Source organism: Ranitomeya imitator, chromosome 1 (assembly GCF_032444005.1).
Source record: "Ranitomeya imitator isolate aRanImi1 chromosome 1, aRanImi1.pri, whole genome shotgun sequence".
Lineage (NCBI taxonomy): Eukaryota > Metazoa > Chordata > Amphibia > Anura > Dendrobatidae > Ranitomeya > Ranitomeya imitator.
In genome coordinates, this window is record NC_091282.1 from 106,510 (window position 1) to 250,688 (window position 144,179).

The 144,179-nt window shown below is 50.9% G+C and overlaps 1 protein-coding gene across 3 annotated transcripts; it reads right to left on the reverse strand.

Moving 5' to 3' along the window:
• Positions 1-26,584: 26,584 nt before the first annotated feature.
• Positions 26,585-86,676, reverse strand: LOC138657619 (zinc finger protein 271-like). 3 transcript variants are annotated; one of them, XR_011317101.1, is made up of 12 exons: positions 86,580-86,676; positions 61,332-61,532; positions 60,863-61,036; positions 49,767-49,890; positions 49,218-49,315; positions 44,345-44,462; positions 32,413-32,510; positions 32,256-32,334; positions 32,052-32,149; positions 31,812-31,929; positions 26,987-28,985; positions 26,585-26,831 (listed from the first exon to the last, which is right to left on the reverse strand). XR_011317101.1 is itself a non-coding variant. In XM_069745360.1 (11 exons), exons 2-11 carry the CDS (start codon positions 61,413-61,415, stop codon positions 27,391-27,393), a joined length of 2,586 nt encoding a protein of 861 aa, XP_069601461.1. In that variant the 5' UTR covers positions 61,416-61,532; positions 86,580-86,676; the 3' UTR covers positions 26,585-27,390. The 3 variants fall into 3 exon arrangements, 2 of the variants coding, with proteins under 2 accessions (XP_069601461.1, XP_069601464.1); XM_069745360.1 differs by having other exon boundaries at positions 26,585-28,985; XM_069745363.1 differs by having other exon boundaries at positions 26,585-28,985; positions 61,332-61,472; positions 86,580-86,675.
• Between the last annotated feature and the right edge of the window lie 57,503 nt (positions 86,677-144,179).

Genomic DNA, 144,179 nt, shown 5'->3' on the forward strand with positions numbered 1-144,179 from the left:
AGACCCCCCAAGGAACTTATCTAGATGCATACTGAGCACTTTAAACCCCCAGGTGCTTCACAGAAGTTTATAATGCAGAGCCATGAAAATAAAAAATAATTTTTCTTTTCTCAAAAATGATTTTTTAGCCTGGAATTTCCAATTTTGCCAATGGTAATAGGAGAAATTGGACCACAAATGTTGTTGTCCAGTTTGTCCTGAGTACGCAGATACCCCATATGTGGGGGTAAACCACTGTTTGGGCGCACGGCAGGGCTCAGAAGGAAAGGCACGCCATTTGGCTTTTTAAATGGAAAATTAGCTCCAATCATTAGCGGACACCATGTCGCGTTTGGAGAGCCCCTATGTGCCTAAACATTGGAGATCCCCCACAAATGACCCCATTTTGGATACTAGACCCCCAAAGGAACTAATCTAGATGTGTGGTGAGCACTTTGAACCCTCAAGTGCTTCACAGAAGTTTATAACGCAGAGCCATGAAAATAAAAAATTTCTTTTCTCAAAAATGATATTTTAGCCCGCAATTTTTTATTTTCCCAAGGGTAACAGGAGAAATTTGACCCCAAAAGTTGTTGTCCAGTTTCTCCTGAGTACGCTGATACCCCATATGTGGGGGTAAACCACTGTTTAGGCACATGCTGGGGCTCGGAAGTGAAGTAGTGACGTTTTGAAATGCAGACTTTGATGGAATGCTCTGCGGGCGTCACGTTGCGTTTGCAGAGCCCCTGATGTGGCTAAGCAGTAGAAACCCCCCACAAGTCACCCCATTTCAGAAACTAGACCCCGAAATGAAATTATCTAGATGTGAGGTGAGCACTTTGAACCCCCAAGTGCTTCACAGAAGTTCATAACACAGAGCAGTGAAAATAATGAATACGTTTTCTTTCCTCAAAAATAATTTTTTAGCCCAGAATTTTTTAATTTTCCCAAGGGTAACAGGAGAAATTTGACCACAATATTTGTTGTCCAGTTTCTCCTGAGTACGCTGATACCCCATATGTGGGGGTAAACTACTATTTGGGCACTTGCCGGGGCTCGGAAGTGAAGTAGTGACGTTTTGAAATACAGGCTTTGATGGAATGCTCTACGGGCGTCACGTTGCGTTTGCAGAGCCCCTGATGTGACTAAACAGTAGAAACCCCCCACAAGTCACCCCATTTCGGAAACTAGACCCCGAAATGAAATTATCTAGATATGTGGTGAGCACTTTCAACCCCCAAGTGCTTCACAGAAGTTTATAACGCAGAGCCGTGAAAATAATAAATACGTTTTCTTTCCTCAAAAATAATTTTTTAGCCCAGAATTTTTTATTTTTCCAAGGGTTACAGGAGAAATTGGACTACAAAAGTTGTTGTCCAGTTTCTCCTGAGTACGCTGATACCCCATGTGTGGGGGTAAACCACTGTTTGGGCACACGTCGGGGCTCAGAAGGGAAGTAGTGACTTTTGAAATGCAGACTTTGATGGAATGGTCTGCGGGCGTCACGTTGCGTTTGCAGAGCCCCTGGTGTGCCTAAACAGTAGAAACCCCCCACAAGTGACCCCATTTTGGAAACTAGACCCCCAAAGGAACTTATCTAGATATGTGGTGAGCACTTTCAACCCCCAAGTGCTTTACAGAAGCTTATAACGCAGAGCCCTACACCTAACCCTAGTTCTTACCCCAACCTTAGTGGAAAAAAAAAATTATTTATTTTTTTTATTGTCCCTACCTATGGGGGTGACAAAGGGGGGGGTCATTTACTATTTTTTTATTTTGATCACTGAGATATAACCTATCTCAGTGATCAAAATTCACTCTGGAACGAATCTGCCGGCCGGCAGATTCGGCGGGCGCACTGCACATGCGCCCGCCATTTTGGAAGATGGCGGCGCCCAGGAAAGAAGACGGACACCGGCAGGCTCGGTAAGTATAAGGGGGGGAGATCAGGGCACGGGGGGGCGTCGGAGCACGGGAAGGCGTCGGAGCACGGGGGGGAGGCGTCGGAGCACGGGGTGGGGGCGTCGGAGCAGGGATGAGGATCGGTGTGCGTGCGGGTGGATTGGAGCACGGGGTGGGGGATCGCTGTGCAGGGGGGGTGATCGGAGCACGGGGGGGATCGCTGTGCGGGGGGTGTGATCGGAGTGCGGGGGGGTTTGATTGGAGCACGGGGGGTGTGATTGGAGCACGGGGGGAGCGGACAGGAGGACGGGGGAGCGGAGCACAGGACGGAGGGAAGCGCTGCACAGATCGGAGGGCTGGGGGGGCGATCGGTGGGGTGGGGTGGGGGCACATTAGTGTTTCCAGCCATGGCCGATGATATTGCAGCATCGGCCATGGCTGGATTGTAATATTTCACCAGTTTTTTAGGTGAAATATTACAAATCGCTCTGATTGGCAGTTTCACTTTCAACAGCCAATCAGAGCGATCGTAGCCACGGGGGGGTGAAGCCACCCCCCCCTGGGCTAAACTACCACTCCCCCTGTCCCTGCAGATCGGGTGAAATGGGAGTTAAGGCCCCTTCACATTTAGCGACGCTGCAGCGATACCGACAACGATCCGAATCGCTGCAGCGTCGCTGTTTGGTCGCTGGAGAGCTGTCACACAGACCGCTCTCCAGCGACCAACGATGCCGGTAACCAGGGTAAACATCGGGTAACTAAGCGCAGGGCCGCGCTTAGTAACCCGATGTTTACCCTGGTTACCATGCTAAAAGTAAAAAAAAACAAACAGTACATACTTACCTACAGCTGTCTGTCCTCCAGCGCTGCGCTCTGCTTCTCTGCTCTCCTCCTGTACTGTCTGGGAGCCGGAAAGTAGAGCGATGACGTCACCGCTCTGCTTTCCGGCTCACAGCCAGTACAGGAGGAGTGCAGAGCACAGCGCTGGAGGACAGACAGCTGTAGGTAAGTATGTACTGTTTGTTTTTTTTTACTTTTAGCATGGTAACCAGGGTAAACATCGGGTTACTAAGCGCGGCCCTGCGCTTAGTTACCCGATGTTTACCCTGGTTACCAGTGAAGACATCGCTGGATCAGTGTCACACACGCCGATCCAGCGATTTCTCCAGGGAGCCCAGCGACGAAATAAAGTTCTGGACTTTATTCAGCGACCAACGATCTCCCAGCAGGGGCCTGATCGTTGGTCGCTGTCACACATAACGATTTTATTAACGATATCGTTGCTATGTCACAAATAGCAACGATATCGTTAACAATATCGTTATGTATGAAGGTACCTTAAACCCTTTCACCCGATCTGCAGGGACGCGATCTTTCTGTGACACAGCATATGCGTCACAGGTCGGATTGGCACCGACTTTCATGACGCATACGCTGTGTCACAGGTCGGCAAGGGGTTAACCTAAATGAAAATCAATAATTAGTAAAACACACTAGTGTACACAGGGTAAAAATTGCTAAAATACATATACTACAATATTAATATATACAAAAATAATAATATACTAATAAGTTAGATACCCCTAGGACACCCAGTGTGTTAATATTGTAGTATGACACTACGCTTAGTTAAGAGGAAAAAGTCAAGCTTACCGCATAGAAAAAAATCCCATTAAACAATCAGAGCAAGGATATGATCATAAAAATATTTATTTATTTAGTATCAAAATAGACCATACAATACAAATATTAAAGAGTAAAAATTATATATATATATATGTATATATTAAAAAAATGTATGTTTATACAAGTGCCTGTAGTTAGCCGGTGTTCTATTTATATAAATCCTGTGTCCATCATGTCATACCAAATTGCCCATTAAACCAGAAAAAATAAAAAGAAACTAAGTGCCAGGTAAATGCAGGAAACGACTGAAGGGGAATAATATAGGTGTAAAAGGAGTACCCAATAAATATGTGCAATACAAAGTGTATGGGCGTGAAGCAAATGTGCACAAACCTAAGTGGCAAAATAACAAGGAGTGAATGAGCCAATGGGCAATATAGGGGGACACTTACTTTGTAATATGAGATTCCAGGGACTACCAGTAGCTATCCAGGGCACCCCGACGCGCGTTTCGGACGCACTGTTCCTTCGTCAGGGGGCATACACTTTGTATTGCACATATTTATTGGGTACTCCTTTTACACCTATATTATTCCCCTGCAGTTGTTTCCTGCATTTACCTGGCACTTAGTTTCTTTTTATTTTTTCTGGTTTAATGGGCCATTTGGTATGACATGATGGACACAGGATTTATATAAATAGGACACCGGCTGTTATAACCTGGTGGTTAGGAGCACCCGACCTGATAGTTAAACTCATACAGGACAAGCTCTGGGATGTGGGAGCTCTGCTGACCGCAAGCCCTAATCCTATCGCACACACTAGAAATAGCCGTGGAGCGCTCCTGACGCTCCCTATGCGCCTCGTCACAGCCTAAGGACTAGCTAGCCCTAGAGATAGAAAATAAAGCCTACCTTGCCTCAGAGAAATTCCCCAAAGGAATAGGCAGCCCCCCACATATAATGACTGTGAGATAAGATCAAAACACAAACACAGATGAAATAGATTTAGCAAAGAGGCCCGACTTACTGAACAGACAGAGGATAGGAAAGGTCACTTTGCGGTCAGCACAAAAACCTACAAAAAGCCACGCAGAGTGTGCAGGAAAAAAAAAACATCCGCACCGACTCACGGTGCGGAGGCGCCCCCTCTGCGTCCCAGAGCTTCCAGCAAGCAAGGCAATATTCACAATAGCAAGCTGGACAGAAAAAATAGCGAACAGGAAAATAGCAAAGAGGAACTTAGCTTCTGCTGGAGTAAACAGGTAACAGAACGATCCAGGAGCGAACAAGACCAATATTACAACATTGACAGCTGGCATGGGGCAAAGATCTAAGTGGAGTTAAATAGAGCAGCCCACTAACGACTTAGCCTCGTCACCTGTGGAAGGAAACTGAGAAACACCCACAGCCACCAGGGGAAGTCCATGGACAGAACCAGCCAAAGTACCATTCATGACCACAGGAGGGAGCCCGACAACAGAATTCACAACAATCGGCTAACTTTCATTTTTACTCTTTAATATTTGTATTGTATGGTCTATTTTGATAATAAATAAATATTTTTATGATCATATCCTTGCGCTGATTGTCTTATGGGATTTTTTCTATACGGTAAGCTTGACTTTTTCCTCTAAATGAAAATCAGCAGCATAAATATCAAATAAAAGTTTCTGATGTTTTAAAACACTCTGTACCAAAAAGTTTTCTCCACTCAGTGTCCTCAGCCTCCTTTCCTGATCTCAATTGCTATAATCAGGAGTCAGTATGATATTTGCTGGTTGAGGACAGTCACCTCGGGAACTATGCCAATATTGAAAAGACAGAACATTTTTCTTCCTGTGCTCTGCTGCTGTAGTATATAGGGCTCAGCTCCCTTTTTAAATGAATTATAGATCTTTAAAAAGACTTCTAAACTAGTGATGAGTGAACGTGCTCCGATAACGTGTTATCCGAGTTTCTAGAGTGTGCTCCAATAATATATTCGTGTCCCTGCGTCTACATGTTTTGCAGCGGTAGGCAGTCACAACACATGCAGGAATTGCCTAACAAACACACAATCCCTGCATGTGTTGCAGCTGCCTACCGCTGCAAAACATGCAAACGCAGGGACACGAATATATTATCCGAGCACTCTACAAACTCGGATAACACGTTATCAGAAAACGTTTGCTCATCACTAATCTACACATTAAACTAAACATGTTTTAACCCCAGTTAGTTTCCTTTTTTTGACTGTGGGCACCACTTAGCGTTGCATAGCCAGCTAATATCAGGTACAAGGCTATTCTCTATCATCGCTCTTCTAGTACCATATACCAACAATACGGTCGGGGTTTGTATAAGCACAGCTTCCACATTTCCTTTCTTCCAAACCTTGACCTCCACCATTTATTATCTCCAGACATGACCCCTTGCTGTTCCTCACACTCCATTTCAGACATATACATGTTATATATGGTATGCAGTAACTCCCTGCATTCTACAAACCATGGCGAATTACATTAAATAAGCAATTCACATAAGCTCAGTGTGTTTCTAGCAATTTTATGAAGTAATAAAAGCCAAGGCACAGGAATGAGCTAATGAAATGGTATCTTTAGGATTTGGGGTCCCTGCTATGTTACATAAATGGTCCGTCAAGGTACCAGACAAACGTTGACTCTGCGTGGGGGCAACGTCACATATTTGGGGGAATTTTCTGACTCCGTGTGCCTTTTGGGAGACAATGTTTCAGATAATTCTTGAGGAAATGGGGGTCTCAGTCCACAAGAATTCAGCTGCTGTCCTCTTTTTTATGTTCCCTATGACCTAAATCAGATACAAAACAATGTCTGCTGCGCCATCTTTTCCAGGCTGCAAATGCAATCATTCCTCAAATGGGAAGATCTCCGGAGCCCTCACACTGCGCGACGTCGTTCTACTGGGAGATTTTCATTCCCAAGCAATTGAGCACAACATGGTGTGACAATATCATTCTTCACAATACAACTTTGCAATTAGTTCCCTTCATATTTTACGCTTAACCAGCTGCGACTTTTTCTTTTAAAACACAAATGTTCCCCCACATGGTGTGCCACATCGACACACATCCTTTTCCATCGTCTCTGCTATGTTCAGTGCTTCACTTTCGGGATCTTCTATTGTGACCTCTCCCCATTAATGCTCTTGCCGTCATCGCTCACAAGTCTTTCCACTAACGACACTGAGCATTTTTTCATTATTTTAATATACTACTGAGTTGGACACAGAGGAGCCGCTGGGAGGGTAGTCAGGAGGAGAGAGTAGTCAGCCAAAAGATCGTTCTGCCGACAGCAATCTAATGGTGTTTTCTGAGGTTTCTTCAGGAGCACACAGCTCCTCTGCCTCCCCGCTTCCTGGTGACGGAGTGTAGATTGACAGTTCAGTCAGGCAAGATTGGCTGCACCGCGGGACTGAACTGAATACCCTCATAGTAACATAGTTAGTAAGGCCGAAAAAAGACATTTGTCCATCCAGTTCAGCCTATATTCCATCATAATAAATCCCCAGATCTACGTCCTTCTACAGAACCTAATAATTGTATGATACAATATTGTTCTGCTCCAGGAAGACATCCAGGCCTCTCTTGAACCCCTCGACTGAGTTCGCCATCACCACCTCCTCAGGCAAGCAATTCCAGATTCTCACTGCCCTAACAGTAAAGAATCCTCTACTATGTTGGTGGAAAAACCTTCTCTCCTCCAGACACAAAGAATGCCCCCTTGTGCCCGTCACCTTCCTTGGTATAAACAGATCCTCAGCGAGATATTTGTATTGTCCCCTTATATACTTATACATGGTTATTAGATCGCCCCTCAGTCGTCTTTTTTCTAGACTAAATAATCCTAATTTCGCTAATCTATCTGGGTATTGTAGTTCTCCCATCCCCTTTATTAATTTTGTTGCCCTCCTTTGTACTCTCTCTAGTTCCATTATATCCTTCCTGAGCACCGGTGCCCAAAACTGGACACAGTACTCCATGTGCGGTCTAACTAGGGATTTGTACAGAGGCAGTATAATGCTCTCATCATGTGTATCCAGACCTCTTTTAATGCACCCCACCTCAAAGCCTGATAAACAACTTTGCCTCCTCAGCATGGGAAAAGAGCAGGGGGACTAGACAAAAGCTGTCTGAATCCCCCCAGCTTCACAGCAGCAGGAGCAGACTCTAAGGCAGGGTGCATGAGTGTATTTGTCTATGTAGGGACCGCAAAGACCGGACTGACCGCAGTCTCCGGTTATGGACTTGCAGCCTCATAGACACATGCAAGTCTATAAGTTCACTCCGGCCATTACTCTCCGTATATGGACTGACAAGTACACTTGTGTGAACCCGGCCTGCAAACAGCTTTGGACCCCCAAGTGTTTCACTACAGTTTATAACGCAGAGCCGTGAAAATAAAAAATATTTTTTTCCACAAAAATTATTTTTTAGCCCTGTTTTGTATTTTTCTAAGGGTAACTGGAGAAATTGGACCCCAAAAGTTGTTTTCCAATTTGTCCTGAGTACGCTGATACCCCATATGTGGGGGGGAACCACCGTTTGAGCGCATGGCAGAGCTCGGAAGGGAAGGAGCGCCATTTGGAATGCAGACGTAGATGGATTGGTCTGCATGCGACACGTTGCATTTGCAGAGCCCCTGATGCACCTAAACAGTAGAAACCCCCAAGTGACCCCATATTGGAAACTAGACCCCCAAGGAACTTATCTAGATGTGTGGTGAGAACTTTGAACCCCCAAGTGTTTCACTACAGTTTATAACGCAGAGGCGTGAAAATAAAAAATAATTTTTTTCCCACAAAAATGTTTTTTTTTAGCCCCCCAAATTTTTATTTTCCCAAAGGTAACAGTAGAAATTGGACCCCAATAGTTGTTGTCCAATATGTCCTGAGTACGCCGATACCCCATATGTTGGGGTAAACCCCTGTTTGGGCACACGGGAGAGCTCAAAAGGGAAGGAGCACTGTTTTACTTTTTCAACGCAGAATTGGCTGGAATTGAGATTGGACGCCATGTCGCATTTGGAGAGCCCCTGATGTGCCTAAACAGTGGAAACCCCCCAATTATAACTGAAACCCTAATCCAAACACACCCCTAACCCTAATCCTAACAGTAACCCTAACCACACCTCTAACCCTGACACACCCCTAGCCCTAATCCCAACCGTAACACTAACCACACCTCTAACCCAGACACACCCCTAACCCCAATCCCAACCATAACCCTAACCACACCCCTAACCCTGACACACCCCTGACCCCAATCCCAACCATAACCCTAACCACACCTCTAACCCTGACACACCCCTAACCCTAATCCCAACCGTAAATGTAATCCAAACCCTAACTGTAGCCCTAACCCTATCCCCAACCCTAACTTTAGCCCCAGCCCTAATGGAAAAATGGAAATACATTTTTTTTTTAAAATGTTATGTATCCCTAACTAAGGGGGTGATGAAGGGGGGTTTGATTTACTTTTATAGCAGGTTTTTTAGTGGATTTTTATGATTGGCAGCAGTCACACACTGAAAGACGCTTTTTATTGCAAAAAATATTTTTTGCGTTACCACATTTTGAGACCTATAATTTTTCCATATTTTGGTCCACAAGTCATGTGAGGTCTTGTTTTTTGCGGGACGAGTTGACGTTTTTATTCGTAACATTTTTGGGCATTTTGACATTTTTTGATCGCTTTTTATTCTGATTTTTGTGAGGCAGAATGACCAAAAACCAGCTATTCATGAATTTCTTTTTTGGGGGAGGCGTTTATACCGTTCCACGTTTGGTAAAATGGATAAAGCAGTTTTATTCTTCGGGTCAGTACGATTACAGCGACACCTCATTTACATCATTTTTTTATGTTTTGGCGCTTTTATATGATAAAAACTATTTTATAGAAAAAAAAGCTTTATTCTGAGGACTATAACTTTTATTTTTTCGCTGATGATGCTGTGTGGCGGCTCGTTTTTGCGGGATAAGATGACATTTTCAGCGGTACCATAGTTATTTATATCCGTCTTTTTGATTGCGTTTTATTCCACTTTTTGTTCGGCGGTATGATAATAAAGAATTGTTTTTTGCCTTTTTATGGTATTCACTGAAGGGGTTAACTAGTGGGACAGTTTTATAGGTCGGGTCGTTACGGAGGAGGCGATACTAAATATGTGTACGTTTATTGTTTGTTTTTATTTAAATAAATGTATTTATGGGAACAATATATATATAATTTTTTTTCTTTATTTAGGAATTTATAAAAAAAATGTTAACACATTTTAAATTTTTTTTTTAAACTTTATTACTTTGTCCCAGGGGGTACATCACTGTATATTAACAGATCGCTGATCTGACACTTTGCAGAGCAGTGTGTCAGATCAGCGATCTGACGTGCCCTGCTCCTGGCTTGCCAGCGCTTGCTCTGAGCAGGCACTTGGTAAGCCACCTCCCTGCAGGACCCGGAAGTAGCACCGTGGCCATTTTGGATCCGGGGCCTGCAGGGAGGAGACGCTTGGTACATCGCGTTGTACCGATCGTCTCAGGGAAGCCTGCAGGGAGCCCCCTCCCTGCACGATGCTTCCCTGTACTGCCGGAACACTGCAATCATGTTTGATCGCAGTGTGCCGAGGGTTAATGTGCTGGGAGCCGTCCGTGACCACTCCTGGCACATAGTGCTAGATGTCAGCTGTGATAGTGAGCTGACACAAGGCCGCGATCAGCCGCGCTCCCTCCGTGAGCGGCCGATCGCATATAGCGTACTATCCCGTCACTGGGAATGAAGTCCCAGGTCACCTCGACGGGATAGTACGTCATATAGGTTTAAGGGGTTAAAAGTACTAAAAATATATAAAAGTTCAAATCACCCTCCTCACTCACCAATCAAAATAAAACAATAAAAAGAAATCAAACATACACATATTTGGTATCACTGAATTCAAAATCACCTAATCTATTAATATAAAAAAGAACTAACCCGATCACCAAATGGTGTAACGAGAAAAAAATAAAACAATTCAGAATTACGTTTTTTTCTCGCCGCTACACAGCAATAAAATGTAATAACGAGCGAACAAAAGATCATATGTACAACAAAGTGGTATCAATAAAAACATCAGCTCAGCATGCAAAAAATAAGCCCTCACCCGACCCCAGATCATGAAAAATGGAGACGTTACAGGTCTCGGGAAATGGCGTTTTTTTTTTTTCTTAGAAAAGTTTGGAATTTTTTTTCACCGCTTAAATATAAAAGAACCTAGACATGTTTGGTGTCTATGAACTCGTAATGACCTGGAGAATCACAATGACAGGGTCAGATTTAGCATCTAGTGAACATGGTAAAAAAATAAATGAAAAAAAACCTATGGAATTGCACTTTTTTTTGCAGTTTCACCGCACTTGGAATTTTTTCCCCTTTTCCAGTAAACGATATGTTAAAAACAATGGTGTCGTTCAAAAGCACAACTTGTACCGCAAAAAAGACCTCACATGGCCATAGTGACGGAAAAATAGAAAAGTTATTTCTCTGGGACGAAAGGGAGCGAAAAGCAAAAACTAAAATACCTCTGGTCATGAAGGGGTTAAAAATCATGGCGGCCATACAAAATACTAGCTGTAGCAGTGATTGATGTGGGGTGGACTCCTGTTTGCATCAACTTATTGGAGTAAAACTGAAGATTCTGTAATGAGAGTTATATGATTAAACTTTCATGTTATTGGTTAATAAAAATGTTCTACTCCGTATTGGCAGCATTGTAGAAAGTGTTCTCGTGTTATTATTATTATTTCTATATCACCATTGATTCCATGGTGCTGTACATGAGGAGGGGTTACATCAAAATACAGATATCACTTACAGTAAACTAACAATGACAGACTGGTACAGAGGGGCGAGGACCCTGCCCTTGGCGGCTCACATTCTACAGGATGGTGGGGTTGAAGACAGTAGGTTTAGGGTTGCAGTAGCTCCGATGGTGTTGATGTGGCCGTGTGGTCTTTACAGGCTGTAAGCTTCTTTGAAGAGGTGGGTTTTCAGGTTTCTTTTAAAGGGCCACTGTCACCCCCTCCAGCTGTTATAAACTAAAAGAGCCACCTTGTGCAGCAGCAATGCTGCATTCTAACCAGGTGGCTCTTTTAGTTTTTGGTTCAAGTATTCCCAAAATAAAGCATTTTGAAACTTCTCCAAAATACCTGTCTTTAGCCAGGGAGGCGGGTCCTCACTCCCCAGCTTGAACCGCTACTCTGCCGTCAATCAAATCTTCAGGGGCTTTCGGCGCCGCCCCCTAATCACTGTTTACCCATAAAATCCGGCGCCTGCGCACTACTGTGATGCGCAGGCGCAGTAAGCTCTGGCCGTCTGACATCCCAGCCAGGCTTGCAAACTGCGCCTGTGCGGGCAGTGCGGCCACCCACCTTGGGAATCCCAGCCCCGCAGTGTGTTATGCATTATGCACAGTGCGGGGCTGGGATTCATAGGCAGGGCTGTTAGCACACGCGCAGTCTGCAAGCCTGGCTGTGACGTCAGACGGCCATAGCTCACTGCACATCACATTAGTACACAGCGCAGGCGCCGGATTTCATGGGTAAACAGCGATTAGGGGGCGGCGCCGAAAGCCCCTGAAGATTGGAGTGAAGGCAGAGCAGCGGTTGAAGCTGGGGAGTGAGGACCCGCCTCCATGGCTAAAGACAGATATTTTGGAGAAGTTTCAAACAATTTAATTTGGGAATACTTGAACCAAAAACTAAAAGAGCCACCTGGTTAGAATGCAGCATTACTGCTGCACAAGGTGGCTCTTTTAGTTTATAACGGCTGGAGGGGGGTGACAGTGGCCCTTTAAAGGATCCAAAAGAAGTGGATAACCGGATGTGTTGGGGCACTGAATTCCAGAGGATGGGGGATATTCGGGAGAAGTCTTGGAGGCGATCGGGTGAGGAGCGGATAAGTGTGGAGGAGAGGAGGAGGTCTTGGGAGGACCGGAGATTACGTGAGGGAAGATATTGAGAGATTAGTGTTGAAATATACGGAGGAGAAAGGTTATGGATGGCTTTGTAGGTCAGTGTAAGGGTACCGTCACACAGTGAAATTTTGATCGCTACGACGGCACGATTCGTGACGTTCGAGCGATATATCCGTGACGTTCGAGCGATATCGCAATGTCTGACACGCTCCTGCGATCAGGAACCCCGCTGAGAATCGTACGTCGTAGCAGATCGTTTGAAACTTTCTTTCATCGTCTAGTGTCCCGCTGTGACGGCATGATCGCATGGTGTAACATATATCGTATACGATGTGCGCATAGTAACCAACGGCTTCTACATCGCACATATGTCATGAAATTATCGCTCCAGCGTCGTACATTGCAAAGTGTGACAGCAGTCTACGACGCTGGAGCGATATTGTTACGACGCTGGAGCGTCACGGATCGTACCGTTGTAGCGATCAAAATTTCACTGTGTGACGGTACCCTTAGTAATTTAAACTGGATACGCTGGGAAATTGGGAGCCAGTGAAGGGATTTGCAAAGAGGTGAAGCAGGAGTGTAGCGAGAGATTAATTAGTTGGGCAGCAGAGTTAAGGATAGACTGGGGAGGTGCAAGGGTGTTGGCAGGTAGGCCACAGAGAAGTATGTTGCAGTAGTCGAGGCGGGAGATCATTAGGGCATGCAAGAGCACCTTGGTAGAGTGTGGGTTGAGGAAAGGACGGATTCTGGAAATATTTTTGAGCTGGAGGTGACAGGAGGTGGCGAGAGCTTGGATGTGTGGTTTGAAGGACAGGGCAGAGTCCAGGGTTACTCCAAGGGAGCGGATTTTGGGGACAGGGGAAAGTGTGATTTCATTTATTTTAATAGATCAGGTAAGGAAGATATGCGTGATGGAGGAAAGATAATGAGTTCAGATTTGTCTACATTGAGCTTGAGGAAGCGAGAGGAGAAGGAGGATATGGCTGATAGACACTCTGGGATTCTGGACAGCAGAGCGGTGACATCTGGGCCAGAGAGGTAGATCTGAGTGTCATCGGCATATAGATGGTACTGGAAGCCATAGGACCTTAGGAGTTGTCCCAGGCCGAGTGTATAGATTGAGAAGAGTAAGGGTCCTAGGACAGAGCCTTGGGGGACACCAACAGAGAGGGGGCGAGATGAAGAGGTAGCATGGGAGTAGGAAACGCTAAATGTGCGGTTGGCAAGGTATGAGGAGATCCAGGATAGAGCAAGGTCTTTGACCCCAAAGGAAGAGAGGATCTGTAGTAGGAGGCAGTGGTCAACTGTGTCGAAGGCAGAGGACAGGTCTAGGAGGAGTATAGAGAATTGTCTGTTAGCTTTGGTTGTAAGTAAGTCGTTAGTAATTTTGGTCAGGGCAGTCTCAGTGGAATGGTGGGGACGGAAGCCAGATTGTAGGTTGTCGAAGAGAGAGTTAGATGCAAAGTGAGAGGAAAGTTCAGCGTGGACGTGCTGCTCAAGGAGTTTGGAGGCAAAAAGGAGCAAAGACATATCTTTGGACATAGCGCTCGGGTCAAGGGAAGGCTTTTTGAGGATAGGTGTGATTGTGGCATGTTTGAAGGCAGAGGGGAAGGTACCAGAAGTTAGTGAAAGGTTGAAGAGATGGGTTAGGGATGGGATTAGTGTGGTGGTGAGGTTGGGGAGGAGGCGGGTTGGGGTCAAGTGCACAAGTGGTGAGGTGTGATTTGGAGAGAAGATGAGCAAGCTCCCCTGCAGAGATTTTCAGTGTTCAGTAAGATATTAAAATCTTACTTATCACAGTGGGTGTACTCATTTATGCCTAACACGGTTTATTAAAGTTTATAAAGCACAGTGAACATAACTACAGTTTCTTTCCTGTGTGACTTCTCATGTCTAACAAGATTTGATTTATTTATTATGTTTTTCTTATATAGTGCGATCTTATTCCGCAGCTCTTGACACACATTATCATCGCAGTCCCCAATGGGGCTCACAATCTAAATTATATATAATTAATAATCAGAACTCTCTAAAGAAAACCAAAACCAATCGGAGGCTAACACTTCATCAAAAATTAATACATAATGACCAATGACCATAATGATGCCCCCGGAAAAAGCAGAGCGAAACGCTTGTCGGGGTGGAGGGATGCAAGACTTTCGTTACCTGTGGATGCCCTTCTAGGTAAAACTAATTCCTTTAAACTTTAATTTATATCTATTGACTTTATTGAGATCCACCCTAGGCACTAATAATTATAAACTGCACTTCGTTATCTTGATTCACATGCATACAGTACACTGGTACTATGGTATCAGGAATATGATGTATTGATTGTCTATTATCAAGCACACTGAGCTCTGCTACATCCAAGAGCTGAGTACAGACACATGCTGTGGGCTTTTCCGACCCCCTTCCTCCAATACAGCTGTAATGTGAAACCAGTGTGCTGGGAGCAGGCCTACTCCGCTTTGTGTAAGAGCACGGTGGGGGGAATTCCCTATGTTCTCTTAAACTGGTATATAATTGCGCAGCTTAGGTCTGGAAGCAGGACAAATACATTTTTGGCCTCTGCATTGGCCAGGCCATCACCCAGTGTGTTTTCTAAGAGCAGCGCCTAGCAGAACGGGGGAACGGATTACGACTTAACTCATTTCTGACCTCGGACGGGATACTACGTCCAAGGTCAGATCCCCTACTTTGATGCTAGCTCCAGCGATGAGCCCGCATCAAAGCCAGGACATTTCAGCTGTTTTGAAAAGCTGACATGTGCCCGCAATAGCGGTGGGTGGAATCGCGATTCACACGCTACTATTAACTAGTTAAATGCCGCTGTCAAACGCTGACAGCGGCATTTAACTAGCGCTTCCAGCCATCGGCCGGGCCTGAAATGCGCGCATCGCTGACCCCCATCACGTGATCGAGGGTCAGCGATACGTCGGCATGACAACCAGAGGTCTATTGAAGACCTCTATGGGTGTTGATGCCGGATTGCTGTGAGAGCCACCCTGTGGTCGGCGCTCATAGCAATGCAGCAATTCTACTACATAGGAGCGATCTGAGCTTCGCTCCTATGTAGCAGAGCCGATCAGGCTATGCCAGCTTCTAGCCTCCCATGGAGACTATTGAAACATGGCAAACATAAAATAAAAATGTTTTAAAAAATATGAAAAAAATAAAAATATAAAAGTTTAAATCACCCTCCTTTCGGCCCATTCAAAATAAAACAATAAAAAAATAAATAAAATATACACTGTCATGATTCCCCTGACCGCTGTCACCAATTGGTCAGGATTCACACTGTGACCGTCACCCCTACGTCACGGGTCGGGGTGACTTTAGGCCAACAGACGGCTATCACATGTGCAGGGGGCTTATCTTAGTGATCCCTCCACTGCTAACAATGTGATGAGAAAACACACACAAGGCTATTGACCTCTTAGTTTACAGCAGGGGCTTATTTTAGGTATCCCACTGCTTTTCTATCTACCACGAACTGCAGGGATTTATGTATATCCCGCTTACAGTTCCACTTAACACTTGCAGCTCTCTGGCGCCCCCTTACTCTCAGGTCAGATTAGGTACGGCACCCTGGGTAATTAGTCGCCAGAAAGGCTGCCTGCTATGTACTGGCTATTGGGCACGCTGCAGCGACGCGATAACTACTCCCACTCAGGCAGGAACAATAATTATCAACGCCGCAGTCGCTACAGCATCACTCAACAGTCAGCACACGGTATCGCCGCCACCAGCTTCGACTAAACGGGTCCGAAGCTAACCCAACACAACAGTAACAGTAGCGTAATTCTCTTCAAGAGACAGGGTACGGCTTTTAGAGCATGGAGAAATGAACTAACATATAATAGTATATCCCATTAAAAAATTAGGCAGTGCTTTATCAAAAATATTTTATAAAGATGTTACAAATGAGACAATTGCAAATATGTACAAGGGTAATTATAACATAAAGGGAATAAATGAGAAAAGATAACACTCACATGTTCAAAACATTGCAGGCAACCAGGCTAGTGGAGTTTTCCATATGTCCCAGCTCATTTGGATGTGTTGCTGGCTTCAGGAGAAGACAAGAAGTCCAGAAGAAGAAATCAAGCAGAAGGACTGAGCTGGGGATGTGTGCAGTTATAACTTCAAGGCTGTGACATCACAGAAAGGCTGGCTTATCCAGACCCTCCTCTCTCTACCTTCTGAGTAAACTTTAAACTATTTTCTCTGATTTCTATAACTTCACTACAAAACATGTCAGAGTCCTAACATACTCATAATTCATCTCGGATTAACGTGAGCATTCTAATGAGATCAAATATGTCCTATCTGGGATACATATTTACAGAGAAAACCCTACTTCTTTACCAGACGGAGTTAGAAGCCCGAGTTTCAAGGGATGGGTAGATATACCGAGTGAGAATAAGAATATATATTTTCGTATTTCTAGCTTAAATCGTTTGCCTAATATCTAACAAAAACTAAACAAAGAATCTTTCATGAATTTTTGGAGCCCTTTTCCATTGTCCAGCTAGTGGAAGATTCTAACCTGGTCGTAAATACCGTTCGGCCATAAAACTCCCCACACTCTCGGAGAAGGAAAGCCAGGAATTGGCAGCTACAAACTGTTACTCCAAGAAAAGGGGCTTAGCCCACGCAGGCTAGCAAGAGAACTACTTATGATATTTCATACCATATCGTGACATACACGTATTTGGTATCGCCGCGTTCAGAATTGCCCGATCTATCAATAAAAAAAAGCATTAACCTGATCACTAAACAACATAGCGAGAAAAAAATTCAAAAGCCAGAATTACGTTTTTTTGGTCTCCACGACATTGCATTAAAATGCAATAACGGGCGATCAAATGAACGTATCTGCACCAAAATGGCATCACTAAAAACGTCAGCTCAGCACGCAATAAATAAGCCCTCACCTGACTCCAGATCATGAAAAATTTTGTAATTTTTTTTCACCACTTAGATAAAATGTAACCTAGTCATGTTTGGGTCTATGAACTTGTAATGACCTGGAGAATCATAATGGCAGGTCAGTTTTAGCATTTAATGAACCTAGCAAAAAAGCCAAACAAAAAACCAGTGTGGGATTGCACTTTCTTTGCAATTTCACCGCACTTGGAATTTTTTTCCCGTTTTCTAGTACATGACATGCTAAAACCAATGATGTCGTTCAAAAGTACAACTTGTCCCTGCAAAAAAATAAGCCCTCACATGGCCATATTGACGGAAAAATAAAAAAAGTTATGGGTCTGGGAAGGAGGGGAGCGAAAAACGAAAATACCCAGGGTCATGAAGGGGTTATCCGGGTCACGCAACTACCCCAGGTGTAGACTTAAATTGAAGCTAACCTCATGAGAAGACATGCAATACGTTAGTGGTCACTCTACGAGGTTCCCAAAGCACGCTAGGACGAATATGAGTTTTAATAAAGTTCTGAGTCTCTCTGGAAGGAGGAGTGGAGTCCATAGCTCCGCCAACTCAGTGATGTCACGACCAGGGGCTATAAGTGAGGGGGAGCTCATTTTTCACTAGTCTTTGCCCAGGAAAAAAGAGCTAACAGCAGCTCTCCAAGCTGCTCTGATGCATTTTGATGTTGTTCCTCCCCCCAGCCGAATGGTCAGCCATGATCTGAAATGATATGAGAGAACTGTTTTTTTTCAACTTTAATCCCTTTTTGTAATCGTTCTGTACATCTGATACTTGTCTCCTTTTATATCTTTTTATACGTTCGTAAACACTGCCTACCTTTTGGAGTAAAATATATAAAACTACTAGCTTCGTTTCTCCTTTCTCTATAACGTACTGTCACATCCTCTGAAGTAAATTACGCTACTAATTTGGGTTGGCTCCGGACCCATTACCAATTCAGGAATAGGAGCTGGTGGCAGCAGAAAGTGTCCTGAGCCGATGGGAAAACTGGTAGCGACAGACAGCGTTGATAATTATTGTTCCCGCCTGAGTGGGAGCACTTATATCGCCCTCGCTGCAGTGTGCCCATTAGCCAGTGTAGTAAGGCAACCTTTCTGGAGACAAATTATCGTAGGTGCAGTACCCTGTCTGAGGGTAAGAGGGGCGCCAGAGAGCTGCAAGTTCCAAACTGGAACCGGGAAGTGGAATATAGATAAATCCCCTTGATAAAAGAACTGGGGCCAACCAAACTACCCCGGTTCATGATATATTGGTGTCAGCGGTGGGGATGATAAAAATATCCCCCTTGTGATTCGTGACAAATGGATATTAAAATTGTGTAGATTTTGTTATAATTGTTGCCTATGCAATGTGCTGTCCTGCATCTCTCTTTGGCATGAGGCACCTCATTTTATATATTTTTTGGTTTTAATATGAATAATATATATTTTTTCTCATCTACCTCGAATTGTACACTTCTTAACCCGAGATTTTCTTCCATGGTCATTATATATTAAGATTAGATTTATGTATAAACGTGTGACGCTGAGTCACTACTCACTGACAAGCCTAGAGAAAGGGTAGACAGGAGGTCTGAGGTCAGATACCAGGAGGGCACAAGATAAACAGCAGCAGGACAAAGTCGTGGTCAGGAAACAGTCCAGGGTCAAATACCAGGAGGGTACGTCAAGACTAGGAAAAAAAACAGACAGTCAGAGGCCAAGTACGGGGTCAGGTACCTGCAGTCAGAAAGCGGCAAGAGCAGAAGGGATAATCCACATGAATAGTCACGACAAAGCCTACGTCCGGCAACAAGATCAGAGAAAGACACAATCAGACAGAGCTAAGCACATACCAAACTAAGCTCAGCTACAGCTGACACCGATCTGCTCACAGCTAGCCAGCTAAATAGCTAGAAAATTACCAAAGATGAGAGGCACCTGGAGAAATGCCTGAAGCAAGCCCAGATTGAGCAGCAGGGCTGTTGATCAAAATGCTGTGAGCCCAGAATGCCCTAGGATCAGATTGGATGAATGGACTGTCACTCACAACACTGACCATTCAGCATGCATCAGATCCCATTGCGAGGTTCAGTCATCACTCACAGCCTCCCTAGTCCATAGTAAAGATGAGAAAATGACAAAGATTTCCCACATTCTGAATATGAATACAGTTTTTCTCTATGATTTCACTCATGTCTAACAAGATTTGAATTACTGAAGATTTCCCACACATTGAACATAAATATAGCTTATTGTCAGGGTCGTCACGACAATACCCTTCATCCACCAGTCATTCCAAATCAGATTAAAAGCAGTGGTACCGGAGTGAAGAATGAGTCAGACAAAAGCTGGTTCAAACTCAGTGCCTGCTCGTGTAACGTCACAGCAACTAACTTTATGTTCTAATACACAACATTATATGATCCATTGTAGGAAGGTGTGCAGAGGGCGGGGATAGGCAGGGTTTAAGCAATGTATCTAGTATTCAGTCTTTCTGGTTGGCTCTGACATCATCTGATAGATCCTCCTTCCTCCACGTCACTTTGAGTTTCCATTTCTCCAGGAACGATACTTTAGCTTCAGAAACGAAAGTAGCTTTTTGGCAAGAACAAAAAGTAGGGCAAAGGTGAATACTGGCAGCCATGTTAAATACAGTTAAATTTGCATTAGCAAGTACAAAGGGAAAAACTTATTGTTTCACAGCATAAGAATATATAAAAGTACAAAGAGTATAAAGATAATATATTTTCACCTTGACAATCCCCCCTAAACACTAAGTTTTTCACTAAAAAGAAAGATCCTTCGAGACTGTCCATGTGATGGGGAAAGGGGAGGTGGATCTCTTCATCCAGACACCTCAGAAGCTCTCCCCTTGCGAGAGGCCACCAGGCAGCTGAACCCTTCACTAGTCTCACATGGAGTTCTCCTACTGTCCCTAAACTAAATCTCTTAGCATCATCTGAGAGTTGGGGGTTTTGTCTAACTTCTTGAGGGGGATGTACTTAGGGATCTCCCCTGGATCAGTGCCATCGTACTCTGGTGAGTCTACTTCTTGGTTGAGGAAGGTGCCAGTCGGAGTTGCCTCCGCAATAACCTTTTTACACAGGGGAATAACACAACAGAGGATTATCAATCCAACTACAAGAAGGGCAATCAGTACTAGACAAGCTTGTTGAAGGAATCCTTTGAGCGCACCCAACCAACCGGAAAAGAATGATGTGTCTACTCCAGCATTAGTCTTTAATTCTGCTGCTAACCCATTTATCTTTTTAAGAGCTATCATGGTCTTTCCATTTATCTCAGAGTTCCGAGGGATATAGGTACAACATTCCTCTCCCACCATCCCACAGACTCCTCCTTTCTCAGCTAAGATCATATCAAGGGCTAATCGGTTTTGGAGGGTCATTCTAGTGTTAGGGCCCAACTCAACTATACCCTGGAAAGCATCACAGGTAAAATTGACAAACTTTTGTTCACTGTAATATATGTAATTGGTCACATCAACATTTTTATTAATCTGCACTTGTGGATTAAAGAAACAAAGCCAGCATAGATCTGGTTCTGGGCTTTAAATTGGTCAGGCACCCCCCTTGGCACTCCAATGCCATCTACATATACCAATGGATCTTCTTCATAACTCATATGGAGCTGATCGAGACCTCCTCTTTCTGGTATATTCATCAGGTATCTCTGGATCCCAAGGTAAAATCTTGAACTGCATAGCTAGTTTAACAAGGGTACATTGACCTGTCCAGGCATTCGGCAACCTAGGATGGAGCTTACCATCTCCACATAGCCAATAAATATCGTACATGTACTGTGTATGTTTAGCTAGCAAGTCAGTATCTAGGGAACTGTTCTCTTTGCAGAAACCTGTCTCGAAGACCCCTACTGGTGTACCTGTAGTGTCGTGGGAATTATAGCAGGTATAATTATCAGCTAATACGGTTATCCCTCCTGGGACCTTTAGTTTAGGTGCTTCATGAATTAGTGGGACATAATCTGAGCAATCAGTGGGCTTTAGACCCTTCAACAGATTCATAACACAGGCAGTATTATTATCAGGAAAAGACAATGCACGTGTGTATAGATGTGTATTTGCTGCAGCACAAGCAATACATCATTCTGGACTCTTACATTATATCTTACCCATTCTAACCATACATTTTTCCTTGGGGCTGTTTGTTTCTATGGAGAAGACTTCTTGCCAACTAAGACCTGGAATGGGGATTACTTCGTTAACTATATTTTGCAAACACTCACCTAGGCCTGTTTTAGGTGTACTGGTAACGGGGGCCTTGGTTGGTCTGAAGCTAATATCCTGGAGCTGTATATGGCCTAAATTCCCATAGTATCCACCATTAAACACATTATGAAAATATCTTCCCAGTACAATTGTTATCTCTGGTAACACATATATATACTGGATGATTCCCTCTACCACCCGCTGAGTCTCGAGGCACTTGACTACATCGCAGAAATCAAATCACCAGATATTTACCGGGGCCGTTAGGTTTACTCAGAGAATAGTGGCATCGGAATTCTTATTTACAATAGGGGCCAAAGAGATAGGGGCGAGGATGGCCCCCAGCCCCAGGACCAAAAACAACATTTTTCTTTAATCACTGCTGCGACTAAGCGCTGGTCCGGTCTCTTTTACAGTGTGAAGCGTGGATCCAGGTGTTCTTTCCTTCAAGTTTTACTGACATAGCTTTTCACGACCATAAGACCACCAGACTTGAAGTTGTGACAAATATCGGTTTCTGCTGAATCTGGAAGGGAAGAAAAAAACTAAAACATGGGTGTTAGCAACATTTTTACTAAGCTGAATAACATATTGAACAGCACGGTCAGTTTCTTCTGACAACTACTGAAACTGAAAATTTGCAACTGAGAACCTAGCACCAAACAATATCTCCTATGGGGACAGGCCATGTTTTGCAATAGGGGTAGTACGAATGTGTAAGAGCCCTGGCCATGGAGCCGTAGTCTCCTGCATCATTTTGGTCAATTGTCCCTTCAGTGTGTCGTTCAGCCTCTTAACTTTCCCACTGGATTGTGGATGGTACGGAGTATAGAGGGCTACAGTGGATCCAAGCATTGTCAGAACCTCCTGATACACATGAGAAGAAAAGGCCGGGTCTTGATCACTTTTAACAACTTCTGGAACACCATATCTGCATTTGACTTCCATCACCAGTTTCTTTGCTGTGATCTTTGCAGTCACGTTGGTAACAGGGAATGCTTCTGGCCAACTGGAGAACATGTCGACAACCACCAGACAATATTCATTCCAGACTTAGGCAACGTGATATGGTCCTGTCGTCCACCTGGAGCTTTTGGAAAGGATAGTCGGACTTAGCAAGATGCTTCGGGGGTACATGTTGAGGTTGACCGGGATTGCAGGTCTGACAGATATTGCATGCACGGTTGAGTGCTGTCAGCACTGTAGAAATACCTGGAGCCCAGTAGAATTTTTGTACCAGGTCAAGGGCCCGTTCTTTCCTCGGTGTGTGGGCCCATGCGCCCACGTGGCAATAGCAGGGTATATCCGCTTAGGGAGACACACAAGTTGGTCCTTTTTCCAGAGACCATTGTCCATACGTGCTCCATCAGCTTTCCAGTGCTTCACTTCTTCCTTTGGAGACATTCTCTGCATCGTCATTAAGCGGTCTCGCGGGGTCCGGCAGAAAACCTCAGTCTGGCATAGATCATCAGGTACCTGTAGAGTCAGTGTTTCTTGTAACTGTTTACGCTGAGAGCGTGTGGTCACCATAGCTGGTATGGTCTGTTCAACTGGTAGGAGAGCAGCAGCTTTTGCTTGCATATCTGCAGAGGCGTTACCACCAGTCTGTGGACTGTTCCCTAGGACCGTGCTCCTTAACTTTGATAATGGCCACCTGGGTAGGTAATTTGATTGAGTCCATGAGGGTTTTAACAGCTTCAACATTCTTCACTGAGTCCCGGCAGTAGTAACAAATCCTCGATTGGCTCATAGGGCTCCGAAATCATGAGCAATACCAAATGCATACTGTGAGTCCGTGTATATATTAGCCCGCCTGTCTTTGGCCAGAACACATGCAGTAGACAGATCCTGAAGTTCTGCTTCTTGTCCTGACAGGGAGGGAGGGAGTGAGTGCAGCTCCGTGCACTACAGTGTCTTCCATAGTAACAGCGTATCCTGTGTGGAGTCTGCCAAAATCATCAGCATATCTTGAACAGTCTTTCAGGGCCTTGTAGAGAAATTGCATTATGCGGGATGCGTCCGGTATCCACTGACAACAATAAGTACATAGTCCAAGAAAACGCTGGAGTTCAGTCTCATCTTTTGGGAATGGAAGGGAGCTGACGGCTATTTTTCTTTCTTCTGTGAGGTGTCTGGCACCCTGAAGGAGACAGTGACCCAAAAATATCACTTGACCAAGGCAGAACCGAAGTTTCGAGGCCGAAACCCGACAGTTCAGATCTGCCAGACACTTGTGAAGGCTAACAGTGGCAACAATGGCTTCCTGCTCTGTCTGTGCACACAACAAAAAATTACCCACATACTGAAGCAGCGTGACATAAGGATATTCTAACTGACAGGGTTAAAGACACTGACACTCGCCCATTTTTTTTTTTCTACAGGCATTATTGGGGGTGGATCTGGGCCTATCAGGGCCATCATAACCGTGGAAAGGGCATGTAAGATATACATCTCATTATATTCATCTGCATAGGGGTTATATAACGTAAGGACCATCTGACCATCATCTTAGCTCACCCAACTCTTTAGGTCTGCTCAGGTGCACTTATACGTCCATCATATTATCTTTGTCTGTAAAATGGGAAAGGTTTGTTCTCAGGGTCAGCCAATTATTTTAGCGTAGCTAGCTAGTCAGAGGGCTTCCAGGGATAATACTCCTGTATCTGTCTTACACTACCTGATGTGGTTGGTTCTCTGGTGGTGGGGGTGACTAGATGACCGGTTGGGGGTGACATGACATGCTGGTCTACAGCTCCTTCCCAAAAGGATTACTGTCAGCTTACTCCCAAAAGCTAATGTCCCCACTACCCACAATCCTGTGTCAGCTTCTTATGTCACTACATGTGATCTTGTCTGGACAGGATTCAGTGTAATTCACTTAGGTTGGGTTGCAGCACAGATTATACAAGTATTTCTCCAGTCTGGGTTTGTCTGACTGCAATATTTACAAGTCCATCTGTCTTGTCTTGGTCTGAGAATTTACATGGCAAGAGAGATTTCCAGACACAGGGTTAAAATGGATATTGGAATATGAGACTGGTTTTGTGTAGGGGAGGGGGGCTGGAGCTGGAGTCTAGTGGGCCACTGATAAGGAATGGAGCTGCGAGCTGTGTCCTTGAAGCTGCTGTTCCTGCTCCTTGAAGCTGCGCGGCAGGGGCTAGAGAGCGCAGCTGCTGATACAGAATGGGTTAAGTTCTTCTGGAAACTTTGTACTACTTTTAATGCATCGTCCGGACACCATATTTCACTTTAAACTTACAATAATTCTTTCTAATTCAATACAACATTGTACTATTGCACATACCACACAAGGATAGAAAATTCCGAGAGGACGCAGCGACTCGCCCCCTCCATACCAGAAACACAGAGATAAGAATTTACAGCATTCCTCAACACAAAAGAAAGCAAGGCACAGCGCAGCTGTTTGACCCCTCCCATTGGGTGTCTCGGAAAACCACACAGATCTACACAGAGTAACGGATTACAGCAGTTCTCAGACTCAATTTCTACAAAACCTTCACACAATTCATATACCAAAACACCTTAGAAAAACCAAAGATTGAGGTATTTTATAGCCAAACACGGGCTCTGCATCCTCTCATCCTCCCTCTCCATCAACCTCTTTCCATCCTTCGTTCTTTAAGCCTCGCGCAACTCGCAGATGAGCTTGCACTTGTTCTAACAATCCTTTCTCTTTTAACATGCCCTTTTTGTTCTCTATGAGATTGTGCCATGTAGACGGCTGCAATCTCCCTGTCGAGGGCAATCCTACATACTCGTACACCCTCTCAACATTCTTGACTGCCTTCTTGCCCTCCCGTGACTCTACTATTGTCTTGACTTCCACAGCATCCTCATCTAACTTGTGGGGCACGGACTTCTTCTGCTTCAAGAGACGCAATATGACTCACAGAATACTACGCCCTTCTGCAGCAGGCCGCTGACAGCGACAACAACACTTGTGTCCTTAACACGGAGCTTCTCATTCAACGTGCTATGAATAAAGAGCCTCGCGCTCGATATTTTTCCCTAACTTGAACACCAGTGATTAACAGTCTGCCTGTCACGATATTCTAAACATTGGGAGGCTGTCTCCTAGTGAGACCCCTCCACTGAGATTCTGGTGGTCCCCCCACTTGGGACGTCTTAATTACTAATGTGATTCTGGTGGTCCCCCCACTTGGGACGTCTTAATTACCAATGTGATTCTGGTGGTCCCCCCACTTGGGATGTCTTAATTACCAATGTGATTCTGGTGGTCCCCCCACTTGGGACGTCTTAATTACCAATGTGATTCTGGTGGTCCCCCCACTTGGGACGTCTTAATTACCAATGTGATTCTGGTGGTCCCCCCACTTGGGACGTCTTAATTACCAATATGTGCAATATCACAGAGGCTGCGTCTCCTGTCCCTTTCTCTAAGCCGCCCCCAATCCACAAACTTCCTCAATCTTTCACTCTATCATTACTAGACAATAGTCACAGGTAGGGTGGTTGAATGGAGTACAATGACCGGTGGAGGAGCTGTGGTGTACACGAGGACGCGCAGAGTGCGACGTCTCTCAGTTGCTGGTTCGAAGCGTGACACGGGATCGCGCTCGGTCTCACCACTCGACCGGTCACTCCTTGGACCCAAGGAGACCACAGACAAACCAATAATGGCTGAAACACTAGCAAGTGTGACACATACATAGTATGCGATCTCCACTTACCGTGTTTGGAGGGTGATCAGTCCTCGAGATCAACCACTACGGGTGTCGTCCACGGACATCCAGGCATGGGTCCAGGGGGTCTCGGATTGCGGGCCACGCCCCACGTTGGGCGCCAAATTGTCGGGGTCATCACGACAATACCCTTCATCCACCAGTCATTCCAAATCAGATTAAAAGCAGGGGTACCGGAGTGAAGAATGAGTCAGACAAAAGCTGGTTCAAACTCAGTGCCTGCTCGTGTGTAACGTCACAGCAACTAACTTTATTTTCTAATACACAACATTATATGATCCATTGGGGGAAGGTGTGCAGAGGGTGGGGATAGGCAGGGTTTAAGCAATGTATCTAGTATTCAGTCTTTCTGGTTGGCTCTGACATCATCTGATAGATCCTCCTTCCTCCACGTCACTTTGAGTTTCCATTTCTCCAGAAACGATACTTTAGCTTCAGAAACGAAGTAGCTTTTTGGCAAGAACAAAAAGTAGGGCAAAGGTGAATACTGGCAGCCATGTTAAATAGTTACATTTGCATTAGCAAGTATAAAGGGAAAAACTTATTGTTTCACAGCATAAGAATATATAAAAGTACAAAGAGTATAAAGATAATATATTTTCACCTTGACATTATCTCCTGTGTGACTTCTCTTCAGAGAAGAGGTGATTTATGTATAAATGATTTACCAAATTCTGGACATGAATACAGCTTCTCTCCTGTGTGAGTTCTATGTTTAACAAGTTGTGATTTCTCTGTAAAGCATTTTTCACATTGTAAACATGAAAACAGTTTCTTCCCTGTGTGAATTCTTAGATGTGTTACAAGATTTGCTTTTTGGATAAAACATTTCCCACATTATGAACATGAATGTGGCTTCTCTCCTGAATGAATTCTCTGATTTCTAATAAGATGCCCTTTAACCGCGAAGGACTTCCCACATTCCGAACATGAAAATGGGTTTTTTCCTGTGTGGATTATCTGATGTCTAATAAGACTCGCTTTATCTGTGAAGGATTTCTCACATTTTTAACATGAAAATGGCTTTTCTCCTGTGTGAATTCTCTGATGTTTACATGAAAATGGCTTTTCTCCTGTGTGAATTCTCTGATGTTTAATAAGACTCGCTTTATCTGTGAAGGATTTCTCACATTCTGAACATGAAAATGGCTTTTCTCCTGTGTGAATTATCTGATGTCTAATAAGACTCGCTTTATCTGTGAAGGAGTTCCCACATTCTGAACATGAAAATGGCTTTTCTCCTGTGTGAATTCTCTGATGTATAATAAGCCTCCCTTTATCTGTGAAGGAGTTCCCACATTCTGAACATGAAAATGGCTTTTCTCCTGTGTGAATTCTCTGATGTTTAATAAGACTCGCTTTATCTGTGAAGGATTTCTCACATTCTGAACATGAAAATGGCTTTTCTCCTGTGTGAATTCTCTGATGTATAGTAAGAGTCCCTTTTTGTGTGAAGGATTTCTCACATTTTGAACATGAAAAGGGCTTTTCTCCTCTGTGAATTCTCTGATGTTTAGTAAGAGTCCCTTTTTCTGTGAAGGATTTTTCACATTCTGAACATGAAAATGGCTTTTCTCCTGTGTGAATTATCTGATGTCTAATAAGACTCGTTTTATCTGTGAAGGAGTTCCCACATTCTGAACATGAAAATGGCTTTTCTCCTGTGTGAATTCTCTGATGTATAATAAGCTTCCCTTTATCTGTGAAGGAGTTCCCACATTCTGAACATGAAAATGGCTTTTCTCCTGTGTGAATTCTCTGATGTTTAATAAGAGTCGCTTTATCTGTGAAGGATTTCTCACATTCTGAACATGAAAATGGCTTTTCTCCTGTGTGAATTCTCTGATGTATAGTAAGAGTCCCTTTTTGTGTGAAGGATTTCTCACATTTTGAACATGAAAATGGCTTTTCTCCTGTGTGAATTCTCTGATGTCTAATAAGCTTCCCTTTATATGTGAAGGACTTCCCACATTCTGAACATGAAAATGGCTTTTCTCTTGTGTGATATCTCTGATGTCTAATAAGACTACTGTTATGTTTGAAGAACGTCCCACATTCTGAACATGAAAATGGCTTTTCTCCTGTGTGAATTCTCTGATGTTTAAGAAGAGTCCCTTTTTCTGTGAAGGATTTCTCACATTCTGAACATGAAAATGGCTTTTCTCCTGTGTGAATTCTCTGATGTTTCAGAAGAGTCCCTTTTTCTGTGAAGGATTTCTCACATTCTGAACATGAAAATGGCTTTTCTCCTGTATGAATTCTTTCATGTAGAACACATTTTGATTTATTTGGAAAGCATTTCCCACATTCTGAACAGGAGTATGGCTTCTCTCTTTTATGTTTGCTTTGAGTTAGATAATCAGAGCTTTTAGTAAATTCCTTGCGACACTGAAATCTTGTATCCACTTTGTCACTGGGAATTGTGGTAACAATACGAGATTGCTCAGGAAAGGGTTCCTCATGATTAGGAGGATTATAAGAAAGTGAAGTACTGTGAAGTCCAGGAGGTCCATGAAGGGTAATGAGGCTTTCTCCATAAGAGTGCTTCCGGATATCTTCTTTTTTACAATTTAGTGACAAACTGCTATTATCACAAGGATTTCCTATAAAGATGAAAGATAAAATTCACAAAAGGGATTTTGAAATTTGATGGAGCTCAAAATGAAGACCCTTGTCAGTGAAAGTACAGGTAATAAGGAAGACAACTACATGCCATAACATTATCACAATAGGTAAAGTGAATAACATTTATAAAATGGTGACATTGGCACAAATCGACCTCTAAAAATTAACCTTCATTAATGTATGTAAAAGGGTCAAAAATACTTGATTATCTTAAAAAGGTGAAAAAATGGAGGGTCAATAGGGGAAAAAAAGAAAAACCTAGGACTAATGTCTCCCTAGATGAGCCCTAAAGTTCACCCTACCTGCCAGCGGAGGATGGCACCCTAGTGGAAGACGTGATGGCACCCCCGCTGAATGCGTTACGGACCCTAAAGCACCCTGAACATCCTACACACTATAATATAGACAAAAAAAACACACACATACAAAAACAATTAAAGGGAGTACCTAAGATATAAATATCTCGTAGTTATTGCTGTATGTTCCAGGAGGGATGCAGACAAGATGTGTAGTCACATTAATACCCCAACAAAGATGATATGGCCAGAGCATGCAATCACATTAACAGTCATCTTTGGGGCTCCAATTTAGACAAAGAAAATCTGATCCGTATCGCTATTACACAGTGCCTGTAATATTTATATGGTGTGGAATACACTAATGGAACACCAATCAAATGGGTGCACAGTCAGATATCACATGACAAGGTACTATTAGATAATTAGCTCCTTTCTGTTTCCTTAATTCATAAGCCTAATGCCCAATGTGATACCTTCTGTTTCCCCCCCCCCCAAAAAAATGGGTGCATAACTGAACATAAATTCGCCATACAAAAATCCCACACAATATAGGTATTAATCCACTCTCCTGCTCCTCTAATTTCAGAAAGCATTGTTTTCCTGGGTCTCACAATTTTCCCGATGGATAACGACACACACTTGAGTGGACCTGCGAGAGAAGAATCACCTCTCCATCCCTTTAGCGGATTCCTCCGATGTCTTATCATGAAAAGGTCGAAGCTGCCGCCAACCTCTGAGGCCACTGTACCTCTATACCACCCGATGCCGTCTGGCTCTGGAGAGCGAGCTGGCAGTGGTGGGGGGCGAGGACCATTTTCTGGATCACATGAACACATCTCGTGTGTTAAAGGTTAGGGTCCTGCTGGATTGACAGTCCACGCCGTACACTTTGTCTCTACGTGGGATAACAGAGGGAATATTCACACCATTTCCCTACAAAAGGTTAAGAAAAAACCTTCAGAAAAATAAAAAAACTTAAAAAATTTGTGAAACATGCCAAAAACTGGGGTACATATGGGTCTACTGAAAAACCCGTGTCCGCGTCCTTCTGACACTAAGCTAAACTGGTCAGCTTGGCTCCGGTCAGTTGCTGTACACTACTGAGGAGGAGATAACTTTTTATTGCCTAGTGTCAGCAGCATACCCCCATGGCTTCCGGTGTCCTCCAATGAAGCGATAGAGAAACTAGCTCAGTCACTCAGGGGTTAAGTTTGTATTTTTTGCATGCTTTTCTTTATTTTTTTCTTTGGATTTATTCGCAGTTGTATTCGGCAGCGATTACCGTTCTGGAGCAGGAAATTGTAAATGGTCGTGTAAAGGGTTAATAGTTGCTGAGTAAAAAAACCCAAAAGGATTGTACACAGACGGCACACGGGACAATGTAACTCGCTTGGACTGATCAGATGAGTAGGTTTTTTTTCATAGACCCAATATACATTTAAAGGGATGTTTCCAAAATCACTATGTTTTATTTTTTTTTAATTTTGCCAGTATAAAGCATTTTTAAATCTGTCCTATTTTGCACATATCACCCCCTAATTACGCCCTTCCAGGCTCTGTTTACCCAACAGTTCCTGTGTGAACCCATATATGGGGAGGAACCGCATGTTATATACTGGGGTGGGGGCTACATGGCCGGTTATTATAAGCTGGTGGGCTATGGGGCCGGATATTATATGCTGGGGGGCTATGGGGCCGGATATTATACGCTGGGGGGGCTACGGGGCCGGATATTATACGCTGGGGGGCTACGGGGCCGGATATATCACATCTGCTTGTAGCTACAAGCTCATAATCCCATTTATGATGAAGCAATTCTCCACCCCGGCACAGAGGAGGGACTAAACATTTGTCATGTACTATCACCTACCTGGTGTCCTCCGACTGAGACCGGTGTTCTGGTTCTCCTACAGCCAAGATGGCCTCCATAGTGGCAGAGGGATGACATCCATATGTCTGACCCACACCTCCATAGCACGGCACTTCCTGACTTACCACAGGGCTCTTCATGTCACCAGGCGGCCGGCTTGGATGTAGAGGGACCAGAACGTCGGCCTCAGTGTAGGAGGCAGTGGGAGGCAAACAGAGGGGACAGGTAGGACGACTCTACATGTGACATGTCACTCGTCAGCACCAGGCAGAGGCTGCTACATCACCGACATCCATAGGACAGGGAGATTCACAACCTGTAACACAAGCTCAGTCATTTATATGGCAGCACGGGACTTGTGGAAGAAAAATACGGATGGAAGGGGTGGAAGAAATATTCTCAAAGGTAAAGGAAAACTAAATCTGTGCTTCCTAAATCATTAAGAAGAGGTGTGAAGGCGGCCCTGTTATTCACGGTGCACCGCCGGACTGTACAGGAGCAGCCGCGCCATCACCGGACGCTTCTGCTGTGATGAGGACAGCGGATAAAGCTCCACACAATATCACACACTGCGGTCATTATTACATAATGGTCATCGTCATCATCCTCATCATACGTCAGTTAATATCACACACCTGTGGAAACATCTCCAGGAATCTCCTCCTTCCCGTCACTCACACACGGCTGATCCCCCCTCGTCATCGCTTCTTCTTCTGTCTCTTCCTTCACTTTATTCTTAGTCGGATCTTTCTCCTGATAGATCAGATGTAACAATCAACACAATACAAGAAACCACCAAAATCTGTGACATCTTTGACCTCGATCAGAAATGTCCCCCCATATACAGATCCGGTACAGGGCTCAGCACCGTCTACCTGATGATCCTCCGGGATGTTGTGATTCTCCTCCGGACAGTCCGGGGGATACAGAGGACAGGGAGATCTCTCTGGTGGATTGATTTCCACAACTCCATCTGTAGGAAACACACAGTGATGGAATAGATTGTGTCATGTGATTATGAGATGATGGGAGTAGTAGTAGGTGACCACAGCACAGACATGACAGTCTCCCCTCCTCACCCTGATGATCGGCCCATATTGCCATCACCTCTTGTGCTCCATGTATAACCTCAACCTTAATGTCAATCAGATCTTCACCCTAAAAAGTAAAATGTAAGATGAGCTCAGGTCCCATCACTTCATGGTCAGATGTTGTGGAGGCTTCAGTGTCATCTACCTGATGATCCTCCGGGATGTTGGGATTCTCCTCCGGACAGTCCTGGGGATACAGAGGACGGGGACATCTCTCTGGTGGATTTCTCCTCCTGGGTCCATCTGTGGAGACACACAGACTGAACACATCACCTGCCGTGTATCTGTCTATATATGAGACACGTCTCTCAGAACTGGTAATTCTAGGTTTATGTATCAGGGACTAAATAACATTTTTGTGGTCCTCACCACCGGTACTGAGGTCCCAGCACATTGTGGCCTCAAGTATGAAGTGATGATCAGCGAGGCCAAAGCCTAATGCTCTCTGCTCTACACTCGGAGAATGAGGACCCTGAGGAGAGGGATAGAGATGACCCTCGTCAGTCAGATGGAGGAGACGTACTAAGAAACACAACTTCTCTAAGTCTCCTCTCCACCAGTGATGGAACCACAGAGGAGCTGGAGAAAGCTCCACATTTCTATCCAGCGGTTTCTTTTCTCCTAATTCACCGTTATGGACATTGGGGGAAGGATGGTTACCATTTACCAGTGATTGTTTTTTGGGAGCTCATGAGGTCACCATGAGGACACGGCCTCCCTCCTGGACAGGATCCTCTGGGATCACTAAGAAGAGAGAACCAGCCGTCCTCCTATTAATAGACGAGTTACTGTGTTTTAATTCTTCTTTAACCCCTTCACTACCTTTAACGTATAGGTACGTCTTGGCAATCATGCCAGCACAGGAGCTATACCCTCGCAATCGCCGCTGGGAGGTCGGCTTATGGGATAGCAGAGTCCCGGCTATCAATGCCAGGAGCGGTGCCACACTGCCCCTGGCTGTTCACCCTCCAAGATGCCTAGATTAATACTGATAGCAAAATTTAGGGGTTTGGGAGAGGGAGGGGGCTCCCCCTTTCTTCCCATCGGCACCACCGTGACGTCATTGCGAGTGCCCGATGGTGACATGACAACCTCATGGTCAGCCAGTGACTGTGCCAGGAGCATGGACTAAGAGGCTTCAGTCAGTGCAGTATACAAGCGATCAGCATAATAAAAGCGCCACAAGATAAATAAAAAATGAAAAAAACAAAATAGCTCTATTTATGTAAAAATAAGAATAAAGTACATATATGTGATAATTCTGCATCCAGAATGAAATGACCTATAAAACTGCCCCACTAGATAATCTCACAGAAAAACAAGCCGCCATACATCTCCATCAGCAGAAATAAAAAAAGTTACAGCTCTCAAAATAAAGCAATGCAAAAATAATTATTTTTTTCTATAAAAGTTTTTATTGTGTGAAAGCGCCAAAACATAAAAAAAATATAAATGAGGTATCGCTCTAATCGTACGGACCTAAAGAATAAAGATGCCTCATCAATTTTACCACACGGTGAATGGCATAAAAAAGATTCCTGAGTAGCTGGTGTTTATTCATTCTGCCTCTGAAAAACTGTAATAGAAAGTCAACGTCATGTGCCAACGTCAACTCGCCACGTAAAAAATAAGCCATCACATTACTTTGTGGGCCGATAAATGGAAAAATTATAGCTCTCAAAATATGGTGATGCAAAAACTTTATTTTGCAATAAAAAGCGTCTTTTAGTGTGTGACAGAAGCCAAACATAAAAACATCGCAGTAAGGCTCGGCGCACATTTATCCTGCGCTCTGCACTGAGCACTTACGCCGGGGCTTCTGTGTAAATCTCTGAAATTTGCGATTCAGACAGAACCTCCGGCAGAAGATTCCCTATAATGAGGCAGATAGAGGCAGAGTGGACATCATGTGGCTTATCCGGCGGTGTCTATCTTTTTCGAGTAAATCTGCTGCCTCATTATAGCGAATGGACCTGTCCATCGTGTCACCTGAATTACGTCTCTCGGAGATTTAGATGGAAACCCCAAAGTAAGTGCTCAGTGTCGAGTGCAGAATAAAGGAGATCCAAAATGGGCCCAACAAAAGCTTCTACTCAATCCACTCAGGTCCGTCATCTCTCAATGGAAATATAGGGGGCTTCCACGTACTGATAGTACAAAGGTTCTGAAAAAGCACTTTGGCTTCTCGTCCCCAAAAAGAAATTCAGCAAATTCTGCACTCCAAAACTCAAATGCCCCCCAGTGTGCATAAACCACATTTAGTGCCCACATGTTTGGCATTTCTGTTGCGATGAGACCCTGCCTAATTTACAGGTGTATGTCTCCAGAAGCACTGGCTGGGCACTACAACGTATTGGTCATTACTATGGCAGTTGACAATTTTCACTCAACAACATCCACTGCTGCCTGTTTCTGGAAAAGACCCATGGTGTCAAAATCATCACTACACCTGTAGATAAATTCTCAAAGGGGTATAATTTGCAAAATTTGGTCACTTGAGGGGAATTCTGCTGTTCTAACCCTTAGGAGCTCTGTATATGGAGTCCGCAAACTATTCTAGGGAAATCTGCGCTCCAGGAGGCAAATAGCGCTCCGGAACCTCACCATATGGCTAAAAAGTACTGTACAGCCATGTCACGATATGGTATGAAATATTGTATAAGTTTAGTTTCTCTTGCTAGCATGCTGTGGGCTAAGCCCCCCTTCTTGGAGTGATTATGCAACAGCTTTTATGGCTTGTACCTGCAAATTCCTGATTTTCATCTCCCAAGCCCCTCATCCCCCTCGCCAAGGTATTTACAACCAGCATCCCTGCAGTGGAAAGTGACCAGCTTAAACTGGTAGAGAAGCTTCCAGAATCCATGAAAGTCCTTTGTTCTGTTTTTGTAAGATATTAGGCAAACCATTTAAGTTAAGAACAGGAAAATATATATTCTTAATCTCCCTCGGTGGATCTATCCGCCACTCTAAACACGGGCTTCTAACTCCATCTGGTAAAGAAGTAGGGATTTCTCTGTAAATATGCATCACAGACAGGACATATTTGATCTCATTAGAATGCCAACGTTAATACGAGATGAATGCTGGGTTTGTTATGACTATGACATGTTCTGGAGCAGAGATACAAGCATTAGAAAACTTGTGGTAAAGCTAGTAAGACTGGAGAGGTAGGACAGACTGGCTAAACCAACCCCTTTCTGTGATGTTACAGGCAGCAGGTTTTAAGTTTCTGGCAGGCTTCCAGCAGGCAGTTCTTGTCTTTTTCCTGGAGAGCCCTGAGCAAGTCCAATGCACTGGGACGTATGGGAACTCCACTAGCCTGGTTGCCTGCAATACGCTGAGAACATGTGAGTGTTATCTTTTCTCCTTCAATCCCTTTATGTTATAATTACCTTGTACATATTTGCAATTGTCTCATTTGTAACATCTTTGTAAAATATTTTGATAAAGCACTGCCTAAATTTTATGGAGTATAATAATTAATACTAGATTCGTTCTCCTGCTCTAAAACGTACCCTAAGTCTCCTGAAGGGAATTATGATAGAATAAGAAATAAGGCGCACTGCTATATAGATATAATATTAACTAGGAGGGTGCAAATAGCAGTAATAAACAGAACCAGAAAAAATATATAGAGAGAAAAGCATCACTGCACCACATGCACACCATCCAAATAATAACAAATGTATAGAAAATAATATAGTTTATTAACACATCTAAAACACACCAACAATTAAAACATACTTAAAACACCAGAAACAATACATCACAGGTTGTATAGCCGTATATAATAAGGTCAACACAAATGCCTAACCTAACTGGCTCATATAGTAATATCCCATGCATCTATAACAGGACTAACCAACCACTTGTAAGGGCCAAAAAGGGGAAACAATAGAAAAATAAACACATCCCCACAAGTAAACAGCCATAGCCAAAGTGGTGACCAAAATCCTGATTATAGGCAGGACATGAGGTATAGGTGATCCGCCATAAAAACGGCACAGAATAGGCTCATAGCAAAATCTCAATGAGCATACAACCTGGTGCAAGCAAGTATCCCACGCGTATCGCCCGGCGAACCGGGCTTCGTCAGGGAATTCACATGTGGCGTTAATAATTATTGTTCCTGCCTGAGTGGGAGTAGTTTATCGCGTCGCTGCAGCGTGCCCAATAGCCAGTACATAGCAGGCAGCCTGTCTGGCGACTAATTACCCAGGGTGCAGTACCTAATCTGACCTGAGAGTAAGGGGGGCGCCAGAGAGCTGCGAGTTTCAAGTGGAACTGTAAGCGGGATATATATATAAATCCCTGCAGTTCGTGGTATATTGAAGAGCAGTGGGATACCTAAAATAAGCCCCTGCTGTAAACTAAGAGATCAATAGCCTTGTGTGTGTTGTTTCATCACATTGTGGAGTGGAGGGATAACTAAGATAAGCCCCCCTGCACATGTGATAGCCGTCTGTTGGCCTAAAGTCACCCCGATCCGTGACGTAGGGGTGACGGTCACGGTGTGGATCCCTAACATATTGGTGGAAGCGGGTGGGATTTCGTGACAAGCCACATATGGGGTATTTCTACATTCAGCAAAAATTGTGTGACACATTTTGGTGTCATTTTTATCCATTTTACCTTGTGAAAATGTAAAATCTGGGGCCAAAATAATTATATTTTCTTCACTGCCCAAAGGTATAAAATTCTGTGACATACTTGGGGTGTGCCCCCCTATATGAGGTCATTGAGAGCTGTAGTTTGTGAAATGAGGTCACTGATGGGGGGTTCTGCTGTTCTGGCACCTCAGGAGATCTTCCAGTGGGTCATGGCACACTCAAACCATAACAGTAAAATCTGAACTCCAATATAGCGCATCTTCCTTTCCGGGCTTTTGCGCTGTGCCTCAAAAGTAGTTATTGACCACATATGGGGTATTGGTGTTCTGAGAAGAAATTGCACTGTTCATTTTGTCCTATTCACCATTTTGAACATTGAAAACTTGGGGCCAAAGCAAAATTTAAGTGGAAAAAAATGGTAATTTTCCATTGACTCAGCTAATGTTCTACATTTCTGTGAATCGCCTGAGGGCTAAAAATGCTCACTACACCCCTAGATTAATTCCTCAGGAGGTGTAGTTTCCAGAACCAGGACACTTGAGGTGGTTTCTGCTGTCTTGGCATATCAGGGGCTCTACAACCGTGACATCGCATCATCAATCTCTCTCAAAATAGCAGTCCAGAATTCAGTTGGCGTTCCTTCCTTCCCGAGCCTTGCCATGCATGCAAACAGTAGTTTTCCACCACATAAAGGATATCGTTGAATACAGGAGAAATTGCACAACAAATTTTGGGGTCCACTTTCTCCTGTTTTAACTTATGAAAATTCAGAATTTGGATCTAACGCAACATGTTTGTGGGAATTTTTTTTTTATATTTTCACGGCTCAAAGTTATAAACTTCTGAACTATGAGTTCAAGGTGCATACCACACTTCTACATATATTCCTTGATGGATGTAGTTTCCAAAATGGGGTCATTTGTGGTTTGTTTCACTGTTTAGGTACATCAGGGGCCCTGCAAACACGACATGGGGTCCGCCATCTATTACACCCAATTTTACGTTCCAAAAGTCGAATGGTGCTCCTTCCTTTCTGAGCTCTGCCGTGCGCCCAAACAGTAGTTTTCTACTACATATGGGGTATCGACGTACTCAGGAAAATCTGCGCTACAAATTGTATTGTCAATTTGTGCAAAATTTGAGGCTAAAGAAATATTTTTGTGGGGAAAAGTAAAATCTTCATGTTTTCCCCCACATTTCTTTAATTCCTGTGAAGCTACTAAAGGGTTAATAAACTTCTTGTATGTGGTTTTGAGCACTTTGAGGAGTGAAGTTATTTAAATGGTGTAAATTTTGTGTATTTTCTGTCACACGGGCCCCTCAAAGTCACTTCAAATGGGATTTGGCCCCTAAAAAAATGGTTTTGTAAATTTTGTTGGAAAAAATGAGGAACTGCTGTTAACATTTTAAGCATTACAACTTCCTAACAAACAAAAAAAGTTTAAAAAAATAAAGTAAAGTAGACATATGGTAAGTGTAACTTATAGGCATAAAAATTCAAAGATGCAAAAAATAATGACCAAAATTACCCTCGAACATGAAGTACAATGTGTCACAAAAAACAGACTCTGAATCACTGGGATACGTTGAAGCGTTCCACAGTTATCTCATAAAGAGACACTGGTCAGAATTGTAAAATTTAACATGACCATGAAGGTGAAAATAGACTCGATGAGTGAAAGAGTTAAAGAGAAAAGTCTCAACATCCACCTTGATATAAACATTGGGATTTTTGCCCATTTCTCAAGGCAAAACTTCTCCAGTTCCTTCAAGTTAGATGGTTTCCTCTGGTGAACAGCGATCTTCCAAGTCTGAACACAGATTCTCCTTGGATTAAGGTCTGGACTGACTCCAGAAAATTTACATGTTTCCCCTTAAAACACCGGAGTGTTGCTTTAGCAGCACGCTTTGGGTCATTTCCTCGTTGGAAGGTGAACTTTCATCCCAGTATCAAATCACTGACAGACTGAAACAGGTTTTGCTCAAGAATATCCCTGTATTTCGCACCGTTCATCTTTCCCTCGACTCAGACCATTTTTCCTGTCCCTGCTGCCAAAAATCATCCCCACAGCATTATGCTGCCACCACCATATTTCACTGTGGGTATGGTGTTCTTGGGGTGATGAGCTGTGTTGGTTTGGCACCAGACATAGGGTTTACCTTGGTGTCCAAAAAGTTCAATTTTGGTCTCATCTGACCAAAGCACCTTCCTCCTTACAATTGGGGAGTCTCCCACATGTCTTTAGGCAAACTCAAAACGAGCCTTACAATTTTTGTGTGTAAAGGTACCGTCACACTCATCAACTTTGCAAAGAGAACGACAACGATCCGTGACGTTGCAGCGTCCTGGATAGCGATCTCGTTGTGTTTGACACGCAGCATCAATCTGATTCCCGCTGTCCCATCGCTGGTCGGAGCTAGAAGTCCAGAACTTTATTTCGTCGCCAGGTCGGCAAGTATCGTCATGTTTGACATCAAAAGCAACGACGCCAGCAACGAGCATAGGGGGCGACGCAGCATCTCCTTCTAGCCAGTCGGTACACTCCGGCTGTTTGACATGGAGCTAACAACCAGCGAGAACGAGAAGTGAGTCGCCGTTACATCACTGGATCGCTCCTGCATCGTTCTGGAGCTGCTGTGTTTGACGTCTCTACAGCGACGCTCCAGCGATCTAGTTTAGGTCGGCTCGTTGTCTATATCGCTGCAGCGTCGCTGAGTGTGACGGTACCTTTAGTAAAGGCTTTTTCCATAAAGGCCACCTCTATGGAGTGTGCGGCTTATTGTGGTCGTATGGACAGATACTTCTTCAGTCTCTGTTGGGAACTCTGCAGCTCCTTCAGGGTTACCTTTGGTCTCTGTGCTGCCTCTCTGATTAATGCCCTCTTTGCACAGGTTGAGAGTTTTGACGTGCGCCCAGGTTTGTTGTGGAACCATGTTCTTTCCATTTGATGATAATGAATTTGAAGGTGCTTTGGAGGATCATCAGAGATTGGGGGATTTTTTTTTCTTATAACTCAACCCTGACTTGCACTTTGTCCGTGACTTGTTTGGAAACTTTGTCTTCATGGTGTTCGGTTAGTGGTGACGCCTTCTCCCTCTGCTCACCCCACGGCCTCTTCCTGCCTGTTGTGGTCCTGTTGCTCCTGCCATTTCTGCATTGCTGTCCTCGCTCTGCATGGCACCTCGCCAGGTTGGATCAGTGACTTCACCGTGCACAGAATCGTCTTTCACTTCCGCAGTCTGGTACGCCTCCTGACATGTTTGGAGACTTTGTCTTCATGGTGTTGTTTGGTTAGTGGTGATGCCTTCTCCCTCTGCTCACCCCATGGCCTCTTCCTGCCTGTTGTGGTCCTGCTGCTCCTGCCACCTCTGCACTGCTGTCCTTGCTCTGCATGGCACCTCGCCAGGTTGGATCAGTGACTTCACCGTCATTCACTTCCGCAGTCTGGTACGCCTCCGGACTTGTTTGGAGATTTTGTCTTCATGGTGTTGTTTGGTTAGTGGTGACGCCTTCTCCCTCTGCTCACCCCACGGCCTCTTCCTGCCTGTTGTGGTCCTGCTGCTCCTGCCACCTCTGCACTGCTGTCCTCGCTCTGCATGGCACCTTGCCAGGTTGGATCAGTGACTTTACCGTCATTCACTTCCGCAGTCTGGTACGCCTCCTGACTTGTTGACTTAACATCACTTGTTGGCAACTGTGTCTCACCATCATCGTCCGCTTGAGAAACTAATTGCTGTTCCCCATCGTAGTTTTCTTCTGACCGTCACTGCTCAGATATTTTGGCATGAATACATACGATCTCCCGTCCCTCTTGAAATGTGCAGGGCGAGAGGCCAGAATCAATAAATGGAAATGTAAAGACTCGCTCCTCAAGTGTCCAAGTGTGGGATCACTTGTCTCCTGGGACTCATGGATGAGCATGTTTGTTGTGCTCCCACCTGCAAACTGTACGGTGTTATTTTTTATAAATAAAATATGTAGCCCTGAAAATGAATTTAACGCTAGAGCCACCTGCTGACTCTCCAAAATGTATGACTAAGTGCCACCTGATGGCGCTCAAAAAACTATGAGTGAGTGCTGCGTGATGGCCCTTCAAAATGTGTAATTGAGGGCACTCAAAGAAATGTGGAGCAAGGGTCGCGTGATAACGCTGCTGATATGGTGTAGAAGGAGGAGAACAAGAAAAATAAAAAAAAACATGAACTGTATAATCATATTAGGGTGAAAACGGTGCATGGGAATACAGATCCGCCTATTAGTTATCATGACCTCGGCAGCAATAATACCCCCGGAATAAGCAGGAAGGGAGAAGTGACTGCGGCCTGCAAGCCTTAGATCTGTCCAACTCCGTGTAAAATAAAGCAGCTATCATACAATGCGAGAAAGACCCAAATGTAACTCCTGTGTGAATAAATGGACAAAGGACTGGTGGTGTTCTGTCCCCAGGATGGGTTGGAGAACGTTCCCCCACATGAAAATTCATTGGCCAAGGTCTCCAAGGAGATAACAGAAATGTTTTGAACCCCAGTTTTGATCTATGTGAAGCCTTGTGGGCTGCCTGATGCTGAGGCGGCACAGGAGGAACTGCTGCCGACCATAGCTGGAGTCCGAGGCCTGAAGGTCCTTGTTGTGCTAGTTGGACCTCGCGCCCCTGAAACTGGGAAGTCCCACTCCTTCTACATGAGATGTTTTCTGAGGCCCTGTTCTACGTATATTCCAGGTGGTGCTGCATTCCCTCCTTCTCATTTTTGAAAGGTCTTCAGCAGTCTACGAGTCCCAAAAAATCAGAAATCTCATGCACATGATTCCTTTTTTTTCTTGACAAATGGAAAACTGCTGCATTTTTTTGAAGAAGCAGCATGTCAAGTCTTTCAGTGATTTTACAGTGTTTTTCACCATTGAAAAAGCGCAAAAACGCAGAAAAAACAGTGTGAACATGGCCTAAGGGGTGGAGGAGGTTTATTTTTCTCTCCTAGTAATTTTGCCATATAAACAAGTCATACAGGGATGAATATTTCCTAACCTTTTATCCCTGTAAAATCTGTTTTATCTGCGGTTTTGTATGTGTTATTGTCAGTCCGTAAAAGTTCCGCAATACTCTGACAACATTGTTTGTAGTAGTGACCTGGGAGTCAGAGATGTGTCCAGGCGTCTTCCCCATGATGTTCCCAGGCGTCTTCCCCACGATGTTCCCAGGCGTCTTCCCCACGATGTTCCCAGGCGTCTTCCCCACGATGTTCCCAGGCGTCTTCCCCATGATGTTCCCAGGCGTCTTCCCCATGATGTTCCCAGGCGTCTTCTCCATGATGTTTCCAGGCGTCTTCCCCATGATGTTCCCAGGCGTCTTCCCCATGATGTTCCCAGGCGTCTTCCCCATGATGTTCCCAGGCGTCTTCTCCATGATGTTTCCAGGCGTCTTCCCCATGATGTTCCTAGGCGTCTTCCCCATGATGTTCCCATGTCACTTGAGCCCCGTTTCCATCCATGTCAGAGATTTTACTACGATATTACATGCCGGTCATCATCATCATCACAGACATAGTAACATAGTAACATAGTTAGTAAGGCCGAAAAAAGACATTTGTCCATCCAGTTCAGCCTATATTCCATCATAATAAATCCCCAGATCTACGTCCTTCTACAGAACCTAATTGTATGATACAATATTGTTCTGCTCCAGGAAGACATCCAGGCCTCTCTTGAACCCCTCGACTGAGTTCGCCATCACCACCTCCTCAGGCAAGCAATTCCAGATTCTCACCGCCCTAACAGTAAAGAATCCTCTTCTATGTTGGTGGAAAAACCTTCTCTCCTCCAGACGCAAAGAATGCCCCCTTGTGCCCGTCACCTTCCTTGGTATAAACAGATCCTCAGCGAGATATTTGTATTGTCCCCTTATATACTTATACATGGTTATTAGATCGCCCCTCAGTCGTCTTTTTTCTAGACTAAATAATCCTAATTTCGCTAATCTATCTGGGTATTGTAGTTCTCCCATCCCCTTTATTAATTTTGTTGCCCTCCTTTGTACTCTCTCTAGTTCCATTATATCCTTCCTGAGCACTGGTGCCCAAAACTGGACACAGTACTCCATGTGCGGTCTAACTAGGGATTTGTACAGAGGCAGTATAATGCTCTCATCATGTGTATCCAGACCTCTTTTAATGCACCCCATGATCCTGTTTGCCTTGGCAGCTGCTGCCTGGCACTGGCTGCTCCAGGTAAGTTTATCATTAACTAGGATCCCCAAGTCCTTCTCCCTGTCAGATTTACCCAGTGGTTTCCCATTCAGTGTGTAATGGTGATATTGATTTCTTCTTGCCATGTGTATAACCTTACATTTATCATAGTTAAACCTCATCTGCCACCTTTCAGCCCAAGTTTCCAACTTATCCAGATCCATCTGTAGCAGAATACTATCTTCTCTTGTATTAACTGCTTTACATAGTTTTGTATCATCTGCAAATATCGATATTTTACTGTGTAAACCTTCTACCAGATCATTAATGAATATGTTGAAGAGAACAGGTCCCAATACCGACCCCTGCGGTACCCCACTGGTCACAGCGACCCAGTTAGAGACTATACCATTTATAACCACCCTCTGCTTTCTATCACTAAGCCAGTTACTAACCCATTTACACACATTTTCCCCCAGACCAAGCATTCTCATTTTGTGTACCAACCTCTTGTGCGGCACGGTATCAAACGCTTTGGAAAAATCGAGATATACCACGTCCAATGACTCACCGTGGTCCAGCCTATAGCTTACCTCTTCATAAAAACTGATTAGATTGGTTTGACAGGAGCGATTTCTCATAAACCCATGCTGATATGGAGTTAAACAGTTATTCTCATTGAGATAATCCAGAATAACATCCCTCAGAAACCCTTCAAATATTTTACCAACAATAGAGGTTAGACTTACTGGCCTATAATTTCCAGGTTCACTTTTAGAGCCCTTTTTGAATATTGGCACCACATTTGCTATGCGCCAATCCTGCGGAACAGACCCTGCCGCTATAGAGTCCCTAAAAATAAGAAATAATGGTTTATCTATTACATTACTTAGTTCTCTTAGTACTCGTGGGTGTATGCCGTCCGGACCCGGAGATTTATCTATTTTAATCTTATTTAGCCGGTTTCGCACCTCTTCTTGGGTTAGATTGGTGACCCTTAATATAGGGTTTTCATTGTTTCTTGGGATTTCACCTAGCATTTAATTTTCTACCGTGAATACCGTGGAGAAGAAGGTGTTTAATATGTTAGCTTTTTCCTCGTCATCTACAACCATTCTTTCCTCACTATTTTTTAAGGGGCCTACATTTTCAGTTTTTATTCTTTTACTATTGATATAGTTGAAGAACAGTTTGGGATTAGTTTTACTCTCCTTAGCAATGTGCTTCTCTGTGTCCTTTTTGGCATGCCGGTCATCATCATCACAGACGCCGGTCATTATCACACACCTGTGGAAACATCTCTCGGAATCTCCTCCTTCCCGTCACTCACAAACGGCTGATACCCCGTCGTCATCGCTTCCTTTTCTGTCTCTTCCTTCACTTTATTCTTAGTCGGATCTTCCTCCTGATATATCAGATGTAACAATCAGCACAAAACATTTAGTAGCATCTTAAGGGGTGCACGCATGAGGGGTCTGACGCGCGCATCCCTGCAGCAAAGCATCACACAGCTAAGCATTGAGACGCCACAGTTATTTCAACGGCCGGGAATTAGCATCCATCTCCTCTCTTCACACAGGTACAATCTCTGCTTCCTGTCATCTGCTGCCTATCATCCAGTAATAATTCCTTTACTGGTACAATCTCTGCTTCCTGTCATCTGCTGCCCATCATCCAGTAACAATTCCTTTAATGGTATATAACAGTGCCTGCTGAATGCTAAATCCATTTGTTGTATTAAATACTCACTGCTGCACATCCATGCTGGGGTCACAGGAGATATTATCATGTGCAAGGTGTTATATGGTGGCAGGCAGGGCCAGTGCCTTTGATCATGTAACCTCCCCTGGGGTGTTGGCCAATTGCTAATTTATCCCAAATAAGGGCCCCCAATCCCTCTCACCTGATCCTTTACTCAGCCCTATAAATTTAGTAGCATCTTAAGGGGTGCATGTGTGTGGGGTCAGGCACGCACACCCCTGCAGCAAAGCATCACACAGCTAAGCATTGAGACGCCGCAGTTATTTCACGGCAGGAGTCAGGACCCCAATCTATCTATCTGTCTCTTTTGGGTAAGTCTGCTGAGTTAGCACTTCTTATTACTTGGATCTAGCTTTTGTATTAACCCATCGTACTCCTTCACCATGTTTACATATGCCCTTACAGTGTTTGCTCCACTAATCCTCACTTTCCTTCGCTATCACAAACCCCAGCTCCCTCTAACCAAATAACCATCTCTCCCTCTTTCCTCCCCACCTGTCCTCCTCTGCTGACCTGCTCCTCAAATCTGTCCTAATAAAACAAGTCGGCCACTCTCCTTCTCCCACCTGCTTCTCCTCACTGCTGGTGACATATCTCCCAACCCGGGACCCCCTCAGCTCGTACCTCCCATAACTACCACCTCCTATCGCTCCCTATCTAATATGAACTACCGCAATCTTTCCAACATAAAACCCGTACCCATGACGCCCACCCCCCTGCTCCCTCTCTCTGGAGCACTCTGAATGCCCGCTCAATCTGCAATAAGCTACATGTGATTCACGACCTTTTTCTCTCTCACAATCTTGCCTTCCTCGGCCTCACAGAAACATGGCTAACACCCTCTGACACAGCCTCCCCTGCTGCGCTGTGTTACGGCAGCCTCCACTTCACCCACACCCCTCGGCCCCGGCAACATACATGGTGGAGGAGTGGATCTTCTCTTTTCTTCAAACTGCACCTTTAACCCAATCCTGCCTCTTCCCTCCCTTATCCTCCCCTCTTTTGAAGTCCACTCTGTCCGCATCTACTCTCCCTCCAATCTTCAAGTGGCCGTCATATACCGACCTCCGGGCCCGGCCACTGCCTTTATTGACCAATTCTCCACCTGGCTCCTTCATTTTCTGTCTGTTGAAATTCCCACCATCATCATGGGTGACTTCAACATCCCCATTGATACCCTTCAGTCAACAGCCTCCAAACTTCTGTCCCTTACTTCATCTTTTGGACTTACTCAGTGGTCCTCCGCAGCCACCCACACAGAGGGACATACACTGGACCTGGTCTTCACCCATCTCTGCTATCTAACTTCACCACCTCCCCTCTATCTGACCACCTTCTTATCCCAGTCCTCCTCACCGGTCACCTATGTCCAGCAACATGCACACCCACGCAGAAACCTCGCACACCTAGACACCCACACACTCTCTGACTCCATCCTACCACTGGCATCCATATCCTCACTCCACGACACAGACACTGCCACTGCTTTCTACAATGCCACTCTCGCATCGGCTATTGACACAGTTGCCCCTCTCGTCCATAGCAGAGTGCGACGTATCAATAGACAACCCTGGCACAATAACACCACTAAAAAGCTCCGGCAAGTGTCCAGGGTTGCAGAGTGACGTTGGAAGAAAACAAATTCGCAAGACGACTTCACTGCATTCAAACAGGCAACACTCGCCTTTAAATCTGCTCTCACCTCTGCTAAACAGGCCTACTTCACATCCCTCGTATCTTCCCTGTCCTACAACCCCTACCAGTTATTCAAAACCTTTAACTCCCTCCTCCACCCCCCACTGCCCCCTCCAACCTCCCTCATCTCTGCTGAGGACTTTGCCACACACTTTAAAAATAAGATCGACCAGTGTTAAATATTAATTATTCTTATTTTTATTCTGTACCGAGCACATGGTTTATTGCTGACACTATCAAAAGCTATTTCTGTGTATGTAGCTCAGAGTATAAGTTAACTCCATATACAGGGAACACGTGATCTGTAGAAACCATATAAATAACGTCTCTAAGGAGGGTGGGGGCCTTTTTGTCACGTGGGACGGTCACCTCCCTGCCTTCACCATCATTCTCCATGGACATGAGACAAGACACGAGGAACAACAGCTGTTAGCTACTCCATGCCATGATGATTTCAGACTTCACACAGACAGATGACTTTTACCATTCAGGACCTTGGGAAAGATGAGTAACAAGACAAGCACTGATATTTACACATGGACACTCTGTTTTGAACTATTTCATCTACTTTTATGTTTTTGTTGCAATGGTGGATAATCCAATAAACCACTATACTTTCGTCAGAATATCATGACATTTTTCTTTTAAGATAAACGCACCTGGTTAAGTCTTGATTAGATATTTTTGCGCAATAACGATTTTTAACAACCAGACAAGGCAAGTCTTCATTGTTCAACCACCACAAGCCCTTTGTATACCACACCAATGCCCAAACCCCATAACCTCCCTATCCAACATCACTGAAGAGGGGCTTAATTGTCTCCTTTCCAAATCGCACCTCACCACCTGTGCGCTCGACCCCATCCCATCTCCTCCCCAACCTCACCACACTCTTATCCCGTCCCTAACCCACCTCTTCAACCTATCACTAACTTCTGGCACCTTCCCTTCTGCTTTCAAACATGCCACAATCACGCCTATTCTTAAAAAGCCAACCCCCTATCCAACTGCTATGTCTAGCTATCGACCAATATCGCTGCTTCCAAACTCCTGGAGCAGCACGTCCATGCTGAACTTTCCTCTCACCTCTCATCTAACTTGTTGTTCGACAATCTACAATCTGGTTTCCGCCCCCATCACTCAACTGAGACAGCCCTGACCAAAAGTTGACCACTGCCTCCTACTACAGATCCTCTCCTCCTTTTGGCATCAAAGACCTCGCCCTATCCTGGATCTCCTCGTACCTTTCCAACCGCACATTCAGCGTCTCCCACAGTACCTCCTCATCCCACCCTCTCTCTGTTGGAGTCCCCCAAGGCTCTGTTCTAGGACCCCTACTATTCTCAATCTATACACTTGGCTTGGGACAACTCAAAGTCCCATGGATTCCAGTATCACCTCTATGCTGATGACACTCAGATCTACCTCTCTGGCCCAGACATTACCTCTCTGCTGTCCAGAATCCCGGAGTGTCCATCAGCCATATCCTCCTTCTTCTCCTCTCACTTCCTCAAAATCAATGTGGACAAATCTGAACTCATCATCTTTCCTCCATCTCATAGATCTTCCTTACCTGACCTATCTATCGCAATTAACGACATCACGCTCTCCCCCGTACCGGAAGTCCGCTGCCTCGGAGTAACCTTCGACTCTGCCCTGTCCTTCAAACCACACATCCAAGCTCTCTCCACCTCCTGTCGCCTCCAGCTCAAAAATATCTCCAGAATCCGACCTTTCCTCAACCCTCAATCTACTAAAATGCTTGTGCACGCCCTCATCATCTCCCGCCTTGACTACTGCAACATCCTTTTCTGTGGCCTCCCTGCTAATACCCTTGCACCTTTCCAGTCGATCCTTAACTCTGCTGCCCGACTAATTCATCTCTTTCATTGCTACTCCTCTGCAAATCTCTTCACTGGCTCCCATTCCCTCAGCGTATCCAGTTCAAATTACTAATACTGACCTACAAAGCCATCGATAACCTGTCTCCTCCATATATCTCTGAACTAATCTCCCGATATCTTCCCTCACGTAATCTCCGGTCCTCTCAAGACCTCGTTCTCTCCTCCACACTTATCCGCTCCTCACCCAACCGCCTCCAAGACTTCCCCCGAATATCCCCCATCCTCTGGAATTCTTTGCCCCAACACGTCCGACTATCAACCACATTCGGATCCTTCAGACGGAACCTGAAAACCCACCTCCTCAGGAAAGCCTACAGCCTACACTGACCCCGCTGCCTCCTCATCACTGACCGCGCTGCCGCCTCACCAACACCGGAGCTGCCGCCTCACCAACACCGGAGCTGCCGCCTCACCAACACCGGAGCTGCCGCCTCACCAACACCGGAGCTACTGCCTCACCAACACCGGAGCTACCGCCTCACCAACCCCGTAGCTACTGCCTCACCAACACCGGAGCTCCTACAACCCGCAACCTACTGTCTCCATCCCCACCATCCTGTAGAATGTGAGCCCCCAAGGGCAGGGTCCTCGCCCCTCTGTATCAGTCCGTCATTGTTAGTTTACTGTAAGTGATATCTGTAACTTGTATGTGACCCCTCCTCATGTACAGACCATGGAATCAATGGTGATAGAGAAATAATAATAATAATAAAAGAAACCACCACAATCTGTGACACCTATGACCTCGATCAGAAATGTCCCCCGTATACAGATCCGGTACAGGGCTCAGCACCGTCTACCTGATGATCCTCCGGGATGTTGTGATTCTCCTCCGGACAGTCCGGGGGATACAGAGGACGGGGAGATCTCTCTGGTGGATTCCTCCTCCTGGATCCATCTGTAGGAGACGCACAGTGATGGAATAGATTGTGACATGTGATGATGAGATGATGGGAGTAGTAGTCGGTGACCACAGAACAGAAATATCTGTGGCTGCAGCACTAAGGCTACGTTCACATTAGCGTTCCGCAGCGGCGACGCGCCCCTATGTTTAACATGGGGGACGCGTGCGTTTTTTTTGTTGCGTTTTCCGACACGTGCGTCGTTTCCGACGCTAGAGTCGGACGCAAGAAAATGCAACAAGTTGCATTTTTCGTGCGTCCGATTTTCGTCAAAAAACGACGCACGCGTCGCAAAACGCGTTTTTGCGTGCGTTTGCGCGCGTTTTTTTGTGCGTCGTGCGTTGCGTCGCCGACGCAGCGGCGCGCAACGCTAATGTGAACGTAGCCTAATAGCAACCGACCAACGCTGAAGAGACAATGTGATGTCAGGGGAAGGTTTCCTCTCACCTCGTGGTGTCAGAGGCCGGAGCTCCTCCATCATCACATCCTGGTACCGATCCTGGTGTCCTTCTAGATACTCCCACTCCTCCACGGAGAGATAGACAGCGACGTCCTGACACCTTATAGGAACCTGACAACAGCCACACCGTCATCACCCAGAATCCTCCAGTGCTGTATAATGTCCCAGCAGTCACCTCTCCGCTCATCACCCAGAATCCTCCAGTCCTGTATAATCTCCCAGCAGTCACCTCTCCGCTCATCACCCAGAATCCTCCAGTCCTGTATAATGTCCCAGCAGTCACCTCTCCGCTCATCACCCAGAATCCTCCAGTGCTGTATAATGTCCCAGCAGTCACCTCTCCGCTCATCACCCAGAATCCTCCAGTCCTGTATAATGTCCCAGCAGTCACCTCTCCGCTCATCACCCAGAATCCTCCAGTGCTGTATAATGTCCCAGCAGTCACCTCTCCGCTCATCACCCAGAATCCTCCAGTGCTGTATAATGTCCCAGCAGTCACCTCTCCGCTCATCACCCAGAATCCTCCAGTGCTGTATAATGTCCCAGCAGTCACCTCTCCGCTCATCACCCAGAATCCTCCAGTCCTGTATAATGTCCCAGCAGTCTCCTCTCCGCTCATCACCCAGAATCCTCCAGTGCTGTATAATGTCCCAGCAGTCACCTCTCCGCTCATCACCCAGAATCCTCCAGTCCTGTATAATGTCCTAGCAGTCTCCTCTCCGCTCATCACCCAGAATCCTCCAGTGCTGTATAATCTCCCAGCAGTCACCTCTCCGCTCATCACCCAGAATCCTCCAGTGCTGTATAATGTCCCAGCAGTCACCTCTCCGCTCATCACCCAGAATCCTCCAGTGCTGTATAATGTCCCAGCAGTCACCTCTCCGCTCATCACCCAGAATCCTCCAGTGCTGTATAATCTCCCAGCAGTCACCTCTCCGCTCATCACCCAGAATCCTCCAGTCCTGTATAATGTCCCAGCAGTCACCTCTCCGCTCATCACCCAGAATCCTCCAGTCCTGTATAATGTCCCAGCAGTCTCCTCTCCGCTCATCACCCAGAATCCTCCAGTGCTGTATAATCTCCCAGCAGTCACCTCTCCGCTCATCACCCAGAATCCTCCAGTGCTGTATAATGTCCCAGCAGTCACCTCTCCGCTCATCACCCAGAATCCTCCAGTGCTGTATAATGTCCCAGCAGTCACCTCTCCGCTCATCACCCAGAATCCTCCAGTGCTGTATAATGTCCCAGCAGTCACCTCTCCGCTCATCACCCAGAATCCTCCAGTCCTGTATAATCTCCCAGCAGTCACCTCTCCGCTCATCACCCAGAATCCTCCAGTCCTGTATAATGTCCCAGCAGTCACCTCTCCGCTCATCACCCAGAATCCTCCAGTGCTGTATAATGTCCCAGCAGTCACCTCTCCGCTCATCACCCAGAATCCTCCAGTGCTGTATAATGTCCCAGCAGTCACCTCTCCGCTCATCACCCAGAATCCTCCAGTGCTGTATAATCTCCCAGCAGTCACCTCTCCGCTCATCACCCAGAATCCTCCAGTCCTGTATAATCTCCCAGCAGTCACCTCTCCGCTCATCACCCAGAATCCTCCAGTCCTGTATAATCTCCCAGCAGTCACCTCTCCGCTCATCACCCAGAATCCTCCAGTGCTGTATAATGTCCCAGCAGTCACCTCTCCGCTCATCACCCAGAATCCTCCAGTGCTGTATAATGTCCCAGCAGTCACCTCTCCGCTCATCACCCAGAATCCTCCAGTGCTGTATAATCTCCCAGCAGTCACCTCTCCGCTCATCACCCAGAATCCTCCAGTCCTGTATAATCTCCCAGCAGTCACCTCTCCGCTCATCACCCAGAATCCTCCAGTGCTGTATAATGTCCCAGCAGTCACCTCTCCGCTCATCACCCAGAATCCTCCAGTGCTGTATAATGTCCCAGCAGTCACCTCTCCGCTCATCACCCAGAATCCTCCAGTGCTGTATAATCTCCCAGCAGTCACCTCTCCGCTCATCACCCAGAATCCTCCAGTCCTGTATAATCTCCCAGCAGTCACCTCTCCGCTCATCACCCAGAATCCTCCAGTGCTGTATAATCTCCCAGCAGTCACCTCTCCGCTCATCACCCAGAATCCTCCAGTGCTGTATAATCTCCCAGCAGTCACCTCTCCGCTCATCACCCAGAATCCTCCAGTGCTGTATAATCTCCCAGCAGACACCTCTCCGCTCATCACCCAGAATCCTCCGATGCTGTATAATGTCCCAGCAGTCACCTCTCCGCTCATCACCCAGAATCCTCCAGTGCTGTATAATGTCCCAGCAGTCACCTCTCCGCTCATCACCCAGAATCCTCCAGTGCTGTATAATCTCCCAGCAGTCACCTCTCCGCTCATCACCCAGAATCCTCCAGTCCTGTATAATCTCCCAGCAGTCACCTCTCCGCTCATCACCCAGAATCCTCCAGTGCTGTATAATCTCCCAGCAGTCACCTCTCCGCTCATCACCCAGAATCCTCCAGTGCTGTATAATCTCCCAGCAGTCACCTCTCCGCTCATCACCCAGAATCCTCCAGTGCTGTATAATCTCCCAGCAGACACCTCTCCGCTCATCACCCAGAATCCTCCAGTGCTGTATAATCTCCCAGCAGTCACCTCTCCGCTCATCACCCAGAATCCTCCAGTGCTGTATAATCTCCCAGCAGACACCTCTCCGCTCATCACCCAGAATCCTCCAGTGCTGTATAATGTCCCAGCAGTCACCTCTCCGCTCATCACCCAGAATCCTCCAGTCCTGTATAATCTCCCAGCAGTCACCTCTCCGCTCATCACCCAGAATCCTCCAGTGCTGTATAATCTCCCAGCAGTCACCTCTCCGCTCATCACCCAGAATCCTCCAGTGCTGTATAATCTCCCAGCAGTCACCTCTCCGCTCATCACCCAGAATCCTCCAGTCCTGTATAATCTCCCAGCAGTCACCTCTCCGCTCATCACCCAGAATCCTCCAGTGCTGTATAATCTCCCAGCAGTCACCTCTCCGCTCATCACCCAGAATCCTCCAGTGCTGTATAATCTCCCAGCAGTCACCTCTCCGCTCATCACCCAGAATCCTCCAGTGCTGTATAATGTCCCAGCAGTCACCTCTCCGCTCATCACCCAGAATCCTCCAGTCCTGTATAATGTCCCAGCAGTCACCTCTCCTCTCATCACCCAGAATCCTCCAGTGCTGTATAATGTCCCAGCAGTCACCTCTCCGCTCATCACCCAGAATCCTCCAGTCCTGTATAATGTCCCAGCAGTCACCTCTCCGCTCATCACCCAGAATCCTCCACTCCTGTATAATGTCCCAGCAGTCACCTCTCCGCTCAGCACCCAGAATCCTCCAGTGCTGTATAATGTCCCAGCAGTCACCTCTCCGCTCATCACCCAGAATCCTCCAGTCCTGTATAATCTCCCAGCAGTCACCTCTCCGCTCATCACCCAGAATCCTCCAGTCCTGTATAATGTCCCAGCAGTCACCTCTCCGCTCATCACCCAGAATCCTCCAGTGCTGTATAATGTCCCAGCAGTCACCTCTCCGCTCATCACCCAGAATCCTCCAGTGCTGTATAATGTCCCAGCAGTCACCTCTCCGCTCATCACCCAGAATCCTCCAGTCCTGTATAATCTCCCAGCAGTCACCTCTCCGCTCATCACCCAGAATCCTCCAGTCCTGTATAATGTCCCAGCAGTCACCTCTCCGCTCATCACCCAGAATCCTCCAGTGCTGTATAATATCCCAGCAGTCACCTCTCCGCTCATCACCCAGAATCCTCCAGTGCTGTATAATGTCCCAGCAGTCACCTCTCCGCCCATCACCCAGAATCCTCCAGTGCTGTATAATGTCCCAGCAGTCACCTCTCCGCTCATCACCCAGAATCCTCCAGTGCTGTATAATCTCCCAGCAGTCACCTCTCCGCTCATCACCCAGAATCCTCCAGTCCTGTATAATGTCCCAGCAGTCACCTCTCCGCTCATCACCCAGAATCCTCCAGTCCTGTATAATGTCCCAGCAGTCACCTCTCCGCCCATCACCCAGAATCCTCCAGTCCTGTATAATGTCCCAGCAGTCACCTCTCCGCTCATCACCCAGAATCCTCCACTGCTGTATAATCTCCCAGCAGTCACCTCTCCGCCCATCACCCAGAATCCTCCAGTCCTGTATAATGTCCCAGCAGTCACCTCTCCGCTCATCACCCAGAATCCTCCAGTGCTGAATAATGTCCCAGCAGTCACCTCTCCGCTCATCACCCAGAATCCTCCAGTCCTGTATAATGTCCCAGCAGTCTCCTCTCCGCTCATCACCCAGAATCCTCCAGTGCTGTATAATCTCCCAGCAGTCACCTCTCCGCTCATCACCCAGAATCCTCCACTGCTGTATAATCTCCCAGCAGTCACCTCTCCGCTCATCACCCAGAATCCTCCAGTCCTGTATAATGTCCCAGCAGTCTCCTCTCCGCTCATCACCCAGAATCCTCCAGTCCTGTATAATGTCCCAGCAGTCACCTCTCCACTCATCACCCAGAATCCTCCAGTCCTGTATAATGTCCCAGCAGTCTCCTCTCCGCTCATCACCCAGAATCCTCCAGTGCTGTATAATCTCCCAGCAGTCACCTCTCCGCTCATCACCCAGAATCCTCCACTCCTGTATAATGTCCCAGCAGTCACCTCTCCGCTCATCACCCAGAATCCTCCAGTCCTGTATAATCTCCCAGCAGTCACCTCTCCGCTCATCACCCAGAATCCTCCAGTCCTGTATAATGTCCCAGCAGTCACCTCTCCGCTCATCACCCAGAATCCTCCAGTGCTGTATAATGTCCCAGCAGTCACCTCTCCCCTCATCACCCAGAATCCTCCAGTGCTGTATAATCTCCCAGCAGTCACCTCTCCGCTCATCACCCAGAATCCTCCAGTGCTGTATAATCTCCCAGCAGTCACCTCTCCTCTCATCACCCAGAATCCTCCAGTGCTGTATAATGTCCCAGCAGTCTCCTCTCCGCTCATCACCCAGAATCCTCCAGTGCTGTATAATCTCCCAGCAGTCACCTCTCCTCTCATCACCCAGAATCCTCCAGTCCTGTATAATGTCCCAGCAGTCACCTCTCCGCTCATCACCCAGAATCCTCCAGTGCTGTATAATGTCCCAGCAGTCACCTCTCCGCTCATCACCCAGAATCCTCCAGTGCTGTATAATGTCCCAGCAGTCACCTCTCCGCTCATCACCCAGAATCCTCCAGTCCTGTATAATGTCCCAGCAGTCACCTCTCCGCTCATCACCCAGAATCCTCCAGTCCTGTATAATGTCCCAGCAGTCTCCTCTCCGCTCATCACCCAGAATCCTCCAGTGCTGTATAATCTCCCAGCAGTCACCTCTCCGCTCATCACCCAGAATCCTCCAGTGCTGTATAATGTCCCAGCAGTCACCTCTCCGCTCATCACCCAGAATCCTCCAGTCCTGTATAATGTCCCAGCAGTCACCTCTCCGCTCATCACCTAGAATCCTCCAGTGCTGTATAATGTCCCAGCAGTCACCTCTCCGCTCATCACCCAGAATCCTCCAGTCCTGTATAATGTCCCAGCAGTCACCTCTCCGCTCATCACCCAGAATCCTCCAGTCCTGTATAATGTCCCAGCAGTCACCTCTCCGCTCATCACCCAGAATCCTCCAGTCCTGTATAATGTCCCAGCAGTCTCCTCTCCGCTCATCACCCAGAATCCTCCAGTGCTGTATAATGTCCCAGCAGTCTCCTCTCCGCTCATCACCCAGAATCCTCCAGTGCTGTATAATCTCCCAGCAGTCACCTCTCCGCTCATCACCCAGAATCCTCCAGTCCTGTATAATGTCCCAGCAGTCTCCTCTCCGCTCATCACCCAGAATCCTCCAGTCCTGTATAATCTCCCAGCAGTCACCTCTCCGCTCATCACCCAGAATCCTCCAGTCCTGTATAATGTCCCAGCAGTCTCCTCTCCGCTCATCACCCAGAATCCTCCAGTCCTGTATAATGTCCCAGCAGTCACCTCTCCGCTCATCACCCAGAATCCTCCAGTGCTGTATAATGTCCCAGCAGTCACCTCTCCGCTCATCACCCAGAATCCTCCAGTCCTGTATAATGTCCCAGCAGTCACCTCTCCGCTCATCACCCAGAATCCTCCAGTGCTGTATAATGTCCCAGCAGTCACCTCTCCGCTCATCACCCAGAATCCTCCAGTCCTGTATAATGTCCCAGCAGTCACCTCTCCGCTCATCACCCAGAATCCTCCAGTCCTGTATAATCTCCCAGCAGTCACCTCTCCGCTCATCACCCAGAATCCTCCAGTCCTGTATAATGTCCCAGCAGTCACCTCTCCGCTCATCACCCAGAATCCTCCAGTGCTGTATAATGTCCCAGCAGTCACCTCTCCGCTCATCACCCAGAATCCTCCAGTCCTGTATAATGTCCCAGCAGTCACCTCTCCGCTCATCACCCAGAATCCTCCAGTCCTGTATAATCTCCCAGCAGTCACCTCTCCGCTCATCACCCAGAATCCTCCAGTCCTGTATAATGTCCCAGCAGTCACCTCTCCGCTCATCACCCAGAATCCTCCAGTGCTGTATAATCTCCCAGCAGTCACCTCTCCGCTCATCACCCAGAATCCTCCAGTGCTGTATAATCTCCCAGCAGTCACCTCTCCGCACATCACCCAGAATCCTCCAGTGCTGTATAATCTCCCAGCAGTCACCTCTCCGCTCATCACTCAGAATCCTCCAGTCCTGTATAATGTCCCAGCAGTCACCTCTCCGCTCATCACCCAGAATCCTCCAGTGCTGTATAATGTCCCAGCAGTCACCTCTCCGCTCATCACCCAGAATCCTCCAGTCCTGTATAATGTCCCAGCAGTCACCTCTCCGCTCATCACCCAGAATCCTCCAGTGCTGTATAATGTCCCAGCAGTCACCTCTCCGCTCATCACCCAGAATCCTCCAGTGCTGTATAATCTCCCAGCAGTCACCTCTCCGCTCATCACCCAGAATCCTCCAGTCCTGTATAATGTCCCAGCAGTCACCTCTCCGCTCATCACCCAGAATCCTCCAGTCCTGTATAATGTCCCAGCAGTCTCCTCTCCGCTCATCACCCAGAATCCTCCAGTGCTGTATAATGTCCCAGCAGTCACCTCTCCGCTCATCACCCAGAATCCTCCAGTCCTGTATAATGTCCCAGCAGTCACCTCTCCGCTCATCACCTAGAATCCTCCAGTGCTGTATAATGTCCCAGCAGTCACCTCTCCGCTCATCACCCAGAATCCTCCAGTCCTGTATAATATTCCAGCAGTCACCTCTCCTCTCATCACCCAGAATCCTCCAGTCCTGTATAATGTCCCAGCAGTCACCTCTCCGCTCATCACCCAGAATCCTCCAGTGCTGTATAATGTCCCAGCAGTCACCTCTCCGCTCATCACCCAGAATCCTCCAGTCCTGTATAATCTCCCAGCAGTCACCTCTCCGCTCATCACCCAGAATCCTCCAGTCCTGTATAATGTCCCAGCAGTCACCTCTCCGCTCATCACCCAGAATCCTCCAGTCCTGTATAATGTCCCAGCAGTCTCCTCTCCGCTCATCACCCAGAATCCTCCAGTGCTGTATAATCTCCCAGCAGTCACCTCTCCGCTCATCACCCAGAATCCTCCAGTGCTGTATAATCTCCCAGCAGTCACCTCTCCGCTCATCACCCAGAATCCTCCAGTGCTGTATAATGTCCCAGCAGTCACCTCTCCGCTCATCACTCAGAATCCTCCAGTGCTGTATAATCTCCCAGCAGTCACCTCTCCGCTCATCACTCAGAATCCTCCAGTGCTGTATAATCTCCCAGCAGTCACCTCTCCGCTCATCACCCAGAATCCTCCAGTGCTGTATAATCTCCCAGCAGTCACCTCTCCGCTCATCACTCAGAATCCTCCAGTGCTGTATAATATCCCAGCAGTCACCTCTCCGCTCATCACCCAGAATCCTCCAGTCCTGTATAATCTCCCAGCAGTCACCTCTCCGCTCATCACTCAGAATCCTCCAGTGCTGTATAATGTCCCAGCAGTCACCTCTCCGCTCATCACCCAGAATCCTCCAGTCCTGTATAATCTCCCAGCAGTCACCTCTCCGCTCATCACTCAGAATCCTCCAGTCCTGTATAATGTCCCAGCAGTCACCTCTCCGCTCATCACCCAGAATCCTCCAGTCCTGTATAATCTCCCAGCAGTCACCTCTCCGCTCATCACTCAGAATCCTCCAGTCCTGTATAATATCCCAGCAGTCACCTCTCCGCTCATCACCCAGAATCCTCCAGTGCTGTATAATCTCCCAGCAGTCACCTCTCCGCTCATCACTCAGAATCCTCCAGTGCTGTATAATGTCCCAGCAGTCACCTCTCCGCTCATCACCCAGAATCCTCCAGTCCTGTATAATCTCCCAGCAGTCACCTCTCCGCTCATCACTCAGAATCCTCCAGTCCTGTATAATGTCCCAGCAGTCACCTCTCCGCTCATCACCCAGAATCCTCCAGTGCTGTATAATGTCCCAGCAGTCACCTCTCCGCTCATCACCCAGAATCCTCCAGTGCTGTATAATGTCCCAGCAGTCACCTCTCCGCTCATCACCCAGAATCCTCCAGTCCTGTATAATGTCCCAGCAGTCACCTCTCCGCTCATCACCCAGAATCCTCCAGTCCTGTATAATGTCCCAGCAGTCACCTCTCCGCTCATCACCCAGAATCCTCCAGTCCTGTATAATGTCCCAGCAGTCTCCTCTCCGCTCATCACCCAGAATCCTCCAGTGCTGTATAATCTCCCAGCAGTCACCTCTCCGCTCATCACCCAGAATCCTCCAGTGCTGTATAATGTCCCAGCAGTCACCTCTCCGCTCACCACCCAGAATCCTCCAGTGCTGTATAATGTCCCAGCAGTCACCTCTCCGCTCATCACCCAGAATCCTCCAGTGCTGTATAATCTCCCAGCAGTCACCTCTCCGCTCATCACCCAGAATCCTCCAGTCCTGTATAATCTCCCAGCAGTCACCTCTCCGCTCATCACTCAGAATCCTCCAGTGCTGTATAATATCCCAGCAGTCACCTCTCCGCTCATCACCCAGAATCCTCCAGTCCTGTATAATCTCCCAGCAGTCACCTCTCCGCTCATCACTCAGAATCCTCCAGTCCTGTATAATCTCCCAGCAGTCACCTCTCCGCTCATCACCCAGAATCCTCCAGTGCTGTATAATCTCCCAGCAGTCTCCTCTCCGCTCATCACCCAGAATCCTCCAGTCCTGTATAATCTCCCAGCAGTCTCCTCTCCGCTCATCACCCAGAATCCTCCAGTGCTGTATAATGTCCCAGCAGTCACCTCTCCGCTCATCACCCAGAATCCTCCAGTGCTGTATAATGTCCCAGCAGTCACCTCTCCGCTCATCACCCAGAATCCTCCAGTGCTGTATAATGTCCCAGCAGTCACCTCTCCGCTCATCACCCAGAATCCTCCAGTCCTGTATAATGTCCCAGCAGTCACCTCTCCGCTCATCACCCAGAATCCTCCAGTCCTGTATAATGTCCCAGCAGTCACCTCTCCGCTCATCACCCAGAATCCTCCAGTCCTGTATAATCTCCCAGCAGTCACCTCTCCGCTCATCACCCAGAATCCCCCAGTGCTGTATAATCTCCCAGCAGTCACCTCTCCGCTCATCACCCAGAATCCTCCAGTCCTGTATAATCTCCCAGCAGTCTCCTCTCCGCTCATCACCCAGAATCCTCCAGTCCTGTATAATCTCCCAGCAGTCACCTCTCCGCTCATCACCCAGAATCCTCCAGTGCTGTATAATCTCCCAGCAGTCACCTCTCCGCTCATCACCCAGAATCCTCCAGTCCTGTATAATCTCCCAGCAGTCACCTCTCCGCACATCACCCAGAATCCTCCAGTCCTGTATAATGTCCCAGCAGTCTCCTCTCCGCTCATCACCCAGAATCCTCCAGTCCTGTATAATCTCCCAGCAGTCACCTCTCCGCTCATCACCCAGAATCCTCCAGTGCTGTATAATGTCCCAGCAGTCACCTCTCCGCTCATCACCCAGAATCCTCCAGTCCTGTATAATCTCCCAGCAGTCTCCTCTCCGCTCATCACCCAGAATCCTCCAGTGCTGTATAATCTCCCAGCAGTCACCTCTCCGCTCATCACCCAGAATCCTCCAGTGCTGTATAATCTCCCAGCAGTCACCTCTCCGCTCATCACCCAGAATCCTCCAGTGCTGTATAATGTCCCAGCAGTCACCTCTCCGCTCATCTCCCAGAATCCTCCAGTCCTGTATAATCTCCCAGCAGTCTCCTCTCCGCTCATCACCCAGAATCCTCCAGTCCTGTATAATGTCCCAGCAGTCACCTCTCCGCTCATCACCCAGAATCCTCCAGTCCTGTATAATCTCCCAGCAGTCACCTCTCCGCTCATCACCCAGAATCCTCCAGTCCTGTATAATGTCCCAGCAGTCACCTCTCCGCTCATCACCCAGAATCCTCCAGTGCTGTATAATCTCCCAGCAGTCACCTCTCCGCTCATCACCCAGAATCCTCCAGTGCTGTATAATCTCCCAGCAGTCACCTCTCCGCTCATCACCCAGAATCCTCCAGTGCTGTATAATCTCCCAGCAGTCACCTCTCCGCCCATCACCCAGAATCCTCCAGTCCTGTATAATCTCCCAGCAGTCACCTCTCCGCTCATCACCCAGAATCCTCCAGTCCTGTATAATCTCCCAGCAGTCACCTCTCCGCCCATCACCCAGAATCCTCCAGTGCTGTATAATGTCCCAGCAGTCACCTCTCCGCTCATCACCCAGAATCCTCCAGTGCTGTATAATCTCCCAGCAGTCACCTCTCCGCTCATCACCCAGAATCCTCCAGTGCTGTATAATCTCCCAGCAGTCTCCTCTCCGCTCATCACCCAGAATCCTCCAGTCCTGTATAATGTCCCAGCAGTCACCTCTCCGCTCATCACCCAGAATCCTCCAGTCCTGTATAATCTCCCAGCAGTCACCTCTCCGCTCAGCAGCTCAATCATCTTGTTGCTGAGCTCCAGGATCTTCTTGTTCCTCTCATGTAGCAGGGAGTGCGGGGGAGGCTCTGTGATGGGGCTCCGCCCTCCTGACTCCTGGAGATGGATGATGGGAGTCACACCGCCCCCCGGTGTCTTCCTCACTATTGTGTAATCCTGTGTATGGAGAGAGACACTTAGGGAGAAGATTCCTTCCCGACTCCAGATCTCAGTAGAAATCCCGGGATCAATAACCGTCTCCAGTAATCTGCGGCCATAACCGGGAATATTATTCCCCCCCGGACAGACATCCCGGCCCCTCTACAGCTCTTACAGGGAATCCCCATGACAACTCCTCCGGGCAGAGCGCTCCACACAATCACTGCTCTTACAGTAAAGAATCCTTCTCTCTATTCCGATGTCGGACTTGTCACAGAACACAATAAAGCTGATAGAAATGTAGAGGAGTTACCTCTCCGCTCAGCAGGGAGACGATCTCCAGGGCGAAGTGGAATAATCTTCTGGTGGTCTCATCCCTGTCCATCCTCGGGGTCATTCAGGAGGAGGAGGGATGAGCACTGGATCAGCTGGAGGGATCTCGTCCTGCCGGCGTCTTCATGATGAAGGAGAAGATGGAAATCACCGGGGACGACAGAACGACAATCGCTAAATTCTGCCAAATATCAACATTTATCAGGAGGAATCTGGAGGAAAAGCCACAAAACTCCTCCACGGCCTCCTCCGCCGATCTGACCGCTCATCATCAGCCTCGTAGGGGGAGGACTGTCACCGTGGTAACTACATCACCCGTGAGGGGCAGGTCACTGTGGTAACTCCACCTCCAGCTGAGGACTGTCAACGTGGTAACTACACCGCTAGCAGGGGACAGTCACCATGGTAACTACACCGCCAGCAGAGGTCTGTCACCATGGTAACTACACCGCCAGAGATTGACGGTCACTGCGGTAACTACACTGCCAGGAGAGGCTGTGAGATGAGGTGCTGCTGTACCCCCCTGATGCTATAGTCTCTTCCAAGGAGAGCTACCGTATTTTTCTGACTATAAGATGCACTTTTTTACCTCCCAAAATGTGGAGAAAAATGTGGCATTTGTCTTACAGTCCGGATCTACTGGCTCTGGCTGTGGTGGGGAGGTAGGGAGCGGTTTCGGCAGAGCAGAGGATCACAGAGGCAGGAGCCAGCAGATGCGGCTAACTCCTGTGCCCGTTGCTAGAGAGAAATGAATATTCACTGCATTCCATGCCCATGGGCGTGGAGGGCAATGAATATTCATTTCTTTTTGGCATCCTGGTATGATTGGTCTAATCCCGGTCCTGGTATTATTGGTCCCATCCTTATTCTGGTAGGATTAGTCCCATCCCGGTCCTGGCATGCATGGCCCCATCAGAAAAGATTAAAAAAAAAACCATTACACTTACCTTCTAAGCGCTCCCTCGCAGCGTCCTGCTCCGGTGCCAGAAGCTGCTTAATGCTTGTAATGGCAGGGACGTGACCGCCGCCGGCAGCAGCAGGAAGGCTCCGGCTGACACTGCGCGCTACTGAAGAGCAATGAATACTCGCTGCTCTCTGCGATGTACAGTCCCGGCGAGTATTCCGGCAGCCGTGCTCTGCTTGTGACATCCCTGACATGTGCTTCTTACAAGCACTAATCAGCTGCTGGCAACGGAGGAGGACGCTGCGAGGAAGCGGAGGAAGGAAGTGTAATGGTTTTTTTTTTTTTTTCTGATGGGGCCAATCATACCAGGATAGGGATGAGGGGTCCATGCATACCAGGAAGAGGGGCCATGCATACCAGGACCGGGATGAGGGGGCCATGCATACCAGGATAGGGATGAGGGGGCCATGTATACCAGGATAGGGATGAGGGGGCCATGCATACCAGGATAGGGATGAGGGGGCCATGCATACCAGGACCGGGATGAGGGGGCCATGCATACCAGGATCGGGATGAGGGGGCCATGCATACCAGGACGGGGATGAGGTGGCCATGCATACCAGGACGGGGATGAGGGGGCCATGCATACCAGGATGGGGATGAGGGGGCCATGCATACCAGGATAGGGATGAGGAGGCCATGCATACCAGGATAGGGATGAGGAGGCCATGCATACCAGGATAGGGATGAGGAGGCCATGCATACCAGGATAGGGATGAGGAGGCCATGCATACCAGGATAGGGATGAGGAGGCCATGCATACCAGGATAGGGATGAGGAGGCCATGTATACCAGGATAGGGATGAGGGGCCATGTATACCAGGATAGAGATGAGGGGGCCATGCATACCAGGATAGGGATGAGGGGCCATGTATACCAGGATAGAGATGAGGGGGCCATGCATACCAGGATAGGGATGAGGGGCCATGTATACCAGGATAGAGATGAGGGGGCCATGCATACCAGGATAGGGATGAGGGGCCATGCATACCAGGATAGGGATGAGGGGCCATGTATACCAGGATAGGGATGAGGGGGCCATGCATACCAGGATAGGGATGAGGGGGCCATGCATACCAGGATAGGGATGAGGGGGCCATGCATACCAGGATAGGGATGAGGGGCCATGCATACCAGGATAGGGATGAGGGGGCCATGTATACCAGGATAGGGATGAGGGACCATGCATACCAGGATAGGGATGAGGGGGCCATGCATACCAGGATAGGGATGAGGGGCCATGTATACCAGGATAGGGATGAGGGGCCATGTATACCAGGATAGAGATGAGGGGGCCATGCATACCAGGATAGGGATGAGGGGCCATGTATACCAGGATAGGGATGAGGGGCCATGTATACCAGGATAGGGATGAGGGGACCATGCATACCAGGATAGGGATGAGGGGGCCATGCATACCAGGATAGGGATGAGGGGCCATGCATACCAGGATAGGGATGAGGGGGCCATGCATACCAGGATAGGGATGAGGGGCCATGCATACCAGGATAGGGATGAGGGGGCCATGTATACCAGGATAGGGATGAGGGACCATGCATACCAGGATAGGGATGAGGGGACCTTATTTACCAGGATAGGGATATTAAATACAGAATTGACCACATTTTTTGCTTCATTTTTTCCCCTAATTTCCTCCTCTAAAACCTAGGTGCGTCTAATGGTCCAGTGCATCTTATAGTCCGAAAAATAAGGTAATTTCAGCTGAGATACAAGCGATCGCCAATCTGCCATTATTGCTCCACATTAAAGATGAAATAAAATAATCACGATGCATCGGAGGCAAGAAAATACACAGAGCCGGTGTCTGTCCGTGTCCAATCCTTGTCTGGTCTCAGATCCCGGTCACAAGTCTTTATTACAGCACAGAGAGGAGAGAGTGGGAGGAATGGCTTCTTACATTACCAGTACTTGTGAATAGCAAGGTGGTAAATGATGTCTCTATATAGAGGGTCCTTTGTGATCTGCGGAGAACTGGTCTGATAATTTCACACCGTAGATCTCTCCTCCCTCAGGTAATGTGATGTAAGAAGCCATGGATCCAGACGAGGATCGGACACGGACAGACGCGGCTTCTGCTCTTGTGTCTGATGTGATGATAGCTGGTAAATGTGCGGCGACTCCTGAGCTTCTCCTATAACTTCACATACAGGTTTCCACTACACAAACACAACCCCCCCACAGACCCCTCTATATAGAGACCGCGCCCGGAGTTACTGCTCTTATCAATAACACTTAGAATACAGAATTATCAGAGATATAGAGGGAGATGGAAGTGTCTAATAATAATCACAGTATCAATATTTACCAGAACATTAACCCCTTAACAACTGCCGATACGCCTTTAACGGTGGCAGTTAAGGGTACTTAAACCACAGGAAAAAGTGTATAGCGCCCCCAGAGTCGGAATTTCTCCGGGGTCTCGGCTGCAGGGGGTACAGAGAACATGATTCTGGTCAGTTTTTACTGGCTCCAGTGTTGCGATCGCCGTTATTAACCGTAAAATGGTGACTGCAAAAAAAAAGTCTGATTTTCCATTTAACCCCTTTCTGACCTCGGGCGGGATAGTACGTCCGAGGTCAGATCCCCTGCTTTGATGCAGGGCTCCGCGGTGAGCCCGCACCAAAGCCGGGACATGTCAGCTGTTCAAAACAGCTGACATGTGCCCGTAATAGGCGCGGGCAGAATCGCGATCTGCCCGCACCTATTAACTAGTTAAATGCCGCTGTCAAACGCAGACAGCGGCATTTAACTACCATTTCCGGCCGGGCAGCCGGAAATGACGTCATCGCCGACCCCCGTCACATGATCGGGGGTCGGCGATGCATCAGAATAGTAACCATAGAGGTCCTAAAGACCCCTATGATTACTGTTCCTCGGCAGCTGTGAGCGCCACCCTGTGGTCGGCGCTCACAGCACACCTGCAATTCTGATACATAGCAGCGAACATAAGATCGCTGCTATGTAGCAGAGGCGATAGCGTTGTGCCTGCTTCTAGCCTCCCATGGAGGCTACTGAAGCATGGCAAAAGTAAAAAAAAAAAAAAAAAAAGTTAAAAAAAAATGTGAAAAAAATATAAAAAAGTTTAAATCACCCCCCTTTCGCCTCAATCAAAATGAATAAAAAAAAAAAATCAAATCTACACATATTTGGTATCGCCGCGTTCAGAATCGCCCGATCTATCAATTAAAAAAAAGCATTAACTTGATCACTAAACGGCGTAACGAGAAAAAAAATGCGAAACGAAAGAATTACGTTTTTTTGGTCGCCGCGACATTGCATTAATATACAATAACGGGTGATCAAAAGAACGTATCAGCACCAAAATGCTATCATTAAAAACGTCATCTCGGCACGCAAAAAATAAGCCCTCAACCGACCCCAGATCATGAAAAATGTAGATGCTACGGGTATCGAAAAATGGCGCAATTTTTTTTTTTTTTTTTTTTTTTAGCAAAGTTTGGAATTTTTTTTCACCACTTAGGTAAAAAATAACCTAGTCATGTTAGATGTCGATGAACTCGTACTGACCTGGAGAATCATAATGGCAGGTCAGTTTTAGCATTTAATGAACCTAGCAAAAAAGCCAAACAAAAAACCAGTGTGGGATTGCACTTTTTTTGCAATTTCACGCACTTGAAATTTTTTTCCCGTTTTCTAGTACTTGACATGCTAAAACCAATGATGTCTTTCAAAAGTACAACTCGTCCCGCAAAAAATAAGCCCTCACATGTCCATATTGACGGAAAAATAAAAAAGTTATGGCTCTGGGAAGGAGGGGAGTGAAAAACGAACACGGAAAAACAAAAAATCCCAAGGTCATAGTAACATAGTAACATAATAACATAGTTAGTAAGGCCGAAAAAAGACATTTGTCCATCCAGTTCAGCCTATATTCCATCATAATAAATACCCAGATCTACGTCCTTCTACAGAACCTAATAATTGTATGATACAATATTGTTCTGCTCCAGGAAGACATCCAGGCCTCTCTTGAACCCCTCGACTGAGTTCGCCATCACCACCTCCTCAGGCAAGCAATTCCAGATTCTCACTGCCCTAACAGTAAAGAATCCTCTTCTATGTTGGTGGAAAAACCTTCTCTCCTCCAGACGCAAAGAATGCCCCCTTGTGCCCGTCACCTTCCTTGGTATAAACAGATCCTCAGCGAGATATTTGTATTGTCCCCTTATATACTTATACATGGTTATTAGATCGCCCCTCAGTCGTCTTTTTTCTAGACTAAATAATCCTAATTTCGCTAATCTATCTGGGTATTGTAGTTCTCCCATCCCCTTTATTAATTTTGTTGCCCTCCTTTGTACTCTCTCTAGTTCCATTATATCCTTCCTGAGCACCGGTGCCCAAAACTGGACACAGTACTCCATGTGCGGTCTAACTAGGGATTTGTACAGAGGCAGTATAATGCTCTCATCATGTGTATCCAGACCTCTTTTAATGCACCCCATGATCCTGTTTGCCTTGGCAGCTGCTGCCTGGCACTGGCTGCTCCAGGTAAGTTTATCATTAACTAGGATCCCCAAGTCCTTCTCCCTGTCAGATTTACCCAGTGGTTTCCCGTTCAGTGTGTAATGGTGATATTGATTCCCTCTTCCCATGTAGAGGTCATGAAGGGGTTAAATTCTCTCTCCTCTGTGATCGCACATCAGAAGAGAGAGAAATAGGGTCCCCCGGTCCTGTGACCCCTCCCCCCTCCCCCTATGTTCCTGCGTCCCCCCACGGCCGCCGGCATCTTTTTCCGGGAAGAAAATGGCGGGCGCATGTGCAGTACCCCCGCCGAGATCTGCCGGTCGGCACTTGGCAACAATAGATTTTTCCCATTGGTTCATTTTGATCACTATGATAGGGTCTATCACAGTAATCACAATAAAAAAAATAGTAAATAAACCCCCCTTTATCATCCCCTTAGTAAGGGAAAAATTATAAAATTAAAAAAAATGTATTTATTTCCATTTTCCCTTTAGGGGTGTGCTTGGATTAGGGTTTCAGTTATAATTGGGGGTTTCCACTGTTTAGGCACATCAGGGGTCTCCAAACGCGACATGGCGTCTGACCTCAATTCCAGCCAATTCTGCGTTAAAAAGTCAAACGGCGCTCCTTCCCTCCCGAGCTCTCCCATGCGCCCAAACAGTAGTTTACCCCCACACATGGGGTATCGGCGCACTCAGGACACATTGGACAACAAGTTTTGTAGCACATTTTCTCTTTCTACCCTTGTGAAAATAAAAAACAAAAAATGGGTCTGAAGTAAAATGTTTTCAAAAAAAGTTAAATGTTCACTTTTTCCTTTCGCATTGCTTCAGTTCCTGTGAAGCACGTAAAGGGTTAATAAACTTCCGGAATGTGGTTTTGAGCACCTTGAGGGGTGCAGTTTGTAGAATGGAGTCACACTTGGTTATTTTCTATCACAGACCCCTCAAAGTGACTTCACTGTGAGGTGGTCCCTAAAAAATGGTGTTGTAAAAATGAGAAATCGCTGGTCAACTTTTAACCCTCATAACTCCCTAACAAAAAAAAAAAATTGTTTCCAAAATTGTGTGGCTGTAAAGTAGACATGTGGGAATAGTGCGGTGATGTCAGTATGTCTCCCTCTGAGGTGGGCTCCGGTGGGTAGACATGTGGGAATAGTGCGGTGATGTCAGTATGTCTCCCTCTGAGGTGAGCTCCGGTGGGTAGACATGTGGGAATAGTGCGGTGATGTCAGTATGTCTCCCTCTGAGGTGGGCTCCGGTGGGTAGACATGTGGGAATAGTGCGGTGATGTCAGTATGTCTCCCTCTGAGGTGAGCTCCGGTGGGTAGACATGTGGGAATAGTGCGGTGATGTCAGTATGTCTCCCTCTGAGGTGGGCTCCGGTGGGTAGACATGTGGGAATAGTGCACTGATGTCAGTATGTCTCCCTCTGAGGTGGGCTCCGGTGGGTAGACATGTGGGAATAGTGCGGTGATGTCAGTATGTTTCCCTCTGAGGTGAGCTCCGGTGGGTAGACATGTGGGAATAGTGCGGTGATGTCAGTATGTCTCCCTCTGAGGTGGGCTCCGGTGGGTAGACATGTGGGAATAGTGCACTGATGTCAGTATGTCTCCCTCTGAGGTGGGCTCCGGTGGGTAGACATGTGGGAATAGTGCGGTGATGTCAGTATGTCTCCCTCTGAGGTGGGCTCCGGTGGGTAGACATGTGGGAATAGTGCGGTGATGTCAGTATGTCTCCCTCTGAGGTGGCTCCGGTGGGTAGACATGTGGGAATAGTGCACTGATGTCAGTATGTCTCCCTCTGAGGTGGGCTCCGGTGGGTAGACATGTGGGAATAGTGCACTGATGTCAGTATGTCTCCCTCTGAGGTGGGCTCCGGTGGGTAGACATGTGGGAATAGTGCACTGATGTCAGTATGTCTCCCTCTGAGGTGGGCTCCGGTGGGTAGACATGTGGGAATAGTGCGGTGATGTCAGTATGTCTCCCTCTGAGGTGGGCTCCGGTGGGTAGACATGTGGGAATAGTGCGCTGATGTCAGTATGTCTCCCTCTGAGGTGGGCTCCGGTGGGTAGACATGTGGGAATAGTGCGGTGATGTCAGTATGTCTCCCTCTGAGGTGGGCTCCGGTGGGTAGACATGGGGGAATAGTGCGGTGATGTCAGTATGTCTCCCTCTGAGGTGAGCTCCGGTGGGTAGACATGTGGGAATAGTGCGCTGATGTCAGTATGTCTCCCTCTGAGGTGGGCTCCGGTGGGTAGACATGTGGGAATAGTGCGGCGATGTCAGTATGTCTCCCTCTGAGGTGGGCTCCGGTGGGTAGACATGTGGGAATAGTACACTGATGTCAGTATGTCTCCCTCTGAGGTGGGCTCCGGTGGGTAGACATGTGGGAATAGTGCGCTGATGTCAGTATGTCTCCCTCTGAGGTGGGCTCCGGTGGGTAGACATGTGGGAATAGTGCGGCGATGTCAGTATGTCTCCCTCTGAGGTGAGCTCCGGTGGGTAGACATGTGGGAATAGTGCACTGATGTCAGTATGTCTCCCTCTGAGGTGAGCTCCGGTGGGTAGACATGTGGGAATAGTGCGGTGATGTCAGTATGTCTCCCTCTGAGGTGGGCTCCGGTGGGTAGACATGTGGGAATAGTGCGGTGATGTCAGTATGTCTCCCTCTGAGGTGGGCTCCGGTGGGTAGACATGTGGGAACAGTGCGGTGATGTCAGTATGTCTCCCTCTGAGGTGGGCTCCGGTGGGTAAACATGTGGGAATAGTGCACCGATGTCAGTATGTCTCCCTCTGAGGTGGGCTCCGGTGGGTAGACATGTGGGAATAGTGCACCGATGTCAGTATGTCTCCCTCTGAGGTGGGCTCCGGTGGGTAGACATGTGGGAATAGTACACTGATGTCAGTATGTCTCCCTCTGAGGTGGGCTCCGGTGGGTAGACATGTGGGAATAGTGCACTGATGTCAGTATGTCTCCCTCTGAGGTGAGCTCCGGTGGGTAGACATGTGGGAATAGTGCGGTGATGTCAGTATGTCTCCCTCTGAGGTGAGCTCCGGTGGGTAGACATGTGGGAATAGTGCGGTGATGTCAGTATGTCTCCCTCTGAGGTGGGCTCCGGTGGGTAGACATGTGGGAATAGTGCAGTGATGTCAGTATGTCTCCCTCTGAGGTGGGCTCCGGTGGGTAGACATGTGGGAATAGTGCGGTGATATCAGTATGTCTCCCTCTGAGGTGGGCTCCGGTGGGTAGACATGTGGGAATAGTGCAGTGATGTCAGTATGTCTCCCTCTGAGGTGAGCTCCGGTGGGTAGACATGTGGGAATAGTGCACCGATGTCAGTATGTCTCCCTCTGAGGTGGGCTCCGGTGGGTAGACATGTGGGAATAGTACACTGATGTCAGTATGTCTCCCTCTGAGGTGGGCTCCGGTGGGTAGACATGTGGGAATAGTGCGGTGATGTCAGTATGTCTCCCTCTGAGGTGGGCTCCGGTGGGTAGACATGTGGGAATAGTGCGGTGATGTCAGTATGTCTCCCTCTGAGGTGGGCTCCGGTGGGTAGACATGTGGGAATAGTACACTGATGTCAGTATGTCTCCCTCTGAGGTGGGCTCCGGTGGGTAGACATGTGGGAATAGTGCGGTGATGTCAGTATGTCTCCCTCTGAGGTGAGCTCCGGTGGGTAGACATGTGGGAATAGTGCGGTGATGTCAGTATGTCTCCCTCTGAGGTGAGCTCCGGTGGGTAGACATGTGGGAATAGTGCGGTGATGTCAGTATGTCTCCCTCTGAGGTGGGCTCCGGTGGGTAGACATGTGGGAATAGTGCACTGATGTCAGTATGTCTCCCTCTGAGGTGGGCTCCGGTGGGTAGACATGTGGGAATAGTGCGGTGATGTCAGTATGTCTCCCTCTGAGGTGGGCTCCGGTGGGTAGACATGTGGAAATAGTGCGGTTATGTCAGTATGTCTCCCTCTGAGGTGGGCTCCGGTGGGTAGACATGTGGGAATAGTGCGGTGATGTCAGTATGTCTCCCTCTGAGGTGGGCTCCGGTGGGTAGACATGTGGGAATAGTGCACTGATGTCAGTATGTCTCCCTCTGAGGTGGGCTCCGGTGGGTAGACATGTGGGAATAGTGCGGTGATGTCAGTATGTCTCCCTCTGAGGTGGGCTCCGGTGGGTAGACATGTGGGAATAGTGCGCTGATGTCAGTATGTCTCCCTCTGAGGTGGGCTCCGGTGGGTAGACATGTGGGAATAGTGCGGTGATGTCAGTATGTCTCCCTCTGAGGTGGGCTCCGGAGGGTAGACATGTGGGAATAGTGCGGTGATGTCAGTATGTCTCCCTCTGAGGTGGGCTCCGGTGGGTAGACATGTGGGAATAGTGCGGTGATGTCAGTATGTCTCCCTCTGAGGTGAGCTCCGGTGGGTAGACATGTGGGAATAGTGCACTGATGTCAGCATGTCTCCCTCTGAGGTGGGCTCCGGTGGGTAGACATGTGGGAATAGTGCGGTGATGTCAGTATGTCTCCCTCTGAGGTGGGCTCCGGTGGGTAGACATGTGGGAATAGTGCGGTGATGTCAGCATGTCTCCCTCTGAGGTGGGCTCCGGTGGGTAGACATGTGGGAATAGTGCACTGATGTCAGTATGTCTCCCTCTGAGGTGGGCTCCGGTGGGTAGACATGTGGGAATAGTGCGGTGATGTCAGTATGTCTCCCTCTGAGGTGGGCTCCGGTGGGTAGACATGTGGGAATAGTGCGCTGATGTCAGTATGTCTCCCTCTGAGGTGGGCTCCGGTGGGTAGACATGTGGGAATAGTGCGGTGATGTCAGTATGTCTCCCTCTGAGGTGGGCTCCGGTGGGTAGACATGGGGGAATAGTGCGGTGATGTCAGTATGTCTCCCTCTGAGGTGAGCTCCGGTGGGTAGACATGTGGGAATAGTGCGCTGATGTCAGTATGTCTCCCTCTGAGGTGGGCTCCGGTGGGTAGACATGTGGGAATAGTGCGGCGATGTCAGTATGTCTCCCTCTGAGGTGGGCTCCGGTGGGTAGACATGTGGGAATAGTACACTGATGTCAGTATGTCTCCCTCTGAGGTGGGCTCCGGTGGGTAGACATGTGGGAATAGTGCGCTGATGTCAGTATGTCTCCCTCTGAGGTGGGCTCCGGTGGGTAGACATGTGGGAATAGTGCGGCGATGTCAGTATGTCTCCCTCTGAGGTGAGCTCCGGTGGGTAGACATGTGGGAATAGTGCACTGATGTCAGTATGTCTCCCTCTGAGGTGAGCTCCGGTGGGTAGACATGTGGGAATAGTGCGGTGATGTCAGTATGTCTCCCTCTGAGGTGGGCTCCGGTGGGTAGACATGTGGGAATAGTGCGGTGATGTCAGTATGTCTCCCTCTGAGGTGGGCTCCGGTGGGTAGACATGTGGGAACAGTGCGGTGATGTCAGTATGTCTCCCTCTGAGGTGGGCTCCGGTGGGTAAACATGTGGGAATAGTGCACCGATGTCAGTATGTCTCCCTCTGAGGTGGGCTCCGGTGGGTAGACATGTGGGAATAGTGCACCGATGTCAGTATGTCTCCCTCTGAGGTGGGCTCCGGTGGGTAGACATGTGGGAATAGTACACTGATGTCAGTATGTCTCCCTCTGAGGTGGGCTCCGGTGGGTAGACATGTGGGAATAGTGCACTGATGTCAGTATGTCTCCCTCTGAGGTGAGCTCCGGTGGGTAGACATGTGGGAATAGTGCGGTGATGTCAGTATGTCTCCCTCTGAGGTGAGCTCCGGTGGGTAGACATGTGGGAATAGTGCGGTGATGTCAGTATGTCTCCCTCTGAGGTGGGCTCCGGTGGGTAGACATGTGGGAATAGTGCAGTGATGTCAGTATGTCTCCCTCTGAGGTGGGCTCCGGTGGGTAGACATGTGGGAATAGTGCGGTGATATCAGTATGTCTCCCTCTGAGGTGGGCTCCGGTGGGTAGACATGTGGGAATAGTGCAGTGATGTCAGTATGTCTCCCTCTGAGGTGAGCTCCGGTGGGTAGACATGTGGGAATAGTGCACCGATGTCAGTATGTCTCCCTCTGAGGTGGGCTCCGGTGGGTAGACATGTGGGAATAGTACACTGATGTCAGTATGTCTCCCTCTGAGGTGGGCTCCGGTGGGTAGACATGTGGGAATAGTGCGGTGATGTCAGTATGTCTCCCTCTGAGGTGGGCTCCGGTGGGTAGACATGTGGGAATAGTGCGGTGATGTCAGTATGTCTCCCTCTGAGGTGGGCTCCGGTGGGTAGACATGTGGGAATAGTACACTGATGTCAGTATGTCTCCCTCTGAGGTGGGCTCCGGTGGGTAGACATGTGGGAATAGTGCGGTGATGTCAGTATGTCTCCCTCTGAGGTGAGCTCCGGTGGGTAGACATGTGGGAATAGTGCGGTGATGTCAGTATGTCTCCCTCTGAGGTGAGCTCCGGTGGGTAGACATGTGGGAATAGTGCGGTGATGTCAGTATGTCTCCCTCTGAGGTGGGCTCCGGTGGGTAGACATGTGGGAATAGTGCACTGATGTCAGTATGTCTCCCTCTGAGGTGGGCTCCGGTGGGTAGACATGTGGGAATAGTGCGGTGATGTCAGTATGTCTCCCTCTGAGGTGGGCTCCGGTGGGTAGACATGTGGAAATAGTGCGGTTATGTCAGTATGTCTCCCTCTGAGGTGGGCTCCGGTGGGTAGACATGTGGGAATAGTGCGGTGATGTCAGTATGTCTCCCTCTGAGGTGGGCTCCGGTGGGTAGACATGTGGGAATAGTGCACTGATGTCAGTATGTCTCCCTCTGAGGTGGGCTCCGGTGGGTAGACATGTGGGAATAGTGCGGTGATGTCAGTATGTCTCCCTCTGAGGTGGGCTCCGGTGGGTAGACATGTGGGAATAGTGCGCTGATGTCAGTATGTCTCCCTCTGAGGTGGGCTCCGGTGGGTAGACATGTGGGAATAGTGCGGTGATGTCAGTATGTCTCCCTCTGAGGTGGGCTCCGGAGGGTAGACATGTGGGAATAGTGCGGTGATGTCAGTATGTCTCCCTCTGAGGTGGGCTCCGGTGGGTAGACATGTGGGAATAGTGCGGTGATGTCAGTATGTCTCCCTCTGAGGTGAGCTCCGGTGGGTAGACATGTGGGAATAGTGCACTGATGTCAGCATGTCTCCCTCTGAGGTGGGCTCCGGTGGGTAGACATGTGGGAATAGTGCGGTGATGTCAGTATGTCTCCCTCTGAGGTGGGCTCCGGTGGGTAGACATGTGGGAATAGTGCGGTGATGTCAGCATGTCTCCCTCTGAGGTGGGCTCCGGTGGGTAGACATGTGGGAATAGTGCGGTGATGTCAGTATGTCTCCCTCTGAGGTGGGCTCCGGTGGGTAGACATGTGGGAATAGTGCGCTGATGTCAGTATGTCTCCCTCTGAGGTGGGCTCCGGTGGGTAGACATGTGGGAATAGTGCACTGATGTCAGTATGTCTCCCTCTGAGGTGGGCTCCGGTGGGTAGACATGTGGGAATAGTGCACTGATGTCAGTATGTCTCCCTCTGAGGTGGGCTCCGGTGGGTAGACATGTGGGAATAGTGCGGTGATGTCAGTATGTCTCCCTCTGAGGTGGGCTCCGGTGGGTAGACATGTGGGAATAGTGCGGTGATGTCAGTATGTCTCCCTCTGAGGTGGGCTCCGGTGGGTAGACATGTGGGAATAGTGCACTGATGTCAGTATGTCTCCCTCTGAGGTGGGCTCCGGTGGGTAGACATGTGGGAATAGTGCGGTGATGTCAGTATGTCTCCCTCTGAGGTGGGCTCCGGTGGGTAGACATGTGGGAATAGTGCGCTGATGTCAGTATGTCTCCCTCTGAGGTGAGCTCCGGTGGGTAGACATGTGGGAATAGTGCGGTGATGTCAGTATGTCTCCCTCTGAGGTGGGCTCCGGTGGGTAGACATGTGGGAATAGTGCGCTGATGTCAGTATGTCTCCCTCTGAGGTGGGCTCCGGTGGGTAGACATGTGGGAATAGTGCGCTGATGTCAGTATGTCTCCCTCTGAGGTGGGCTCCGGTGGGTAGACATGTGGGAATAGTGCGCTGATGTCAGTATGTCTCCCTCTGAGGTGGGCTCCGGTGGGTAGACATGTGGGAATAGTGCACTGATGTCAGTATGTCTCCCTCTGAGGTGGGCTCCGGTGGGTAGACATGTGGGAATAGTGCGGTGATGTCAGTATGTCTCCCTCTGAGGTGGGCTCCGGTGGGTAGACATGTGGGAATAGTGCGGTGATGTCAGTATGTCTCCCTCTGAGGTGGGCTCCGGTGGGTAGACATGTGGGAATAGTGCGGTGATGTCATATAGTAACATAGTAACATAGTTAGTAAGGCCGAAAAAAGACATTTGTCCATCCAGTTCAGCCTATATTCCATCATAATAAATACCCAGATCTACGTCCTTCTACAGAACCTAATAATTGTATGATACAATATTGTTCTGCTCCAGGAAGACATCCAGGCCTCTCTTGAACCCCTCGACTGAGTTCGCCATCACCACCTCCTCAGGCAAGCAATTCCAGATTCTCACTGCCCTAACAGTAAAGAATCCTCTTCTATGTTGGTGGAAAAACCTTCTCTCCTCCAGACGCAAAGAATGCCCCCTTGTGCCCGTCACCTTCCTTGGTATAAACAGATCCTCAGCGAGATATTTGTATTGTCCCCTTATATACTTATACATGGTTATTAGATCGCCCCTCAGTCGTCTTTTTTCTAGACTAAATAATCCTAATTTCGCTAATCTATCTGGGTATTGTAGTTCTCCCATCCCCTTTATTAATTTTGTTGCCCTCCTTTGTACTCTCTCTAGTTCCATTATATCCTTCCTGAGCACCGGTGCCCAAAACTGGACACAGTACTCCATGTGCGGTCTAACTAGGGATTTGTACAGAGGCAGTATAATGCTCTCATCATGTGTATCCAGACCTCTTTTAATGCACCCCATGATCCTGTTTGCCTTGGCAGCTGCTGCCTGGCACTGGCTGCTCCAGGTAAGTTTATCATTAACTAGGATCCCCAAGTCCTTCTCCCTGTCAGATTTACCCAGTGGTTTCCCGTTCAGTGTGTAATGGTGATATTGATTCCCTCTTCCCATGTGTATAACCTTACATTTATCATTGTTAAACCTCATCTGCCACCTTTCAGCCCAAGTTTCCAACTTATCCAGATCCATCTGTAGCAGAATACTATCTTCTCTTGTATTAACTGCTTTACATAGTTTTGTATCATCTGCAAATATCGATATTTTACTGTGTAAACCTTCTACCAGATCATTAATGAATATGTTAAAGAGAACAGGTCCCAATACCGACCCCTGCGGTACCCCACTGGCCACAGCGACCCAGTTAGAGACTATACCATTTATAACCACCCTCTGCTTTCTATCACTAAGCCAGTTACTAACCCATTTACACACATTTTCCCCCAGACCAAGCATTCTCATTTTGTGTACCAACCTCTTGTGCGGCACGGTATCAAACGCTTTGGAAAAATCGAGATATACCACGTCCAATGACTCACCGTGGTCCAGCCTATAGCTTACCTCTTCATAAAAACTGATTAGATTGGTTTGACAGGAGCGATTTCTCATAAACCCATGCTGATATGGAGTTAAACAGTTATTCTCATTGAGATAATCCAGAATAACATCCCTCAGAAACCCTTCAAATATTTTACCAACAATAGAGGTTAGACTTACTGGCCTATAATTTCCAGGTTCACTTTTAGAGCCCTTTTTGAATATTGGCACCACATTTGCTATGCGGCAGTCCTGCGGAACAGACCCTGTCGCTATAGAGTCCCTAAAAATAAGAAATAATGGTTTATCTATTACATTACTTAGTTCTCTTAGTACTCGTGGGTGTATGCCATCCGGACCCGGAGATTTATCTATTTTAATCTTATTTAGCCGGTTTCGCACCTCTTCTTGGGTTAGATTGGTGACCCTTAATATAGGGTTTTCATTGTTTCTTGGGATTTCACCTAGCATTTCATTTTCCACCGTGAATACCGTGGAGAAGAAGGTGTTTAATATGTTAGCTTTTTCCTCGTCATCTACAACCATTCTTTCCTCACTATTTTTTAAGGGGCCTACATTTTCAGTTTTTATTCTTTTACTATTGATATAGTTGAAGAACAGTTTGGGATTAGTTTTACTCTCCTTAGCAATGTGCTTCTCTGTTTCCTTTTTGGCAGCTTTAATTAGTTTTTTAGATAAAGTATTTTTCTCCCTATAGTTTTTTAGAGCTTCAATGGTGCCATCCTGCTTTAGTAGTGCAAATGCTTTCTTTTTACTGTTAATTGCCTGTCTTACTTCTTTGTTTAGCCACATTGGGTTTTTCCTATTTCTAGTCCTTTTATTCCCACAAGGTATAAACCGCTTACACTGCCTATTTAGGATGTTCTTAAACATTTCCCATTTATTATCTGTATTCTCATTTCTGAGGATATTGTCTCCCTCCGAGGTGGGCTCCGGTGGGTAGACATGTGGGAATAGTGCGGTGATGTCAGTATGTCTCCCTCTGAGGTGGGCTCCGGTGGGTAGACATGTGGGAATAGTGCGGTGATGTCAGTATGTCTCCCTCTGAGGTGAGCTCCGGTGGGTAGACATGTGGGAATAGTGCGCTGATGTCAGTATGTCTCCCTCTGAGGTGGGCTCCGGTGGGTAGACATGTGGGAATAGTGCGGTGATGTCAGTATGTCTCCCTCTGAGGTGAGCTCCGGTGGGTAGACATGTGGGAATAGTGCGCTGATGTCAGTATGTCTCCCTCTGAGGTGGGCTCCGGTGGGTAGACATGTGGGAATAGTGCACTGATGTCAGTATGTCTCCCTCTGAGGTGGGCTCCGGTGGGCAGACATGTGGGAATAGTGCGGTGATGTCAGTATGTCTCCCTCTGAGGTGGGCTCCGGTGGGTAGACATGTGGGAATAGTGCGGTGATGTCAGTATGTCTCCCTCTGAGGTGGGCTCCGGTGGGTAGACATGTGGGAATAGTGCGGTGATGTCAGTATGTCTCCCTCTGAGGTGGGCTCCGGTGGGTAAACATGTGGGAATAGTGCGGCGATGTCAGTATGTCTCCCTCTGAGGTGGGCTCCGGTGGGTAGACATGTGGGAATAGTGCGGTGATGTCAGTATGTCTCCCTCTGAGGTGGGCTCCGGCGGGGAGCCGGCATCAAAGTCGGGACGTGTCAGCTGTTCTGAGCCCCAATAGGCACGGGTGGAATTGCGATCCACCTGCTATTAACTAGCTACATGCTGCTGTCAAACACTGAGCAAGCGCTTCTGGTCATCTGGTCGCTGACTCCCGTCACATGATCGTTGGCATGACAACCAGAGATCTCCTGGAGACCTCTACGATTGTTGATGCCGGAATGCTGTGAGCGCCCCCTGCAACTCAGCTACACAGGAGCGATCGGAGCATCACCTCGATGTAGCAGAGCCGATTGCGTTGTGCCTGCTTCTAGCTTCCCATGGAGGCTATTGAAACATGGCAAAAGTAAAAAAAATGTTTTTAAAAATATGAAAAAACAATAAAAAAAATATATAAAAGTTCAACTCACCCCCTTTCGCCCCTATTCAAAATAAAACAATAAAAAAAAAATCAAACCTACACGTATTTGGTATCGCTGCGTTCAGAATCGCCCGATCTACCAATAAAAAAAAGCATTAACCTGATCGCTAAACGGCGCAGTGAGGAAAAAGTCAAAACGCCAGAATTACGTTTTTTTGATCGCCGTGACATTGAATTAAAATGTAATAACGGGCGATCAAAAGATCGTATCTGCACAAAAGTGGAATCAATAAAAAATGAGCCCTCACCCGACCCGAGGTCACAAAAAAGCCGGATTACATACCGGTAATGCAAAAGAGCACGACAGCAACCCACATGAGAGAGAGGGATCCGCCCATAGGAACAGGAAACCTACAGAACAAAAGGAGGCGGTCCCCTCTCCTCCTCAGTTTACAGAGTATAAAAAAGGGGACCGCAAAAGTGTTAGCATTCATTCTTATTCAGCAAAATAAATAACTTAAACTCTATACAACCATTATTTGTGAACTTAAAAGGAAGAGCTGTGCATATCATAGGGAGGGTTGTAAATGGGTGCTGTCGTGGACTCATTAAAAGAGCATTACCGGTACGTAATCCGGCTTTTTACCCTTCGCCACGACAGCACCCCACATGAGAGATTTTCAGAGAGTCATTATTTGGGTGGGATTACTGTATTGAGAACAGCTCTACCAAAGGTCAGATCAGAAGATGTAGAAAGATCAAGTCTATAATGGTTGTAAAAGGTAGAAGGTGTAGACCAGGTTGCGGCCTTACATATTAAATGGATCGGTACATCTGCTTGTTCCGCCCAGGAGGAAGCCATGGCTCGTGTTGAGTGCGCTTTTATACCCGCTGGAGGAATTTCACTTTTTGACGTATAGGCCAAGCAGATAGCTTCTCTGATCCACCAAGAAATGGTAGCTCTCGTGACCCCATGTCCTTTCTTGTGACCCTGAAAGGAGATAAACAGAGCCCTACTCTCCCTCCATGTCTGACACCTTTCTATATAAGTCAGGATGGCTCTTCTGACATCTAAGGTGTGGAACTTATGTTGTTCTGGAGTTACAGGTGAGTCAAAAAAGGAAGGGAGAAATATTTCTTGTGACCTGTGGTAGGTGGACGCTACCTTAGGGAGGTACGAGGGGTCTGGTTTTAGAACTATCCGATCATGAAATATCAGTAAGAAGGGTGGGTCTACTGATAGGGCCTGGATGTCGCTAACCCGTCTAGCTGAGGTTAGGGCTACTTTATATGTCAGGACTTTTAAAGGTATTGAATCTAGTGGCTCAAATGGGGAGGTGGTTAAGGCCTCTAATACTAGATTTAAATCCCACGGAGGTAGACGGGGAATATGGACCGGTTTACTACGTTCACAAGATTTTATGAATCTTGAGATCCACCTATTAGCTGCTATATTGCATCCATATAGGGCTCCTAATGCCGAGACCTGAACTCTTAAGGTATTTACAGATAACCCTAATTCTCGGCCTTTCTGCAAGAACTCTAAGATAGGTGTGACTGGAACTTGCTTAGTGAACGGTACCGTGTAAAAGTCTAAAAATTTATTCCATACCCTACTATATATTAGGGTGGTAGATCTTTTTCTGCTCAATAAGAGGGTGTTTACTAGTTCTGCTGAGAACCCTCTTGAACTTAATAGTTGCCTCTCAAATTCCACGCCGTCAAGTGAAGACCTTTCACTTGCGGGTGGAAAAAGGGGCCTTGGAACAACAGCTCCTTGTGTGATGGGATCCTTGTGTGATGGGAGAATCCATGGATCGCATAGGCACATGATCTGGAGACAAGAGAACCATGGTCTTTTCGGCCAGAATGGTGCAATGAGGATTAAGGCCCCGTCACACATAGCGACGCTGCAGCGATACCGACAACGATCCGGATCGCTGCAGCGTCGCTGTTTGGTCGCTGGAGAGCTGTCACACAGACAGCTCTCCAGCGACCAACGATCCCGAGGTCCCCGGTAACCAGGGTAAACATCGGGTAACTAAGCGCAGGGCCGCGCTTAGTAACCCGATGTTTACCCTGGTTACCATCGTTAAAGTAAAAAAAAAACAAACACTACATACTTACCTATCGCTCTGTCCTCGGCGCTCTGCTTCTCTGGTCTGGCTGTGAGCGGCAGGCAGCCGGAAAGCAGAGAGGTGACGTCACTGCTCTGCTTTCCGGCTGACCGGCGCTCACAGCCAGACCAGAGAAGTAGAGCGCCGAGGACAGACAGCGATAGGTAAGTATGTAGCGTTTGTTTTTTTACTTTTAGGATGGTAACCAGGGTAAACATCGGGTTACTAAGCGCGGCCCTGCGCTTAGTTACCCGATGTTTACCCTGGTTACCAGCGAAGACATCGCTGAATCGGCGTCACACACGCCGATTCAGCGATGTCAGCGGGACCTCAACGATCAAAAAATGGCCCAGGCCATTCCGACACGACCAGCGATCTCACAGCAGGGGCCTGATCGCTGGTACGTGTCACACATAGCGAGATCGCTACTGAGATCGCTGTTGCGTCACAAAACTTGTGACTCAGCAGCGATCTCGCTAGCGATCTCGCTATGTGTGACGGGGCCTTTACTCTTGCCTGTTCTCTCCTGATCTTTCTGATCACTAGAGACATTGGAGGAAAGGCGTATGCCAGTCTGAATCTCCAGGGATGGTGGAGAGAGTCCAACATATCTGGGTAATCTATGGTGTTCAGGGAAGCGAACTTTTCTACCTGCCGGTTGTCTCTTGTGGCAAATAGGTCGATTTGTGGTATCCCCCATGATTCGGTTATCATTCTGAATATGGATTTGTTCAAGGTCTATTCCCCTTGACGTAACTCGTTTCGGCTGGGGTAGTCTGCCCTGATGTTGTCTACTCCTCTGATGTGCAGGGCTGTTAGGGATGTTAGATGAGTCTCTGCCAGCTGAAAGATGTCTGCAGCTATGGTCATTAGACTTCCTGACCTTGTACCACCCTGACGGTTCACATACGCCACTGCGGTGGAATTGTCCGAATAAATTCTTACATTTGCTCCATGAATCTGCGGAAGAAAATGATTTAAGGCATATTCTACTGCTTTTAACGCCTTCCAGTTGGAGGAACACGTCAATTCTGCCTGGTCCCAAGTATCTTGGGCCAGACTGTCTTCCATATGTGCTCCCCACCCACTAGGGCTGGCGTCAGTGGTAATTATTTTAGACGGGTCTATTATCCATGGCACACCTCCCGATAGGTGGTCCATGTCTAGCCACCAGGATAGTGATTTTAAGACATCTTTAGAAAGAGTTATTCTACTTTCTAGATATCCATCTTTTCCCTGAGCTGACAATACTTCGTACTGCAATTGACGAGTATGGAATTGTGCCCAAGGCACAGCAGATATACAAGATGATAATGACCCCAGCAAGGACATGGCTTTCCTTAGTGTCATGTAGGGATTACGTATTGCGTCTGATACCTTTGATTGTATAGTCAGTCTTTTTGACTGAGGAAGGAAGCATTTCTGACTTACGGAGTCTAGCTGGATTCCTAGAAATGTCTGAACGGTTTCTGGATTCAGCCGAGATTTTTCGAAGTTGACAATCCAACCTAACTCCTGTAGGGACGAGATCGTATTAGATAAACGAGTTTTACATTGAAGTATAGAGTTTCCTACTACTAGAAAGTCATCTAGGTGGGGTATTATCAAGGTATCTCGTTGGCGTAGATGAGCCATCACTTCTAGTATCACTTTAGTGAAGACGCGGGGAGCCATAGAAAGCCCAAATGGCATTGCTACATACTGAAAATGACGAACCTGTCCTTCCAGGGTGACTGCTACCCTTAGGTACTGCTGATGTTCGGCATGTATGGGAAGATGATAATAGGCATCTTTTAATTCTATTCCGGCCATGACACACCTAGGAAATAAGAGTTTTATGGTAGAACTAATGGATTCCATTTTGAAGGTATGATTACGCAGGAAGGAATTTAATTTTTTGAGATTTATGATGGTTCTAAATGAACCATCTGGCTTATTGATCAAGAATAAAGAGGAATAGAACCCCTTCCCTTCTTGATCCTGGGGAACTTCTATCAGGACTTTTTTAGATAGAAGAGATAGGATCTCTGATTTCAGAGCCCTCTGTTGGTCTTGACCTTCTGAAGATGTTAATATAAATGAATCCCAAGGGATTCGGACAAATTCCAATTTTAGGCCGTATTGCACAATGTCCAGAATCCACTGGCTGGATGTTATTTTTTCCCATTGGGGAAGGAAGAATTTTAATCTGCCACCTACTGCCTGGTTAGCGGTATTTGCGTTTTGGATTTTGGGACCCGCTAAAAAAGGCACCTTTTTGCTTCGGGTCCTTTGACTCCCATCGCTCCCTTTGTTCAAATGGCTTGTTCCTGGTAAAGGGGCGTCTCCTGAAAGCTCTCCTGTAGGATGGAAGATACTGGTTAGGGAAGCCTTTTTTCCTTTCTCCTGCTTTATTCAGGAGTTCATCCAGCGTCTTCCCAAAAAGGCACTCACCCTGGCAGGGAATCGCACAAAGCTTTGCCTTGGCCTGTGCGTCCCCTTTCCAGTTCTTTAGCCAGAGTGTACGCCGGGCTGTGTTGACTAGGCCGGCTGACCTGGCTGCAAGACGTAGCGAGTCCACCGAGGCATCAGCCAGGAATGCTACTGCCTCTTTAATCAGAGGAAATTTCGGCAGGATAGATTCCCTCGAAGTTTTACCTCTAATCTGTTCCTCCAATTGCTCCATCCATACTAGTAGCGACCTTGCAGTGCAGGTACTAGATATGGCGTGCTTGAATGCCCCTGTATTGGCTTCCCACGACCTCTTTAGTAAAGCTTCTGCTTTACGATCCAGCGGGTCTGTCAGGACCCCTGAATCCTCCACTGGTAGGACCGACTGCTTGGTTGTGGAGGCTACAGCGGCATCCACCTTCGGCACTTTTGACCAGGTGTTTAGCTCCTCATCACTGAAGGGATAGCGTCTTTTAGAGGACGATGGTAGAAAACCTCTATTTTGCTTATCCCACTCCTTTTTAACGATTTCCTTAATGGTTTGTATGACGGGGAAGGACCTGCGTTTCCTCTGTCCTAGCCCCGCGAACATTATGTCCTGAGCCGATTTCTTTCCCTTTTCATCTGGGCACCCCATCGTGCTCCTGACGGATTTTATTAAATTGTCCACGTTACTGTTGGGAAGACAAAGTCCCCCTTCAGTCTCGGATGAGCTCGACTGAGATCCCACTTCGCCTGAGGATATACATACGTCCTCTGACCCCGAACTAACTGGAGATCGGGACCTGCTAGGCTGACGGGTACTGGCACTACTTGTCTGGGCCAAACCCTGCATTTCTTCCTGGATAATGGCTCTGACATCTGAGGGAGTCATAATATTTTCCTGCCGTAGAGTCTGCATAATACACTCCGAACACAGTTTTTTAGCATAATCATCCGGGAGGGGCTGTGTACATAAAGCACACTCCTTGTGCTTAGATTTGTGTGTCCTTTTCTTAGTCTAGAGGAAGGATACAGGAGGAACATATATCAGCATATAGGAAGAGACTCTTTTAACACTCACCCAGTGAAGCTGACAGGTACCGGTTCTGGAGGCGGATTTTGTCTGGTGGTTGAACCTTTCTCTGGAGGTCGGCCACCACTCTTTGTGCTGCTCCTTGCGCTTCTCTCCTTGCTGGGAGAGCGCTGTTGCACTGCGGGCAGGTGCGCTTCGTCGGCCGGTGAAGCCATCTCACACACACCGGCCCGACGCTAGCGCTGCATTTTTAAAACTGCCGCCCATTCTCCTGCCTCCCCGGACCAACCCGGAAGTGCTCCAGCGACTTCCGGGTTAGACGCGCCGCTCTCACTCACCATGCAGCGGCCGGAGGTATTAAGCCGGCCGCTGCAGCACGCGCGTCCTCACAGTGCCAGGCGGACCCACGGTGAACGGACCCGGACCGTGGCTGTTTGGCCAGACGAGGGGGGAGGCTGCAAGCAGGGGCTCCCCCGCTGCTGCTTCTGGAACCGCAGCCCCTGCCGTTCCCACAGACACCGGCGCAGGCGGGTGCATGGCCCAGGGATCCTCTTCATCTGTAGGTAAGCTGGGTCCCTGTAGGAACAGGAAACCTAAACTGAGGAGGAGAGGGGACCGCCTCCTTTTATTCTGTAGGTTTCCTGTTCCTATGGGCGGATCCCTCTCTCTCATGTGGGGTGCTGTCGTGGCGAAAGGTAAAAATAGCGCAATCTTTGTTTTTTTTTAGTAACATTTGGAATTTTTTTTTCACCGCTTAGATATAAAAGAACCCGGACAAGTTTGGTGTCTGTGACCTCGTAATGACCTGGAGAATCACAACGGCCGCTCAGATTTACCATCTAGTGAACGTGGAGAAAAAACTCAAAAAACACTTGTGGGATGGAAGTTATTTTACAATTTCACCGCACTTGGAATTTGTTCCCCATTTTCTGTTACACGACGACACGGTAAAACCAACGTCGTTCAAAAGTCCAACTCGTCCCGCAAAAAATAAGCCCCAACATGGCCGCAGTGACGGAAAAACAAGAGTTATGTCTCTGGGAAGGAGGGAGCGAAAACCGAACACGGAAAAAGCTCCGGGAGTGAAGGGGTTAAGTAGCAAATTGGCTCCGTCACTAAGGGGTTAACATCCCCCACACTGAGGAGCCGCAGTCACAGGAGCAGCTCTGATCTCACCGCACGCTCTCCTCTCACCGCACGCTCTCCCCACACCGCACGCTCTCCCCTCACCGCACGCTCTCCTCACACCGCACGCTCTCCTCACACCGCACGCTCTCCCCACACCGCACGCTCTCCCCTCGCCGCACGCTCTCCCCACGCCGCACGCTCTCCCCTCGCCGCACGCTCTCCCCTCGCCGCACGCTCTCCCCACGCCGCACGCTCTCCCCACGCCGCACGCTCTCCCCTCGCCGCACGCTCTCCCCTCGCCGCACGCTCTCCCCTCGCCGCACGCTCTCCCCTCGCCGCACGCTCTCCCCACGCCGCACGCTCTCCCCTCGCCGCACGCTCTCCCCTCGCCGCACGCTCTCCCCACGCCGCACGCTCTCCCCACGCCGCACGCTCTCCCCACGCCGCACGCTCTCCCCACGCCGCACGCTCTCCCCACGCCGCACGCTATCCCCTCGCCGCACGCTCTCCCCACGCCGCACGCTCTCCCCACGCCGCACGCTCTCCCCACGCCGCACGCTCTCCCCACGCCGCACGCTCTCCCCACGCCGCACGCTCTCCCCACGCCGCACGCTCTCCCCACGCCGCACGCTCTCCCCACGCCGCACGCTCTCCCCTCGCCGCACGCTCTCCCCACGCCGCACGCTCTCCCCACGCCGCACGCTCTCCCCACGCCGCACGCTCTCCCCACGCCGCACGCTCTCCCCACGCCGCACGCTCTCCCCACGCCGCACGCTCTCCCCTCGCCGCACGCTCTCCCCACGCCGCACGCTCTCCCCACGCCGCACGCTCTCCCCACGCCGCACGCTCTCCCCACGCCGCACGCTCTCCCCACGCCGCACGCTATCCCCTCGCCGCACGCTCTCCCCTCGCCGCACGCTCTCCTCTCGCCGCACGCTCTCCCCTCGCACCACGCTCTCCCCTCACACCACGCTCTCCCCTCACACCACGCTCTCCCCTCACACCACGCTCTCCCCTCACACCACGCTCTCCCCTCACACCACGCTCTCCCCTCACACCACGCTCTCCCCTCACACCACGCTCTCCCCTCACACCACGCTCTCCCCTCACACCACGCTCTACTCTCACACCACGCTCTCCCCTCACCGCACGCTCTCCTCTCACCGCACGCTCTCCCCTCACCGCACGCTCTCCTCTCACCGCACGCTCTCCCCTCACACCGCACGCTCTCCCCTCACACCGCACGCTCTCCTCTCACCGCACGCTCTCCTCTCACCGCACGCTCTCCTCTCACCGCACGCTCTCCCCTCACCGCACGCTCTCCTCTCGCTCTCCCCTCACACCGCACGCTCTCCTCTCACCGCACGCTCCCCTCACACCGCACGCTCTCCCCTCACCGCACGCTCTCCCCTCACACCGCACGCTCTCCTCTCACTGCACTCTCCTCACAGATTCACCACAAGTCCCAGAACTCCACCAAACCCTCCTGTAATCTCACCGCAATGGCGGGAAACCTGCTGCTGGCTGACACCAGAGAACACGAGCTGCACACAGCCAGGACGGAGCGGCTGCACTGGAAGGACCTGTGGTGACGTCACCGTCATGTGATCAGGGGGCGGAGCAGACTAATGGTGAGGGGCCTGTGGTGACGTCACTAACATGTGATCAGGGGGCGGAGCTCCAGAGAGAAGTAGTGACCGAGCTGTAGTGACGATCCTGTTATGTGACAATGATGACGTCACCACAGCTCCTCCCCCTCTGTGCAGCAGTCACTTCCTCCTTGTTCTGTTCTGACATTAATTCTCCTCCAGAAACTCCGGTGTAGACGGCTCAGCGGTGACAGGAGGAGAATGGAGGAGATTCCGGCAGCTCCGATGTAGACGGCTCAGTAGTGACAGGAGGAGAATGGAGGAGATTCCGGCAGCTCCGGTGTAGACGGCTCAGCGGTGACAGGAGGAGAATGGAGGAGATTCCGGCAGCTCCGGTGTAGACAGCTCAGGAGTGACAGGAGGAGAATGGAGGAGATTCCGGCAGCTCCGGTGTAGACGGCTCAGCGGTGACAGGAGGAGAATGGAGGAGATTCCGGCAGCTCCGGTGTAGACGGCTCAGAGGTGACAGGAGGAGATTCCGGCAGCTCCGGTGTAGACGGCTCAGCGGTGACAGGAGGAGAATGGAGGAGATTCCGGCAGCTCCGGTGTAGACAGCTCAGCGGTGACAGGAGGAAAATGGAGGAGATTCTGGCAGCTCCGGTGTAGACGGCTCAGCGGTGACAGGAGGAGAATGGAGGAGATTCAGGTAGCTCCGGTGTAGACAGCTCAGCGGTGACAGGAGGAAAATGGAGGAGATTCTGGCAGCTCCGGTGTAGACGGCTCAGCGGTGACAGGAGGAGAATGGAGGAGATTCCGGCAGCTCCGGTGTAGACAGCTCAGCGGTGACAGGAGGAAAATGGAGGAGATTCTGGCAGCTCCGGTGTAGACGGCTCAGCGGTGACAGGAGGAGAATGGAGGAGATTCCGGCAGCTCCGGTGTAGACAGCTCAGCGGTGACAGGAGGAAAATGGAGGAGATTCTGGCAGCTCCGGTGTAGACGGCTCAGCGGTGACAGGAGGAGAATGGAGGAGATTCTGGCAGCTCCGGTGTAGACGGCTCAGCGGTGACAGGAGGAGAATGGAGGAGATTCCGGCAGCTCCGGTGTAGACGGCTCAGGAGTGACAGGAGGAGAATGGAGGAGATTCCGGCAGCTCCGGTGTAGACGGCTCAGCGGTGACAGGAGGAGAATGGAGGAGATTCCGGCAGCTCCGGTGTAGACGGCTCAGGAGTGACAGGAGGAGAATGGAGGAGATTCCGGCAGCTCCGGTGTAGACGGCTCAGCGGTGACAGGAGGAGAATGGAGGAGATTCCGGCAGCTCCGGTGTAGACGGCTCAGCGGTGACAGGAGGAGAATGGAGGATATTACGGCAGCTCCGGTGTAGACGGCTCAGCGGTGACAGGAGGAGAATGGAGGAGATTCCGGCAGCTCCGGTGTAGACGGCTCAGCGGTGACAGGAGGAGAATGGAGGAGATTCCGGCAGCTCCGGTGTAGACGGCTCAGCGGTGACAGGAGGAGAATGGAGGAGATTCCTGCAGCTCCGGTGTAGACGGCTCAGCGGTGACAGGAGGAGAATGGAGGAGATTCCGGCAGCTCCGGTGTAGACGGCTCAGGAGTGACAGGAGGAGAATGGAGGAGATTCCGGCAGCTCCGGTGTAGACGGCTCAGCGGTGACAGGAGGAGAATGGAGGAGATTCCGGCAGCTCCGGTGTAGACGGCTCAGCGGTGACAGGAGGAGAATGGAGGATATTACGGCAGCTCCGGTGTAGACGGCTCAGCGGTGACAGGAGGAGAATGGAGGAGATTCCGGCAGCTCCGGTGTAGACGGCTCAGTGGTGACAGGAGGAGAATGGAGGAGATTCCGGCAGCTCCGGTGTAGACGGCTCAGCGGTGACAGGAGGAGAATGGAGGAGATTCCTGCAGCTCCGGTGTAGACGGCTCAGCGGTGACAGGAGGAGAATGGAGGAGATTCCGGCAGCTCCGGTGTAGACGGCTCAGGAGTGACAGGAGGAGAATGGAGGAGATTCCGGCAGCTCCGGTGTAGACGGCTCAGCGGTGACAGGAGGAGAATGGAGGAGATTCCGGCAGCTCCGGTGTAGACGGCTCAGCGGAGACAGGAGGAGAATGGAGGAGATTCCAGCAGCTCCGGTGTAGACGGCTCAGCGGTGACAGGAGGAGAATGGAGGAGATTCCGGCAGCTCCGGTGTAGACGGCTCAGCGGTGACAGGAGGAGAATGGAGGAGATTCCGGCAGCTCCGGTGTAGACGGCTCAGCGGTGACAGGAGGAGAATGGAGGAGATTCCTGCAGCTCCGGTGTAGACGGCTCAGCGGTGACAGGAGGAGAATGGAGGAGATTCCGGCAGCTCCGGTGTAGACGGCTCAGCGGTGACAGGAGGAGAATGGAGGAGATTCCGGCAGCTCCGGTGTAGACGGCTCAGGAGTGACAGGAGGAGAATGGAGGAGATTCCGGCAGCTCCGGTGTAGACGGCTCAGCGGTGACAGGAGGAGAATGGAGGAGATTCCGGCAGCTCCGGTGTAGACGGCTCAGCGGTGACAGGAGGAGAATGGAGGAGATTCCGGAAGCTCCTGTGTAGACGGCTCAGCGGTGACAGGAGGAGAATGGAGGAGATTCCAGCAGCTCTGGTGTAGACGGCTCAGCGGTGACAGGAGGAGAATGGAGGAGATTCCGGCAGCTCCGGTGTAGACGGCTCAGCGGTGACAGGAGGAGAATGGAGGAGATTCCGGCAGCTCCGGTGTAGACGGCTCAGCGGTGACAGGAGGAGAATGGAGGAGATTCCGGCAGCTCCGGTGTAGACGGCTCAGCGGTGACAGGAGGAGAATGGAGGAGATTCCGGCAGCTCCGGTGTAGGTGGCTCAGCGGTGACAGGAGGAGAATGGAGGAGATTCCGGCAGCTCCGGTGTAGACGGCTCAGCGGTGACAGGAGGAGAATGGAGGAGATTCCGGCAGCTCCGGAGTAGACGGCTCAGCGGTGACAGGAGGAGAATGGAGGAGATTCCTTCAGCTCCGGAGTAGACGGCTCAGCGGTGACAGGAGGAGAATGGAGGAGATTCCGGCAGATCCGGTGTAGACGGCTCAGCGGTGACAGGAGGAGAATGGAGGAGATTCCGGCAGCTCCGGTGTAGACGGCTCAGCGGTGACAGGAGGAGAATGGAGGAGATTCCGGCAGCTCCGATGTAGACGGCTCAGCGGTGACAGGAGGAGAATGGAGGAGATTCCGGCAGCTCCGATGTAGACGGCTCAGCGGTGACAGGAGGAGAATGGAGGAGATTCCGGCAGCTCTGGTGTAGACGGCTCAGCGGTGACAGGAGGAGAATGGAGGAGATTCCGGCAGCTCCGGTGTAGGTGGCTCAGCGGTGACAGGAGGAGAATGGAGGAGATTCCGGCAGCTCCGGTGTAGACGGCTCAGCGGTGACAGGAGGAGAATGGAGGAGATTCCAGCAGCTCCGGAGTAGACGGCTCAGCGGTGACAGGAGGAGAATGGAGGAGATTCCGGCAGCTCCGGAGTAGACGGCTCAGCGGTGACAGGAGGAGAATGGAGGAGATTCCGGCAGATCTGGTGTAGACGGCTCAGCGGTGACAGGAGGAGAATGGAGGAGATTCCGGCAGCTCCGATGTAGACAGCTCAGCGGTGACAGGAGGAGAATGGAGGAGATTCCGGCAGCTCCGGTGTAGACGGTCAGCGGTGACAGGAGAATGGAGGAGATTCCGGCAGCTCCGGTGTAGATGGCTTAGCGGTGACAGGAGGAGAATAGAGGAGATTCCGGCAGCTCCGGTGTAGACGGCTCAGAGGTGACAGGAGAAGAATGGAGGAGATTCCGGCAGCTCCGGTGTAGACGGCTCAGAGGTGACAGGAGGAGATTCCGGCAGCTCCGGTGTAGACGGCTCAGCGGTGACAGGAGGAGAATGGAGGAGATTCCGGCAGCTCCCGTGTAGACGGCTCAGCGGTGACAGGAGGAGAATGGAGGAGATTCCGGCAGCTCCGCTGTAGACGGCTCAGCGGTGACAGCAGGAGAATGGAGGAGATTCCGGCAGCTCCGGTGTAGACGGCTCAGCGGTGACAGGAGGAGAATGGAGGAGATTCCGGCAGCTCCGGTGTAGACGGCTCAGCGGTGACAGGAGGAGAATGGAGGAGATTCCGGCAGCTCCGGTGTAGACGGCTCAGCGGTGACAGGAGGAGAATGGAGGAGATTCCGGCAGCTCCGGTGTAGACGGCTCAGCGGTGACAGGAGGAGAATGGAGGAGATTCCGGCAGCTCCGGTGTAGACGGCTCAGCGGTGACAGGAGGAGAATGGAGGAGATTCCGGCAGCTCCGGTGTAGATGGCCCAGCGGTGACAGGAGGAGAATGGAGGAGATTCCGGCAGCTCCGGTGTAGACGGCTGTTGTGAATTCTGTGGCTGAATTCACTCCTGTGGTCACAAGTGGTACTGCAGCTTCTGAGCTTCCTCCCTCAGGTGTTCTGGTGAGCTCGTTAACTGCTTCATTACTTAACTCCGCCTGATGCTGCTATCCTTGCTCCTTGTCAATGTTTCAGTGTTGGATCTGAGCTTCTCCTGATCGTTCCTGTGACCTGCTGCTCTGTATAGCTAAGTGCTTTTTGCTTTTTTGTTGCTTTTTTTCTGTCCAGCTTGTGTTTTGTTTTGCTGGAAGCTCTGAGACGCAAAGGGTGTACCGCCGTGCCGTTAGTTCGGCACGGTGGTTTTTTTTTGCCCCCTTTGCGTGGTTTTGCTTTAGGGTTTTTTGTAGACTGCAAAGTTCGCTTTACTGTCCTCGCTCTGTCCTAGAATATCGGGCCCCACTTTGCTGAATCTATTTCATCCCTACGTTTTGTCTTTTCATCTTACTCACAGTCATTATATGTGGGGGGCTGCCTTTTCCTTTGGGGAATTTCTCTGGGGCAAGTCAGGCCTATTTTTCTATCTTCAGGCTAGCTAGTTTCTTAGGCTGTGCCGAGTTGCCTAGGTAGTTGTTAGGCGCAATCCACAGCCGCTTTTAGTTGTGTTTAGGATAGGATCAGGTGTGCAGTCTACAGAGTTTCCACGTCTCAGAGCTCGTTCTTGTATTTTTGGGTATTTGTCAGATCACTGTGTGCGCTCTGATCGCTAAGCACACTGTGTTTCTGGATTGCCTTCATAACACCTGTCATTAGCAAACGTAACAGACGGCTCAGCGGTGACAGGAGGAGAATGGAGGAGATTCCGGCAGCTCCGGTGTAGACGGCTCAGCGGTGACAGGAGGAGAATGGAGGAGATTCCGGCAGCTCCGGTGTAGACGGCTCAGCGGTGACAGGAGGAGAATGGAGGAGATTCCGGCAGCTCCGGTGTAGACGGCTCAGGAGTGACAGGAGGAGAATGGAGGAGATTCCGGCAGCTCCGGTGTAGACGGCTCAGCGGTGACAGGAGGAGAATGGAGGAGATTCCGGCAGCTCCGGTGTAGACGGCTCAGCGGTGACAGGAGGAGAATGGAGGAGATTCCGGAAGCTCCTGTGTAGACGGCTCAGCGGTGACAGGAGGAGAATGGAGGAGATTCCAGCAGCTCTGGTGTAGACGGCTCAGCGGTGACAGGAGGAGAATGGAGGAGATTCCGGCAGCTCCGGTGTAGACGGCTCAGCGGTGACAGGAGGAGAATGGAGGAGATTCCGGCAGCTCCGGTGTAGACGGCTCAGCGGTGACAGGAGGAGAATGGAGGAGATTCCGGCAGCTCCGGTGTAGACGGCTCAGCGGTGACAGGAGGAGAATGGAGGAGATTCCGGCAGCTCCGGTGTAGGTGGCTCAGCGGTGACAGGAGGAGAATGGAGGAGATTCCGGCAGCTCCGGTGTAGACGGCTCAGCGGTGACAGGAGGAGAATGGAGGAGATTCCGGCAGCTCCGGAGTAGACGGCTCAGCGGTGACAGGAGGAGAATGGAGGAGATTCCGGCAGCTCCGGAGTAGACGGCTCAGCGGTGACAGGAGGAGAATGGAGGAGATTCCGGCAGATCCGGTGTAGACGGCTCAGCGGTGACAGGAGGAGAATGGAGGAGATTCCGGCAGCTCCGGTGTAGACGGCTCAGCGGTGACAGGAGGAGAATGGAGGAGATTCCGGCAGCTCCGATGTAGACGGCTCAGCGGTGACAGGAGGAGAATGGAGGAGATTCCGGCAGCTCCGATGTAGACGGCTCAGCGGTGACAGGAGGAGAATGGAGGAGATTCCGGCAGCTCTGGTGTAGACGGCTCAGCGGTGACAGGAGGAGAATGGAGGAGATTCCGGCAGCTCCGGTGTAGGTGGCTCAGCGGTGACAGGAGGAGAATGGAGGAGATTCCGGCAGCTCCGGTGTAGACGGCTCAGCGGTGACAGGAGGAGAATGGAGGAGATTCCAGCAGCTCCGGAGTAGACGGCTCAGCGGTGACAGGAGGAGAATGGAGGAGATTCCGGCAGCTCCGGAGTAGACGGCTCAGCGGTGACAGGAGGAGAATGGAGGAGATTCCGGCAGATCTGGTGTAGACGGCTCAGCGGTGACAGGAGGAGAATGGAGGAGATTCCGGCAGCTCCGATGTAGACAGCTCAGCGGTGACAGGAGGAGAATGGAGGAGATTCCGGCAGCTCCGGTGTAGACGGTCAGCGGTGACAGGAGAATGGAGGAGATTCCGGCAGCTCCGGTGTAGATGGCTTAGCGGTGACAGGAGGAGAATAGAGGAGATTCCGGCAGCTCCGGTGTAGACGGCTCAGAGGTGACAGGAGAAGAATGGAGGAGATTCCGGCAGCTCCGGTGTAGACGGCTCAGAGGTGACAGGAGGAGATTCCGGCAGCTCCGGTGTAGACGGCTCAGCGGTGACAGGAGGAGAATGGAGGAGATTCCGGCAGCTCCCGTGTAGACGGCTCAGCGGTGACAGGAGGAGAATGGAGGAGATTCCGGCAGCTCCGCTGTAGACGGCTCAGCGGTGACAGCAGGAGAATGGAGGAGATTCCGGCAGCTCCGGTGTAGACGGCTCAGCGGTGACAGGAGGAGAATGGAGGAGATTCCGGCAGCTCCGGTGTAGACGGCTCAGCGGTGACAGGAGGAGAATGGAGGAGATTCCGGCAGCTCCGGTGTAGACGGCTCAGCGGTGACAGGAGGAGAATGGAGGAGATTCCGGCAGCTCCGGTGTAGACGGCTCAGCGGTGACAGGAGGAGAATGGAGGAGATTCCGGCAGCTCCGGTGTAGACGGCTCAGCGGTGACAGGAGGAGAATGGAGGAGATTCCGGCAGCTCCGGTGTAGATGGCCCAGCGGTGACAGGAGGAGAATGGAGGAGATTCCGGCAGCTCCGGTGTAGACGGCTGTTGTGAATTCTGTGGCTGAATTCACTCCTGTGGTCACAAGTGGTACTGCAGCTTCTGAGCTTCCTCCCTCAGGTGTTCTGGTGAGCTCGTTAACTGCTTCATTACTTAACTCCGCCTGATGCTGCTATCCTTGCTCCTTGTCAATGTTTCAGTGTTGGATCTGAGCTTCTCCTGATCGTTCCTGTGACCTGCTGCTCTGTATAGCTAAGTGCTTTTTGCTTTTTTGTTGCTTTTTTTCTGTCCAGCTTGTGTTTTGTTTTGCTGGAAGCTCTGAGACGCAAAGGGTGTACCGCCGTGCCGTTAGTTCGGCACGGTGGTTTTTTTTTGCCCCCTTTGCGTGGTTTTGCTTTAGGGTTTTTTGTAGACTGCAAAGTTCGCTTTACTGTCCTCGCTCTGTCCTAGAATATCGGGCCCCACTTTGCTGAATCTATTTCATCCCTACGTTTTGTCTTTTCATCTTACTCACAGTCATTATATGTGGGGGGCTGCCTTTTCCTTTGGGGAATTTCTCTGGGGCAAGTCAGGCCTATTTTTCTATCTTCAGGCTAGCTAGTTTCTTAGGCTGTGCCGAGTTGCCTAGGTAGTTGTTAGGCGCAATCCACAGCCGCTTTTAGTTGTGTTTAGGATAGGATCAGGTGTGCAGTCTACAGAGTTTCCACGTCTCAGAGCTCGTTCTTGTATTTTTGGGTATTTGTCAGATCACTGTGTGCGCTCTGATCGCTAAGCACACTGTGTTTCTGGATTGCCTTCATAACACCTGTCATTAGCAAACGTAACAGACGGCTCAGCGGTGACAGGAGGAGAATGGAGGAGATTCCGGCAGCTCCGGTGTAGACGGCTCAGCGGTGACAGGAGGAGAATGGAGGAGATTCCGGCAGCTCCGGTGTAGACGGCCCAGGGGTGACAGGAGGAGAATGGAGGAGATTCCGGCAGCTCCGGTGTAGACGGCTCAGCGGTGACAGGAGGAGAATGGAGGAGATTCCGGCAGCTCCGATGTAGACGGCTCAGCGGTGACAGCAGGAGAATGGAGGAGATTCCGGCAGCTCCGGTGTAGACGGCTCAGCGGTGACAGGAGGAGAATGGAGGAGATTCCGGCAGCTCCGGTGTAGACGGCTCAGCGGTGACAGGAGGAGAATGGAGGAGATTCCGGCAGCTCCGGTGTAGACGGCTCAGCGGTGACAGGAGGAGAATGGAGGAGATTCCGGCAGCTCCGGTGTAGACGGCTCAGCGGTGACAGGAGGAGAATGGAGGAGATTCCGGCAGCTCCGATGTAGACGGCTCAGCGGTGACAGCAGGAGAATGGAGGAGATTCCGGCAGCTCCGGTGTAGACGGCTCAGCGGTGACAGGAGGAGAATGGAGGAGATTCCGGCAGCTCCGGTGTAGACGGCTCAGCGGTGACAGGAGGAGAATGGAGGAGATTCCGGCAGCTCCGGTGTAGACGGCTCAGCGGTGACAGGAGGAGAATGGAGGAGATTCCGGCAGCTCCGGTGTAGACGGCTCAGCGGTGACAGGAGAATGGAGGAGATTCCGGCAGCTCCGGTGTAGACGGCTCAGCGGTGACGGGAGGAGAATGGAGGAGATTCCGGCAGCTCCGGTGTAGATGGCTCAGCGGTGACAGGAGGAGAATGGAGGAGATTCCGGCAGCTCCGGTGTAGACGGCTCAGCGGTGACAGGAGGAGAATGGAGGAGATTCCGGCAGCTCCGGTGTAGATGGCTCAGCGTTGACAGGAGAATGGAGCAGATTCCGGCAGCTCCGGTGTAGACGGCTCAGCGGTGACAGGAGGAGAATGGTGGAGATTACGGCAGCTGCGGTGTAGACGGCTCAGCGGTGACAGGAGGAGAATGGAGGAGATTCCGGCAGCTCTGGTGTAGACGGCTCAGCGGTGACAGGAGGAGAATGGAGGAGATTCCGGCAGCTCCGGTGTAGACGGCTCAGCGGTGACAGGAGGAGAATGGAGGAGATTCCGGCAGCTCCGGTGTAGACAGCTCAGCGGTGACAGGAGGAGAATGGAGGAGATTCCGGCAGCTCCGGTGTAGACGGCTCAGCGGTGACAGGAGGAGATTCCGGCAGCTCCGGTGTAGACGGCTCAGCGGTGACTGGAGGAGAATGGAGGAGATTCCGGCAGCTCCGGTGTAGATGGCTCAGCGGTGACAGGAGGAGAATGGAGGAGATTCCGGCAGCTCCGGTGTAGACGGCTCAGCGGTGACAGGAGGAGAATGGAGGAGATTCCGGCAGCTCCGGTGTAGACGGCTCAGCGTTGACAGGAGGAGAATAGAGGAGATTCCGGCAGCTCCCGTGTAGACGGCTCAGCGGTGACAGGAGGAGAATGGAGGAGATTCCGGCAGCTCCGGTGTAGACGGCTCAGCGGTGACAGGAGGAGAATGGAGGAGATTCCGGCAGCTCCGGTGTAGACGGCTCAGCGGTGACAGGAGGAGAATGGAGGAGATTCCGGCAGCTCCGGTGTAGACGGCTCAGCGGTGACAGGAGGAGAATGGAGGAGATTCCGGCAGCTCCGGTGTAGACGGCTCAGCGGTGACAGGAGGAGAATGGAGGAGATTCCAGCAGCTCCGGTGTAGACGGCTCAGCGGTGACAGGAGGAGAATGGAGGATATTACGGCAGCTCCGGTGTAGACGGCTCAGCGGTGACAGGAGGAGAATGGAGGAGATTCCGGCAGCTCCGGTGTAGGCGGCTCAGGGGTGACAGGAGGAGAATGGAGGAGATTCCGGCTGCTCCGGTGTAGACGGCTCAGCGGTGACCGGAGGAGATTCCGGCAGCTCCGGTGTAGACGGCTCAGCGGTGACAGGAGGAGAATGGAGGAGATTCCGGCAGCTCCGATGTAGACGGCTCAGCGGTGACAGGAGAATGAAGGAGATTCCGGCAGCTCCGGTGTAGACGGCTCAGCGGTGACAGGAGGAGAATGGAGGAGATTCCGGCAGCTACGATGTAGACGGCTCAGCGGTGACAGGAGGAGAATGGAGGAGATTCCGGCAGCTCCGGTGCACACAGCTCAGCGGTGACAGGAGGAGAATGGAGGAGATTCCGGCAGCTCCGGTGTAGACGGTTCAGCGGTGACAGGAGGAGAATGGAGGAGATTACGGCAGCTCCGGAGTAGACAACTCAGCGGTGACAGGAGGAGAATGGAGGAGATTCCGGCAGCTCCGGTGTAGATGGCTCAGCGGTGACAGGAGGAGAATGGAGGAGATTCCGGCAGCTCCGGTGTAGGCGGCTCAGGGGTGACAGGAGGAGAATGGAGGAGATTCCGGCAGCTCCGGTGTAGACGGCTCAGCGGTGACAGGAGGAGAATGGAGGAGATTCCGGCAGCTCCGGTGTAGACGGCTCAGGAGTGACAGGAGGAGAATGGAGGAGATTCCGGCAGCTCCGGTGTAGACGGCTCAGCGGTGACAGGAGGAGAATGGAGGAGATTCCGGCAGCTCCGGTGTAGACGGCTCAGCGGTGACAGGAGGAGAATGGAGGAGATTCCGGCAGCTCCGGTGTAGACGGCTCAGCGGTGACAGGAGGAGAATGGAGGAGATTCCGGAAGCTCCTGTGTAGACGGCTCAGCGGTGACAGGAGGAGAATGGAGGAGATTCCAGCAGCTCTGGTGTAGACGGCTCAGCGGTGACAGGAGGAGAATGGAGGAGATTCCGGCAGCTCCGGTGTAGACGGCTCAGCGGTGACAGGAGGAGAATGGAGGAGATTCCGGCAGCTCCGGTGTAGACGGCTCAGCGGTGACAGGAGGAGAATGGAGGAGATTCCGGCAGCTCCGGTGTAGACGGCTCAGCGGTGACAGGAGGAGAATGGAGGAGATTCCGGCAGCTCCGGTGTAGGTGGCTCAGCGGTGACAGGAGGAGAATGGAGGAGATTCCGGCAGCTCCGGTGTAGACGGCTCAGCGGTGACAGGAGGAGAATGGAGGAGATTCCGGCAGCTCCGGAGTAGACGGCTCAGCGGTGACAGGAGGAGAATGGAGGAGATTCCGGCAGCTCCGGAGTAGACGGCTCAGCGGTGACAGGAGGAGAATGGAGGAGATTCCGGCAGATCCGGTGTAGACGGCTCAGCGGTGACAGGAGGAGAATGGAGGAGATTCCGGCAGCTCCGGTGTAGACGGCTCAGCGGTGACAGGAGGAGAATGGAGGAGATTCCGGCAGCTCCGATGTAGACGGCTCAGCGGTGACAGGAGGAGAATGGAGGAGATTCCGGCAGCTCCGATGTAGACGGCTCAGCGGTGACAGGAGGAGAATGGAGGAGATTCCGGCAGCTCTGGTGTAGACGGCTCAGCGGTGACAGGAGGAGAATGGAGGAGATTCCGGCAGCTCCGGTGTAGGTGGCTCAGCGGTGACAGGAGGAGAATGGAGGAGATTCCGGCAGCTCCGGTGTAGACGGCTCAGCGGTGACAGGAGGAGAATGGAGGAGATTCCAGCAGCTCCGGAGTAGACGGCTCAGCGGTGACAGGAGGAGAATGGAGGAGATTCCGGCAGCTCCGGAGTAGACGGCTCAGCGGTGACAGGAGGAGAATGGAGGAGATTCCGGCAGATCTGGTGTAGACGGCTCAGCGGTGACAGGAGGAGAATGGAGGAGATTCCGGCAGCTCCGATGTAGACAGCTCAGCGGTGACAGGAGGAGAATGGAGGAGATTCCGGCAGCTCCGGTGTAGACGGTCAGCGGTGACAGGAGAATGGAGGAGATTCCGGCAGCTCCGGTGTAGATGGCTTAGCGGTGACAGGAGGAGAATAGAGGAGATTCCGGCAGCTCCGGTGTAGACGGCTCAGAGGTGACAGGAGAAGAATGGAGGAGATTCCGGCAGCTCCGGTGTAGACGGCTCAGAGGTGACAGGAGGAGATTCCGGCAGCTCCGGTGTAGACGGCTCAGCGGTGACAGGAGGAGAATGGAGGAGATTCCGGCAGCTCCCGTGTAGACGGCTCAGCGGTGACAGGAGGAGAATGGAGGAGATTCCGGCAGCTCCGCTGTAGACGGCTCAGCGGTGACAGCAGGAGAATGGAGGAGATTCCGGCAGCTCCGGTGTAGACGGCTCAGCGGTGACAGGAGGAGAATGGAGGAGATTCCGGCAGCTCCGGTGTAGACGGCTCAGCGGTGACAGGAGGAGAATGGAGGAGATTCCGGCAGCTCCGGTGTAGACGGCTGAGCGGTGACAGGAGGAGAATGGAGGAGATTCCGGCAGCTCCGGTGTAGATGGCCCAGCGGTGACAGGAGGAGAATGGAGGAGATTCCGGCAGCTCCGGTGTAGACGGCTGTTGTGAATTCTGTGGCTGAATTCACTCCTGTGGTCACAAGTGGTACTGCAGCTTCTGAGCTTCCTCCCTCAGGTGTTCTGGTGAGCTCTTTAACTGCTTCATTACTTAACTCCTCCTGATGCTGCTATCCTTGCTCCTTGTCAATGTTTCAGTGTTGGATCTGAGCTTCTCCTGATCGTTCCTGTGACCTGCTGCTCTGTATAGCTAAGTGCTTTTTGCTTTTTTGTTGCTTTTTTTCTGTCCAGCTTGTGTTTTGTTTTGCTGGAAGCTCTGAGACGCAAAGGGTGTGCCGCCGTGCCGTTAGTTCGGTACGGTGGGTTTTTTTTGCCCCCTTTGCGTGGTTTTGCTTTAGGGTTTTTTGTAGACTGCAAAGTTCGCTTTACTGTCCTCGCTCTGTCCTAGAATATCGGGCCCCACTTTGCTGAATCTATTTCATCCCTACGTTTTGTCTTTTCATCTTACTCACAGTCATTATATGTGGGGGGCTGCCTTTTCCTTTGGGGAATTTCTCTGGGGCAAGTCAGGCCTATTTTTCTATCTTCAGGCTAGCTAGTTTCTTAGGCTGTGCCGAGTTGCCTAGGTAGTTGTTAGGCGCAATCCACAGCCGCTTTTAGTTGTGTTTAGGATAGGATCAGGTGTGCAGTCTACAGAGTTTCCACGTCTCAGAGCTCGTTCTTGTATTTTTGGGTATTTGTCAGATCACTGTGTGCGCTCTGATCGCTAAGCACACTGTGTTTCTGGATTGCCTTCATAACACCTGTCATTAGCAAACGTAACAGACGGCTCAGCGGTGACAGGAGGAGAATGGAGGAGATTCCGGCAGCTCCGGTGTAGACGGCTCAGCGGTGACAGGAGGAGAATGGAGGAGATTCCGGCAGCTCCGGTGTAGACGGCCCAGCGGTGACAGGAGGAGAATGGAGGAGATTCCGGCAGCTCCGGTGTAGACGGCTCAGCGGTGACAGGAGGAGAATGGAGGAGATTCCGGCAGCTCCGATGTAGACGGCTCAGCGGTGACAGCAGGAGAATGGAGGAGATTCCGGCAGCTCCGGTGTAGACGGCTCAGCGGTGACAGGAGGAGAATGGAGGAGATTCCGGCAGCTCCGGTGTAGACGGCTCAGCGGTGACAGGAGGAGAATGGAGGAGATTCCGGCAGCTCCGGTGTAGACGGCTCAGCGGTGACAGGAGGAGAATGGAGGAGATTCCGGCAGCTCCGGTGTAGACGGCTCAGCGGTGACAGGAGGAGAATGGAGGAGATTCCGGCAGCTCCGATGTAGACGGCTCAGCGGTGACAGCAGGAGAATGGAGGAGATTCCGGCAGCTCCGGTGTAGACGGCTCAGCGGTGACAGGAGAATGGAGGAGATTCCGGCAGCTCCGGTGTAGACGGCTCAGCGGTGACAGGAGGAGAATGGAGGAGATTCCGGCAGCTCCGGTGTAGACGGCTCAGCGGTGACAGGAGGAGAATGGAGGAGATTCCGGCAGCTCCGGTGTAGACGGCTCAGCGGTGACAGGAGAATGGAGGAGATTCCGGCAGCTCCGGTGTAGACGGCTCAGCGGTGACGGGAGGAGAATGGAGGAGATTCCGGCAGCTCCGGTGTAGATGGCTCAGCGGTGACAGGAGGAGAATGGAGGAGATTCCGGCAGCTCCGGTGTAGACGGCTCAGCGGTGACAGGAGGAGAATGGAGGAGATTCCGGCAGCTCCGGTGTAGATGGCTCAGCGTTGACAGGAGAATGGAGCAGATTCCGGCAGCTCCAGTGTAGACGGCTCAGCGGTGACAGGAGGAGAATGGTGGAGATTACGGCAGCTGCGGTGTAGACGGCTCAGCGGTGACAGGAGGAGAATGGAGGAGATTCCGGCAGCTCTGGTGTAGACGGCTCAGCGGTGACAGGAGGAGAATGGAGGAGATTCCGGCAGCTCCGGTGTAGACGGCTCAGCGGTGACAGGAGGAGAATGGAGGAGATTCCGGCAGCTCCGGTGTAGACAGCTCAGCGGTGACAGGAGGAGAATGGAGGAGATTCCGGCAGCTCCGGTGTAGACGGCTCAGCGGTGACAGGAGAATGGAGGAGATTCCGGCAGCTCCGGTGTAGACGGCTCAGCGGTGACGGGAGGAGAATGGAGGAGATTCCGGCAGCTCCGGTGTAGATGGCTCAGCGGTGACAGGAGGAGAATGGAGGAGATTCCGGCAGCTCCGGTGTAGACGGCTCAGCGGTGACAGGAGGAGAATGGAGGAGATTCCGGCAGCTCCGGTGTAGATGGCTCAGCGTTGACAGGAGAATGGAGCAGATTCCGGCAGCTCCGGTGTAGACGGCTCAGCGGTGACAGGAGGAGAATGGTGGAGATTACGGCAGCTGCGGTGTAGACGGCTCAGCGGTGACAGGAGGAGAATGGAGGAGATTCCGGCAGCTCTGGTGTAGACGGCTCAGCGGTGACAGGAGGAGAATGGAGGAGATTCCGGCAGCTCCGGTGTAGACGGCTCAGCGGTGACAGGAGGAGAATGGAGGAGATTCCGGCAGCTCCGGTGTAGACAGCTCAGCGGTGACAGGAGGAGAATGGAGGAGATTCCGGCAGCTCCGGTGTAGACGGCTCAGCGGTGACAGGAGGAGATTCCGGCAGCTCCGGTGTAGACGGCTCAGCGGTGACTGGAGGAGAATGGAGGAGATTCCGGCAGCTCCGGTGTAGATGGCTCAGCGGTGACAGGAGGAGAATGGAGGAGATTCCGGCAGCTCCGGTGTAGACGGCTCAGCGGTGACAGGAGGAGAATGGAGGAGATTCCGGCAGCTCCGGTGTAGACGGCTCAGCGTTGACAGGAGGAGAATAGAGGAGATTCCGGCAGCTCCCGTGTAGACGGCTCAGCGGTGACAGGAGGAGAATGGAGGAGATTCCGGCAGCTCCGGTGTAGACGGCTCAGCGGTGACAGGAGGAGAATGGAGGAGATTCCGGCAGCTCCGGTGTAGACGGCTCAGCGGTGACAGGAGGAGAATGGAGGAGATTCCGGCAGCTCCGGTGTAGACGGCTCAGCGGTGACAGGAGGAGAATGGAGGAGATTCCGGCAGCTCCGGTGTAGACGGCTCAGCGGTGACAGGAGGAGAATGGAGGAGATTCCAGCAGCTCCGGTGTAGACGGCTCAGCGGTGACAGGAGGAGAATGGAGGATATTACGGCAGCTCCGGTGTAGACGGCTCAGCGGTGACAGGAGGAGAATGGAGGAGATTCCGGCAGCTCCGGTGTAGGCGGCTCAGGGGTGACAGGAGGAGAATGGAGGAGATTCCGGCTGCTCCGGTGTAGACGGCTCAGCGGTGACCGGAGGAGATTCCGGCAGCTCCGGTGTAGACGGCTCAGCGGTGACAGGAGGAGAATGGAGGAGATTCCGGCAGCTCCGATGTAGACGGCTCAGCGGTGACAGGAGAATGAAGGAGATTCCGGCAGCTCCGGTGTAGACGGCTCAGCGGTGACAGGAGGAGAATGGAGGAGATTCCGGCAGCTACGATGTAGACGGCTCAGCGGTGACAGGAGGAGAATGGAGGAGATTCCGGCAGCTCCGGTGCACACAGCTCAGCGGTGACAGGAGGAGAATGGAGGAGATTCCGGCAGCTCCGGTGTAGACGGTTCAGCGGTGACAGGAGGAGAATGGAGGAGATTACGGCAGCTCCGGAGTAGACAACTCAGCGGTGACAGGAGGAGAATGGAGGAGATTCCGGCAGCTCCGGTGTAGATGGCTCAGCGGTGACAGGAGGAGAATGGAGGAGATTCCGGCAGCTCCGGTGTAGGCGGCTCAGGGGTGACAGGAGGAGAATGGAGGAGATTCCGGCAGCTCCGGTGTAGACGGCTCAGCGGTGACAGGAGGAGAATGGAGGAGATTCCGGCAGCTCCGGTGTAGACGGCTCAGGAGTGACAGGAGGAGAATGGAGGAGATTCCGGCAGCTCCGGTGTAGACGGCTCAGCGGTGACAGGAGGAGAATGGAGGAGATTCCGGCAGCTCCGGTGTAGACGGCTCAGCGGTGACAGGAGGAGAATGGAGGAGATTCCGGCAGCTCCGGTGTAGACGGCTCAGCGGTGACAGGAGGAGAATGGAGGAGATTCCGGAAGCTCCTGTGTAGACGGCTCAGCGGTGACAGGAGGAGAATGGAGGAGATTCCAGCAGCTCTGGTGTAGACGGCTCAGCGGTGACAGGAGGAGAATGGAGGAGATTCCGGCAGCTCCGGTGTAGACGGCTCAGCGGTGACAGGAGGAGAATGGAGGAGATTCCGGCAGCTCCGGTGTAGACGGCTCAGCGGTGACAGGAGGAGAATGGAGGAGATTCCGGCAGCTCCGGTGTAGACGGCTCAGCGGTGACAGGAGGAGAATGGAGGAGATTCCGGCAGCTCCGGTGTAGGTGGCTCAGCGGTGACAGGAGGAGAATGGAGGAGATTCCGGCAGCTCCGGTGTAGACGGCTCAGCGGTGACAGGAGGAGAATGGAGGAGATTCCGGCAGCTCCGGAGTAGACGGCTCAGCGGTGACAGGAGGAGAATGGAGGAGATTCCGGCAGCTCCGGAGTAGACGGCTCAGCGGTGACAGGAGGAGAATGGAGGAGATTCCGGCAGATCCGGTGTAGACGGCTCAGCGGTGACAGGAGGAGAATGGAGGAGATTCCGGCAGCTCCGATGTAGACAGCTCAGCGGTGACAGGAGGAGAATGGAGGAGATTCCGGCAGCTCCGATGTAGACGGCTCAGCGGTGACAGGAGGAGAATGGAGGAGATTCCGGCAGCTCCGATGTAGACGGCTCAGCGGTGACAGGAGGAGAATGGAGGAGATTCCGGCAGCTCTGGTGTAGACGGCTCAGCGGTGACAGGAGGAGAATGGAGGAGATTCCGGCAGCTCCGGTGTAGGTGGCTCAGCGGTGACAGGAGGAGAATGGAGGAGATTCCGGCAGCTCCGGTGTAGACGGCTCAGCGGTGACAGGAGGAGAATGGAGGAGATTCCGGCAGCTCCGGAGTAGACGGCTCAGCGGTGACAGGAGGAGAATGGAGGAGATTCCGGCAGCTCCGGAGTAGACGGCTCAGCGGTGACAGGAGGAGAATGGAGGAGATTCCGGCAGATCTGGTGTAGACGGCTCAGCGGTGACAGGAGGAGAATGGAGGAGATTCCGGCAGCTCCGATGTAGACAGCTCAGCGGTGACAGGAGGAGAATGGAGGAGATTCCGGCAGCTCCGGTGTAGACGGTCAGCGGTGACAGGAGAATGGAGGAGATTCCGGCAGCTCCGGTGTAGATGGCTTAGCGGTGACAGGAGGAGAATAGAGGAGATTCCGGCAGCTCCGGTGTAGACGGCTCAGAGGTGACAGGAGAAGAATGGAGGAGATTCCGGCAGCTCCGGTGTAGACGGCTCAGAGGTGACAGGAGGAGATTCCGGCAGCTCCGGTGTAGACGGCTCAGCGGTGACAGGAGGAGAATGGAGGAGATTCCGGCAGCTCCCGTGTAGACGGCTCAGCGGTGACAGGAGGAGAATGGAGGAGATTCCGGCAGCTCCGCTGTAGACGGCTCAGCGGTGACAGCAGGAGAATGGAGGAGATTCCGGCAGCTCCGGTGTAGACGGCTCAGCGGTGACAGGAGGAGAATGGAGGAGATTCCGGCAGCTCCGGTGTAGACGGCTCAGCGGTGACAGGAGGAGAATGGAGGAGATTCCGGCAGCTCCGGTGTAGACGGCTCAGCGGTGACAGGAGGAGAATGGAGGAGATTCCGGCAGCTCCGGTGTAGACGGCTCAGCGGTGACAGGAGGAGAATGGAGGAGATTCCGGCAGCTCCGGTGTAGACGGCTGAGCGGTGACAGGAGGAGAATGGAGGAGATTCCGGCAGCTCCGGTGTAGATGGCCCAGCGGTGACAGGAGGAGAATGGAGGAGATTCCGGCAGCTCCGGTGTAGACGGCTGTTGTGAATTCTGTGGCTGAATTCACTCCTGTGGTCACAAGTGGTACTGCAGCTTCTGAGCTTCCTCCCTCAGGTGTTCTGGTGAGCTCGTTAACTGCTTCATTACTTAACTCCTCCTGATGCTGCTATCCTTGCTCCTTGTCAATGTTTCAGTGTTGGATCTGAGCTTCTCCTGATCGTTCCTGTGACCTGCTGCTCTGTATAGCTAAGTGCTTTTTGCTTTTTTGTTGCTTTTTTTCTGTCCAGCTTGTGTTTTGTTTTGCTGGAAGCTCTGAGACGCAAAGGGTGTGCCGCCGTGCCGTTAGTTCGGCACGGTGGGTTTTTTTTGCCCCCTTTGCGTGGTTTTGCTTTAGGGTTTTTTGTAGACTGCAAAGTTCGCTTTACTGTCCTCGCTCTGTCCTAGAATATCGGGCCCCACTTTGCTGAATCTATTTCATCCCTACGTTTTGTCTTTTCATCTTACTCACAGTCATTGTATGTGGGGGGCTGCCTTTTCCTTTGGGGAATTTCTCTGGGGCAAGTCAGGCCTATTTTTCTATCTTCAGGCTAGCTAGTTTCTTAGGCTGTGCCGAGTTGCCTAGGTAGTTGTTAGGCGCAATCCACAGCCGCTTTTAGTTGTGTTTAGGATAGGATCAGGTGTGCAGTCTACAGAGTTTCCACGTCTCAGAGCTCGTTCTTGTATTTTTGGGTATTTGTCAGATCACTGTGTGCGCTCTGATCGCTAAGCACACTGTGTTTCTGGATTGCCTTCATAACACCTGTCATTAGCAAACGTAACAGACGGCTCAGCGGTGACAGGAGGAGAATGGAGGAGATTCCGGCAGCTCCGGTGTAGACGGCTCAGCGGTGACAGGAGGAGAATGGAGGAGATTCCGGCAGCTCCGGTGTAGACGGCCCAGCGGTGACAGGAGGAGGATGGAGGAGATTCCGGCAGCTCCGGTGTAGACGGCTCAGCGGTGACAGGAGGAGAATGGAGGAGATTCCGGCAGCTCCGATGTAGACGGCTCAGCGGTGACAGCAGGAGAATGGAGGAGATTCCGGCAGCTCCGGTGTAGACGGCTCAGCGGTGACAGGAGGAGAATGGAGGAGATTCCGGCAGCTCCGGTGTAGACGGCTCAGCGGTGACAGGAGGAGAATGGAGGAGATTCCGGCAGCTCCGGTGTAGACGGCTCAGCGGTGACAGGAGGAGAATGGAGGAGATTCCGGCAGCTCCGGTGTAGACGGCTCAGCGGTGACAGGAGGAGAATGGAGGAGATTCCGGCAGCTCCGATGTAGACGGCTCAGCGGTGACAGCAGGAGAATGGAGGAGATTCCGGCAGCTCCGGTGTAGACGGCTCAGCGGTGACAGGAGGAGAATGGAGGAGATTCCGGCAGCTCCGGTGTAGACGGCTCAGCGGTGACAGGAGGAGAATGGAGGAGATTCCGGCAGCTCCGGTGTAGACGGCTCAGCGGTGACAGGAGGAGAATGGAGGAGATTCCGGCAGCTCCGGTGTAGACGGCTCAGCGGTGACAGGAGAATGGAGGAGATTCCGGCAGCTCCGGTGTAGACGGCTCAGCGGTGACGGGAGGAGAATGGAGGAGATTCCGGCAGCTCCGGTGTAGATGGCTCAGCGGTGACAGGAGGAGAATGGAGGAGATTCCGGCAGCTCCGGTGTAGACGGCTCAGCGGTGACAGGAGGAGAATGGAGGAGATTCCGGCAGCTCCGGTGTAGATGGCTCAGCGTTGACAGGAGAATGGAGCAGATTCCGGCAGCTCCGGTGTAGACGGCTCAGCGGTGACAGGAGGAGAATGGTGGAGATTACGGCAGCTGCGGTGTAGACGGCTCAGCGGTGACAGGAGGAGAATGGAGGAGATTCCGGCAGCTCTGGTGTAGACGGCTCAGCGGTGACAGGAGGAGAATGGAGGAGATTCCGGCAGCTCCGGTGTAGACGGCTCAGCGGTGACAGGAGGAGAATGGAGGAGATTCCGGCAGCTCCGGTGTAGACAGCTCAGCGGTGACAGGAGGAGAATGGAGGAGATTCCGGCAGCTCCGGTGTAGACGGCTCAGCGGTGACAGGAGGAGATTCCGGCAGCTCCGGTGTAGACGGCTCAGCGGTGACTGGAGGAGAATGGAGGAGATTCCGGCAGCTCCGGTGTAGACGGCTCAGCGGTGACAGGAGGAGAATGGAGGAGATTCCGGCAGCTCCGGTGTAGACGGCTCAGCGGTGACAGGAGGAGAATGGAGGAGATTCCGGCAGCTCCGGTGTAGACGGCTCAGCGTTGACAGGAGGAGAATAGAGGAGATTCCGGCAGCTCCCGTGTAGACGGCTCAGCGGTGACAGGAGGAGAATGGAGGAGATTCCGGCAGCTCCGGTGTAGACGGCTCAGCGGTGACAGGAGGAGAATGGAGGAGATTCCGGCAGCTCCGGTGTAGACGGCTCAGCGGTGACAGGAGGAGAATGGAGGAGATTCCGGCAGCTCCGGTGTAGACGGCTCAGCGGTGACAGGAGGAGAATGGAGGAGATTCCGGCAGCTCCGGTGTAGACGGCTCAGCGGTGACAGGAGGAGAATGGAGGAGATTCCAGCAGCTCCGGTGTAGACGGCTCAGCGGTGACAGGAGGAGAATGGAGGATATTACGGCAGCTCCGGTGTAGACGGCTCAGCGGTGACAGGAGGAGAATGGAGGAGATTCCGGCAGCTCCGGTGTAGGCGGCTCAGGGGTGACAGGAGGAGAATGGAGGAGATTCCGGCTGCTCCGGTGTAGACGGCTCAGCGGTGACCGGAGGAGATTCCGGCAGCTCCGGTGTAGACGGCTCAGCGGTGACAGGAGGAGAATGGAGGAGATTCCGGCAGCTCCGATGTAGACGGCTCAGCGGTGACAGGAGAATGAAGGAGATTCCGGCAGCTCCGGTGTAGACGGCTCAGCGGTGACAGGAGGAGAATGGAGGAGATTCCGGCAGCTACGATGTAGACGGCTCAGCGGTGACAGGAGGAGAATGGAGGAGATTCCGGCAGCTCCGGTGCACACAGCTCAGCGGTGACAGGAGGAGAATGGAGGAGATTCCGGCAGCTCCGGTGTAGACGGTTCAGCGGTGACAGGAGGAGAATGGAGGAGATTACGGCAGCTCCGGAGTAGACAACTCAGCGGTGACAGGAGGAGAATGGAGGAGATTCCGGCAGCTCCGGTGTAGATGGCTCAGCGGTGACAGGAGGAGAATGGAGGAGATTCCGGCAGCTCCGGTGTAGGCGGCTCAGGGGTGACAGGAGGAGAATGGAGGAGATTCCGGCAGCTCCGGTGTAGACGGCTCAGCGGTGACAGGAGGAGAATGGAGGAGATTCCGGCAGCTCCGGTGTAGACGGCTCAGGAGTGACAGGAGGAGAATGGAGGAGATTCCGGCAGCTCCGGTGTAGACGGCTCAGCGGTGACAGGAGGAGAATGGAGGAGATTCCGGCAGCTCCGGTGTAGACAGCTCAGCGGTGACAGGAGGAGAATGGAGGAGATTCCGGCAGCTCCGGTGTAGACGGCTCAGCGGTGACAGGAGGAGAATGGAGGAGATTCCGGAAGCTCCTGTGTAGACGGCTCAGCGGTGACAGGAGGAGAATGGAGGAGATTCCAGCAGCTCTGGTGTAGACGGCTCAGCGGTGACAGGAGGAGAATGGAGGAGATTCCGGCAGCTCCGGTGTAGACGGCTCAGCGGTGACAGGAGGAGAATGGAGGAGATTCCGGCAGCTCCGGTGTAGACGGCTCAGCGGTGACAGGAGGAGAATGGAGGAGATTCCGGCAGCTCCGGTTGTTAAATATTAATTATTCTTATTTTTATTCTGTACTGAGCACATTGCTTCTTGCTGACACTATGAAAAACTATTTCTGTGTATGTAGCTCAGAGTATAAGTTAACTCCATATACAGGGAACACGTGATCTGTAGAAACCATATAAATAACGTCTCTAAGGAGGGTGGGGGGCTTTTTGTCACGTGGGACGGTCACCTCCCTTCCTTCACCATCATTCTCCATGGACATGGGACAAGACACGAGGAACAACAGCTGTTAGCTACTCCATGCCATGATGACTTCAGACTTTCACACAGACAGATGACTTCTACCATTCAGGACCCTGGAAAGATGAGTAACAGGAGAAGCGCTGATATCTACACATGGACACTCTGTTTGTAATTGTTTCATCTACCTTTTATGTTTTTGCTGCGATGGTGGATAACTCAATAAACCACTACACTTTCGTCAGAATATCATGACATTTTTCTTTTAAGAATAACGCACCTGGTTAAGTCTTGATTAGATATTTTTGCTCAATAACGATTTTTAACATTTGGCTCAGCCAGCCAGTTTTGATTTTTTGTGCTATTTTTGCGTGAATTTCCTTCTTCTTGCACACGGGGGAAGACAGAAGAGTTCCGCTAGATTGTGCAAGTATTCAGGAATTCCACTTCAAAATTTCAAGTCACAAAGATCTCACAAGAACCTACGAATGACGGAGACTAACAGGTGTTGTACGGATTGACAGCAAGCACTGGTAGTGCTGAAGAACAGACGTGCTAAAAATAGCCGTGCTGAAGTCCGGAGCCCAGCGTTGTAAAAGCAAAGGGATTACAAGCTGAGATTTCAAGGTAAGACAAATGGATTTGATAAATTCATATGCTAAATCAAGTCAGATAGAATTTGTAAGTTTGTACGGATCTAGCTTAGAAATATTTTGGTCTAATTTATTTGCAGAATGCAGAATAGCGAATTCGAATTTGAATTTAGATTGTAAGCTAATGTCTAAGAAAAAAGAAAAAGAGCAACTTAAAAATATCTTACATATGGTTTATGTATTTAATGAGTTTGTGACAGAGAAGTCCAAAAAAGACAGTGTAGAAAGAATTTCTAAGGAAACGAATGATGTTCCCAAGATTGACTGTAATGAGAAGAGTGAGAAAGATGTGACGCACGTATCTGTAATGACGATGACCACCCAAAATGACATTGACTTTGTGACACAAGATGAAAAACAAGATGGAGGAAGTGAAGGAGACATGACAATTGACAAAGATGATCTACGAGGGACAGATGTACCATTGCCCTTAAAAATAGACGACTCAGAGGCCCAACTCCAACTTAAATCTAGGAAAATCCTGCTAAAATTATGCAAAATCATTCCTGCATATGATGACAAAATCCATGTGTGCAGAAATTCAGAGATATTTGAGAGTTTTGCTGATAAGTTTGATTTGACTAATGTGCAGAGAAATAATTTGTTTAAAATTTGGCTTCCGGTAATCTTCTCCAGAAGACTCTCACTAAAAATGCAGACTGATGAGTTCCACGAAAAGATGACTGATGTAGAAAGATTAAGAATTTTGATTTTCTGTGGATTGAAAGAAAATTATCCAGATCTTGATATTCTTCTAAAATTGAAGATTGGCCGGGAAGAATGTACATTTACTTTTATGGCCATTTTTGAAAGGGTTTATAAATTGGTCTGTACGAATTTGAATCAACAATCCATGATAAATTGTTTTGTAAACAAGTTTAAATTCTTAAATCCTGTATCTCGTATAATTGCTACACAGAAAAATTCTTTATACGAATGCGCCCAATCCCTTGATTTTTCTAGAAAACACGAGAATCTTGAAAGGAAAACACATTTTACTAAGTTTTTGAAACCAGTCAGAATTCAATCTTATCAAAAGCCAAAATCAAAATCTTCAAATCTGATCCAAAATCAAATCTATGAAGTACGAAGAAAATTACATATTTGCTACAAACCCTATGAAACGATTCAGGAATCAATTAAAGAAATTCCTTTGAAAGGGTTAAAATCTGAAGGCTCAGATCTGTCTCTAAAGATGGCGGAGACTGACAGACGGAAGCAGGTGAGTATCCCAGGGGGAGCTCAGCTGAACACTCCATTATCACAGCAGCTCTTCAAAGAGTCCGTAGGGTTAAAACTGACCTTACTAAATTTAGCATTTCAGCAGATTATCGACAAACAGCCAAATTTTGGGATAGGAATTGGCTAAAAATTAATTATATTATATGATGAGTTATACAATGTATTATTTATTAATGTAATTATTCTATTTCAATATAATTCTGCAGTTACATATATTAATATAATATACAGTAAATACTGTAGCATATTTGTATAAGTAGAGATTATATTAACTGCATTTTTATATGTATAGTGAAATAATTAAAATTTACTCCAGTAAAAAATATTTAGAATTACAATTAAATACATTTATTAAGTATATACATATGTATAAGATATCTAAATTATTTTGTTTTGAAATAAATATGAAAATAACCTTTATCTTTTATTTTCCCTTAGAATTTTACTTTCAAAGCGAGGATTGAACAAAAAATACCTGTTTCATGAATTTATGTCTTATTCACACAGGAAGCTATATTAACTGCATGATTTTTATATATTTAACACTTAAAAATAAATAATATATCTAACAACCTAAAAATGTGTGTACTACATGTAAATTTTCTTTCTGTAATAATCTAAAACGTGTTTTTTTTTTCCTCCCACTGCATGGTGCATGACGTGACAGCTGTGAGTTAAGGAATATCATATAGCCTTGTTGTTTTAATTTTAGGAATTTTCCTCAGCCTTACATTCAAAGGGTTTCAGTTACAGGCTTGTACCGAAATAGTGTTGAAACATTCAACTCGGGTTTCTTGTAAATGGAGGAGTCCTTTCTATAGGTTAAAACATACTGTTACATAATATTTGGGGAATATTCAAAGAAATATTAGAATACTAAATTTAATAGATTACAATGCGCATTGATTGATAATTAGGATACAATATTTTGGGTTAATATACATGTTTTTTATTCTTTGTATGTGAAATGTATTGTGAACGTCTATGTGAGTCACATGTGACAGGTGAGAGAACATATGAGCAGCTGCTAAGGGTGAATTTGACATGAGATGTGATGTAAGAGTGACCAGAGCGTGGTATGTGGAATGTGGAATGTGGATGCACAGTTTGACTGAGGCCTCATGATTTATGGTATGTTTGAAAAAAAAAAACCAACAACTGTGTGTTTAAAAAAAATAATAATAATAGGATTCAGTTAAATTATTAGAATATTAAGATATATTTAAATATTATTATGCAACATATATTTCTTTGGTGATTATTATTTAATAAGTACAATAATACATCAATATGATTTTTCTAGAAAACCTACATTTAGAATAATTTTTCCAAATTATAATTTTATGATATTCAGTGTTTTTTTTTATAGTTACATAGATACGTACACATCTTCAAACAAATATATGGCACAAGTTGATATGACAGTTATAAAAATAATTATTTTTCACTTGGGTTTTTTACAAATTAATTTTTTTCATAAAATAATATTTTTTGATATTAAGGGGGAAATGTGTTTTTGATCTTGATCACATCATCACATTTCATCAATACCTCTTCTTCACACATTTTAATAAAGAAGAAATATTAATAAGGTATTATTGGGTACAATAACAATAAATATTATAAAAGTCATTTTTTCCTCTAATGAAGGGTATTATATGCAAAGCTGCATAATTTCAATATTTTGGTGATCCAAGGTTATGACAACATCTACATGGGGAAAGTATTAAGGGAGTGTGTTACTGAAACATAATCTCAGCATTTGTCATCAACATATAATAATATAATAATAATAATAATCTTTATTTTTTTATATAGCGCTAACATATTCCGCAGCGCTTTACAGTTTTTGCACACATTATCATGTGTATATAAAGGCCTTATTTTTATTTTTATTTTTTATTCTCATTTTTATTTTTCATTTTTTTTCCACTTTTCTTTCAATTTTTATTTTTCATTCTTATTTTTCATCAAGGAAAAATCAATATTTAATAGAGTAATGTCTACAAGCATATTGCTTTATCAAATATAGTGATCATATGGTTTCATTATATAAGAAATGTTTCAATTCCTGAGTTAAATACAACAATTCTTTCACTCATTCATTCATTTATTCATATATATATTCTTATTTTGGTTCATGGCTATACATACTTACATATTATTGGTCTACTGAACATAAATTAATAAAGTTTTAATACTAAATATCAGCACTTGTTACATAAAAGACACACTGACATCTATGGGTTCAAGAAGAAATTACACCTATGACATAAAAATGTCCAATCACATGAAGAATATGGTAAATAATATATCATTTATTATTAATATTATTATTTTATTTTTCCAAATATAAACTCCATTTTAATATCATTTAATAATTATATGGATATTATTGATTGCTATGGTACGCTGTGATATTATAAGTTAGGGAAATTACCAGATTTGGTATAGAATAGGGAATGAAGACTTCAATCAAGATACTAAAGACGTTAATAAAGATTTTATATTTTTCTAAATTCAATTGATTTTTAAAAGTTGCAAGAAGAAAAGCCGTTATCCAGAAGTTCCACAAGGTAACAATGCTATGATTTCTGAGTAATAGACTGTGTCAAATACAATTCATGTCACCATTCACAACTACAGCATCCATCACTGACTATGAGTACAGTATCAAAGATGAACTGTGTTATTACGTTCCAGTGGTTTCCTATCACCTATAAGACTTCCATGAAAGCTGGTGAACACTCAGGTAATTGTCAGGACGCTACAACCCTGACATGTGTCCTGTGCACTAAGGACTGGTTATGGTGCTATGTTTAGCAAGGAAGAGTCAATGTAACCCTTGCTGTGCCGACCAAAGACGTCACACCTGTCCCAAGACCAGTGCGGACGATATGAGGATTCCAGATGATTTCCAAGGCGAGCCAATGTAAGTCCAGGTCTCTAAAAGTGACACTGCACAGATATTAAAGCTACATTTCATCTATGAACTTTGTTTTCTTATCAACATTTGAATTTATGGACTTTGATTGACACATGACACACAGTCTCTACATATCTACATGCTATCATCTATTTCAAAAGACTTATAATAAAGATTGTTTTAAAAGAAGAAGACATCAATATGAAGACCAGATGACATCAGACCTGAGATGCTTCAAGTAGATATAGGGAAGTATATATATATATATATTTTATATGAATATTGGTCACAGCTTACCATAACATGAATTTATATATCATTATATTATTGAGAACATATAACATTATTATTGATATTATTTATTACATCATTTTGCCAAAGAAGAAAGAAGATCTTATTATTTTAATTTGAGGGTTCCAATCAATGTCTGTCACCCTCAAAAGGGGGAATTGTTAAATATTAATTATTCTTATTTTTATTCTGTACTGAGCACATTGTTTCTTGCTGACACTATGAAAAACTATTTCTGTGTATGTAGCTCAGAGTATAAGTTAACTCCATATACAGGGAACACGTGATCTGTAGAAACCATATAAATAACGTCTCTAAGGAGGGTGGGGGGCTTTTTGTCACGTGGGACGGTCACCTCCCTTCCTTCACCATCATTCTCCATGGACATGGGACAAGACACGAGGAACAACAGCTGTTAGCTACTCCATGCCATGATGACTTCAGACTTTCACACAGACAGATGACTTCTACCATTCAGGACCCTGGAAAGATGAGTAACAGGAGAAGCGCTGATATCTACACATGGACACTCTGTTTGTAATTGTTTCATCTACCTTTTATGTTTTTGCTGCGATGGTGGATAACTCAATAAACCACTACACTTTCGTCAGAATATCATGACATTTTTCTTTTAAGAATAACGCACCTGGTTAAGTCTTGATTAGATATTTTTGCTCAATAACGATTTTTAACACCGGTGTAGACGGCTCAGCGGTGACAGGAGGAGAATGGAGGAGATTCCGGCAGCTCCGGTGTAGGTGGCTCAGCGGTGACAGGAGGAGAATGGAGGAGATTCCGGCAGCTCCGGTGTAGACGGCTCAGCGGTGACAGGAGGAGAATGGAGGAGATTCCGGCAGCTCCGGAGTAGACGGCTCAGCGGTGACAGGAGGAGAATGGAGGAGATTCCGGCAGCTCCGGAGTAGACGGCTCAGCGGTGACAGGAGGAGAATGGAGGAGATTCCGGCAGATCCGGTGTAGACGGCTCAGCGGTGACAGGAGGAGAATGGAGGAGATTCCGGCAGCTCCGGTGTAGACGGCTCAGCGGTGACAGGAGGAGAATGGAGGAGATTCCGGCAGCTCCGATGTAGACGGCTCAGCGGTGACAGGAGGAGAATGGAGGAGATTCCGGCAGCTCCGATGTAGACGGCTCAGCGGTGACAGGAGGAGAATGGAGGAGATTCCGGCAGCTCTGGTGTAGACGGCTCAGCGGTGACAGGAGGAGAATGGAGGAGATTCCGGCAGCTCCGGTGTAGGTGGCTCAGCGGTGACAGGAGGAGAATGGAGGAGATTCCGGCAGCTCCGGTGTAGACGGCTCAGCGGTGACAGGAGGAGAATGGAGGAGATTCCAGCAGCTCCGGAGTAGACGGCTCAGCGGTGACAGGAGGAGAATGGAGGAGATTCCGGCAGCTCCGGAGTAGACGGCTCAGCGGTGACAGGAGGAGAATGGAGGAGATTCCGGCAGATCTGGTGTAGACGGCTCAGCGGTGACAGGAGGAGAATGGAGGAGATTCCGGCAGCTCCGATGTAGACAGCTCAGCGGTGACAGGAGGAGAATGGAGGAGATTCCGGCAGCTCCGGTGTAGACGGTCAGCGGTGACAGGAGAATGGAGGAGATTCCGGCAGCTCCGGTGTAGATGGCTTAGCGGTGACAGGAGGAGAATAGAGGAGATTCCGGCAGCTCCGGTGTAGACGGCTCAGAGGTGACAGGAGAAGAATGGAGGAGATTCCGGCAGCTCCGGTGTAGACGGCTCAGAGGTGACAGGAGGAGATTCCGGCAGCTCCGGTGTAGACGGCTCAGCGGTGACAGGAGGAGAATGGAGGAGATTCCGGCAGCTCCCGTGTAGACGGCTCAGCGGTGACAGGAGGAGAATGGAGGAGATTCCGGCAGCTCCGCTGTAGACGGCTCAGCGGTGACAGCAGGAGAATGGAGGAGATTCCGGCAGCTCCGGTGTAGACGGCTCAGCGGTGACAGGAGGAGAATGGAGGAGATTCCGGCAGCTCCAGTGTAGACGGCTCAGCGGTGACAGGAGGAGAATGGAGGAGATTCCGGCAGCTCCGGTGTAGACGGCTCAGCGGTGACAGGAGGAGAATGGAGGAGATTCCGGCAGCTCCGGTGTAGACGGCTCAGCGGTGACAGGAGGAGAATGGAGGAGATTCCGGCAGCTCCGGTGTAGACGGCTCAGCGGTGACAGGAGGAGAATGGAGGAGATTCCGGCAGCTCCGGTGTAGATGGCCCAGCGGTGACAGGAGGAGAATGGAGGAGATTCCGGCAGCTCCGGTGTAGACGGCTGTTGTGAATTCTGTGGCTGAATTCACTCCTGTGGTCACAAGTGGTACTGCAGCTTCTGAGCTTCCTCCCTCAGGTGTTCTGGTGAGCTCGTTAACTGCTTCATTACTTAACTCCGCCTGATGCTGCTATCCTTGCTCCTTGTCAATGTTTCAGTGTTGGATCTGAGCTTCTCCTGATCGTTCCTGTGACCTGCTGCTCTGTATAGCTAAGTGCTTTTTGCTTTTTTGTTGCTTTTTTTCTGTCCAGCTTGTGTTTTGTTTTGCTGGAAGCTCTGAGACGCAAAGGGTGTACCGCCGTGCCGTTAGTTCGGCACGGTGGGGTTTTTTTGCCCCCTTTGCGTGGTTTTGCTTTAGGGTTTTTTGTAGACTGCAAAGTTCGCTTTACTGTCCTCGCTCTGTCCTAGAATATCGGGCCCCACTTTGCTGAATCTATTTCATCCCTACGTTTTGTCTTTTCATCTTACTCACAGTCATTATATGTGGGGGGCTGCCTTTTCCTTTGGGGAATTTCTCTGGGGCAAGTCAGGCCTATTTTTCTATCTTCAGGCTAGCTAGTTTCTTAGGCTGTGCCGAGTTGCCTAGGTAGTTGTTAGGCGCAATCCACAGCCGCTTTTAGTTGTGTTTAGGATAGGATCAGGTGTGCAGTCTACAGAGTTTCCACGTCTCAGAGCTCGTTCTTGTATTTTTGGGTATTTGTCAGATCACTGTGTGCGCTCTGATCGCTAAGCACACTGTGTTTCTGGATTGCCTTCATAACACCTGTCATTAGCAAACGTAACAGACGGCTCAGCGGTGACAGGAGGAGAATGGAGGAGATTCCGGCAGCTCCGGTGTAGACGGCTCAGCGGTGACAGGAGGAGAATGGAGGAGATTCCGGCAGCTCCGGTGTAGACGGCCCAGCGGTGACAGGAGGAGAATGGAGGAGATTCCGGCAGCTCCGGTGTAGACGGCTCAGCGGTGACAGGAGGAGAATGGAGGAGATTCCGGCAGCTCCGATGTAGACGGCTCAGCGGTGACAGCAGGAGAATGGAGGAGATTCCGGCAGCTCCGGTGTAGACGGCTCAGCGGTGACAGGAGGAGAATGGAGGAGATTCCGGCAGCTCCGGTGTAGACGGCTCAGCGGTGACAGGAGGAGAATGGAGGAGATTCCGGCAGCTCCGGTGTAGACGGCTCAGCGGTGACAGGAGGAGAATGGAGGAGATTCCGGCAGCTCCGGTGTAGACGGCTCAGCGGTGACAGGAGGAGAATGGAGGAGATTCCGGCAGCTCCGATGTAGACGGCTCAGCGGTGACAGCAGGAGAATGGAGGAGATTCCGGCAGCTCCGGTGTAGACGGCTCAGCGGTGACAGGAGGAGAATGGAGGAGATTCCGGCAGCTCCGGTGTAGACGGCTCAGCGGTGACAGGAGGAGAATGGAGGAGATTCCGGCAGCTCCGGTGTAGACGGCTCAGCGGTGACAGGAGGAGAATGGAGGAGATTCCGGCAGCTCCGGTGTAGACGGCTCAGCGGTGACAGGAGAATGGAGGAGATTCCGGCAGCTCCGGTGTAGACGGCTCAGCGGTGACGGGAGGAGAATGGAGGAGATTCCGGCAGCTCCGGTGTAGATGGCTCAGCGGTGACAGGAGGAGAATGGAGGAGATTCCGGCAGCTCCGGTGTAGACGGCTCAGCGGTGACAGGAGGAGAATGGAGGAGATTCCGGCAGCTCCGGTGTAGATGGCTCAGCGTTGACAGGAGAATGGAGCAGATTCCGGCAGCTCCGGTGTAGACGGCTCAGCGGTGACAGGAGGAGAATGGTGGAGATTACGGCAGCTGCGGTGTAGACGGCTCAGCGGTGACAGGAGGAGAATGGAGGAGATTCCGGCAGCTCTGGTGTAGACGGCTCAGCGGTGACAGGAGGAGAATGGAGGAGATTCCGGCAGCTCCGGTGTAGACGGCTCAGCGGTGACAGGAGGAGAATGGAGGAGATTCCGGCAGCTCCGGTGTAGACAGCTCAGCGGTGACAGGAGGAGAATGGAGGAGATTCCGGCAGCTCCGGTGTAGACGGCTCAGCGGTGACAGGAGGAGATTCCGGCAGCTCCGGTGTAGACGGCTCAGCGGTGACTGGAGGAGAATGGAGGAGATTCCGGCAGCTCCGGTGTAGACGGCTCAGCGGTGACAGGAGGAGAATGGAGGAGATTCCGGCAGCTCCGGTGTAGACGGCTCAGCGGTGACAGGAGGAGAATGGAGGAGATTCCGGCAGCTCCGGTGTAGACGGCTCAGCGTTGACAGGAGGAGAATAGAGGAGATTCCGGCAGCTCCCGTGTAGACGGCTCAGCGGTGACAGGAGGAGAATGGAGGAGATTCCGGCAGCTCCGGTGTAGACGGCTCAGCGGTGACAGGAGGAGAATGGAGGAGATTCCGGCAGCTCCGGTGTAGACGGCTCAGCGGTGACAGGAGGAGAATGGAGGAGATTCCGGCAGCTCCGGTGTAGACGGCTCAGCGGTGACAGGAGGAGAATGGAGGAGATTCCGGCAGCTCCGGTGTAGACGGCTCAGCGGTGACAGGAGGAGAATGGAGGAGATTCCAGCAGCTCCGGTGTAGACGGCTCAGCGGTGACAGGAGGAGAATGGAGGATATTACGGCAGCTCCGGTGTAGACGGCTCAGCGGTGACAGGAGGAGAATGGAGGAGATTCCGGCAGCTCCGGTGTATGCGGCTCAGGGGTGACAGGAGGAGAATGGAGGAGATTCCGGCTGCTCCGGTGTAGACGGCTCAGCGGTGACCGGAGGAGATTCCGGCAGCTCCGGTGTAGACGGCTCAGCGGTGACAGGAGGAGAATGGAGGAGATTCCGGCAGCTCCGATGTAGACGGCTCAGCGGTGACAGGAGAATGAAGGAGATTCCGGCAGCTCCGGTGTAGACGGCTCAGCGGTGACAGGAGGAGAATGGAGGAGATTCCGGCAGCTACGATGTAGACGGCTCAGCGGTGACAGGAGGAGAATGGAGGAGATTCCGGCAGCTCCGGTGCACACAGCTCAGCGGTGACAGGAGGAGAATGGAGGAGATTCCGGCAGCTCCGGTGTAGACGGTTCAGCGGTGACAGGAGGAGAATGGAGGAGATTACGGCAGCTCCGGAGTAGACAACTCAGCGGTGACAGGAGGAGAATGGAGGAGATTCCGGCAGCTCCGGTGTAGATGGCTCAGCGGTGACAGGAGGAGAATGGAGGAGATTCCGGCAGCTCCGGTGTAGGCGGCTCAGGGGTGACAGGAGGAGAATGGAGGAGATTCCGGCAGCTCCGGTGTAGACGGCTCAGCGGTGACAGGAGGAGAATGGAGGAGATTCCGGCAGCTCCAGTGTAGACGGCTCAGCGGTGACAGGAGGAGAATGGAGGAGATTATGGCAGCTCCAGTGTAGATGGCTCAGCGGTGACAGGAGGAGAATGGAGGAAATTCCGGCAGCTCCGATGTAGACGGCTCAGCGGTGACAGGAGGAGAATGGAGGAGATTCCGGCAGCTCCGGTGTAGACGGCTCAGCGATGACAGGAGGAGAATGGAGGAGATTCCGGCAGCTCCAGTGTAGACGGCTCAGCGGTGACAGGATGAAAATGGAGAAGATTCCGGCAGCTCCGGTGTAGACGGCTCAGCGGTGACAGGAGGAGAATAGAGGAGATTCCGGCAGCTCCGGTGTAGACGGCTCAGCGGTGACAGAGGAGAATGGAGGAGATTCCGGCAGCTCCGGTGTATACGGCTCAGCGGTGACAGGAGGAGAATGGAGGAGATTCCGGCAGCTCCGGTGTAGACGGCTCAGCGGTGACAGGAGGAGATTCCGGCAGCTCCGGTGTAGACGGCTCAGCGGTGACTGGAGGAGAATGGAGGAGATTCCGGCAGCTCCGGTGTAGACGGCTCAGCGGTGACAGGAGGAGAATGGAGGAGATTCCGGCAGCTCCGGTGTAGACGGCTCAGCGGTGACAGGAGGAGAATGGAGGAGATTCCGGCAGCTCCGGTGTAGACGGCTCAGCGTTGACAGGAGGAGAATAGAGGAGATTCCAGCAGCTCCCGTGTAGACGGCTCAGCGGTGACAGGAGAATGGAGGAGATTCCGGCAGCTCCGGTGTAGACGGCTCAGCGGTGACAGGAGGAGAATGGAGGAGATTCCGGCAGCTCCGGTGTAGACGGCTCAGCGGTGACAGGAGGAGAATGGAGGAGATTCCGGCAGCTCTGGTGTAGACGGCTCAGCGGTGACAGGAGGAGAATGGAGGAGATTCCGGCAGCTCCGGTGTAGGTGGCTCAGCGGTGACAGGAGGAGAATGGAGGAGATTCCGGCAGCTCCGGTGTAGATGGCTCAGCGGTGACAGGAGGAGAATGGAGGAGATTCCAGCAGCTCCGGAGTAGACGGCTCAGCGGTGACAGGAGGAGAATGGAGGAGATTCCGGCAGCTCCGGAGTAGACGGCTCAGCGGTGACAGGAGGAGAATGGAGGAGATTCCGGCAGATCTGGTGTAGACGGCTCAGCGGTGACAGGAGGAGAATGGAGGAGATTCCGGCAGCTCCGATGTAGACAGCTCAGCGGTGACAGGAGGAGAATGGAGGAGATTCCGGCAGCTCCGGTGTAGACGGTCAGCGGTGACAGGAGAATGGAGGAGATTCCGGCAGCTCCGGTGTAGATGGCTTAGCGGTGACAGGAGGAGAATAGAGGAGATTCCGGCAGCTCCGGTGTAGACGGCTCAGAGGTGACAGGAGAAGAATGGAGGAGATTCCGGCAGCTCCGGTGTAGACGGCTCAGAGGTGACAGGAGGAGATTCCGGCAGCTCCGGTGTAGACGGCTCAGCGGTGACAGGAGGAGAATGGAGGAGATTCCGGCAGCTCCCGTGTAGACGGCTCAGCGGTGACAGGAGGAGAATGGAGGAGATTCCGGCAGCTCCGCTGTAGACGGCTCAGCGGTGACAGCAGGAGAATGGAGGAGATTCCGGCAGCTCCGGTGTAGACGGCTCAGCGGTGACAGGAGGAGAATGGAGGAGATTCCGGCAGCTCCGGTGTAGACGGCTCAGCGGTGACAGGAGGAGAATGGAGGAGATTCCGGCAGCTCCGGTGTAGACGGCTCAGCGGTGACAGGAGGAGAATGGAGGAGATTCCGGCAGCTCCGGTGTAGACGGCTCAGCGGTGACAGGAGGAGAATGGAGGAGATTCCGGCAGCTCCGGTGTAGACGGCTCAGCGGTGACAGGAGGAGAATGGAGGAGATTCCGGCAGCTCCGGTGTAGATGGCCCAGCGGTGACAGGAGGAGAATGGAGGAGATTCTGGCAGCTCCGGTGTAGACGGCTGTTGTGAATTCTGTGGCTGAATTCACTCCTGTGGTCACAAGTGGTACTGCAGCTTCTGAGCTTCCTCCCTCAGGTGTTCTGGTGAGCTCGTTAACTGCTTCATTACTTAACTCCGCCTGATGCTGCTATCCTTGCTCCTTGTCAATGTTTCAGTGTTGGATCTGAGCTTCTCCTGATCGTTCCTGTGACCTGCTGCTCTGTATAGCTAAGTGCTTTTTGCTTTTTTGTTGCTTTTTTTCTGTCCAGCTTGTGTTTTGTTTTGCTGGAAGCTCTGAGACGCAAAGGGTGTACCGCCGTGCCGTTAGTTCGGCACGGTGGGGTTTTTTTGCCCCCTTTGCGTGGTTTTGCTTTAGGGTTTTTTGTAGACTGCAAAGTTCGCTTTACTGTCCTCGCTCTGTCCTAGAATATCGGGCCCCACTTTGCTGAATCTATTTCATCCCTACGTTTTGTCTTTTCATCTTACTCACAGTCATTATATGTGGGGGGCTGCCTTTTCCTTTGGGGAATTTCTCTGGGGCAAGTCAGGCCTATTTTTCTATCTTCAGGCTAGCTAGTTTCTTAGGCTGTGCCGAGTTGCCTAGGTAGTTGTTAGGCGCAATCCACAGCCGCTTTTAGTTGTGTTTAGGATAGGATCAGGTGTGCAGTCTACAGAGTTTCCACGTCTCAGAGCTCGTTCTTGTATTTTTGGGTATTTGTCAGATCACTGTGTGCGCTCTGATCGCTAAGCACACTGTGTTTCTGGATTGCCTTCATAACACCTGTCATTAGCAAACGTAACAGACGGCTCAGCGGTGACAGGAGGAGAATGGAGGAGATTCCGGCAGCTCCGGTGTAGACGGCTCAGCGGTGACAGAAGGAGAATGGAGGAGATTCCGGCAGCTCCGGTGTAGACGGCCCAGCGGTGACAGGAGGAGAATGGAGGAGATTCCGGCAGCTCCGGTGTAGACGGCTCAGCGGTGACAGGAGGAGAATGGAGGAGATTCCGGCAGCTCCGATGTAGACGGCTCAGCGGTGACAGCAGGAGAATGGAGGAGATTCCGGCAGCTCCGGGGTAGACGGCTCAGCTGTGACAGGAGGAGAATGGAGGAGATTCCGGCAGCTCCGGTGTAGACGGCTCAGCGGTGACAGGAGGAGAATGGAGGAGATTCCGGCAGCTCCGGTGTAGACGGCTCAGCGGTGACAGGAGGAGAATGGAGGAGATTCCGGCAGCTCCGGTGTAGACGGCTCAGCGGTGACAGAAGGAGAATGGAGGAGATTCCGGCAGCTCCGGTGTAGACGGCCCAGCGGTGACAGGAGGAGAATGGAGGAGATTCCGGCAGCTCCGGTGTAGACGGCTCAGCGGTGACAGGAGGAGAATGGAGGAGATTCCGGCAGCTCCGGTGTAGATGGCCCAGCGGTGACAGGAGGAGAATGGAGGAGATTCTGGCAGCTCCGGTGTAGACGGCTGTTGTGAATTCTGTGGCTGAATTCACTCCTGTGGTCACAAGTGGTACTGCAGCTTCTGAGCTTCCTCCCTCAGGTGTTCTGGTGAGCTCGTTAACTGCTTCATTACTTAACTCCGCCTGATGCTGCTATCCTTGCTCCTTGTCAATGTTTCAGTGTTGGATCTGAGCTTCTCCTGATCGTTCCTGTGACCTGCTGCTCTGTATAGCTAAGTGCTTTTTGCTTTTTTGTTGCTTTTTTTCTGTCCAGCTTGTGTTTTGTTTTGCTGGAAGCTCTGAGACGCAAAGGGTGTACCGCCGTGCCGTTAGTTCGGCACGGTGGGGTTTTTTTGCCCCCTTTGCGTGGTTTTGCTTTAGGGTTTTTTGTAGACTGCAAAGTTCGCTTTACTGTCCTCGCTCTGTCCTAGAATATCGGGCCCCACTTTGCTGAATCTATTTCATCCCTACGTTTTGTCTTTTCATCTTACTCACAGTCATTATATGTGGGGGGCTGCCTTTTCCTTTGGGGAATTTCTCTGGGGCAAGTCAGGCCTATTTTTCTATCTTCAGGCTAGCTAGTTTCTTAGGCTGTGCCGAGTTGCCTAGGTAGTTGTTAGGCGCAATCCACAGCCGCTTTTAGTTGTGTTTAGGATAGGATCAGGTGTGCAGTCTACAGAGTTTCCACGTCTCAGAGCTCGTTCTTGTATTTTTGGGTATTTGTCAGATCACTGTGTGCGCTCTGATCGCTAAGCACACTGTGTTTCTGGATTGCCTTCATAACACCTGTCATTAGCAAACGTAACAGACGGCTCAGCGGTGACAGGAGGAGAATGGAGGAGATTCCGGCAGCTCCGGTGTAGACGGCTCAGCGGTGACAGAAGGAGAATGGAGGAGATTCCGGCAGCTCCGGTGTAGACGGCCCAGCGGTGACAGGAGGAGAATGGAGGAGATTCCGGCAGCTCCGGTGTAGACGGCTCAGCGGTGACAGGAGGAGAATGGAGGAGATTCCGGCAGCTCCGATGTAGACGGCTCAGCGGTGACAGCAGGAGAATGGAGGAGATTCCGGCAGCTCCGGGGTAGACGGCTCAGCTGTGACAGGAGGAGAATGGAGGAGATTCCGGCAGCTCCGGTGTAGACGGCTCAGCGGTGACAGGAGGAGAATGGAGGAGATTCCGGCAGCTCCGGTGTAGACGGCTCAGCGGTGACAGGAGGAGAATGGAGGAGATTCCGGCAGCTCCGGTGTAGACGGCTCAGCGGTGACAGGAGGAGAATGGAGGAGATTCCGGCAGCTCCGATGTAGACGGCTCAGCGGTGACAGCAGGAGAATGGAGGAGATTCCGGCAGCTCCGGTGTAGACGGCTCAGCGGTGACAGGAGGAGAATGGAGGAGATTCCGGCAGCTCCGGTGTAGACGGCTCAGCGGTGACAGGAGGAGAATGGAGGAGATTCCGGCAGCTCCGGTGTAGACGGCTCAGCGGTGACAGGAGGAGAATGGAGGAGATTCCGGCAGCTCCGGTGTAGACGGCTCAGCGGTGACAGGAGAATGGAGGAGATTCCGGCAGCTCCGGTGTAGACGGCTCAGCGGTGACGGGAGGAGAATGGAGGAGATTCCGGCAGCTCCGGTGTAGATGGCTCAGCGGTGACAGGAGGAGAATGGAGGAGATTCCGGCAGCTCCGGTGTAGACGGCTCAGCGGTGACAGGAGGAGAATGGAGGAGATTCCGGCAGCTCCGGTGTAGATGGCTCAGCGTTGACAGGAGAATGGAGCAGATTCCGGCAGCTCCGGTGTAGACGGCTCAGCGGTGACAGGAGGAGAATGGTGGAGATTACGGCAGCTGCGGTGTAGACGGCTCAGCGGTGACAGGAGGAGAATGGAGGAGATTCCGGCAGCTCTGGTGTAGACGGCTCAGCGGTGACAGGAGGAGAATGGAGGAGATTCCGGCAGCTCCGGTGTAGACGGCTCAGCGGTGACAGGAGGAGAATGGAGGAGATTCCGGCAGCTCCGGTGTAGACAGCTCAGCGGTGACAGGAGGAGAATGGAGGAGATTCCGGCAGCTCCGGTGTAGACGGCTCAGCGGTGACAGGAGGAGATTCCGGCAGCTCCGGTGTAGACGGCTCAGCGGTGACTGGAGGAGAATGGAGGAGATTCCGGCAGCTCCGGTGTAGACGGCTCAGCGGTGACAGGAGGAGAATGGAGGAGATTCCGGCAGCTCCGGTGTAGACGGCTCAGCGGTGACAGGAGGAGAATGGAGGAGATTCCGGCAGCTCCGGTGTAGATGGCTCAGCGTTGACAGGAGGAGAATAGAGGAGATTCCGGCAGCTCCCGTGTAGACGGCTCAGCGGTGACAGGAGGAGAATGGAGGAGATTCCGGCAGCTCCGGTGTAGACGGCTCAGCGGTGACAGGAGGAGAATGGAGGAGATTCCGGCAGCTCCGGTGTAGACGGCTCAGCGGTGACAGGAGGAGAATGGAGGAGATTCCGGCAGCTCCGGTGTAGACGGCTCAGCGGTGACAGGAGGAGAATGGAGGAGATTCCAGCAGCTCCGGTGTAGACGGCTCAGCGGTGACAGGAGGAGAATGGAGGAGATTACGGCAGCTCCGGTGTAGACGGCTCAGCGGTGACAGGAGGAGAATGGAGGAGATTCCGGCAGCTCCGGTGTAGGCGGCTCAGGGGTGACAGGAGGAGAATGGAGGAGATTCCGGCTGCTCCGGTGTAGACGGCTCAGCGGTGACCGGAGGAGATTCCGGCAGCTCCGGTGTAGACGGCTCAGCGGTGACAGGAGGAGAATGGAGGAGATTCCGGCAGCTCCGATGTAGACGGCTCAGCGGTGACAGGAGAATGAAGGAGATTCCGGCAGCTCCGGTGTAGACGGCTCAGCGGTGACAGGAGGAGAATGGAGGAGATTCCGGCAGCTACGATGTAGACGGCTCAGCGGTGACAGGAGGAGAATGGAGGAGATTCCGGCAGCTCCGGTGCACACAGCTCAGCGGTGACAGGAGGAGAATGGAGGAGATTCCGGCAGCTCCGGTGTAGACGGTTCAGCGGTGACAGGAGGAGAATGGAGGAGATTACGGCAGCTCCGGAGTAGACAACTCAGCGGTGACAGGAGGAGAATGGAGGAGATTCCGGCAGCTCCGGTGTAGATGGCTCAGCGGTGACAGGAGGAGAATGGAGGAGATTCCGGCAGCTCCGGTGTAGGCGGCTCAGGGGTGACAGGAAGAGAATGGAGGAGATTCCGGCAGCTCCGGTGTAGACGGCTCAGCGGTGACAGGAGGAGAATGGAGGAGATTCCGGCAGCTCCAGTGTAGACGGCTCAGCGGTGACAGGAGGAGAATGGAGGAGATTATGGCAGCTCCAGTGTAGATGGCTCAGCGGTGACAGGAGGAGAATGGAGGAAATTCCGGCAGCTCCGATGTAGACGGCTCAGCGGTGACAGGAGGAGAATGGAGGAGATTCCGGCAGCTCCGGTGTAGACGGCTCAGCGATGACAGGAGGAGAATGGAGGAGATTCCGGCAGCTCCAGTGTAGACGGCTCAGCGGTGACAGGATGAAAATGGAGAAGATTCCGGCAGCTCCGGTGTAGACGGCTCAGCGGTGACAGGAGGAGAATGGAGGAGATTCCGGCAGCTCCGGTGTATACGGCTCAGCGGTGACAGGAGGAGAATGGAGGAGATTCCGGCAGCTCCGGTGTAGACGGCTCAGCGGTGACAGGAGGAGATTCCGGCAGCTCCGGTGTAGACGGCTCAGCGGTGACTGGAGGAGAATGGAGGAGATTCCGGCAGCTCCGGTGTAGACGGCTCAGCGGTGACAGGAGGAGAATGGAGGAGATTCCGGCAGCTCCGGTGTAGACGGCTCAGCGGTGACAGGAGGAGAATGGAGGAGATTCCGGCAGCTCCGGTGTAGACGGCTCAGCGTTGACAGGAGGAGAATAGAGGAGATTCCGGCAGCTCCCGTGTAGACGGCTCAGCGGTGACAGGAGGAGAATGGAGGAGATTCCGGCAGCTCCGGTGTAGACGGCTCAGCGGTGACAGGAGGAGAATGGAGGAGATTCCGGCAGCTCCGGTGTAGACGGCTCAGCGGTGACAGGAGGAGAATGGAGGAGATTCCGGCAGCTCTGGTGTAGACGGCTCAGCGGTGACAGGAGGAGAATGGAGGAGATTCCGGCAGCTCCGGTGTAGGTGGCTCAGCGGTGACAGGAGGAGAATGGAGGAGATTCCGGCAGCTCCGGTGTAGACGGCTCAGCGGTGACAGGAGGAGAATGGAGGAGATTCCAGCAGCTCCGGAGTAGACGGCTCAGCGGTGACAGGAGGAGAATGGAGGAGATTCCGGCAGCTCCGGAGTAGACGGCTCATCGGTGACAGGAGGAGAATGGAGGAGATTCCGGCAGATCTGCTGTAGACGGCTCAGCGGTGACAGGAGGAGAATGGAGGAGATTCCGGCAGCTCCGATGTAGACAGCTCAGCGGTGACAGGAGGAGAATGGAGGAGATTCCGGCAGCTCCGGTGTAGACGGTCAGCGGTGACAGGAGAATGGAGGAGATTCCGGCAGCTCCGGTGTAGATGGCTTAGCGGTGACAGGAGGAGAATAGAGGAGATTCCGGCAGCTCCGGTGTAGACGGCTCAGAGGTGACAGGAGGAGATTCCGGCAGCTCCGGTGTAGACGGCTCAGCGGTGACAGGAGGAGAATGGAGGAGATTCCGGCAGCTCCCGTGTAGACGGCTCAGCGGTGACAGGAGGAGAATGGAGGAGATTCCGGCAGCTCCGCTGTAGACGGCTCAGCGGTGACAGCAGGAGAATGGAGGAGATTCCGGCAGCTCCGGTGTAGACGGCTCAGCGGTGACAGGAGGAGAATGGAGGAGATTCCGGCAGCTCCGGTGTAGACGGCTCAGCGGTGACAGGAGGAGAATGGAGGAGATTCCGGCAGCTCCGGTGTAGACGGCTCAGCGGTGACAGGAGGAGAATGGAGGAGATTCCGGCAGCTCCGGTGTAGACGGCTCAGCGGTGATAGGAGGAGAATGGAGGCGATTCCGGCAGCTCCGGTGTAGACGGCTCAGCGGTGACAGGAGGAGAATGGAGGAGATTCCGGCAGCTCCGGTGTAGATGGCCCAGCGGTGACAGGAGGAGAATGGAGGAGATTCCGGCAGCTCCGGTGTAGACGGCTGTTGTGAATTCTGTGGCTGAATTCACTCCTGTGGTCACAAGTGGTACTGCAGCTTCTGAGCTTCCTCCCTCAGGTGTTCTGGTGAGCTCGTTAACTGCTTCATTACTTAACTCCGCCTGATGCTGCTATCCTTGCTCCTTGTCAATGTTTCAGTGTTGGATCTGAGCTTCTCCTGATCGTTCCTGTGACCTGCTGCTCTGTATAGCTAAGTGCTTTTTGCTTTTTTGTTGCTTTTTTTCTGTCCAGCTTGTGTTTTGTTTTGCTGGAAGCTCTGAGACGCAAAGGGTGTACCGCCGTGCCGTTAGTTCGGCACGGTGGGTTTTTTTTGCCCCCTTTGCGTGGTTTTGCTTTAGGGTTTTTTGTAGACTGCAAAGTTCGCTTTACTGTCCTCGCTCTGTCCTAGAATATCGGGCCCCACTTTGCTGAATCTATTTCATCCCTACGTTTTGTCTTTTCATCTTACTCACAGTCATTATATGTGGGGGGCTGCCTTTTCCTTTGGGGAATTTCTCTGGGGCAAGTCAGGCCTATTTTTCTATCTTCAGGCTAGCTAGTTTCTTAGGCTGTGCCGAGTTGCCTAGGTAGTTGTTAGGCGCAATCCACAGCCGCTTTTAGTTGTGTTTAGGATAGGATCAGGTGTGCAGTCTACAGAGTTTCCACGTCTCAGAGCTCGTTCTTGTATTTTTGGGTATTTGTCAGATCACTGTGTGCGCTCTGATCGCTAAGCACACTGTGTTTCTGGATTGCCTTCATAACACCTGTCATTAGCAAACGTAACAGACGGCTCAGCGGTGACAGGAGGAGAATGGAGGAGATTCCGGCAGCTCCGGTGTAGACGGCTCAGCGGTGACAGGAGGAGAATGGAGGAGATTCCGGCAGCTCCGATGTAGACGGCTCAGCGGTGACAGCAGGAGAATGGAGGAGATTCCGGCAGCTCCGGTGTAGACGGCTCAGCGGTGACAGGAGGAGAATGGAGGAGATTCCGGCAGCTCCGGTGTAGACGGCTCAGCGGTGACAGGAGGAGAATGGAGGAGATTCCGGCAGCTCCGGTGTAGACGGCTCAGCGGTGACAGGAGGAGAATGGAGGAGATTCCGGCAGCTCCGGTGTAGACGGCTCAGCGGTGACAGGAGGAGAATGGAGGAGATTCCGGCAGCTCCGATGTAGACGGCTCAGCGGTGACAGCAGGAGAATGGAGGAGATTCCGGCAGCTCCGGTGTAGACGGCTCAGCGGTGACAGGAGGAGAATGGAGGAGATTCCGGCAGCTCCGGTGTAGACGGCTCAGCGGTGACAGGAGGAGAATGGAGGAGATTCCGGCAGCTCCGGTGTAGACGGCTCAGCGGTGACAGGAGGAGAATGGAGGAGATTCCGGCAGCTCCGGTGTAGACGGCTCAGCGGTGACAGGAGAATGGAGGAGATTCCGGCAGCTCCGGTGTAGACGGCTCAGCGGTGACGGGAGGAGAATGGAGGAGATTCCGGCAGCTCCGGTGTAGATGGCTCAGCGGTGACAGGAGGAGAATGGAGGAGATTCCGGCAGCTCCGGTGTAGACGGCTCAGCGGTGACAGGAGGAGAATGGAGGAGATTCCGGCAGCTCCGGTGTAGATGGCTCAGCGTTGACAGGAGAATGGAGCAGATTCCGGCAGCTCCGGTGTAGACGGCTCAGCGGTGACAGGAGGAGAATGGTGGAGATTACGGCAGCTGCGGTGTAGACGGCTCAGCGGTGACAGGAGGAGAATGGAGGAGATTCCGGCAGCTCTGGTGTAGACGGCTCAGCGGTGACAGGAGGAGAATGGAGGAGATTCCGGCAGCTCCGGTGTAGACGGCTCAGCGGTGACAGGAGGAGAATGGAGGAGATTCCGGAAGCTCCGGTGTAGACAGCTCAGCGGTGACAGGAGGAGAATGGAGGAGATTCCGGCAGCTCCGGTGTAGACGGCTCAGCGGTGACAGGAGGAGATTCCGGCAGCTCCGGTGTAGACGGCTCAGCGGTGACTGGAGGAGAATGGAGGAGATTCCGGCAGCTCTGGTGTAGACGGCTCAGTGGTGACAGGAGGAGAATGGAGGAGATTCCGGCAGCTCCGGTGTAGACGGCTCAGCGGTGACAGGAGGAGAATGGAGGAGATTCCGGCAGCTCCGGTGTAGACGGCTCAGCGTTGACAGGAGGAGAATAGAGGAGATTCCGGCAGCTCCCGTGTAGACGGCTCAGCGGTGACAGGAGGAGAATGGAGGAGATTCCGGCAGCTCCGGTGTAGACGGCTCAGCGGTGACAGGAGGAGAATGGAGGAGATTCCGGCAGCTCCGGTGTAGACGGCTCAGCGGTGACAGGAGGAGAATGGAGGAGATTCCGGCAGCTCCGGTGTAGACGGCTCAGCGGTGACAGGAGGAGAATGGAGGAGATTCCAGCAGCTCCGGTGTAGACGGCTCAGCGGTGACAGGAGGAGAATGGAGGAGATTACGGCAGCTCCGGTGTAGACGGCTCAGCGGTGACAGGAGGAGAATGGAGGAGATTCCGGCAGCTCCGGTGTAGGCGGCTCAGGGGTGACAGGAGGAGAATGGAGGAGATTCCGGCTGCTCCGGTGTAGACGGCTCAGCGGTGACCGGAGGAGATTCCGGCAGCTCCGGTGTAGACGGCTCAGCGGTGACAGGAGGAGAATGGAGGAGATTCCGGCAGCTCCGATGTAGACGGCTCAGCGGTGACAGGAGAATGAAGGAGATTCCGGCAGCTCCGGTGTAGACGGCTCAGCGGTGACAGGAGGAGAATGGAGGAGATTCCGGCAGCTACGATGTAGACGGCTCAGCGGTGACAGGAGGAGAATGGAGGAGATTCCGGCAGCTCCGGTGCACACAGCTCAGCGGTGACAGGAGGAGAATGGAGGAGATTCCGGCAGCTCCGGTGTAGACGGTTCAGCGGTGACAGGAGGAGAATGGAGGAGATTACGGCAGCTCCGGAGTAGACAACTCAGCGGTGACAGGAGGAGAATGGAGGAGATTCCGGCAGCTCCGGTGTAGATGGCTCAGCGGTGACAGGAGGAGAATGGAGGAGATTCCGGCAGCTCCGGTGTAGGCGGCTCAGGGGTGACAGGAGGAGAATGGAGGAGATTCCGGCAGCTCCGGTGTAGACGGCTCAGCGGTGACAGGAGGAGAATGGAGGAGATTCCGGCAGCTCCAGTGTAGACGGCTCAGCGGTGACAGGAGGAGAATGGAGGAGATTATGGCAGCTCCAGTGTAGATGGCTCAGCGGTGACAGGAGGAGAATGGAGGAAATTCCGGCAGCTCCGATGTAGACGGCTCAGCGGTGACAGGAGGAGAATGGAGGAGATTCCGGCAGCTCCGGTGTAGACGGCTCAGCGATGACAGGAGGAGAATGGAGGAGATTCCGGCAGCTCCAGTGTAGACGGCTCAGCGGTGACAGGATGAAAATGGAGAAGATTCCGGCAGCTCCGGTGTAGACGGCTCAGCGTTGACAGGAGGAGAATAGAGGAGATTCCGGCAGCTCCGGTGTAGACGGCTCAGCGGTGACAGAGGAGAATGAAGGAGATTCCGGCAGCTCCGGTGTATACGGCTCAGCGGTGACAGGAGGAGAATGGAGGAGATTCCGGCAGCTCCGGTGTAGACGGCTCAGCGGTGACAGGAGGAGATTCCGGCAGCTCCGGTGTAGACGGCTCAGCGGTGACTGGAGGAGAATGGAGGAGATTCCGGCAGCTCCGGTGTAGACGGCTCAGCGGTGACAGGAGGAGAATGGAGGAGATTCCGGCAGCTCCGGTGTAGACGGCTCAGCGGTGACAGGAGGAGAATGGAGGAGATTCCGGCAGCTCCGGTGTAGACGGCTCAGCGTTGACAGGAGGAGAATAGAGGAGATTCCGGCAGCTCCCGTGTAGACGGCTCAGCGGTGACAGGAGGAGAATGGAGGAGATTCCGGCAGCTCCGGTGTAGACGGCTCAGCGGTGACAGGAGGAGAATGGAGGAGATTCCGGCAGCTCCGGTGTAGACGGCTCAGCGGTGACAGGAGGAGAATGGAGGAGATTCCGGCAGCTCTGGTGTAGACGGCTCAGCGGTGACAGGAGGAGAATGGAGGAGATTCCGGCAGCTCCGGTGTAGGTGGCTCAGCGGTGACAGGAGGAGAATGGAGGAGATTCCGGCAGCTCCGGTGTAGACGGCTCAGCGGTGACAGGAGGAGAATGGAGGAGATTCCAGCAGCTCCGGAGTAGACGGCTCAGCGGTGACAAGAGGAGAATGGAGGAGATTCCGGCAGCTCCGGAGTAGACGGCTCAGCGGTGACAGGAGGAGAATGGAGGAGATTCCGGCAGATCTGGTGTAGACGGCTCAGCGGTGACAGGAGGAGAATGGAGGAGATTCCGGCAGCTCCGATGTAGACAGCTCAGCGGTGACAGGAGGAGAATGGAGGAGATTCCGGCAGCTCCGGTGTAGACGGTCAGCGGTGAAAGGAGAATGGAGGAGATTCCGGCAGCTCCGGTGTAGATGGCTTAGCGGTGACAGGAGGAGAATAGAGGAGATTCCGGCAGCTCCGGTGTAGACGGCTCAGAGGTGACAGGAGAAGAATGGAGGAGATTCCGGCAGCTCCGGTGTAGACGGCTCAGAGGTGACAGGAGGAGATTCCGGCAGCTCCGGTGTAGACGGCTCAGCGGTGACAGGAGGAGAATGGAGGAGATTCCGGCAGCTCCCGTGTAGACGGCTCAGCGGTGACAGGAGGAGAATGGAGGAGATTCCGGCAGCTCCGCTGTAGACGGCTCAGCGGTGACAGCAGGAGAATGGAGGAGATTCCGGCAGCTCCGGTGTAGACGGCTCAGCGGTGACAGGAGGAGAATGGAGGAGATTCCGGCAGCTCCGGTGTAGACGGCTCAGCGGTGACAGGAGGAGAATGGAGGAGATTCCGGCAGCTCCGGTGTAGACGGCTCAGCGGTGACAGGAGGAGAATGGAGGAGATTCCGGCAGCTCCGGTGTAGACGGCTCAGCGGTGACAGGAGGAGAATGGAGGAGATTCCGGCAGCTCCGGTGTAGACGGCTCAGCGGTGACAGGAGGAGAATGGAGGAGATTCCGGCAGCTCCGGTGTAGATGGCCCAGCGGTGACAGGAGGAGAATGGAGGAGATTCCGGCAGCTCCGGTGTAGACGGCTGTTGTGAATTCTGTGGCTGAATTCACTCCTGTGGTCACAAGTGGTACTGCAGCTTCTGAGCTTCCTCCCTCAGGTGTTCTGGTGAGCTCGTTAACTGCTTCATTACTTAACTCCGCCTGATGCTGCTATCCTTGCTCCTTGTCAATGTTTCAGTGTTGGATCTGAGCTTCTCCTGATCGTTCCTGTGACCTGCTGCTCTGTATAGCTAAGTGCTTTTTGCTTTTTTGTTGCTTTTTTTCTGTCCAGCTTGTGTTTTGTTTTGCTGGAAGCTCTGAGACGCAAAGGGTGTACCGCCGTGCCGTTAGTTCGGCACGGTGGGTTTTTTTTGCCCCCTTTGCGTGGTTTTGCTTTAGGGTTTTTTGTAGACTGCAAAGTTCGCTTTACTGTCCTCGCTCTGTCCTAGAATATCGGGCCCCACTTTGCTGAATCTATTTCATCCCTACGTTTTGTCTTTTCATCTTACTCACAGTCATTATATGTGGGGGGCTGCCTTTTCCTTTGGGGAATTTCTCTGGGGCAAGTCAGGCCTATTTTTCTATCTTCAGACTAGCTAGTTTCTTAGGCTGTGCCGAGTTGCCTAGGTAGTTGTTAGGCGCAATCCACAGCCGCTTTTAGTTGTGTTTAGGATACGATCAGGTGTGCAGTCTACAGAGTTTCCACGTCTCAGAGCTCGTTCTTGTATTTTTGGGTATTTGTCAGATCACTGTGTGCGCTCTGATCGCTAAGCACACTGTGTTTCTGGATTGCCTTCATAACACCTGTCATTAGCAAACGTAACAGACGGCTCAGCGGTGACAGGAGGAGAATGGAGGAGATTCCGGCAGCTCCGGTGTAGACGGCTCAGCGGTGACAGGAGGAGAATGGAGGAGATTCCGGCAGCTCCGGTGTAGACGGCCCAGCGGTGACAGGAGGAGAATGGAGGAGATTCCGGCAGCTCCGGTGTAGACGGCTCAGCGGTGACAGGAGGAGAATGGAGGAGATTCCGGCAGCTCCGATGTAGACGGCTCAGCGGTGACAGCAGGAGAATGGAGGAGATTCCGGCAGCTCCGGTGTAGACGGCCCAGCGGTGACAGGAGGAGAATGGAGGAGATTCCGGCAGCTCCGGTGTAGACGGCTCAGCGGTGACAGGAGGAGAATGGAGGAGATTCCGGCAGCTCCGGTGTAGACGGCTCAGCGGTGACAGGAGGAGAATGGAGGAGATTCCGGCAGCTCCGGTGTAGACGGCTCAGCGGTGACAGGAGGAGAATGGAGGAGATTCCGGCAGCTCCGATGTAGACGGCTCAGCGGTGACAGCAGGAGAATGGAGGAGATTCCGGCAGCTCCGGTGTAGACGGCTCAGCGGTGACAGGAGGAGAATGGAGGAGATTCCGGCAGCTCCGGTGTAGACGGCTCAGCGGTGACAGGAGGAGAATGGAGGAGATTCCGGCAGCTCCGGTGTAGACGGCTCAGCGGTGACAGGAGGAGAATGGAGGAGATTCCGGCAGCTCCGGTGTAGACGGCTCAGCGGTGACAGGAGAATGGAGGAGATTCCGGCAGCTCCGGTGTAGACGGCTCAGCGGTGACGGGAGGAGAATGGAGGAGATTCCGGCAGCTCCGGTGTAGATGGCTCAGCGGTGACAGGAGGAGAATGGAGGAGATTCCGGCAGCTCCGGTGTAGACGGCTCAGCGGTGACAGGAGGAGAATGGAGGAGATTCCGGCAGCTCCGGTGTAGATGGCTCAGCGTTGACAGGAGAATGGAGCAGATTCCGGCAGCTCCGGTGTAGACGGCTCAGCGGTGACAGGAGGAGAATGGTGGAGATTACGGCAGCTGCGGTGTAGACGGCTCAGCGGTGACAGGAGGAGAATGGAGGAGATTCCGGCAGCTCTGGTGTAGACGGCTCAGCGGTGACAGGAGGAGAATGGAGGAGATTCCGGCAGCTCCGGTGTAGACGGCTCAGCGGTGACAGGAGGAGAATGGAGGAGATTCCGGCAGCTCCGGTGTAGACAGCTCAGCGGTGACAGGAGGAGAATGGAGGAGATTCCGGCAGCTCCGGTGTAGACGGCTCAGCGGTGACAGGAGGAGATTCCGGCAGCTCCGGTGTAGACGGCTCAGCGGTGACTGGAGGAGAATGGAGGAGATTCCGGCAGCTCCGGTGTAGACGGCTCAGCGGTGACAGGAAGAGAATGGAGGAGATTCCGGCAGCTCCGGTGTAGACGGCTCAGCGGTGACAGGAGGAGAATGGAGGAGATTCCGGCAGCTCCGGTGTAGACGGCTCAGCGTTGACAGGAGGAGAATAGAGGAGATTCCGGCAGCTCCCGTGTAGACGGCTCAGCGGTGACAGGAGGAGAATGGAGGAGATTCCGGCAGCTCCGGTGTAGACGGCTCAGCGGTGACAGGAGGAGAATGGAGGAGATTCCGGCAGCTCCGGTGTAGACGGCTCAGCGGTGACAGGAGGAGAATGGAGGAGATTCCGGCAGCTCCGGTGTAGACGGCTCAGCGGTGACAGGAGGAGAATGGAGGAGATTCCGGCAGCTCCGGTGTAGACGGCTCAGCGGTGACAGGAGGAGAATGGAGGAGATTCCGGCAGCTCCGGAGTAGACGGCTCATCGGTGACAGGAGGAGAATGGAGGAGATTCCGGCAGATCTGCTGTAGACGGCTCAGCGGTGACAGGAGGAGAATGGAGGAGATTCCGGCAGCTCCGATGTAGACAGCTCAGCGGTGACAGGAGGAGAATGGAGGAGATTCCGGCAGCTCCGGTGTAGACGGTCAGCGGTGACAGGAGAATGGAGGAGATTCCGGCAGCTCCGGTGTAGATGGCTTAGCGGTGACAGGAGGAGAATAGAGGAGATTCCGGCAGCTCCGGTGTAGACGGCTCAGAGGTGACAGGAGGAGATTCCGGCAGCTCCGGTGTAGACGGCTCAGCGGTGACAGGAGGAGAATGGAGGAGATTCCGGCAGCTCCCGTGTAGACGGCTCAGCGGTGACAGGAGGAGAATGGAGGAGATTCCGGCAGCTCCGCTGTAGACGGCTCAGCGGTGACAGCAGGAGAATGGAGGAGATTCCGGCAGCTCCGGTGTAGACGGCTCAGCGGTGACAGGAGGAGAATGGAGGAGATTCCGGCAGCTCCGGTGTAGACGGCTCAGCGGTGACAGGAGGAGAATGGAGGAGATTCCGGCAGCTCCGGTGTAGACGGCTCAGCGGTGACAGGAGGAGAATGGAGGAGATTCCGGCAGCTCCGGTGTAGACGGCTCAGCGGTGATAGGAGGAGAATGGAGGCGATTCCGGCAGCTCCGGTGTAGACGGCTCAGCGGTGACAGGAGGAGAATGGAGGAGATTCCGGCAGCTCCGGTGTAGATGGCCCAGCGGTGACAGGAGGAGAATGGAGGAGATTCCGGCAGCTCCGGTGTAGACGGCTGTTGTGAATTCTGTGGCTGAATTCACTCCTGTGGTCACAAGTGGTACTGCAGCTTCTGAGCTTCCTCCCTCAGGTGTTCTGGTGAGCTCGTTAACTGCTTCATTACTTAACTCCGCCTGATGCTGCTATCCTTGCTCCTTGTCAATGTTTCAGTGTTGGATCTGAGCTTCTCCTGATCGTTCCTGTGACCTGCTGCTCTGTATAGCTAAGTGCTTTTTGCTTTTTTGTTGCTTTTTTTCTGTCCAGCTTGTGTTTTGTTTTGCTGGAAGCTCTGAGACGCAAAGGGTGTACCGCCGTGCCGTTAGTTCGGCACGGTGGGTTTTTTTTGCCCCCTTTGCGTGGTTTTGCTTTAGGGTTTTTTGTAGACTGCAAAGTTCGCTTTACTGTCCTCGCTCTGTCCTAGAATATCGGGCCCCACTTTGCTGAATCTATTTCATCCCTACGTTTTGTCTTTTCATCTTACTCACAGTCATTATATGTGGGGGGCTGCCTTTTCCTTTGGGGAATTTCTCTGGGGCAAGTCAGGCCTATTTTTCTATCTTCAGGCTAGCTAGTTTCTTAGGCTGTGCCGAGTTGCCTAGGTAGTTGTTAGGCGCAATCCACAGCCGCTTTTAGTTGTGTTTAGGATAGGATCAGGTGTGCAGTCTACAGAGTTTCCACGTCTCAGAGCTCGTTCTTGTATTTTTGGGTATTTGTCAGATCACTGTGTGCGCTCTGATCGCTAAGCACACTGTGTTTCTGGATTGCCTTCATAACACCTGTCATTAGCAAACGTAACAGACGGCTCAGCGGTGACAGGAGGAGAATGGAGGAGATTCCGGCAGCTCCGGTGTAGACGGCTCAGCGGTGACAGGAGGAGAATGGAGGAGATTCCGGCAGCTCCGATGTAGACGGCTCAGCGGTGACAGCAGGAGAATGGAGGAGATTCCGGCAGCTCCGGTGTAGACGGCTCAGCGGTGACAGGAGGAGAATGGAGGAGATTCCGGCAGCTCCGGTGTAGACGGCTCAGCGGTGACAGGAGGAGAATGGAGGAGATTCCGGCAGCTCCGGTGTAGACGGCTCAGCGGTGACAGGAGGAGAATGGAGGAGATTCCGGCAGCTCCGGTGTAGACGGCTCAGCGGTGACAGGAGGAGAATGGAGGAGATTCCGGCAGCTCCGATGTAGACGGCTCAGCGGTGACAGCAGGAGAATGGAGGAGATTCCGGCAGCTCCGGTGTAGACGGCTCAGCGGTGACAGGAGGAGAATGGAGGAGATTCCGGCAGCTCCGGTGTAGACGGCTCAGCGGTGACAGGAGGAGAATGGAGGAGATTCCGGCAGCTCCGGTGTAGACGGCTCAGCGGTGACAGGAGGAGAATGGAGGAGATTCCGGCAGCTCCGGTGTAGACGGCTCAGCGGTGACAGGAGAATGGAGGAGATTCCGGCAGTTCCGGTGTAGACGGCTCAGCGGTGACGGGAGGAGAATGGAGGAGATTCCGGCAGCTCCGGTGTAGATGGCTCAGCGGTGACAGGAGGAGAATGGAGGAGATTCCGGCAGCTCCGGTGTAGACGGCTCAGCGGTGACAGGAGGAGAATGGAGGAGATTCCGGCAGCTCCGGTGTAGATGGCTCAACGTTGACAGGAGAATGGAGCAGATTCCGGCAGCTCCGGTGTAGACGGCTCAGCGGTGACAGGAGGAGAATGGTGGAGATTACGGCAGCTGCGGTGTAGACGGCTCAGCGGTGACAGGAGGAGAATGGAGGAGATTCCGGCAGCTCTGGTGTAGACGGCTCAGCGGTGACAGGAGGAGAATGGAGGAGATTCCGGCAGCTCCGGTGTAGACGGCTCAGCGGTGACAGGAGGAGAATGGAGGAGATTCCGGAAGCTCCGGTGTAGACAGCTCAGCGGTGACAGGAGGAGAATGGAGGAGATTCCGGCAGCTCCGGTGTAGACGGCTCAGCGGTGACAGGAGGAGATTCCGGCAGCTCCGGTGTAGACGGCTCAGCGGTGACTGGAGGAGAATGGAGGAGATTCCGGCAGCTCCGGTGTAGACGGCTCAGTGGTGACAGGAGGAGAATGGAGGAGATTCCGGCAGCTCCGGTGTAGACGGCTCAGCGGTGACAGGAGGAGAATGGAGGAGATTCCGGCAGCTCCGGTGTAGACGGCTCAGCGTTGACAGGAGGAGAATAGAGGAGATTCCGGCAGCTCCCGTGTAGACGGCTCAGCGGTGACAGGAGGAGAATGGAGGAGATTCCGGCAGCTCCGGTGTAGACGGCTCAGCGGTGACAGGAGGAGAATGGAGGAGATTCCGGCAGCTCCGGTGTAGACGGCTCAGCGGTGACAGGAGGAGAATGGAGGAGATTCCGGCAGCTCCGGTGTAGACGGCTCAGCGGTGACAGGAGGAGAATGGAGGAGATTCCAGCAGCTCCGGTGTAGACGGCTCAGCGGTGACAGGAGGAGAATGGAGGAGATTACGGCAGCTCCGGTGTAGACGGCTCAGCGGTGACAGGAGGAGAATGGAGGAGATTCCGGCAGCTCCGGTGTAGGCGGCTCAGGGGTGACAGGAGGAGAATGGAGGAGATTCCGGCTGCTCCGGTGTAGACGGCTCAGCGGTGACCGGAGGAGATTCCGGCAGCTCCGGTGTAGACGGCTCAGCGGTGACAGGAGGAGAATGGAGGAGATTCCGGCAGCTCCGATGTAGACGGCTCAGCGGTGACAGGAGAATGAAGGAGATTCCGGCAGCTCCGGTGTAGACGGCTCAGCGGTGACAGGAGGAGAATGGAGGAGATTCCGGCAGCTACGATGTAGACGGCTCAGCGGTGACAGGAGGAGAATGGAGGAGATTCCGGCAGCTCCGGTGCACACAGCTCAGCGGTGACAGGAGGAGAATGGAGGAGATTCCGGCAGCTCCGGTGTAGACGGTTCAGCGGTGACAGGAGGAGAATGGAGGAGATTACGGCAGCTCCGGAGTAGACAACTCAGCGGTGACAGGAGGAGAATGGAGGAGATTCCGGCAGCTCCGGTGTAGATGGCTCAGCGGTGACAGGAGGAGAATGGAGGAGATTCCGGCAGCTCCGGTGTAGGCGGCTCAGGGGTGACAGGAGGAGAATGGAGGAGATTCCGGCAGCTCCGGTGTAGACGGCTCAGCGGTGACAGGAGGAGAATGGAGGAGATTCCGGCAGCTCCAGTGTAGACGGCTCAGCGGTGACAGGAGGAGAATGGAGGAGATTATGGCAGCTCCAGTGTAGATGGCTCAGCGGTGACAGGAGGAGAATGGAGGAAATTCCGGCAGCTCCGATGTAGACGGCTCAGCGGTGACAGGAGGAGAATGGAGGAGATTCCGGCAGCTCCGGTGTAGACGGCTCAGCGATGACAGGAGGAGAATGGAGGAGATTCCGGCAGCTCCAGTGTAGACGGCTCAGCGGTGACAGGATGAAAATGGAGAAGATTCCGGCAGCTCCGGTGTAGACGGCTCAGCGTTGACAGGAGGAGAATAGAGGAGATTCCGGCAGCTCCGGTGTAGACGGCTCAGCGGTGACAGAGGAGAATGAAGGAGATTCCGGCAGCTCCGGTGTATACGGCTCAGCGGTGACAGGAGGAGAATGGAGGAGATTCCGGCAGCTCCGGTGTAGACGGCTCAGCGGTGACAGGAGGAGATTCCGGCAGCTCCGGTGTAGACGGCTCAGCGGTGACTGGAGGAGAATGGAGGAGATTCCGGCAGCTCCGGTGTAGACGGCTCAGCGGTGACAGGAGGAGAATGGAGGAGATTCCGGCAGCTCCGGTGTAGACGGCTCAGCGGTGACAGGAGGAGAATGGAGGAGATTCCGGCAGCTCCGGTGTAGACGGCTCAGCGTTGACAGGAGGAGAATAGAGGAGATTCCGGCAGCTCCCGTGTAGACGGCTCAGCGGTGACAGGAGGAGAATGGAGGAGATTCCGGCAGCTCCGGTGTAGACGGCTCAGCGGTGACAGGAGGAGAATGGAGGAGATTCCGGCAGCTCCGGTGTAGACGGCTCAGCGGTGACAGGAGGAGAATGGAGGAGATTCCGGCAGCTCTGGTGTAGACGGCTCAGCGGTGACAGGAGGAGAATGGAGGAGATTCCGGCAGCTCCGGTGTAGGTGGCTCAGCGGTGACAGGAGGAGAATGGAGGAGATTCCGGCAGCTCCGGTGTAGACGGCTCAGCGGTGACAGGAGGAGAATGGAGGAGATTCCAGCAGCTCCGGAGTAGACGGCTCAGCGGTGACAAGAGGAGAATGGAGGAGATTCCGGCAGCTCCGGAGTAGACGGCTCAGCGGTGACAGGAGGAGAATGGAGGAGATTCCGGCAGATCTGGTGTAGACGGCTCAGCGGTGACAGGAGGAGAATGGAGGAGATTCCGGCAGCTCCGATGTAGACAGCTCAGCGGTGACAGGAGGAGAATGGAGGAGATTCCGGCAGCTCCGGTGTAGACGGTCAGCGGTGAAAGGAGAATGGAGGAGATTCCGGCAGCTCCGGTGTAGATGGCTTAGCGGTGACAGGAGGAGAATAGAGGAGATTCCGGCAGCTCCGGTGTAGACGGCTCAGAGGTGACAGGAGAAGAATGGAGGAGATTCCGGCAGCTCCGGTGTAGACGGCTCAGAGGTGACAGGAGGAGATTCCGGCAGCTCCGGTGTAGACGGCTCAGCGGTGACAGGAGGAGAATGGAGGAGATTCCGGCAGCTCCCGTGTAGACGGCTCAGCGGTGACAGGAGGAGAATGGAGGAGATTCCGGCAGCTCCGCTGTAGACGGCTCAGCGGTGACAGCAGGAGAATGGAGGAGATTCCGGCAGCTCCGGTGTAGACGGCTCAGCGGTGACAGGAGGAGAATGGAGGAGATTCCGGCAGCTCCGGTGTAGACGGCTCAGCGGTGACAGGAGGAGAATGGAGGAGATTCCGGCAGCTCCGGTGTAGACGGCTCAGCGGTGACAGGAGGAGAATGGAGGAGATTCCGGCAGCTCCGGTGTAGACGGCTCAGCGGTGACAGGAGGAGAATGGAGGAGATTCCGGCAGCTCCGGTGTAGACGGCTCAGCGGTGACAGGAGGAGAATGGAGGAGATTCCGGCAGCTCCGGTGTAGATGGCCCAGCGGTGACAGGAGGAGAATGGAGGAGATTCCGGCAGCTCCGGTGTAGACGGCTGTTGTGAATTCTGTGGCTGAATTCACTCCTGTGGTCACAAGTGGTACTGCAGCTTCTGAGCTTCCTCCCTCAGGTGTTCTGGTGAGCTCGTTAACTGCTTCATTACTTAACTCCGCCTGATGCTGCTATCCTTGCTCCTTGTCAATGTTTCAGTGTTGGATCTGAGCTTCTCCTGATCGTTCCTGTGACCTGCTGCTCTGTATAGCTAAGTGCTTTTTGCTTTTTTGTTGCTTTTTTTCTGTCCAGCTTGTGTTTTGTTTTGCTGGAAGCTCTGAGACGCAAAGGGTGTACCGCCGTGCCGTTAGTTCGGCACGGTGGGTTTTTTTTGCCCCCTTTGCGTGGTTTTGCTTTAGGGTTTTTTGTAGACTGCAAAGTTCGCTTTACTGTCCTCGCTCTGTCCTAGAATATCGGGCCCCACTTTGCTGAATCTATTTCATCCCTACGTTTTGTCTTTTCATCTTACTCACAGTCATTATATGTGGGGGGCTGCCTTTTCCTTTGGGGAATTTCTCTGGGGCAAGTCAGGCCTATTTTTCTATCTTCAGACTAGCTAGTTTCTTAGGCTGTGCCGAGTTGCCTAGGTAGTTGTTAGGCGCAATCCACAGCCGCTTTTAGTTGTGTTTAGGATACGATCAGGTGTGCAGTCTACAGAGTTTCCACGTCTCAGAGCTCGTTCTTGTATTTTTGGGTATTTGTCAGATCACTGTGTGCGCTCTGATCGCTAAGCACACTGTGTTTCTGGATTGCCTTCATAACACCTGTCATTAGCAAACGTAACAGACGGCTCAGCGGTGACAGGAGGAGAATGGAGGAGATTCCGGCAGCTCCGGTGTAGACGGCTCAGCGGTGACAGGAGGAGAATGGAGGAGATTCCGGCAGCTCCGGTGTAGACGGCCCAGCGGTGACAGGAGGAGAATGGAGGAGATTCCGGCAGCTCCGGTGTAGACGGCTCAGCGGTGACAGGAGGAGAATGGAGGAGATTCCGGCAGCTCCGATGTAGACGGCTCAGCGGTGACAGCAGGAGAATGGAGGAGATTCCGGCAGCTCCGGTGTAGACGGCCCAGCGGTGACAGGAGGAGAATGGAGGAGATTCCGGCAGCTCCGGTGTAGACGGCTCAGCGGTGACAGGAGGAGAATGGAGGAGATTCCGGCAGCTCCGGTGTAGACGGCTCAGCGGTGACAGGAGGAGAATGGAGGAGATTCCGGCAGCTCCGGTGTAGACGGCTCAGCGGTGACAGGAGGAGAATGGAGGAGATTCCGGCAGCTCCGATGTAGACGGCTCAGCGGTGACAGCAGGAGAATGGAGGAGATTCCGGCAGCTCCGGTGTAGACGGCTCAGCGGTGACAGGAGGAGAATGGAGGAGATTCCGGCAGCTCCGGTGTAGACGGCTCAGCGGTGACAGGAGGAGAATGGAGGAGATTCCGGCAGCTCCGGTGTAGACGGCTCAGCGGTGACAGGAGGAGAATGGAGGAGATTCCGGCAGCTCCGGTGTAGACGGCTCAGCGGTGACAGGAGAATGGAGGAGATTCCGGCAGCTCCGGTGTAGACGGCTCAGCGGTGACGGGAGGAGAATGGAGGAGATTCCGGCAGCTCCGGTGTAGATGGCTCAGCGGTGACAGGAGGAGAATGGAGGAGATTCCGGCAGCTCCGGTGTAGACGGCTCAGCGGTGACAGGAGGAGAATGGAGGAGATTCCGGCAGCTCCGGTGTAGATGGCTCAGCGTTGACAGGAGAATGGAGCAGATTCCGGCAGCTCCGGTGTAGACGGCTCAGCGGTGACAGGAGGAGAATGGAGGAGATTCCGGCAGCTCTGGTGTAGACGGCTCAGCGGTGACAGGAGGAGAATGGAGGAGATTCCGGCAGCTCCGGTGTAGACGGCTCAGCGGTGACAGGAGGAGAATGGAGGAGATTCCGGCAGCTCCGGTGTAGACAGCTCAGCGGTGACAGGAGGAGAATGGAGGAGATTCCGGCAGCTCCGGTGTAGACGGCTCAGCGGTGACAGGAGGAGATTCCGGCAGCTCCGGTGTAGACGGCTCAGCGGTGACTGGAGGAGAATGGAGGAGATTCCGGCAGCTCCGGTGTAGACGGCTCAGCGGTGACAGGAAGAGAATGGAGGAGATTCC

Coding starts and splice junctions, on each gene's coding strand:
- LOC138657619 (XM_069745360.1), bottom strand. CDS start 61,415: ATGACCCCGAGGATGGACAGGGATGAGACCACCAGAAGATTATTCCAC. Junction 61,037..61,331: donor TCTCCCTGCTGAGCGGAGAG/GTAACTCCTCTA, acceptor CTCCATACACAG/GATTACACAATAGTGAGGAA. Junction 49,316..49,766: donor CCGGCCTCTGACACCACGAG/GTGAGAGGAAAC, acceptor CGTCTCCTACAG/ATGGATCCAGGAGGAGGAAT.